Source organism: Folsomia candida, unplaced genomic scaffold (assembly GCF_002217175.1).
Source record: "Folsomia candida strain VU population unplaced genomic scaffold, ASM221717v1 Fcan01_Sc009, whole genome shotgun sequence".
NCBI classification, from domain to species: domain Eukaryota; kingdom Metazoa; phylum Arthropoda; class Collembola; order Entomobryomorpha; family Isotomidae; genus Folsomia; species Folsomia candida.
This window is the reverse complement of record NW_019091201.1, coordinates 1,320,021-1,453,503: the sequence shown is the minus strand read 5'-3', so window position 1 is coordinate 1,453,503 and position 133,483 is coordinate 1,320,021. Positions and strand designations below refer to the sequence as shown.

Here is a 133,483-nt window from a genome sequence, read left to right as displayed (position 1 = left end):
GAATGATAAAGAGGATAAAATTACACTTGTTCAGCTCAAGGGCTAATTGCCCCTTGCTCTTAAAAGGTGACTACTGCACAAGGAGGCGATTCTGTTGAAATGAAATAGCTTCTGTCAATATATGAAAACCTGAATTAATCAATATATCAGTGAAATCAGGATGTATAAATATGTCAACTTAAATTGGCCGTTAATTTTTACTTCGAGGTGCATCAACAAGGTCTTTAAAAATAATTTATTACACTCCTTCCTTTCGATTTTTCGGTTTTGGATAATCTATAAATTCTGTGTGTTGCTGCTGCGGGTTTGTTTGTGTAGAGATTTATTTAGTTTCTTATTTTCTACTGCAAGAGAGTTATCAAGATGTCCATTGACAAGGGTGAGGATTTACGAGTTTACGAGCATCGGTCTGTTTGGACATAACCAATTAAAACATTAAACCTTTGTATTTTTTATTAGGTTTGATTCCGTTTTAGGCTCTAAAAAATCCATCAAATGCATACGCACTGTACATTTCTAAATAGTGAAATTCGTATTTTTCTTTACATATTATGTGCGTACTTGTCGTAAAAGGAAACTGCAGGCTGCGGTTTTATTTCCCAATTTGAGACGTGGTTGTTTGCTCCTAGTCTGAAAGCCATTAAGTTTTTGTGTACAGAGCAATTTGAAACAATATATTCTGAGAATATTATTCTCACAATCGCGGTGCCTGCTTGTGATAAATTGTTGTCATTGTTTTCTTGCTCGGTTCCACCGGAAATAGGAAATTTTGTCAACCGTGTTCCTTGAGAATGTCAAAGAACGGTTTTATGTAATCGATACAATAATATAGCGGTATTTCAAAAATAATAACTTCGATTTTCAGCTCAAAAATACAGGTTTATTGGTTCAAAACTTTCCAATGGTAAACTGCACCGCGAGATGAATCGTTTAACTTGACATATCGATTTTTTTCCTGGTCGTGATTCATAAAATTAATAACGACGATAAAAAGGTCGTTATGTCGAGCGAAATTAAGAGTCGTGAAATCCAATCCAGTCAAATGACATTTATAGCTTCTATGCATCATTGATAATTGACGATGATAAAATTGTGTGGCTTTCAAGGAGGTCTTTAAATAAAGTTTTAACCTCTTTTAAAATTAATTTTGAAAAGTAACAAATCAGATTTTTTGTATTAAAATGCTATAATTTTCGTACATTCGTAGCTTACTATTTGTAGACCGAGTCTGATACATGGAATAAGATGACTATACTAAATATATCGTCTGATGATTAGGGAAATACAAGATATCAAATATCTAATACCTCTTCTCCAAAATTATTACCCTGTCCGTCGCTGAAAAGTGTATGCACAAATCGTAATAATTATGTCCTCCGAGACTATAAAAATGAGATGAAATTCTCAACTTTTCCCAATTTATTTGCCCATCAGCACCATTTCGATGTACATAATGCTCGACCCAATAATGTCTTCGTCCAACGATTTGCGATGAAAGTTGCATTAAATGATCTGTGAATGTAATAACCAAATGAAATCTAGTCCTGTCCTGTAATCTTATTTAAAATGTTTCATTTTTTGTTCCGGAGAAGTTTCTCTCCTAAGAAAAAAAATCGAATGAAAAACTAAATGGAAAATGAGAAGGGAGACATCCCACCCACTTAACACGGGAACTCTTGGAATCGAACTTTGACCCGATGAACATAAATTCTTCCAAGGAAGTCTCAGCATGAGCCTTGTTTCTTGTCGGAAAAAGAACGACGAGAGGAGAACGCATAGCACATTTATTCATTTCATTTCACCTGCTCGCTCCTCAGTAGTTGTACAATTTGAAGAGATTTCTATTTTATTGCTCCGTTCAATTGAACACTGTCCGATGCCACATGCCGATTTGCAGAATGCGTTGTTACAATATTGTAAATGCATTCTCATTTCTCAAAAAGACGACCTCAAAAGAGTTGACTGTTCAATTTGCGCTTGATTTGTCGAAGAAATTCGAAAAAAAGAGATTCATACGCATAAGTATTCACCGTTCAGACCGACGGAATAACTCTTCCAAGGTAATGAAATTCAAGGTGTTGATGTGTATGTGTGTCAATCGAATCAGACTTTGCCTTGGGTTTACAAGATTGCGATCAAATATTACAATTAATTTGGTAGCCGTAAGACACTTTGCAATTTATGCTTATCTATCACCAACCAACCAACTTGGTGATTGGAATTTTTTGAGTAATTGAATGAAAACGGTTTTGATAGATTTTTGCACACAAAGCAATTAGCATGATAGCCCTGCAGCATGGATTTTTACATATTCGGTGCTTGGTCAAAGTGAAAGCATGAAGAAGAAGAAGTATTAAATGTCATTAGGAAATTGAACGATCTTATCTACTCAGTCAGTCAGAGACTGACAGACTAACTGAGCGACGCAAGTCACTTATCTTTCTCCATCTCACTTTCGGTAATTAATTACAAGGTATTCATTCCACATGAAATATATGGTATTGAAAGAGAGCAGTGCGCAAAATTCAATTGTTCTCGTGGGGTGAAAAACTTAAAGTGGGATGGGACCAGGGACGAATAATTGGAATTGTTGTTGTGAGCAATAATTACTCAAAAGGTTTATTAATTGGAGGAATTTTGCTCAAGGAAATGATGTGTCATGTGGGAATTATACATGTTTAAAACAGTAAAATATGTCCCTATACATTCCATTAATGTAACCTTGTTGAGTATGTGGATCATTTTACGTATTCCTGATATCATTATCAAAATTGAAATAAAATAATCTGAAATATCTTCTTGTGTGGAGGAAAGTGTGGATGTAACAAATTAACAATTATCCAAGGTGCAAGCAAGCGATCTTTCTTTTTCTTGAGCTGAGTAGCCATTGGGCAAAGAAGAAACGATATTTTATCATGACCATCAAGAGTCGGCTCGACCAAGAAGTTTGAGATTTTTGAAAAATTTCTTTGTCCTGTTAATGATGATGAAGTGAATTGTTGAAGCTGAAGAGCAGATGAAAGATTGGGCCACAGATCCATCTTATTTTTTAGCATGTTCAGTTTCAATGTCGTACATAATATTTAACAATGTGAGAAAGCAAGTAAGGTGAAACTATACCCTAAAAAGTTGTAACTGAGAGTTATGCACAATGGGGCCGCCTTATGGTAGGAAATATCAGAAATTATTTTATGACTTTTTTGAGCTATTTATGCATACGAGGTAGTTTGGGGACGGATGGCACAAATTATATAACTGTAGTACGACCACACCCCCTGGGGGAGGAGTTATCTTCATTTGAATGGGTGTGGCTTTGAAAACTATCGCATTCGATAGATCTTTGAAAGCTAACCCAAATTCATATAAGTTACACCAACGTACGACTCTCCAGAGCCAAGTTATCGGCCTCCAAACATCGAAATGTTGCATTCTGCGCCAACTTTGCGACCTCGTGGCGCAGTGCGCGACCGCATTCATGGGTTCGTAGCTATCTCAAACGACGCTACCAATGTTGGGCTGTCACCCCAAGAAAGAGAATTGATGATTACACACCCCGTTTCGCAGCAGGAATTTTTTCAAAAACGTCAAAAATATAGCCAAAATAGCCTAAATTTCCACACTAAAAAATAATTAACATTATTTAATCATTTTAAAAAATGCGAAATTGTTATATTAGAAATTAAAATGTATTAAGAAATTAAAATAAACCCTTTTTAGTGATGGGATGGGCTGAAGAAAAAAATAAACGTCATTTTCGCATTTTTGAAAATGATTAAATAATGTTAATTATTTTTTAGTGTGGAAATTTAGGCTATTTTGGCTATATTTTTGACGTTTTTGAAAAAATTTCTGCTGCGAAACGGGGCGTGTAATCATCAATTCTCTTTCTTGGTGTGACAGCCCAACATTGGTAGCGTCGCTTGAGATAGCTACGAACCCATGAATGCGGTCGCGCACTGCGCCACAAGGTCGCAAAGTTGGCGCAGAATGCAACATTTCGATGTTTGGAGGCCGATAACTTGGCTCTGGAGAGTCGTACGTTGGTGTAACTTATATGAATTTGGGTTAGCTTTCAAAGATCTATCGAATGCGATAGTTTTCAAAGCCACACCCATTCAAATGAAGATAACTCCTCCCCCAGGGGGTGTGGTCGCACTACAGTTATATAATTTGTGCCATCCGTCCCCAAACTACCTCGTATGCATAAATAGCTCAAAAAAAGTCATAAAATAATTTCTGATATTTCCTACCATAAGGCGGCCCCATTGTGTTATGGCATGTAATTGATTAGATTGGGCTGGCTGGACCCACATAAAATGATAAAATTGAGTGTGGCCACTTGTTAACTAGACCATTTTCTTTAACTCTGAGGTAAGCTAAAAATGCAAATTGTCAACATTAACATATTTACGATCACCGTTCTTAATTAAATTTAAACTTTTACCACCCCAGTTAAAAACGGGTAGTAGGAATTTTTAATGCCACAAACTAGTTCATTTTTATAAATAAGAAACTATTAGAACACCTGTGTGATATGCATGCGACCAGTAAATGACCAGCCTGTCTTTAGGACAATTAACTTGATTTAATATTTTATTAACTGTTTTATAACCGTAATATGAATTACTTTATGACTCTGGTTCACATTTTTTTTCAAAATTACATAACCCATCTAAAATTTAGGCCATAAATAAATTAAATAAGATGAAGATGCCCACGTTCCGTTTATAATTTAATTTATCTTATCATAAAATCATGTCAAGTGTGAGCAGGAGTCATTAACACATGGTCACGTTCAAAGTTTACAGAATTTCAATGGGAAAGCAAATAATGGCGGAACTGGTCATAAACTCTTAATTAAATTAATTTAGTAATTTCCATCAAATCAACCTGCTTCGTCGTCTTATTAGCGCGTAATCCGTGTGATTCAGAACCAACTCATCCGAGTATTTGACTCATCGTAAGTATGTATTATGCACATAAAAATCTTCATCTTGAGATGAATACCACAACACAACTCGCATAAGAAGAAATAAAAGCACACACATATTATTAAGATGTTTCTGACCAAGTATTTTTTTTACAAGCAGATTCTCTACCTGGTCTCATCATTATTAAGCCTTCTAATAACTAGGTCTGCTATTCACCCACTCTTGAATTTCCAATTTATTTATTTGTACTTTTGTTGTATCCATGCATCCACCTCCTCCTCCTTTTCGTACTACTTCCCCCTTTGCTTACTCATGTGAAGCCCAACGACGAAACTAAAAATAATGAAGAGCTTGTTAGTCTTCTTGCTACTTATTTAATATTATTGTGTGTGTTGTACGTGTGTTGGTTTTTCTAAAGAGAAGATTATTACTGCTCTCGAATTGAATCTTCTCGTAGTGTATAAAGTTTTGGTCGTTGTAGGTGGTTTTGGCTCGGCTTCTGCAAAAAAAACACTTTTGTGGCTTATTAGTGAGGATAAAGATGGTCCACTCTACGTACGTACGACGTGATCCTTAAAGACGTGTAGGAAGAGGAGACTTGTACATGTTATAAAAACGGCAATGATGGGTTGTAACAATCCTTTTATCGTCTTATTAAGTAGTCAGTAATTCCAGGCTTATGTAGTTGGCTGGATTTCTTGAAAGTAAGAGTAGTACCAGCAGAAAGTCAAGCTGCTACTTGAAAGGGAGGGTTAACTCCTCGTACAGAGAATATCTTATCCTATGTATTGACTTTTTTATTAGGAAGGTTTCAGACAAAAGTTATGAATGTCCAACAAGCAGGGAGCTATAAGCTACGTGGTAATAACTGTTCTGTAGAATATCATGTCGGTCTTCCAACATTTTTGATTGCTACCCTTTTGATCACTCGTCTTGTAAGATGTCTTATTAATAAAAGGTAAGGCGCCAGGGGTGCCTGTCTGGACGGTTGAATGTATCATTTTGATATTGTTTTGTGTAAGATGGAATAACAACTCGTGGCAGTTTTCTTTACTTTGCACCATCAAATTATCATGCATACATACTTTTCACTCTTAATCAAAATGTTTAAAAACAACATGCCTCATATCTTATGCATAAATGTTTGTTATCATGTGCAAAACCGGATTGCATGGTTTTTGCGAGTAAAACATTACGGCATGCATGAAAATTTGCACCCACCTCGGCAAGGTATTTATATAAGCTTTCAAGTTTACCTTTCCTGCATTCCACTAATCCCAAAGATGTAATCTTGCCTAAGTGAGTGAGCTGCGTAACAACCAACTCGCGTAACAAAATATTTCCTGTCTTGGTCCAATTTAGGGAGAAAGCTTGGTGGAAACACACACACCTTGTTACTTTTCTCCTCTGGTATTCGACACACATGCAAATTCCTCCCGCCCATGTAACGTGGATAAGGTGACTGTACACAAAGCATGATTTCATCTCGAGATAAATCAACCTTGTCGTAATTTATGATATTTTCTCGGCTTGCTCACACACGATTTGAGGAGTAAGAAAGCTTTCCCCACACAATAATACATATGTATTTGCAGTGCTAATGTGGGAGAAAGTGGGCACAATTTTCTTCAATCGGTCACATTTTCTGATTGAATTGAGCCCACCACAGCTGCCTACTTTCCACGGAGTATTTATGCAATTTATCACCAACACCGCTAAATCAAAACTTCTTGTCATGATGGAAAAGAGGGGAGAAAATATTGGACAAATTGAATCGGTCGTATGGTGAATAGCGTGTTAATAAGGTTTTTTCTCAACTTGATTAAAACTAAACGAACCTTGTTTGCAAAACCGTAATGACATACCACTTACTTTTTTTGTCGATATTTATGTAACAAAACGGCCAATAAAATCATTTACGGAGTGGTTTGCTTTCACATTTTGGTTGGTTGGTTCAGATAAAAATATGGCATTAAAAAAATCTTAAACTACAAATTCATGTTTTCATCGTCCACTACGGCTCAATTGCTCAAATGGTATTTCGTGCCGTAATTTCGACAAAATTGTAGAGAACTCACTTCGTTATCCAGGCAATATTTGGTAAATTGGTTTTTATCTCTTTTTTCCGTGACTTTGATGCATTATTTTATCAGGAGAGGAAGAGCAATATGGGGAAATGGATAAACTGTGTTTTCAAACATGCAAAAATTCATTCGTTTCGTTTTAATCATTTCTGAGCGAGCGAGCAAATGCATTCTTCAGGAGAAGAAAGCAAGAAATGTTGATTTTACTTTTACACCATGTGCGTCTTTTCAGTTCGGACATCATTATAATCTCAGCTCTTCGATTGGTTTTAAATTCAAGCCATGTTCACATCTTGCACTTTATTGTTTATAATGGACACATCATTAATTTTGTTAGCATGACCCACTAGTTGAAGCATGGATGGAAAAGTAAAAGCTGCATGGATGCATAAATGCATGAAAAAATGACGGCGTGTTGTCTGTCTGACTCACTTTTGTTTCTTGATGGAACAACAATACTAATTCCTCTCTTGAACCTATTGATTATGGATATTCAACCATCTTCGTCTTGTTGATCAGGTTGATTTTTTTATATCCAGCAGACTGTCTTGTGTGCAAGTCGTTATTGTTTTCAGTCACTCTTTTGTTCATGAATAATATAAGCTTAATAATAAGATAAAGTTGTTACTTTTACTAGTAAAAAAACACTGTCGGACTTGACATACATAATGCCCGACTGGACTGCACGAAACCGCATAAAACTGCATAATTTTAATACCAATTTTCTCCCAAATTTCACAAATATTTAGTGTTTTCACTACTCCAAAATGGTTATCAAGCTATAAAATCTCAATTATAATTCCTTTTTTAATCGTCTCGTTTTATTTATACTGAATTTTGCCATTAATGCAATGAAGGCCTGTTACATGCGCCTAATTTGGTGGCAGTTAGGCTCATATTTACGACCTGGTTCCTTCCAGTTGTGCTGCTGGGTATACAAATAAATAGCAATGAACCCATAACATAAATATCGAGTTAATAGGATTAAATACAACACGACAGCAGCAAACACCTCCAAAACCATTATTACGTAGTGGTCAGTCACTGGTCAGTCAACCACGCTTAGAAAAAAAGTTTGCCTTTGCTTATTCGTTGACTCAGGATGGGCATGAAGTGAGGTAGAATTAAGATAGAGATCTCCACTTGCGTAAGTGTAAATACGGTGGAAAACTTGCTTATTCCGGATCGTTTGGAGAAACAAATTCAAATAAGCTGTATGCTTACTTAACTTGTTCGTGCATATCCAGCTTGAATTAAAACGTTCAAAATCCTGTCCAAGTTTAATTTAATTGCAGAGAAGGGAAGTTGTAGGTAGCCGTCGCAGAAGTTGTGACGACGCGTATCTGACAAGTCTTAATAAGGTCCCTCTTCCAGGATTATCTCGTTTTTTTGTAGTTGTTGTCCACTTAATTTTTATGCACACATGTTACTGGTGTTAAGCACATGGCTTAAATTGCCCCCATCTTCATATTCCATCTTCATATTAGAAGGGACTGCTAAGGGAGCGTCGTAATGATGCATATTTAATGCACATAATTTGTGACTATATAGTTTACTTATCAAGGAAAATTTAAAGTGCAAAAAGAAGAAGGACATTATTTATGGTATTTTTATTCAATTTTGTGTACACGCTAAGTCATTTAGCAGTTCAAGTTGTATGTCAACTGATAAGTAATTTTATTTGCTGGCAATGCATGAAATACAAGGAAAATCATTGAACTCGTCTTTATTGCTATTGGCGTAACATGTCATTAAAAATAAAATTTTTAAATAAAAACTTTATTGATAACGTCGTTAACTGTTAACGTGAGTTGGCTGAATAAACTATACCTTGGTAGAAACGAACATTGCCCAGCATTATATTCAATAGTCTTTAAAGCGTCAAATATTTCTTTAAACCAGTAAATTTGTCCAACAAACAAACTATTCAAAATGGACAAACAAACTATTCAAAATGGACAAACAAACAATGCAAGATCAGGTTTGCCAACCAAAAATGTCGATATGCAACCAATTTCAACGTGTATTCAAACCCACACCGTCGTGGTTTGCATGCTCGCTCAATAATTGGTAGAGCCAAGCAAATTCGTAATAAATACCAGTGAGCGAGAGAAATTTATGACCAATTTCACCCTATCGGTACATGTTCCTTCACTGACTTTCACTGATTTGGGCATTAATGGCGTCTCTAAGTTGCAAATATTGTACTTGAATTGGCCATTAAATTGCCACAATTTAGCATCTGCAGGATCTGTGTAGGTATTCGGGTCAAATAAAATGAAATTAAACTGGTTTGGCAGAGCCGTTCTTCTCCCACAAATAATGCACACTTGTCACTGGATGGCATAAATATGTCAGAATTTATGTAATTTCTGAAATTTATTGAAAAAACGCTTATATTTTTATTCCAATGAGGAGACGGCTATAATTTCATGATGGGTATCATCCTTGATTAGTTTGTGGATAAATTACAGCCCGTGTGCAAACAAACTTCTTCTTTGGCTGGCAGACAAGCACAAAAGGGTAAAGGCTAAATATATCATTGTGGAGGATTTATTGATACTTGAGAGGAAAAGGAGAATATAACCAGCCATTGACTCGGCTGTGGAACGTTAATGAGCTCAAAAACCAATAAATAATCATCATATAACCCTCCGATTCATTATTAGAGTGAGCATTTCTGGCAATATAACATTAAGCCTTCTTATAATGCAATGCATGTACGGTATGCTACACAATCTTACCTAGTTATGCATTCAATTCTCTCGAGTTACTTATTTTTTAGGATTTTTTTCCATGTTCAGACATTGTTTCTCACAGAGTATCTTCCTCCACAAATACTCCAGGTTGGTCAGAATACCCCCAAAATTAACTAAGCAAATAACCAGCCTGGCCCTTATTAGTTGGTTAGTGAAAGAAAAGTTCTTAATCAAACCGAGTGCACCATGCAGACACAGATGAGAAGAAGACCTTAAGCTTAACTATGCAGTTGAAAAGTGCGTTTGAAATTCAGTACGAGAAACATGAAACGAGATTAAACGTAGATGATGGAAAAATGAGCGTCATTAGTTATTTCTCTGTTGGAGTCTTGTTCTCAAGACACCGAATGATATGAACCCTTTATAAATAAGTGCGTCTTCTCTCATGTTCTTCTACCCACCGGTGTCGACAAGAAGACTCTCGGGTCCCGGTGATGGGGATGATAAATGTGCGTGTGAAAAGTGGCCGTGATATTTCACCTTTTTTACATGGAGGAATTTTTAGAACTGAAAAGCGGCTACTAAAAGTTCCTTCCCGAACTATAAAAAATAATTGGGATGCCCACGACGAAAATGTTTGAATTTTAAAAATATGGATGGAGTCAGATCAGAGAAAGAAAAAAACAATTGCACGTTGTGTTTGGTCTGAAAGTTTATTTTGCACTATAACCGTTGCCATTTATTTATTTTCGTTGTCTAACTGTTGTGAAAGTATCAGTTATGATGTCAGCATCGAAATAGTGAACCCCTGAAAAGTGGAAGATGAATGAATGAAGAATGAATACATGTAAACTGAACATGATATTTCAACTTTTTATGGAATTTCCGACTTTTTCTACCGCATTTATCATCCATCAAACATATCGTGGCCCAAAAAGTTTCAAAAAGTATGACACCGTTTTCACACAAACCTGTGAAAACCATCAAGTCAGCAGTCCAACAACAGCGGCATCGTGATTCTTGGATTCACAGACTTCAGACAATTAATTAGACCCTACAGTTCTACCCAGACAGAAGTTTGGGTTATTTGACACGTATCTGAGAAATCCTACTTTTCTGCCACGATTTTTAATTATAATTATAACGATTGTGTTAATTTTGAGATTTTGTTAAAACTTCAAAGTTGAGATGGCAGAGTTTTATATTACTTTTAATTTTGACTCAAATCCTTCAAAACTTGACAGTTGAAGTGCATTTCCTTTGTTTCAGATGAGATCACAGGACAAGACTGCTGCATTATTTTTGTCTCGTTTTTTAACCAAACTCTGAAACAGAGGTGTTTGAATTTTAGTGGGTTTCACACGAAATAAATACAATTACTAAACCTAGTAAACAAAGTGTTGAGAGATAAGCATCATTCCATTACAACAGTTTGGACATAATTTCAAGGTCTCGTTATAACATGGGTTGTAATGACAAAGGAAACGTCAACATATTAACATGAAGTCATGCAACGAATCCAAGTTTTTCTCCCCATTACACAAAATTGTGTTTGAATTTAAACGGGAAAATCAATTGATGGTTTCAATTTAAAGGTTAATATTTATAATAAAAAACTCTGTAATTGAAGTAGATACTCATTAAATAGCTACTTAAAGGTTTAAACCTCACTTATGGGCACATATGTCTCAAGTTTTTCTACATTTCGTGCCAACTAATGAGACTCCACACTTTCCTCGACAAGAGAAAAGAGGGTGCCGAAACCAAGAACAAGATCCCCCATCAACGATTACAGGTCGGAAAGTGTTAGCATCATCCTAGGTTTTGAGGTAATTTCATTGAAAATTGGGGCGAATGAGGAAATGAGTGATTTCCAGGTGATAAAAGAGTAATAAGCTACACATTATTACTACATAGGTATGTTTTGGTCCAACTTGTGTAGATACACATGTGTGGTACTTTCCTGTGGCTGTTTTATGACACCAAACGATTCACCTGGGTCTACATCCTGTCCTTTTTAAGAAATAAATCACAATATTGTTTCATTTGACGGGGTGAATATGTGCGGATGGAATTGCAGTGGAATGTCAAAAGTCAAAATGTACACGTACTTATTTAACAAAATAACTGCATAATTGGGGTTGTACATCTTTGGTTACATTTGAATCCTAATTATGCACTTGCAGTTGGGCTGATCAATCAAATGCAATTAATTATTCCTACCTAACCACTTTCCCATTGGCATTTTAATAAAATGGGGAACAAGATGCAAGCACATAATGCATTCGTCAAGTAGCTACCTAATATATGACTGCGTATAATCTGCCTCATTTTGCCCAGACATCCATGACTTGCACCATATCAATGCTAATTAGTGCAAAATACCAACGAGCAGACAAGGTTTCAACGTTGTTTGCACGTAATGAAGATGTTTCATTGAAAAGTTAATGGGAATTCCGCAAACTCGTCTGAGCGTGAAAAACAAATTCAGCTCTAACGAAGTGAATGGGTAGCAAGTAGGCAATTGTTTTCGAGGCGAGACATTGTTTCACCGCTGCATTGATGACACATGAATTTGTTAAGAGTTATTTTATTTTACATGTGCATCTGCTGGATGGAGGTTGTTTCTCTTTCTCTATTTTAACAAAATTTGGATTTATGTAGAAACCTCCTAAATAGATGCCCCGTGTTAATTAATTGATGATACGTAGGTAGATGTAGTCAGTCAGTGCACTTACCCCCTGCAATTTCACTTGATCATGTATCTTCTCGTTAATTAGAAGCTCATTCGTTCGTACCCTGTAAACTTTGTTAATTGTTGGTTTTAGACGTTACGTAGGTCCGTTGGTGATTCATCTTTTGTCTCAAGGTACATTTGTACATCGTCTGCACTGAAATATAATGAGAGACAAGAGTAAAGATCACTACTCAACGATTAATTTGTCGAACAAATTCCAGTGTAAATTCAAACTCACTCGTTCTCTGACTGCATTGTTATCCGTGGAAGGGGGATGCAATATCGAAAAATGTTGAATGTTTTCAGAAACAATGGAGGAAATTCTTTGACAGATTTGCATGTTGTTAATTTGGAATTCTCAGCTTGACACAAGACTCAGAAATGAAGGGTCGGTTACATGAAGTGGAAAGTATTTGTATGTGTGCATTTCTTCGATTTACATAGAATTGAATAAAATAATCTTGTAAAAATGAAGATGCACTGATACCAGGCTGACAATGAAATGAACCCATGTATCTGTACTCTTGTAACGTTATTGCATAACATTTTATACTGCGCGTACCCTTCAACTGGATGCATGCATCAGCGCATTACTTACATTATAGAAAGTCACTCAAGCATTCAACTCACTCAGTCGTCGGACTGAAAGTAGTAAAACAAAGCACCCGAGAAGAAGGAATTTCATTAATCGTGATGAAACGGTGTGACTTGTATTGTTAATTAATTTCTTACTCCGTTTATGTGCTAACTAACTGCTCAACATCCTCTTTTAAATTGAGTCAATGGTTTGCCCCCTGTTCCGATTTGCCCTCGGGTTCGACTCGAGTTTTTTTTTGCTTGGTGAAAATTCAACTTATGTATTTACTAAAAAGTTTTAAAAAATATGTGAAAAATGTCAAAATTTCACTTATTGATTGATAGTCCTATAATTTTTATTGTAAATTCCGCCCGTCCACCCAGACCAGACCACACCACCGAAGATATTCTTGTGCAAGTACTGCATACGGTAGATAGCCAAGTAACGAAGTGTTCATTTTCTCGTCATGATCGCTCTTAAAACAAAGACGAGTCATGTAACCATGTTACCTACGCAGTGATCGTCCTCTTCTCTTCTCTGGTACACGTACCCACCATGAAATCAAATTGAGAAAGGAATGTGTTTACCCCATCCGTCAAAATCTAGTTAACGCTTCGACCACCGAAGAAGCCATCAGCCAGCCCGGCTCGATAATAATACTACACACTTGGCCAAATTAAAGGAGGATGAGCTGATTGGATTGACTGAGGATGAGAGGAGCGAGATATGAGGAGGACGACAAGTGTGTGAAGGGCTGGAATTAAGAGGAAGAATTATGAGAAGACGTCCATCCGTTTCGTGTGATGATGATCATCATCATGATCAGCTCATTAAATTAAATATGGGGAGTCAACCTTTGGTCCGAGAAGAGAGAGGTCCACACAAAAAGCTTGAAATCTAAATACGTATCGTGAAACAATTCGATGCGGTGGGTTAAAAATGAGGTGATCGTGAGAAATTACGTGGCATTTAAGGGCTCACTCAGTCAGTCTTCAAGGTCCTTCGTATATTTGTGCATATTACAAGACAAGAGGTAAACGTAACCTTTGAGTTTTTGGGAAATTTCGAGTTGATCAATACCCATTGATTATAGCTTGTAGACAAATTTTAGGATGCAAAGAAGACTTTATTAGTATATTCATGAAATAAATCACCTAATGCTAACTTTCTAAAGTAGATTTTCCTAAAACTGTTATAGTTTATGATAAATATAGCATTAAAAGATATTTCAACAATCTGGAAATATTTAGCTCATATCTTAATCTTTGAAGTTTTTAATGTCTCCAGTAAGGAATGAAGTGGAACTCGATAATATGTACATATTTCATTTCATTGCTCCTCATCGTTTCTCAAGGAGAAGTGAGAAATGAGAAATTCCAAATAATTTCCACTTCACATATTTCTTGTTCCTTCCTTTTGCCTCTTGAACTCCTCAGGCATTTGAGTTTTTACAACTCTTCAACACCTTTCTTTCAACTCTTTCAAGGTGATATTAATCCTTCTTTTGCTGGCTAAAAACGTTTGATAAGAAAGTCAAAGACATTCTAAAGTTGTACTTCTGGATACAATACATAATGATGCCACATGCATATAAGTACGTACATAACATCTTCTATAGTGTCGAAATCGGCAGGGATTCTACGACGCTCTGGGTGGTTCCGAGTGCATCAGAGGTGTTGTTTTTTATGTCTTGAGTACATTGAACGAAACGTTAAGAATTGTGAAATTTCTGGAATTTCCCTTGGCTTAAAAGTTTTTCATCTTGTAAAATTTTACGAAAATATTTTATATTTTGAGTAAATTATGTATGTAAAATTTCAAAATAAGTTATATAAATTCAGTTTTATCGACACTTGACATCAGAATTCTGACGAGATGCCGATGCATTTATAAATGAGTTGGCTATTTGTATTTGAGTGTTGGTGGCATAAGCTGCGTGGGATTAATGACAAGTAATTTTAATTCTGCTAGTATTTATGAATGGGATTTGAGAAAGGGATTTTAGTCGAATCCATCTCACACTGTGCTTTTCATCATTTTCATCAGCCACCAATCATGATCTGCTGCTCATCGCCTTGAATAAACACAACTTTGTGCTCTGTGATTTTCACAAACTCACCACATGAGGATGAAAGAAGGATAAATCGTGCGTGAGAAAATCATGGGATAAGTCGGAAAATCGACAATACTAAATTGAATTGTATGAATTCGTAGATTTCTGAAAGTCAGAGAGAAAGTAAAAAGCATAGGATCATGAGTCTGTATTCTTTGTATTATTGTTTAGTGGGCGTATATCATAAAATTTGGTGTGGCCTTATATTTCAAAAAATTCGCTGGTGGTATATAGTTTTAAAGTGAAATTTTTGATTCTTAAAAAATATTTATATAGAAAATATGATTAAAACAAAATGCTTTTTCTCTTGCAATGCGCAAAAATGATGGAATTCTACTTATTTCACAGTTGAAATTCCTTGATAATGTTTCTTCAAAAGCGAAACTTCCCAAATGAAAATATGACCCCTTTCAAAGTGTTGAAATTCTCACCCATCGGATACTTATTTTTGTTTCATTGATGCAAAATAGAAGAGAAAATTTAGAAGATCACACAGTCGCTGATTACTTGATTGAATTTCACTTCATCATCATTGTCCAAAATATTATACAATTCAACACTTTTACTTCTTGATGCACCCAATCGCATCTCATCGCATCGTGAGTGTCAAGTTATTAAGGTCTCAAGTGAAAAGCCGAGTCAGCGAAAAATCTGAGAAAGTTCTCAGCCACCAGCACCACAAACCAACCTTCATCCTCATCGCTGCTGAGGGTCTTCTTCTTTTTATTGTAGTCATAACTTGTGACTTTATACTTTTAATCCTTTAATTGAATTATCATATTTAATGGATATCTCTCAAGTGACTGAGTGACTGAAGTGGTTGGTGTGTGGTTTGCAGAAGGATAGGCAGGCATGCCCCCACCACACCGCATGCTTTTCCCATTCAGACTGCCAAACCGTAAATGATGCTCATGTTTCAAGCCCTTTTTAGGCCTGAACCCTGCTGCTGAAGAGTCAAGTGAAGTTATGACGGAGGGAGGATGAAGGATGATGAATTTTACATTTTATTTGATGATGAGCAACCAACTCTTCTTATCCCTAATGAATTTAACTTTCAACTTACTTACTTTGAGGCCGGAGAATTAAAAATAAAGTTACAAGTCGCAAGTCGCAAGTAAGTGTTAAAAGTGGCTGAGTGGCAGCAAGAAAGAACAGTTTTGAAGAGTTAAGGTTGGTAGCTTGACTTTGACTTGAAAAATTTGTTGGGGTGGAAAACCGTGTTAAATTTTGAAATGCGATGTGCAGGGATGAGAATTTAATATTAAGATCTTTGTACTTCATTTATTAGGCGCAGTAGGAATGCAAATGTGATGAATGCATAGAATTGAACTTTGTTCCAGTATTTATTTAACTGCATCATCACAGTTTTACATTTTGTATTCATTTACGTATGTTCAGAATTGAGAATTTAAGAGTAAATACAATTGGAAATATTTAAATTGATGCATTTTCATAAGAACTCGACTCGTTATAAAAATTGGAGTGGTACGAAGGAAAATGCGATACGATTACAGTTACTCGTGCATCTAATTTGTAAGGTCAATTACGCACACCTTCCATTAATTAAGAAATAATTCTCACAATTGCTCGTTATTCTTGTGCGATTGTAAAACTGGAGCGTATAATTGTTACGACATGGCCTGGGCCCCACTGCTGACGAGCAATGTTCAATAATTAAAATAAAACAATTATTCCAACGACTGACTACCTACTACTACATGGTCAACAGTTATGCAGTATTATTGACGTAGAACTTGTTTTTCCTCTTCTTTCTTTATTTTGAGGTGCAATAAAATAAAATAATCCTGTTGTTGTGAAAATTAAAAGTTGGCTGCATTGGATTACGCCGTGTTAAATCTCATAGAGGTGAAAATCCGTTGATTTTATTGCTCTCACTTTAAAGGTCTGTCTTATTTACGAAGGACCAAAAGCGGCCACTGCGATGGATATAAAATAAACTTCTGTTCTGTGGAGTGGGGGATCGCGATCGAGTGAGTCAAGTTTCCGCCTTATCATTGATGATCTGTTCATTCTGTGCTTATACACATATTCCGTTTTGATAAAAGATTGTACTGTTGCTACGTTGGTGAGGAGGCAAACCTTCTTTTATGATGGAGGAAGAGCAGGAAAAGTCACAGAATTTATTGACTTGGAATTTTATTACCCTTGTGGCAATTTATTTATGTTGGTTTGCCGAATATTGCTATTGTTTGTCGGTGTAAGAAGGAGGGTGGTGAATTTGGGAGGGATGAGACAATTGACATCGGTTCAATTGGTATGAATTCATCCAAAGTCAATACAACGATTGTAAAAAAACAAGTATCGAAATTGATACGAGTGAGAATTGTATCACCGTGTTGATAAGTTTGCACCTCTGCTTTTAAGTTGTTTGTTGAACTTGAAATTATATTGATTGTTGAATATTATTGCCCAAAATTATTTAAAAATACAGGATTTTGCCGTCATTTTCATGAGTTGCTGTATGAGTTGCTGCTTTAACCAGTATATATTCTGTACGCATTTACTCTACAACTGGATTTACTTATAAATTAATTTACTCACCCTCAATCATACAATTAAAAGTGGTGGACCCATTATTAAATATAATTGAGTGACATTGACATCGGCATATTAAAAGGCTTACGATGTTCAGCTGGAGTCACGATCGTAAATTTATTACTGAGCATGAAATCCATTTTATTATGCTTTATTAGTACAGGACAAAACCTTTAAGAAGTGGTATTTTTAACATGCCGTATGAAAAAGTGTATGCATTTGCTTGAAAGTATAAAATGTTACCCGTGTTGGTTTTATCATTCATGGATATGTCTTACGGAATGGGAGGAATGATCATATGAAATAGATTTAAAGCAACAGAATAATAGAACATCGGTCTCACAGTATAAAGATGCTGTCGTTCCTGTTCTCTTGTTCTGCTGCATTGTTTCGTTGACTTGACAGGACGACTGCTGGAGAACTTGTGCAGCTAACGACGACGAGTTGGAGGGGTTAAAATTCTGAATTGTCTAATTTGAGCATTTGGGGGTTGAACTGTCGAATTCTGTTGAATTCAAAGGGTGGAGATGTTAAGGCGATAATCCGTTCGAAAGATGAGAGATGAGATAGTAAATGGTGGCAAGACTTATGCCAACCACTACCGTTCGTATAGTTTATAGCTCGACTTCACCTGGACTTTTTATTCTTCCAAGGGACGCATGATTTTAAGAATAAAATAAATAACCTAGAGTGCAGGCTTCATTTAGCCCGAGTCAGGAATAGAATTCTGTTCTAAATTTCTGTATAAAAATATGCATCTGTGCAAAATTTGGACTCTATCCGTTCAGCTGTTATCGTATTTCAGACGGACGGACGGACAGACACGACGATTCCATAAGCCCCGACTCGGGCTACCAACATACAAACATGGGACGCGCATGAGAATAAATTATCCCACACAAAATTCAGAGTTTATTTTGTAGCGAAAATAGTAGTCAGAAATATTTTTAGTTTCGTGCCTTTTGTCAAAAAGTACATCTCACATGCTTCTCAATATTTTAAAAAATCATCTCGCAGCTTCTTCTCGCATCAAAGGTTGGCTTGGCCCAACTATTTCCATGTTCATGTCAATTTATGTCATCCTATCCCCTCTAAAAGCCGGACGGATGAAGCAACTGACACTGACATTGACACCCCCAATTACCTCCGACTTGGCATTGTTTGAGGAAGCCTTATGTCATTCGACCTTTTTATCTCTCTCCTAAAACACACGCACCATCAGCTACAATCCGAGTGAAAAGAAAGACACGATTGTTTCTCGTGATAGTAATGAACTTGAATTTTTAAGCCAATGGATTGAAGAAAAGTCGTATTAAAAGTCAAAGTCAAACATTTGCTTCAACTCTTAAATAGAAGATTGTTTATTTAGACATTGTTTAAGCTCGATCTTTATATATTTATTCAGGTTGTGCTAGGTAAGTAATAGGGTCAACTATTTGAAGCTACTGTTCAAGGTGCACAGCCAGTTGGAATAACGGAACCTTAATTTCGAGTGTCACATGCAATTGGTTTCGTGGGTAAGCCTAATGATCAGATTAGATCTCGGGCCGTCACACTTTTATTAACCTCCATTCCCCTTCTTGTTGTCTTAAACCCAAACTCACAATCATGACTTTGTTGTGGTGTGGTTGGTTTGAAATGGGAGGATATTGTGACATTTATCTGATAAGTGAATGGATAGTGGGAAATAGGGACAGGTGACAAAAATTGATGAGACAAATACTCGCGACGACCGAACTTACTGAACTCAATAAGCAGACAAAAGTGAACATGGGAAAGTATTTATTTTAGAGTTAATTAGATTGATTTTTTGGGGGGAGGGAAATATCCACAACTTTTAACATTGCAATCTTTAATTGTTGCTTAAAACTTATTATCGACGCTAAAAAATAATCACAACTTGTTGGACGGATGGAATTACAAAAAAAGGTAAAATCAAGTGAGAAGGCATAGATCAGATTTTTTAGAGTTTTTTGACTCGTCGACATCGACTGGTTCCAGAAACAATATCGCCGCGTCATTTCCCGTCTTCCTGCTCTCATTATCAGTGCTGCAGCAACAGTCGCCTCCAGCAAATTGGAAAGAAGAAGCCTTCGATGACATTTTTTGCGAAACGTTCAACGGGTTCTTCTTCTTACTCCTGCGGGGTGTGAGATAGTCGTGGTCTTGGTCATTCTCTGAGAGTGAGAGAGACAAAAAATAAATACTTGGATGGAATGGAGGAGATTTTTATGAGATTATCGATCAGACTGAATCTGATCCATCCTGACTACACGAAGAAATGAATGAGGTAGCGGAATGTTCATGTTCATCTCAAAAAATCTGATTTTTTTACACTTCATGAACCAATTCAATTTAAAATTCTGACCCAGTTTGCATGATGCATACCTTTTCGTCCTTCATCATTCGAGTACAAGTCTACCTCGGAATCTTCCTCGTCCTCTTCCATGGAGCAGTAATTACAGTTGCAATAATGAATTGGTGGCGATGGGGAGAGTAGCATATCGTTATCTGTATCGCTAAACAGTAGGGCATCTCCCCCACCACGATTTAAGCACAAATCCGTCGACTCGGCTCGATTGGTGATACAAATCTTGGTGGTTTCCGAACTGGAACACTTTTTGAGTCCACTACTTTCACCAACTCTGCTTTTCCCACGATCCGAGTTGCATCGGGTAGTAAAACAGCTTCCATCTCCGTGGTGGTCATTTCTCCCCCTCCCTTCTGTTTCCTCCTCCTTGGTCCACTTGACGGTGGTGAGAGTGTCGTCCGACTCGTCGAAACGTAGGACGGGATACCATGAATCACCACGAATTTTTGTACAACGACGACAGTCTGACATCCTTTGGGTTTCTCCAAACCATTTGAAATTCGGTACGGGGAGACGACCCTGCAATAAATTAGGTCCCGTTTAGTATGGGTGACACGGCATCACTGGCATTTGGCACTTTCTCTCTCTCGACAAGTGCCAAACTGCACCACTTACGAGACAATCGCCCATGATGTGGTCAATTCCGAGCTATTAGCGGTATATTCCAGTTATAAATAAGTAAATTACACTGTTAAATCAGGAATTCTAATAATCCAGACAAGAAACCATTCGCCGTGTTGTACATACGCCAAGGTATTTTGGTTTCATAAAAATATGCGCAACGTAACGTGTCAGAGTTATTATTCTTACGGACACCTGCTTATCGCCATGGGGAAGGAAGGAGGTAAAAGTCCCCTCCGGAGTGCTGCTCTGCTGGAAGTTCGCACTTTCCCAAAGCCGTTTTCATCCATTAGGTGTATCTCTTCTGAAATTAAAATAGACATCCAACATCTGCCTCTTCGCCTCAGTCTCTTGCACCAACATAACAGCATCCAAATTAAAAGGTTTCATCATCCAAGCTTCTGTTCTTGTTCATCCCAACCCAACTACATGGTTGCCTATGTAAAGTTTATATACCAGCAATAAAACAAAAACTATGTACTACCACATTCGTTTAATTAAGGGCCGATCTTACCCTAATTTCTAAATAGGGACCCTTTTGTGCATGGTGGGTACTTCACCTCTCAATGATGCGATAGGAATCTTAATTGTTCTATTTTGGAAGTAAAGGGTAGCAGTTAGTTATAAGCTTGAATTACGAAATGTAAATACAAGTTCAGTTACGTGGGGTAGCAGCCATAAGACTACTGCTTTTGACAATTCTTGCCACATTTTTTAACTCGTTTACTCGGTGGTAATTTAATGGGTAGTGAATTTATGGGTTTGACCACCAAATTTTATTGTTATTACGTATTCTTCAAGACTGCATTATAACTCGTATGAAGTTAATTAATTTACCAAGACTGCCTGCATAACGTGGCGTAGTAAGTACTGTAATAAGCTCGTAAAAAATGCATGCATATTTATGTATGTGCACGAGACTTTCTTTTGTTGAAAGGTATGCATTTAAATTGTGATGGAATTTTTAGTGTAATATTAAAAAAACATTGGAAGAGATCAACATTTTTTCTGTATCGTATCTGCTCGACGAGTATCTTGATGCTATCTCAAGTATCATAATGCTATCTTTATTTATGGATAAATTGGGCAGTGAATTGATGCCTACGCAAATTTCAACGCGAGTAACAACCTCCTGCTGAAACCGGTGAGATGAAAAACACTTATCCTCGTCTCAAACTGGAGACCCGGTTTGTAAATTTTGATGAAAGTCGTATCCATCAAATGCAACAAGGAAATTACAAGGTCGGGGACATTTAGAAATGCTGTTGCGAGTCAGACCAAGCTGAAGAAAGTCTTCGTGCATTTTGCAATCTCCTCCACTCGTAATTGAAGGCATAAGTTGTAAAAAACGTCTGCTCGTCTTTGGTCGTCATCGCAGGCAGGCAGCAGGCACAGGACAGATAGACACGTAGATATATGTTACATAATGCATATTCGGTTGGTCATATACGTACAATGGAGAAGAAAACACCAGACTGACCGCATCGCAGTTGGTTTTTGAGTCTTTTGGCTGCTTTGGGGTTTTTAGGGTATCATAAAGCCTTTTTAGTGGGGAAGGAATCCGAGCTGGAAGAGTTATGGAATTACTTCTCCGTTCTCTACACGGAGCAATAAAACAGGTCAACTTCACAAAATTTTAACTCGTGTGGGCATTTAACATTTTGACCGATAAAGTATGGTCAATAACAATCAAATTTGAGATGGAATCCTTCAGAATACGGAATGAAGGTAAGTAGAGGCAAAGAAGGAAGGAATTTTTTGAGCGTACGGATAGGTACTTATCTTAAGTTGCTATTTAAATGCTGGCAGTATGTATGTATGTATGTACATATGTAGTTGTGTGCATAACATCCATCATATATTTCATGTACGGGAAAGAATATTGATATTTTGAACAGAAAACTCGTTTTATTAGAAACAAACGTTGTTTTCGTAAACAAATCATGAAAAATTCAAGGTATTAGGTGATGCAAAGGTATGAAATAAATTGGTCATGAGGAATTTAATTTACATATATCGCCACTGCATGAATGTCACCGAAGGAAAGGTAAAATGAGTCTAAAAAATGCATGAATTGGTTAAAGTTTATACGTGTAGGTTTTTAGGTATGAGAAATGGGATGGGATTTTAATGTTGTAGTGAGCTGCATATATGCTAATAAAAAATTCAAGAACTTCAAAAAGAAATTCAAGTATGAAAGTAATTGTCAAATTGTCAAACGTATTTTACAATGTATCATAAGGTCATGCTACAAAGGTTTTCATTGTTAAATACTATTTTAAGTAGTCGAAATTAGTAATGCTTTAACAGTAATAGTCCAGGAAGTCGGGAGGCAGGTTGAGATCCCAGCATCACCTAAGAAAAATCTCCTGGAAGTTATGGAAAGTACAATCGTTTTTAAATATCCTTCGTAAAAATTCAGCATTACGATTTCAACTTGTACTCGTAATTTTTCTAGATATGTAACAAGCAACATAGGCCATGAAACCATCCGGAATGCGTCCCATTGAAATTGCAAAATTAATCCGTACTCCTCGCCCGACTCCGCCTTTACACTTTCGCCTTTCCGAAAACAAAGCTAATCTGCAGCCAATTTGTTTGGATGAAGCAAGAATTTCTCCGCCACCATCAAACTAATCCAACTAATACCTTTTCCTCCCATTGTTTATTTAATGTTTTGAAAGATGGATGGAATGGCTGAACGCGTTGTTGATCTCGACCAAAGTATCAAATTACAGATTGCAGCCACTCACTTAAGTCGAGAGAGAGGACGCATTGTCTCAACAGATAATGATGATAATGATGTCGAATGCCATGCCGGTGAACCGACGGATTGGACGGATCATGATGATGATGATGTCAGCATATGAACGAGGAGGAGGAGACCAAAATGATGATATTTACGATGAATTGACCTATTCGTACCGGACTTGACTAAATACCACTTGCGGAGACAAGATCAATTCAAACTCCGCTATGTTACGTTATGTTTGCCGTATTCCAATATTTATTCTCTTCTTTTTTGTTTTCGTGAGTGCGATGTTGAATGGTTAATATAATGAGTCGAGTCGTCGTCATCGTCGTCGGCTCGGTCACCTTTTTACCGCATCCATAAAGTTGTGTGTAGCTTATTAGTCGTTATTTATGGGAACATTAAGATGGAAAAGAGATGAGCGTTGAGCCTTGTTAGGCAACAATATATTTTAATGTCAAGTCAGGTCAGAGTCAACGCAGCAAAGTCATCGCCTGCATATTCAAAGTAGCAGCATTTGCACGGGCCGTACCGCAATAAACAAGGCAAGGATTAAAACAAAAGTTGTAGAATTTGAATAATTTTTTGAACTCTGTTCCTCGCCGCGGCATGACCTGGTCAAATATTACACGAGATAAGTAATACCCACACATTTCTGCTCTCGGTAAAAGGGAGTGGACGGTAATAGTATCATGTTACAATTATTATTACGTATTCTGCCAGCATAGACAAGTATGACGAGGCGGAATAATTGTCAACATTTCCGAAAATGATGTGATTTCAAAAAAATAACTCTTCCTGCATAACCCTCCATAACATGCATCATTTTTTATATACAAAAAATATTGGTATTTTGGACACAAAACTCATTTGAAACAAACTTTGTTTTAACAACGTTTTGGGAGTACAAAATTTATTCCAGCAATCCCTAAATACATGTGACCTGTAAACTTATGCACATTTTATTCCATATCCCTATAGTCACCATTATATCCAACGATGAATAAAAATAAATGTCTTAAGACGAAAAAAGCCACATCCCTATGGATCAGTCTGTCCATTCTTGCCCGTCACAATGATCACGGCATTTCCTGCAATTAATCATATATAGATATATTACTATTATTACACATAAACATAAAGAAATAAGCACTTACCGTATTGACGCACCAACTTCAAGACATCCAACGGGGTAACAATAGTTGGTGCTGCTGCCATGCTGTCCATTTCCACCCACTGGTCTTCAACTCGTCGTACTGCAATCCAGTGATTCCCTGGGTTGTAGATGAATCCAAGGGATGAATCAATATCGAATTCATCCGATTGTCTTGACACTTGGTAATGGGCGAAAACCAGAGCACGTTCCAACACCTCCACACTATAATCTCCGATGTCGCCACCATACGCCCCCTTGTCCAGCTAGAAATATTTAAATGTTTATCATAAATTATGTAAATCATATTATTGATATATCTTAAACTACTTTTCTACCTCTCCTGTATCGACTACGTCCCTTTCCGCTTCCTCCAAGTTGGCTGCGATATCTTGAAAAAAATCTCTCGTGTAAACCGGCCCGTCTTGATTGAAGTTGTTGACGGCATTCATGCCACAACTATTATGGCCACGAGATTGCTGAAATGGTATAAATGTTATCAGTTATTGATTTCATTGATTTGTATAGAAATAGAATATTATTACCCGTTCAAATCGGACGGAGGATAGGAATGAGGTCGGGGTTTGTGGAGCTGATGAATCCGGATAGGATGAATCTTCAAATACATCATCGTCATCCGTAAACATGTCGTCCATCTCCGAGTAGTCAGACTCTTCCCCATCTGTAGATTCTTCTTCTTCCATCTTGTCCAAGATAACTTCTGTGATCTTATCCCTATTTGGATGCATCATAGCCGAATAGGGTTGACCTGGGTAAGAATGGTCAATTGGGCAGGGGACAGATGGATCCAGGAGGAAGTGGAATGGTCGACGAGATCTGGTGGACGCCATGGCAAGAATATGGCTCTTGATCCGGGGATTGCAATCCATAAAAGTGTCCACCTCGGCATGTTTATTCGCAATACAATATTTCAATTTTCCCACTTGAGAGTTGCGTGGTGTGTGGGGGCTGATCCACGAGAAATAAGCCTACAAAATTAAAAAATACAGTAATTACTTTAGGATACATCTAAATACGGATAAATCCAAATATACTCACAATAACTACTGCTTCCAATGTTGCAATTCCCTCCCGTGCTGCCCTTCTAGTAGGATAATTCACCTCCTCGACATGAATGAGGAATGGACGCCCGCCTTCGTTAACTTCACGTCGGATGGAAGTCCGTACATCCGGGTTGAATGTAAAAGCGGAAGGTTCTGGGCGCCTGTATTGAAACAAATAAACAATTATTTTTAATAATAATAAATCATTGCAATGATAAATTAGTTTGGATTTGCCTCGAATTCCTTCCAACGTAAAGTGGGATCGACATACTATCGTCGTCCTCGTGGTCACGTAGCCAGTCATAAATTTCAGGGCAATGACCTGTTTCATCCGGTTGGATATGACGCACCAGTTCCTCAGGTATGATGACGACAAAGTATAGGTACCGTCGTCGAAAGCGTCTTGCTCCATCCTTCACCTTATCGGTTATCTTCAGATATTCATTCATCTCCTTGTCACGTTCAACATCAGCTGCAGCATCCATAGAGTTGAGATGAATCCGTGGTGGATTTATCCGAAATGGAGTAATTCTTCTCATAACCTCAGGAGGACTGCAATTTTTAACAAGAAAGCTTAAATTTCAGCTGATTAAGTAAACATTAAGATAGATAGTTACATGGGACGTGTCTGGTGTGTCAGCCATTCATGGACCCGTTGCTTGACCTCATTATTACGAATTTGCCTGTAAGGTTAGATAAATCAGATATTATGATATATGGTATAAATTACTGTAAATATACAACTATAAGTAAAAAAAACTCACCATATGTATAGTTGTTTTCTCCAAGCTGGCATTGTTTTACACTCCTTTCCATTTTTGTATCGATACAAATCCATTCCGGATCTATCACTTTCTATGTGGTCATATCGAAGTTCATATGACGAACCATTTACGATGATATTCACGATGTCATCTGGATTAGGGTTTGTAATTCGGAGCCGATTCCTTGTCCTTTCGATTATCCCCTGCCTGCCATAATTAATTAATAATTGACAACTACTAATGGTGCATCATTGCATGATGAAACATACCAGTTTTTTATGTCATTAATAATTGCTGATCTTGACATATGTTTCATATTTATCCTGTCTTTATACACGTACATTCTTCTAAATTTTCCACGACTTCGCTGCTTTGACATCCCAACCTTTACCAACTTGTAACTTTTTCCTTCGAGCTCCACATCTTCATCCGTGACGGATTCAGGTGATAAATGAGGAGGAGTTGGTGATCGTGCGAATTGGGGAGGTCTATATCGGTACCTGTTAGAAATACATAATTATATTCAACTATTGAGTTAATGATTAATGATCCATACTTACCTTATTTCCAATGCAGCTATTAGTGCTTCCGCTGACCTGGGAGATGGATTACGTTGACCTACAACTTTGTACATTTTTTTTCCTCTTTTTGTTGTGTGAGAATACACAGCCTCCGTTTTGTGCGTTTTGTATCGAAACGTTACAGTTTCGCCAACTGACGCATCCGATGATGGATTTATCTTTTCTGCGGATCGTGACCTATAATTCATACATTATTTAGCATCATAATACATCCTCATTGGATAAATTGATACAAAATTAAATCTTACTTGGTACTGGTGGACGTCTTAAATCCAGAGTCGGTGTTCTCAGACACGTCAGCAGCAGATGGTTGAGATGAAGGCGCCGCAGCTGATCTCGTTAAACGACGAGGGGGAGGTTGTTGAGTGGACTTTCCGTCAGAGTCAGAATCTGATTTGGATGATGACGAAAAAACATTCCTGGAAACGGTCTTCTTCACCTTCGTCTTCCGCTTCCTACACATTTTTAGACAAAGTATTGGACAAACTGTAATATTTATCTGCAAAATAAATAAAACCAATTACCTCTTTTTTGGTACTTTCTTGAAGTCAGAATCATCTGACTTTGAGTCATTAGATGAATCCGTCTGGATAACTCTTCCCCTCCTCTTCCTTCGTCGCAGTTTTGGCTTAAGGGGTCCGTCGATAACCTCATTTGCAGATTCGTCATCCGAGGAGACGGGTGGAAGTGGTAATCGAGTCATTTCGTTATGAAAATAGTTTGAAAGTTGAATTTAATTAATGTTCCAGTTTTTGTAATAATAGAGACAGCTGCTCTCCAAAATGTCCTTGCACGGATACTGAGCACACGAGCAGCCCGCCGTATTATCACTCATTACTTTGCGTTTTGACAAATTGTCATCAACATCCAGTCGGATTTTGATAATTATACAGTCTATTTAAATGAATGCAAATTTAGATGAAAGTATAATTTGTACATGACGTAATAAGTAAAATTTGGATAAAATCTTATCATTTTACTTCAAGTCTCATGATACACCTTTGTCTCACATTTCACTGCCCAATAAAAATTGCCTCAAAAAACACCGCAGTCTTTTGAGGGTCTCCACTCCCGTGCATACAAAAATAATATCCAGCTCGTAAAAATTTTATTTTTTTATCATCCCAAATTTATTGACAAGTATTCGGGTAAGTTATCCATTATTAAATTTAGATGAATCAACTTTGATATATCAAATGATGTAATTGAACCTGATGGACAGATGTGCATTTGGACAGACATGTGTGTATTAAATAAGTAAACTCTTATGTGCGCTACAGTAAATAAAAATGCTAATTGCTCCTCCTTCTTTGATAATGTTTTTGTGTGTAATCATGTAACGGGTCGTTGATAATGAGATGTAAAAGGCGGAATGAAATATGAGATGGAATTATAATTAAATTGAAGTGTGTATAGGTATTGATAATGGATAATGGTAATGTTTCCATCGCACAGTCTGTTATCACGTTCACCCTAAAAGACTCAATTTCAGGAAATTTACGTCTACCCACCCGCATAATTGGACAAGATACATTATCTCGTAGTACGTATTTCATTCGAGGAAAAAGGTTGAATATTATGTTATGCATGTAATAATATTGGTTCATTTGATGAAAGTTTGGCTTTATAGGAAGTAGAGAAACCGTAATATGCACTAAAGTACCAAAGTGTTAACGATAACTTCGCATGTCTTTGGTCCACTCGGTAGTTCGGTGATGGTGTGGTTCGGTAGATTGGATTAGCTTTCTTCTCCGTGGCAATCTATCAGCCGGCGTGGTGACCGTTTTTATACTGACAGAAATGCTTATGTTTATTTGTTAACCAGCTTATTGAGCCGTGGAATGGAAGGCTTGGACAAATATAAAATTATGATATGCAAATTATATTTCCTTTTATCACGGAGGAGTTTACAGTCGAAAGGGTTTAAACGGGTTATATTTTAGGGGGAATAAATCCTATAATTGTCCCGTGTGCGCCTTACGTTGGAAAATTGTGTGGCTGGCTTTTGCCAGGTTTTTACGAGACAGGGGAAAGTTTCTGAAGCAAAATATGGCTTTCTTCTCGAGACAATAAAAGGCTACACACTTTCTGAATAAAATGGTAAATTGGAGAATGGACACTAAGGAGGAAGAAGGAGTTGAATTAAAAAAATATTGATCTCACTTGGATCAAGAATATGTACAGTGGTTGGTCGTATGGGGGTTTTGATGCGTGTGAAAGTTCAGTAAAAAAATGTGGAATTCGGAAGTAAGGAATGAGTACCTATTTAATTTAAATATGTAAAGATAAGTATTGGGGACGACTGTAACATATAAAACCCACATTTTGTATACCTCGGCCATTTAATGTACTTTCCCAATACTTGATTGTTTCTTAAGAAATTAAAAAACATGAATGACCATAAGTTATTCACACCATGCACAGAATAGGAATGAGTCATTCTCGGACAGGTAGAAAAGTTTACGGAATGTGTATGTATTATTTCTTCCTTATTTTTCATTCATATTCACAGCGTTGAGTTTTGCAAATAAGTTACCACAAGAAAAGTATGAAGAAGACGAGGAAAAGATGAACGAGGAAAAGATGAACGAGGAAGGAACATGCATCCTCTCATCTCATCCCCTCGTCGTACTTATCCTTAATTTATATCCGCATAAACATAAACATAAACAAGACACGGTTAAAAGTTTCACGCTTGTGTACGTTCCTCTTTCTGGGATTTGTAATTGCTTATACGATGCTTCAAACTTGAGATGAGGGAACGCAAGGTGAATATTTATGAATAGTAAATTACTCTTAATGCATTCGAATTTTTTTAAATCGCCACGTACGACATTGCATATACACATTGTTTAGTAGATATCTTTAAAGGTGAGAGAATATGGGGAGTGTGATAAGTTAAGAAATTTTTTAAGCCAACATTTTACAGTTTTGTTTAATACAATCTGAAAAAAGTAATGTACTCGTGGGTAATGTTCACCGGTGGTGGTGATTTGAAGGAGGTGATGTGATGTCCCTATCAATAATTAATGTTGATGGTTTGCTCGTCGAGCATGGCTATTTAATTTCTTCTCGTCCGGTTTAATGGTGACTGTCCCCACACGCTTTCAAGCTCAGTGACACCAGGGAAGGATAACAATTTGTCATCAATGCAGCACCACAACTTTGTTAAAATTTCGAGTCCCACACACTACTATTTCACAGCATGGGTCCAGCAACTTGTAGTTGTACTCGTGGATATATGTACGAGGTAGGATTATGGATGGACCAATTAGGCAAAAAGTTTAAGGATTGATGGATTTTGTTCAGAAATTGATTGTCTGTACATGGTAAGAGAGAGAGTGGATTTTTTTATAAATATGCCTTTATAAAAGGTAATATTGTTTACGAATTAGTGGGTTTATTCAAATGAGGAAATACTAAATATTACATAACTTTGTGTATAGTTGAGTGCTGATAAAAATAATGCTGAGCTTTATCAAATCCTGCAAATTTTTGTTTCGAAATTGAAAACCCAACGTATCGAGGCAGGAAGTGAGAAAAGCTGTGTGGTGGCTGGTGACACGTCCAAAGGAAATGTCTCAATTCATGGGATGATGAGCCACCAAGCAAGGCGAACGATGCATGAACTCGTTTTATTATTCACATGAACTTAACCCCTGATCTGCTTGTTGCCAGTTTATGTAGAAAATTAGTCACATCTCCTCTGAAAACCAACAACCCTTTTACTCTTTTGGACAAAAATGTATGTAGATACATGGCGAATGTGATATGCTTCTTGATTCTGCAGTTTTATTCAACATCTTGGTGGTGGAAACAATGAGGGGTTTTTTTTGTGGCGTGATGATATGCGCGTCAACAACATAACGTCATTTTACAATTGACGCTTAAAACGGTCTCAATTTGGGCGGATACACGGTCAGTCTTATTTAGAAAAGTATATAAAATTCTGGTTATTACATAATTTTCTCGGGATTGGTAAAAATTTTTTGGTAAAATTCTGAATAATTTTTGGCACCTTGTACGCATAAATATTATTCAATCCACGGTTAAACAAGGTTGGTTTAAAATTTGGCAAGGATATACACATTCCGCTCATTTCATTTTAGTGGATCTCAAGCTGTTTGTTTTGTGTATAAATTTGTCACAACAGGTAATCCTAATTACCTAAAACTGGTTTTGTCTCTGACTTGGTTAAACCAGCCAACAAGGAAAAAGTGCATTTCATTCGCGTCTCTCTCGACGACGAAATCTAAACAGAGCATCTGAAAAGTTGCGGTTGACTGCGTTGGAATTAATTAAAACTATGCACTCGTTTTTTTCTTCTGCACCTTGTTTTTCACACAAGCTTCTATTTTCACTCTGAGAGTGCATCAGAAACACAAACACCTACTTACAACGATTTGTCGTCAATTTTCATTTTTAGAATAATTGTCTTTACCACGCTAATTGTTGGGTAATAATGGGATGAGATTTTTGGGTTGATTGCGCCCACTCGGTCAATGTCGATATACAATTCTTTCCGAGGACATCCCACGGCTGGATTGTTCCCCGTATTTGAAACTGCATACATAAATACGTGAGGTGAGCACACTGTATGTCATCCGAATCTTTTTTATTGTTTGTTGGATAAGTTATATAAATTCTCACTGATTCTCAAACAAGTCAGTTTGAGTATAATAACTGGAATTTCTTTTAAACCCACATACCAAAACAAGATGGATAACGACAATTGTTCCCTTTAGATTTTCTGTTTTCAATGAAATTCCTCATTTTTTTCCTTACACAAGGAAATTTATTCGGATAAAATGTTAAAAAGCATTCCACATCATTGTCCATGATTTAATTGTCTTAATTCCATTTTTTTTTACTCATTGCACGTCTTTCGTTGTTGTCGTTGTCAGCCAAACTTAAGTCACGTCAAGTTCTTCAAATAGGTGACATTGACTCGAAGGAATTTGCAGAGGAGACAATTAGAATTATCCAACAAAAAATGAACTCAAAGAACTGCTTAAAAGCGGAGTAGTTAAGAAGACAAGGCTGACAAATAGGGAATATTTGTCAGACATGGTAAAAGTATAAAGTCAAAAAATACATAATGCAGACTGAGAAGCTAACGAGAAGCTGATTTTCTTAAACCAACAACCAGCAAAGCAAGTCATCTCTCCATTCTGGGATTTGGTTTGGTGATCTCTGACACGCCGTTGGTCTGATCTTTTGACAAATCTTTCAACGATCCAGATTCCTTCTGCTGCATTCAATACAATTGAATTACCTCGACTCATCCGTCCGCTGTAATGAATGATGAATTAGGATGAATTAAACAAAGTTGTAAAAGGTGACATTCCTTCGCCATTGTTGGTTCGGATGGGTACGTATTTCACACGATTTTATTTACCATCAATTTTTGGAATTGAGCTAAAAAAATCTGGGGGCGGGGGCTTGTTCTACAAGTAGGCTGCAAGTGTGTACATATATGAAAATTCTATGCCAATTATAAGTGCAACACTTCAACCAGGTAAAATAGATAGTAGGTGAAGTGGCTGACTCACTTTTCCATCGAAGCCAATGTTCATCCATTCCGATGATAAAAGACACAAGCGACTAAAATAGGCGAAACAAATAACTTTTTGTGTGTAATTCTTGACGTATTTGTTTAGTCATTTAGTCAGAAATTCACACGCCATGATTGCACAACGACAAATTAGATAATACGCAAAATTAGATAAATTTAAAATTTAAAATCAACTGGATAAAAAATCAGGACCAAAATGATACAGTCAAAAGTCAGTTGAGACTTGAGACCAAATAAATCTAAACATGTTGAAAAATCCCATTATTTTACAGCGGATTCAGGAAACACGGCTGGACTGGAAAATAAATTCCTTTTATTATTTTTCCTCGCTTTCAAACTGAAAAAAGATACAGTGGAGTAAAGCAACTTTGTTTAAAGGGCTTTTTCTACCAGTTTTCACAAAGAAAAGTGAAAACAATTACGGACAATCGACAGTCAGTTTCAGAGGATGGATCTGGAACAAACTTTTTGACTGCTAGCAGCAGCACACACACTCTTGAAAGAATGATTGGTTACATACATATTTCTGCTTTGTTTGGTGTTGAGTTTTGTTCATTTTTTAGGTTTTTTGATGTTTTGGTTTCAGCTTTTGTTGACTAGTTCAATTAGTGGAAGAGTGTGTGAGAGAGAAAGAGCATTTGGTCTCCTTTTGCTTATGTACTTCGTCGCCTTTGTCTCATTTTCTTCACATTCGCTGTGGTGCCTTATGGTCCTGAATTGTTGTTGCGTTTTACAGATAACCCTGTTGACTGACTTGTCTGCATTGCTGTGTTGATACGTTCATACGGAGCGACACTGAATTTTATCGACTTTTCTGCCACAAACTTGCTTTTTCTAGTTAAAATACCGACATAATTGAGCAAAGAAAAATCAGAATAAGTAATTAAAAATTCAGCTGTACTTTTCTACTTATCATGAAAATTCCGTAACAAAATTACATACAAATGTAACGTAACGCTACACTTCTCATACATAAATAAGCAAGTTGTAGAATCACTTCAATTTCCGTTGTTGTAACATAAATTTTGCTTTGTGAATCATTAAAAAATCACTCATCGGATCGCACTCCATTGTTATTTGAACTTTTAACACGAGCAAAAGAACCGACGGTTCATTTTGTAATTGTTTTATTTTACTGACTGACTCACTGACTTTATTTTTTCCACGAGAGGATGGTCGAACGAAACATTCTTTTTCTCAGTCTCTACAACCTCTGGCCCATTGTTGGAGGATATTATCATCCCATTTTTGCCAAGTCAAAAGAAGGAGGAAAAGGCAGTGATGGATCGTTACTGGAAATGAATACAATAAAATGTTTTAAAAAAATTACGGCTTGGATTGCGTCAAAGACGACGAGCTATTTCTGATGTACTTAAAAAAACTTGTACAGGGCACAGCCGACCGACCGACCTTGCCTGGTCTAATTTCATGCTTTGCACACTTAATATGACTCATTTTTAATATTTATTATAAAAGAGCACAATTTTTCTCAATCCTCGGAACAATTGTGTTTGAAGGGAAAGAATAATAAGTAACAAGTCTTGAAAAAAAGAAGTTCTTTTGTGTGTTTCAGTTTAAAATAAAGATAAAAAATTGCTTAATTTCAGTAGCTTTTTGTGGTGGCTTTTTGGAATAAATGTGGAAATGGGACGATAAGCGAACTATCTAGGTGAATTAGGTGAAGTCCGTCCACTCCGTCCATGAGTCAGAAGGCAGTTCGGCGGAGAGCAACTGGTTTTGTGTGTAAAAAAAGAGAGGAAGTTCTGAAAGGCAGAGTAAATGCGGATGAAATGTTATGTGAGATGACATGACTGTGTGATAAGCATGCCAAATCCATCCACAGGTTGAGAAATTCTGGGCTGGAAAAGTTGGAATCTTATACAAATCTAAAATGAGCCAGAGCCAGCCAGCCAACAAACGACCGAGGAGGAGTAGTTTAGTTTTGTGTGGAGTCTTTAAAATATCGTACATATGACCCATGCAATTCCATATCATGATGATTACGATGTCCTATCTTCTGGTTTCCTGTTTGGGAGGATTCATGCCTCATGCAACTTGTATTTCCAAATTACTATAAAACCAAAAATAAACACACTTGCGGAACATAAACCCATATAGAAACACGACTTATGTCTGTTGGCACAGCCTGTTGAAATATTATCAAAAGTCGGGTTGACTTATAACAATAATAATCATAACGGAAAACTTTTCAAAATTTTCGGCCAAATTTGATCAGTGCTCTCGTCCCGATTCCCAAGTGGGGTACAGCAGTTTAGGAGATAATAATTTAGGGCTTTGTCCTACATATTAGTCCCAACGCTATTACACCTTATCCAGGGAATTGATGAAAATGGCTCAAGTAAATTGAAACCTGCTGCATGAATTCTCTCTGGACGCTGAAAAGTTGTGTCCATAAAGGGCAAAAGTTGGGGAATAATTTGAAACTTTTTTGTCTTGGACGACTATGAGCATTTAGAGAAATAGAGAAGAAGAAGAGAGCAACCGTCTTTTTGCTCATTCATCCGACGCAAAATGTAATAACTTTGTCTGCTGCTGCTGGTTGAGAAATGGACCAGAAAGAAGGGAAGCATAGGGACGTATTATCATACTTATTCTTCCGGAACTATTCTGAAATAGGAACTGGGAGCAATGGAAAAATTTGTGGAGTGGGCACTGCGAGCAGAATACAGAAAAGTTGGTCGATGATTGGATTGACTTTTTATATTTCTTTGCTCCTTTCAGTATAAAAAATAAACCTGTAGAAAAAGTTTTCGTAATAGAATCTGCCATCTTGATTGAAGATAGACAAGCGAATCAAATGTTTGCATACGACTTGGTTGGTTGTCGTATGGGCAATTCGTCAATAATATAATGCTTTGATTGGTCAGTTGGATTGGATCCAATTTACGAAACTTTACGAGTAGTCATCAAGTCAGTCACTGACTCAGTCTTGCATCAAGTTGCATCAGTTTGACATTCGATTCATGAGTGAAAAGCGAATCGAATAACTTTTTCAGGCATGATTTCCGATATGCAATGCAATTGATTCGCAGTTTGATGATTCATCTATAAAAAGAGCATCAAAAGTTATGCAAAACTTTCTGGGTTTTTAAATTTTATCCTAGTTTTTCAATGCAAAACAATACAGAGGATTTTGACAAAGGAAAAAAGGGATAAAAAATCATGAAGGTGTGACCGTTTAAAGTTCCTCACGACGAAAACGGCGACCACCAACCAACCAACCAAGAGGACAGTGAGACGCGATTGCAATGTTGCTTTGGGACTACCAAGAATCTCGGTTTTATTTTATGAATGATAATAAGGTGGTATTTTTATCTTAATAAAAATGACACAATAATCTATTGTGCTTGTTCAGCTCACGTCGAGGATTACGTAGTCGTTCTCTTTAAACCAGAGTCAAAATTTGTACTAAAAGCCCTTCCCCCCACTTATTTGAATAAGTGAAGGTTCGTTGTTGGTTGGGTGTTTCATTCAAAAAATTGAATTCATTTTTTGAAGCAAGTTGAACACAATATGGGGTTTTGCTTGATATGCCATGATTACTAACAAGTGATATATTGCATCCTTACTATTTTAAGTGTTGGTTCTCAAGAGAGTTGATAAATTGCTGTCAGATTTATTACAAGAAAACCTTTCTTTGAGTAGGAAAGGAATTTTTATTTTATGAAATAAGCGGATGATGATCACACACAGTCTTTATGCATTTTAAATTATTAATCAAGTGAATGATATAGAGTTGATGATGAGTAATTTGTATGTATGTATGTATAAACGGCATGATAAGTATTTCATGATCCGGGCATGATTCACCGTTTATTTTCCTACTTCCCCACCGGCAGTGCTACATACTTACGTGCTACTACTATTATTGAGCTGCATAAAAATGTCTAAAAATTCAGCACATGTTTGTAATCATATGGAGGTAAACCAGTAATTAGTTGACTATATGGTCGCTACTTTGCAGTGGGAAATTTGCGTACCTCAACAAACCACGAGAACCATTAACAGAAGGTTCATTTGAACAGTCATTATTTTACATGCGGAACAGTGTTCAATAATCACGGGGCTCTTACCAACCAACATACTGTAATTCATCAAATTATGTTCTTAAAATAGCAATTTGTTAATGATTCAATGGGGTTCATGATCAGTCACTGACTTGTTCGCACCGTCGCGTCGCTCGCTCGCTCGCACCTGTGTACGGAAGACGTTTTCCAAGAAAGACTGAGAGAAGATTATGTACAAAGACACCACTTCATCTTGGTTGGTGGTTCCCACGAGCACGAGAGCCTTCAAGAAAAATGTGATGCAGATTTGAAGTGAAGTCATTCAGACTGCCAAAGTTTTTGAAATTCTTGTTCCATCCATACACAAGAAAAAGAATTAAAAGTCTTGAGGTTCGAAATAGCGAGGTGGACTTACTTGTAATGCGCAACATGTGTATTTTGTGACTTGTGGTGAAGGTGACTTGCACATTTACTCTCCTTAATTACCATAATTAGACTTACATTCAATTCATCCTTCATTTAAAGAAATGTTTGAAGTATTGAGTGGTAGACTGCTACTTGATGTGCATCTTCTCTTCTTCTTTTTGTCAATAAAAATAAGAATGGTGCATCACGGGCAGATACATGATGATTGTGTTGGTTTTAGTTTTTTCTTCTAAATGAAGGTGGTTGGTGGCGTAGGTATGTGTGTATCACTGCTGTGGTGCTTTATCCGATTTCATCTCCAAGTATGCAATTAGTTTGAGTATGTAAATTTGTATGCATGGCTATGCCCAAGCTGGAGAAAGGTGTTGTGCAACGTGATGAATTGTGTTTCCACATATGATGATCCTAAATTATGAAATCTTGCCCGATTGTGGGTTTGACGTTGGTAAAATAGCAGTGTCAATTTGTGACAGCGATTTCAAAGAGATTGTGGAGGCTGCAAATATTTTAGCAAACTCTGCGTATGTACATATTTGTTTGCTACGTACGTAATTTGACGATTGTTGTAGAATATTATTACTTAACCTTGCACATACATTGTCATTTTTTCCATTTATTAAATGAAATAGGTACACGACTGACTCTATTTTACGTAAATACTTCTCAAGCTCAGCTATTCAATCAGCTTGGAATAAAATAAATTCATCCGTTCATTCGTTCGTGAGTGGTCCTTCAGAGACACACATGCGAACGAGACTTAATCCTTTTGAATCCTTTTTACTTGAAAATTACTCACACGCAGCTTGTTCTTCTTCTTCTTTTAAGAAGGTGTGAGTTTGAAAAGATGTGGAATTATCTCAAAATTTTTATCCAATATGAATACAGGAGCTCAAAACTAGTGGCAAGATGAAGCTCACACTTTTCATAATAAACTCTTTACCTTTATTCTTAACTCTTGTATAAAATTCTCTTTTATTTATTTGAATGAATAAGATCCTTCGAATCAAATCACAATTGATATTGAGTGACTGAATGGTCTGGTAGCTGGTACTTTGAAAATGTACAAATGGAGTATCATCATTCTCAAAAAAATTGTAAAAAATCAAGCTAGGGAAATACAATAGAGTTCATAGTTTTTACAGATATAATCCGCACCATGATCAATTCCAGGAGTCAGATGGTAAAGTGTTCATGTGTGTACTTCAAAGTCGAAGTCATCCAAATGATCAAGGTACAAGCCCATAGATTTCACCGTATTTCAAGCTACTCATTACATAAACGGACAAAATATGCATGTATGTAGCTGATTTTGTTCACGTATTAATTTTAGCCTTGCATAAATTACATAAAAGATTCAACAGGTACATATACACACATCGCGATGATTTATTACATCTTATTTGGAGTTTTATGGGGGATACCTCCCTCCCAAAATAAAACTCACCTGCCTGCCTCTTCTTATTGCTTCTGCAATGAGCAAGTGAATTTTATTCAAATGTATTGAGGTGGATATTCCTCAAAGATATTAACTCCAGTTCGTTGGAGATGTTTCTTTTTAAATGCGACGACGAAGATGACGACGACTACCTGAAAAATCTTTATACTAGTTCTTGTCGGTTTGGGGATGATGTTTCGATACTAGTTCGGTGAATGAGATATTATTACAAATTACATTCACATTTCTTCACTTCTTTTAGAATGGAGGAAGGAGGAAAGGAGTAAAAAATGGTGAGGTGATTCCTCCAGCCAAGAAAAACTGCCTCTTCTTCTTCTTGTACAAATAAGTGCACAGGAGCCAACCCAAGCAAGATTCATTTTACGATTATGATCACAAGGAATATATAAGATTACTCTTTGCCGTACTTGGACTTGGATGGTGATAATGTGTTATGTGTTATGTGGAAGTTAGTCTCGTAATAACTATCGGAGCCACCAAGGCCAGTGAAAATTGGTCTCATCTTTTCACTCCTGCTCCGGATTGTTGAGATGAGACGCTTTATTATTAGACGAAAAGTATAGACGATGTGGACCAAGTGAAGAATATGTTTATGTGGTGTGGTCTTAGATTTGATGGTAAAGGATGCAGATGTTGGGAGGTTTTTATCTTATTCTTGATGACGGGATGATCATCGTCGTGTTTTTGTTGCGGTTTGGTTACATTATAATAATAATAATATTCTTGCCTCCTTCTAGGCTGTTTACAAAGCTTGGTTGTGGTTCGGAGGAGCTGGAGCTATTTTAGAATCTTGTGGATAGGAGGATATTGAATATTTTGTGGCAAATTAGGCTGCGATGATGATGATGTAGGAATTTGAAACCTTGTTGAGACTGCACTGCACTTGGCGAAAGCTGAATAGAATAGAACGTGTTATTACGAAAACCGTGCTACTTGTGACTTTGGATTGGATGTCACGGCGGAGTTCAGTTCAGATTGGCTGTGAAGTGAAACATTGGTAATCGTTTGCAATTTAGTCAACTGGAAAACAAGGCTGAATAAATCTATCGGATCGATGTGACAGAAAGAAGGTGACACAAAGAAAAATTTTCTTTGCAGCAATTTTGTTCGGTATCATTGAAGAAGTGGAGGATCATGACCAGAGAGGGGATATTTATTTATTTATGACTTTTTCAACGTTTCTGAAAACTTATTTCTCATAAATACTTATTAGTTCGGCATATAATGTCTATAGTAGCTGATACGGGTCTTATACAAATTCATCTCTTCGGTTTTAGCGTCAAAATATGCAAATTCAATCGACTTGCTCTTTTGGATTAACCAGTTCTCTTTTCGGAAATCTACTCCTGAGCCTTATACATTTCAAGTTTTAATTCTGTAAATGGCCCCCAACTCCACCGTCACGACGTGTCACTATGCATCCTAATCCCAATTTCGCCAAATTAATCTAACGACAAATTATTATTTCATATTGATTAAAAATAAATAACCGGCGTTTGATCATGACTAATATTGATTTTTTTTCTGACACGTCATATGAAATGCAAATGTCACCAAGAGAGCTATACATACAGATATAAAGTAAGTGGCCCCTGTAAAAAAAGTGGGGTGGTCAGCAAAACGTGAGATTACAGCAGTCCACACCATATTTCCAGAGGATCTCCCCCCACAGCAGCGTGGCAATAATGGGACCATATAAATGCATGCACCGTTTTTCATATGCACATATGCACAAAAATCTCCTATAATCTCTGAGGTAGCAACACCACCCAAAACATTGTTGTACTGCTGCGTGTTTAAAATTAAAAGCAAATCAACCTAAGAACCCAAGCAGTCAAGTGCATACCCTTTTCTCGTCAACTTATTATTATTTCGAGTGTGGGAGTAAGATTATTGAATGAAATGAATGTGGGAACTATTCAGCCCCATCACCAGTAAACTAACCAACCCGGCCGTGAATTCAATTCTAAATACTATGCATACTGATTCTAACTGGAATGTTGTAAGTCGGAAATACATATTACTTACTGCTCAGCTCAAGTTTGTTCACATGTTCATGAATCCGAACTCGTGTTTAACTTTTGGCCCGAGAACACACCTGAAATTGAACCAGTTGGAATCTACTTCTCTGGAATCTATTTTCAAATTAGAAACAGTGACAGGCTGACATTAATGTAGTCGAGGAGTCAAATTGTACGTACGTACATATCTGAATCCGTATCACTCTCCTATTAAATTTCCAGTATGCCTTTACTCTTAAACGGTGAATATGATAAATTCGGAAGAGTTGTTGACTAGTGGAAAATTGAGACTGGAGAGAGAGAATGATGCGATATTAACTTGTTCCTCATGGTAAAAGTTGTGTAATATTTGTGTGAGTGACAGGACAGGAAATACCGTTTTACCAAGGAGCTTGAACTGATTTGGTCCAAATTGAATTCAACTTCTCTTCTCCTCTGACTTGGCATGTTTGGCGGAAAGAAATGCTCACGAGAAAGAAACGAGGAGAAAATAAATTGAATAAATATGCTTCTTTTTATGATGGGAACTCGTATCGTGGAGTGAAATGTGTTTTACTCCAAGAATATAATTGATATTTATTTTTGTGCCACAAATAGAATCAAAGTTGTGAATTTAATTTTGAATTTTATGATAAAACGATTCTAGAAATGATGTCAAGTTTGTTTTTTATTTGATCTAAAAAAAATATATATCGCTTTGAAATTTAGTACTTTGATTGCTAGCATAAGAGAAAAATGCTCCCATTTTTTCCTTTGTCAGGCGTACCATCGCCGACGAGAGGGAAGAATCATAACAAACATGAACGTGATAACGAGTAATGTACATACACGCTTTATACCAATTTTATGGGAACAGGAACACTTCAAAGTTGACAATAAGTGATGAGATGTAGACTTGAGAATGGGAAAACTGCTTTACTTTCTTGTTTTTCTATAGCGAATTTTTTCTACTCCCAGTTAGCCAACAACAAACAGAGATTAATTGAATCGGACACAGAATAAATAAATATGAAAGAAGAATGAAATGTGAAATCGCGGCAGTAGTGATTGATTTATTAATTTCTTAAAAAGCTTATCGGGTGATGACAATCGCTGGCAAGTCAACTACAAAAAATACCTGTATGCACTAGTACCTTAGTTAGTTAGTAGCGGTATAATAATATATGTGGTAGCTTTACTAGTAGACAAGATGAACAAGAAAACTAGACCACGTTATTTCCAGTTTCGAGTTAAGGAATGCGTTAAGCAGAGCAAAATAGTGTTATGTGCAATAAATTATGCTATTTAGATGGTAATCAGTTGCTGCATTTTATTTACTTTCATTAGTTTGGGCACACTAGTTGTGCCGATGAAATTGATTTATTTGGCGTATATTTATTGTTATGAACCTTATAAATGGGACTTGCTCTTCTAACTATAGTTAAAATAGACGCAAAATAAATGTGCATATTTTTATGTGTGTAAAATATATAGCATATCACATTTTCTGCTGATTTTACAATCGTCAGCTAATCACTGTTGTTGACCACTGTCCAATTATTATGTGCAGAAGAGTCCAAACATTAGTATGCTGAACAGTCTCACCAAACTTAATTTGAAGGAAATTGGATCAACGAACGTAACGTAACTTGATTAGTACGAACGATGTTCTTCTCGTCGACCACACCTACAAAACTATCGAAGATTGAATACGTGTTAAATATTCTCGAATTTTTAAATATCTAAATACATATAAAGAAGTATTTTAATATTCAAAGTGTTTGGAAAATCCATGTTGGATACATACAAATGTACCTAAAACGACTCCTGTAAGTTGGTTGCAGGAGCTGGGTAGTCAGTCAGTAATTTTCTTGTCGTGTAATTTGCTCCAGTTTGAGCTCGTGATTAAAGTCAAATTAATTTAATTGCTGTATAATAAGGAGGAGAATTATAAGTAGAATTGGCATGTTTGACTTATCCATCCAAGGTTTCCACTCGTTCCATGATTTCTCGAAAGCAGCAGCAAATTCAACTGTGTAGATGCAAATCACCTGTTGATGAGAAAACATGCCTCGATTAATTTCAATCCAAAACAAAGGGAAGGAAACATTATAGCAATTTATTCAAGTAGTGAGTTAAGTGAGCTAACTGGATCTGAATTTAATGCCGGAAAGTGGGGAAAGGTCAATCAGATAATTATTTTATGATTAGGGTTTTACCTCACTTTTCTGTGATGGAATGTGCTTAATTCAAGGAAATTAATTTTTAATCGGTCTCCCTGCAATTAATCTCACCTCCGAGTGATGCATGTACATTTTTAACGTCATAAATCTGGTATATATTGACGACAAATTGTAGATTAGCTAGTTATTAAACAATGCAGACTAATCAGCTCGATATTTTTTTTTAGTAATTTGTTTAATTTAGCAATTGTTGCAGAAGGAGCAAATTAAAACAGCGAAAATCGATACTAATTCCGCAGATAATAATAATGAAGTCATTTTAAATCGCGAAACTAGTTTGCTAATCCTGAGAATTAGTACCTGCCTGCATACATTGTGAATGAATTAAGTAAATAGGATGAGATTCCTTTCATGCATACATATTTGTTATCCCACTGCTACTTATGTGACAGACAAAAGTAAAGGTTTACAAAGTCAACTACCTGCACACTGGTCTTACGTATTTATTTGTATAAAAAAAGTGAGGATAAGATAATTAACCTGCCGACGAGACAACGACTCTTATTTATTTTTGTTGCAGACACACAGTAGCAAATTCCATATTATAGCTAATTTATTCATTTCCTTATCTCTCTCTTGTGGTCATTGTCTCCCAATTAATTTGATTATTATGCTCCAACCAGTAGTTAATCTTGAATTAAATAAAGCCATAAAGATTGGATTTTTAGGCCGAGTCAAGGCTAATGTAAGTCTCGTGTCTGTCAAAACAGCTTAACCGACTAAGTTCAAATTTTGCACAACTGTATTTTGGACTTGGACAAAGTTAGGAGCAAAGTAAATTCGAAGTTGAGCAAAATCAGTCAAAGGGTTGAGCCGTATGGGTCATGTTGGTGAGTGGAAAATTATGCACCAAAATTTCAAAATCGTCGTAGAAAGCTGAAAATTGGCACAAAAATTGCTAATGGCTTGTAATGAGATTGAAAAAATTTGCAAACAGGGGTAACCCATACCAATTCTCAGAAATTGTCTTAAAAAGATCAAATTCGGCACGGTAGTCTTGTTAATTGTATGATAATACATTGTGGTCCGGTCAATTTTGACAAAAATTTAGAAGCGGACTCTGTCCCTGACTCGGGCTAAATGAAGTCTGCCCTGTAGGATATTGTCATTGTGCTTGCTTTACATATATCAACAAAAAAGTGAAGAAGCTCTTTCAGAAAACTTGTATACCATTGTACTTACATATTTACTAAATACTCATGAATAATAATCACGAAAGCATGTGCAATTTTTTATGCTAATAAATTCGCAATTCATAAAAGATTATTTATGTGATGGATGCATACATATATATTTGCGGAGAAGGTTTTTTTGTGTACATGAAATCCAAACCTACTCGATATGATATGATGAGACTTGTAATTAATACTTTACAACGACCAACCTAAATCTCTAGACAACCTTTGTGACCCCTTTCTTTCGCAAATTAGTTGCAATTCATCAAGCAATTTCTTTGTGTCATGTCATGTAAGAGCAATTTTGTGAATTTTTACAATGACTTAGTTGCTGAGTGGAACACATGTACAGCAAAATAATTGGCTTATGAATGTAAGTAAAAGTGAATACTGTACGTAATTCCGTAATGATCTCAGAGATTGTAAGTGAGCAATTATGCTGTAGTTGTAGATCATAAATACAGAATTGCAGCAAGCTATTATTATTGGGATATCATCAATAGATAGGTATGCAAATCAGAGGAAATCGATCAGCCTGTAATTGGGAATGCATAAGACGACGTTATTTTTCACAAAAATTAGTATGAATTTAAATTCTTTCTGGTTGTTGTAATAATCCGTAAGGAAGCTGGTATTTGCTACAATATGCACTTTACTACATGAGATTAATTTCAATTAATTATAAATTATGGCTACTTTTTCCTCACGATTTGGGAGCAGCATATTTATGCACAGGTGGACGTGCACTTTACAGTGTGGACACTTTTACTCTTAGCACACAATTTTTTTACCCTATCAAATCAAATTTTTATGTAAATGATGAGATCATTCGAGAGATATTTATGAAAATGTAGGGAAGTTTGTTTTGGAAATCTCACGAGTTTTTGTGTGAATTTGCCAAGTAAGTAAGTACAGTAGAAGAATTTTGCATTTTATTTTAATAGATGAACTTTCTTGCCAACTTTTCCTCTATTTGAGAAAGATTGTTAATTTAATTAAAAGTGATTGCTTTGGCATGATCCTGCAGTCATGAACATGAAACAATTTTGAGCAGTCGTGACAAAACTGCTACATTTCTATTCAAGAGGAATAATTGCGATGCAAAAATTGAATGAAACTTATTATCCAGTTGATTTATCCGAAAGACGAGGAAGGGGAAAATCTCATGTTACATTATAATTGGTCATTGGTTCCAATTACATGATATCTACTTCAATCAATAATTGTCGGCAAAAATCGGTGCTCCTTCATCCACATCCGTGTAAGTGCCTCCGTTACGTAATACCAACACAACATTTTGATCAAACCCAGTCCAGATTACATAATTGAGCAGGGAGCAATTGTCCAATAAACTGGAAAGAGATGAAGGGCCGGATAAATAAATCGGTCCAATAAATAATGCCGGACGACGAGTCGAGATGGTCATCAAATGTAAATTTTTAATATAAGAATGCATAAACCGCTATCATTTTATCGTTTACAATTCGTTTATACACCATGCATACACAGCCCAAGTGGAATTGGAACATGGAGATAATTCATAAAAGTGTAAGTGATATGACTCGTGTAGTAGATATGGTGGGTCTACTTGCATATAAGCTACCTGAACGCCGACCTGACATTTATGTCCTGTTCTGAAATGTTATATGGGTTGTTTAGTCGACTTTGAAAAAGATGAGAAGCCAGGAGCACTTTCAAATTTGATACTTAATCAGACCGCAAATATTAAATTTATTTATTATCCGAGTCCTTCGTTTATCATGTCAAATTCGAGAAGGATAAGATAAGTTCGTTCGTCTCCTTGAGGTCTTGTACATACAAAACAATAACTGTTTGCTGCGATGAGTAGCATACACGTTAGGCAGGACTTGTTCTTCATCTTTTACTTCTTCGAGGAGAGATTATTATTCAATGTTGTTGAACATGGTTGTTAAACTGCCTCATAAATGGATGAATTATCGGAGAGTCGTAAAAATTATAATGTTGTATTCATCACGGTGGATGAGAGAAATGCAATTTATTTTATGCCCTACTAGCTCGCAGTTTATCCTGCTATCTGCCATTTATACGGCCATGTTTAGATATTTAAATGAATGTTTACAGCATAAAAATTAAGATTGATGAAGCCAAATGATTTCTCCTACACATGCAAATAATAATAATGCGGAAAGTGGAAATAAGCTGGATAATAAAAGCATGCCAACTGGTACTGGTCTGGATTTTAAATACTACTGACTGGTGGTAAATCTATGGACAGCGTAATTATATAAGGACGACGACATGGGAAATAAAATGGAAACTGGCGTCGAGAAGATCAGTTTGAGATGGAGGATGATGTGTGAATGCACCTCGATGTAAGTACTCGTATTTTGAAAGCTAACAAGCCTTGACAGAAAAATTGCTGGAAGTTATGTGGTTTGGTTTAGTTTAGGTTGCAATTAATATTCAACGATGGCTCGACCAGATTTTTGGTGTTGGTGTTGATACTCGTGTTGATTTTTATGTATGCTAAACCACCACTGCCACTCAGGTGAATAGCATAGGACAGATTCTTGTGGAAGAAAATACCTGTTGAATGGAAAATATATAGGAGGAAAGGAAACTTCATCGAGAGAGGTTGGCCCGAGGAGTCGTAAAATATTTGAAAAACAAGTCTCTCCTGTCAAACCGTTTCTTCTGGCTGTTTTCCTCTCCTTCGACGACCGAGAGAGTGCAATTGGCAGTTTGCGAAAAGAGATAATTACAACGCCGGAGTCTAATCTCGATTTCATTTCTTAAACTTTGTACGTATTGGCAAACTTGTGGCTGAAATGTGGTGGGTGAATGTGAATGGCGGCTGAATGGTTGGGTTACACACATCCTGTTTCTTTCGGTGATGGTCGATGTCGACGGTTCTTGTGGATAAAACAAAGTCTCTTTTTCTGAAAGGTGGAGTTGTGTGATGAGATATGATGTCATGAAATGGTGCCGTTTACCGTAGTCGTTAGTAGTGGGACCGCTTATTATTGCTGGTTGTATGTATGTAATGTCGCTCTTTAAATTTTATTCTTGAGCAATATCGACCATTACAAAACCTATCGACAAAAATGTGCCCCGACAAATGAGTCAATAACGTTATGTAAATATCGTAATTCATCGCAAGTCAATTCGACAAATTTTTACGTATTTAGTCTCAAATTAACTGGCTCGAATTGTGGTTATTGCATGCTTATTTATTTTGGGGAAGGAAAAAGGAATGTGTATTCACATTGTAGAAAGTGTATCTGTTCCGTCAGATTTTTTACATGCTAACCAGACCTTGTTAGTATTTGCGAGTGGTAGAATTTCGTGTGTCCAATCAAGTCAAAGTGAAAATGTGTCTCATTTTGTTGTTTTACTAACAAGGGAAAAAGCAAGGTTTGTGTATGCACAAACGGTCTCTGAGCCAACCATGTAGTCAAATGGGAGATTATCTACTTTTTGGGGCTTAATGAACAAGACACAAGTTAATAGTTGATCAGCCCATCTAAATACTTGATTGGGTCTGCTGGTTTACCTCAACAATTGCTCCTTCCTTTACTTTTTTAGTACAAACAAAACGTGCAATCACTCGGTTTTGAAAGCAATAATAAAAGGGATACGTCGTACCTTCAATATTTCATTCCCTTCGTGAATAGTGAAGGATTTTATATAAGTAAGTCTTCATTTCATCGCAATTTGTAGGTGCGCACGGTAGTTGGATGTTGAATGTTTTACTACGAGTTGGGTTGTAGTAGTATCAATAAAGTTGCTTTGTTACTCAATATTATGCCAGGTTTAGGAATGCGATCGAGTAGGTTTGCAGTATGCGAAACAAATTAATGAAGATTAATTATCGGACGTCAGTTTTCCTTTGGAACTACAATAACGTTACGTGAACAAGTATTTGGAATAAAAGAGTATCAGGTATCAACTTTGAACTTGTAGTAGGATCGAGTAGTAGTGAGCTTCTAGTAACGTATATTGAGCAGAAGGTGGTGGTATGGCTGACAGTGAATTACAAATTCGCCTAGGTTTTGTAATTAGTAGTAGCTTCAGGATGTAGTCTACAACAACTTGGGTTGCATTTTCCGTCATTTTGCTAACAAGATAACAAGAAAGATATGAGCTGCGCATACTTGATGAGAGCGAATTTCTACACAAGCGACAATGTAACAGGTACATTTTACCGTTTTGTCGAGATTTGTGATAAAATGTGAAAATCGAGATATTTGATGGTTATATATGTGGCTGATAAAGTCATCTACAGGTAGATATAAAGTTTGTCTGATTATGTTGCAAAATTTGCTTATTTACGACCCGCAGTTATGTCCTTATCGATCTGTGGTTTTCGCACAAGATTGCAATTTATTAGTTCAACATGACGATTCTTAAATTGCATAGCGTGCAGAAATTAGTCAGAAATATGGATTGGATTTCTAAAAACTTTTGCCAATTTAGCTTGATACTTAATATCGAAATGGAATATGCATAAATAAATAAGAAATTCGCATTTTAGATACTACCCGGATAAGCCTGGGCTTATGGTAATGTTCCATAAAGGAATATGTAAATATGCATAATTTATCATTAAAACATTGATGTATCGTGATGTCGCTATTTTCGCGTTTCGTGTCCTATCCTGTCCAACAGTTGTGCATAAATAGTTTGCTCTTTCTTCGTAATTAGCATACGTACGTATTTATAAGCAATGCTCTCAAGATTATTTGCAGGCGGAGCAGTTTCTCCAATTCATTATGGTAATGTTCATTAATTGCAAAGGACTAATGCACATATATACCTCGACTAAATGAGGATACACTTGTTTCTCCCAGGGAAAGTAGGATGCTCGCGTTATTTCGGGGGACTCATTGTTCAACCAACCACTGAGCTGATCCATTTCAGGCGTTGTTCCAAAATTCGCGTGGTTTTCACACAAGTAAATACGTAAGCAGCAGTATGTGGTCAGAGAATCCATTAAATTTGACATTTGGCTGAACAGTCGCATCCCCAGCCAGCTAAGTAGATTAGTTGACACGAGAAGTACTCATTTCTTGTGCTACCAGAGAACGTGGTCTGGTGGATGTGCTTCTGTTAGTTCATTGTCTTTCTTTCCTTTCTTTTTCCTCTCCTGATAAAACTGGATTGGATGTCGCGAAAAGAATTACATAAAATAAATTAAAATCACCTTGTCCGAAATAAAACAACATTTGGTTTCGCCATTTGTACGTTCCAATGAAAGTGGCAGATGATTTGCACATCAAGTTCTTCCCAGTTGAATAATATTTAATGTAAATGCCCGTTATCGTCAATTGCCATCAGATCATCATCGCATCTCCAATCTCTCTCTGATTCGTTCGCAAATGACCAAATCCCACCTGCCACTTCCACTTAATGCCCAGAGTAACAGTAACCATAGGCTGGCTGCTGGTGCTGCTGGTTGGTGATACGTGCTGACAATATTTCGTTAAATTTCCTCTCTAGACAATGAATTTTTTATAGAATTCTGCTTATCCAATCCACCAAAACTAACCGATCCGGTTAAGTCTCCTCCACCAACCAACTTGTCATCTCACTCACCTCACCAAGAAATAAAATGAATTGGACCTGACAGAATCTGGATTCTGATGCTTATCTCGTTCCCTTCCTTAATTATCATTACTCTGCAAAGTCGTAAAGTATGTGTATCATCTGAATTGTGCAACTGCGTAAACTAATTCGTAAACTAAATCATAATTCATCCAAAATTTATGGGAAGAAAGAAAGTGAACTTTTTATTTATTTTTTGTTCAAGTCCATAAACTATTCCGTATACTTGATTAAAAAACAGTAGATCTGATTTTTAATGAAATTAAATCAAGTTTTTATTAAATTTGAGCAAATAATGAATTCAAAAATAAATTGAAGCGTGAGGTTAAAGAAGTCGAGGAGGAGAGGACTCTGTAAAAATGAGGGTTGGGATTTCGCATGGAATAAATTGTAATTGCAGGTTTGCTTGCTTCCAATAGTTGAAGTAGACAGGTGAGGCTGGCCCTCTCGTTATGCATTGCATGGCAGGTTAGCTGGTCAATTGTTTGAATCCTCCTTCATTTACTTAGCGGAATGGGAGTTGTAAATGGCAGACAGGGTTGGCTCAGAAATTGCGAAGATTTCCTTAAAAATTTTGAAGTATAATTGGAACAGTTTTAATTCATTTGAGCCGTGAAAGGAGTGAAATGTACAAAATGAGACAATTTTCATGTTTGTCTCCTCCACATTATTGAGAAGGAAGAGCCTGCAGATTCCTGCAGTAAATAAGTAGTAGTACCAATTATGCAATGAAAAACAATGAATTCGAAGCACCAAGTTTACTTGAGTTTTTGAAAAGTGGTGGATATAGCTAAATAAACTTGTGGTATCATTTTATCTCAGTTCCATCTCATCATGATCCAGCCATCATGCTACATACGTGTACAAAGCTTATCCATGTTTGTACTTACAAATGCATGGAGTGCATTGCATATAAAATACAATATGCAGTCCGAATCTCAATCTGAAAATCATGCTTCACTCAATCGAGTTCCTCCATCCAAGTCAACAATCATTCATATTACGTATATGAAAAAAAAACATGCAGTGCACCGAGTAAATTGCAGGTTTCCTTCTCTCCTTAACTTTTAAATAAGATCTACTACAAAGAAACAAGTTGACTGGTTGAGCGAGCCGAGCTGCACCTTGTTTGTTATATTTTGTTGTTGTGAGCAATTATTGAAGCATCGCTGTTCAATATTTCCAGTTTCCAGAAAGGCTTTATTATCATATCGCGTATTCATGCTCGGAGGGGAGAGTGCTATGTATGCAATGTTGAAATGAAAATTAACCAGGCAATGCGGATTATTAGCATTATCGCGAACTTGATCAAAACGTACCCTGAAAAACGAGGTGGTTCTTTCTAGCAATGCATTATTTTATGTATGTATGTACGAGATGCAATTTCATGCTTGTATTGAGTACGTAATAATATTTTACAATATTTTAATGCAGAAATTTGCAGGAGTGGTGACTAATTTTTGAGTAATTTTTTGGCTCCAACCAACATTATTTCGCGAGAGGGACGAGTCTGCAAAAATTATACAAGAATTTTAAGTACCAACTAATTTTAAGTTTTATAAGCTTTTTGGCATTTTTTGTATTAAAAGCGATTACAATGTAAGAAGAAGAAGAGGAATCTTTCCCGTTCTCCAATTATTTTAGACCCACACTTATTATGTTACGTACGGGGGCAAGGTTCTTGGCTCCGACTGGAAACAAACTTGACTTGTTAAATACTTATACTCTGAAAAGTCTCGACAGTTTCATCATTCACCCATCAAATAAAATGGACCATTTAACTCACCATTGAATAATGTCTTATCACATAATAAGTGCGTGAAAAAATTGAGCAACTACGTATAACTTGCCCCACAAACAAACGTGAGGTAACATAAGGGTCCGTTGATTGAAGTGTAGATTCTCCTCACATTTTTCACAGGCAATCTTATTATGATGTGAAATTATGATTTTTCAGCTATTAACATTTCCTGACCAGGGAAAAAATGAATATTTGATGAGGTTCCACACATCCATCCAGCAGTAAAAACCACACAACAGGTAACAGAACAGAGGCAGCTCGGTATCGTATCGGCGATAGAATTAATTTGAATGGGAAGTCCTAATTTAGAGTTAAATGTGAATCTGTTGACTCCTACTTTTGCCCCTCGTTCTCTTCAAGGGGAGGGCTGGAGATGGGAGATTCGGAACTTTTTGGAGCATTTATCCATCAAATGTGTACACATGGTCATGATTATGATTAACAGTGTACTTTGTTTGGGTAATAATTGTGATTAAGTGGAAAATGAGCTGATGTTTTCCTCCCTTTCTTTGTTTTCTGGGAGCATCTTTTTCCACGTATTTAACTACTTTTGGATGATGATGACGAGTCTTGTTTGTTTGTTCTTATCGGAGATGCACTTTTTTGGGGAATGTTTACTTGGTTTTTGGAAATTTTAATGGATTTACTTATTCGTATCCCATTTTTTGTAGGGACAAAAATATGGAATACCTTGCATGTCTCCGGTTTATTTAAAATTTCGTTTCACGACAATGCACAAAATACAGTGAGTGACCTTTGTGCGCACATTCATGTCATGGATCTTATCCCAACCGTCATCTGCATCCTTACCTATCAAGGGAATAACATGATAATAATGGGGAGACAGAATAAGACGCGGAGGAGGGTTAAGACCTGAAGAGGCACATGTGTACATTACATACATAAGTACGTGAAATATATGGTTAGCTTTGTGCAAGATGGATGGAGGAGGATGACGAGATTATTGTCTCCGTGTCACTTTTTATGACGCGATAATTCTCAAACGACTGTGGGAACTATCTATGAGGCGACTAAGTAAGCTTCCTGAAATTAACCAAAAATACCTGATTTGCGCACCTGTTTTCTTAAAAGTCGTGTCACCCCCGATCTCATTGTGGAATCGTTTTTAATTTTATTATTATTATTGAGTAGGTATGTAGGTATTGTTATTGTCCCTTTTTTCTGTGATGGAAACTGAATTAATTGGAATTCCGCATATTAAATATAATATCCGCAATAAATTTACTTAACCGTACACGATAATTACAAACAGAATAATGGAGTAGGAAGGAAAGGACATTTCAAAGTACGTGATAATTGCAATACTAATGCGATTAAATTGCCAATTCCTCCAGCAGAGCGGCTGCATATATGGATTACTTTAAAAATTATACTGCGACTCAGTGCCTGCGGACAGAGGGACAATGTCCCCACGATTATTTGATGTCCCCAACATCCCCCCATGTTATTTAAACCACTCCCTCCCCTATCCCACAATGTTAATGTCCCCAGATGTCCCCACGGCTTCCGCGGCCACTGCAGTGTGACTGTAATAAAAATACGCACTTTGCTGCTCATTTCAGCCTGCATTTCGTTCGTGTTTGGAGAGGAAGGCATTACTGTTTTAGAGAATTAGAAGGGAGTTGAATGCATTATTTGGTTGGAGGTAAATTGGAGGGTGGCAGCAGTACTCTATTCCAGCCAGACTTACTTGGAGCATTTTATTATGGTCACTATTTAGAAGCAGCAGCAACAAACAACTTAATGCATATTTGTTATAAGACCTTAGAGCTTGCTCTGTGGTTGGTTTCGTTTATTGTGGAGGCAAGTGGCTATTAAAATAATAAAAAGGGAAAGAAAGAAGGTACAATATTTCGAACGAGTAATAATAAATCTATAAGTAAATGAAAAAATAAGTATGAGAAAGGATGAGTTTAAGGCGATCGACGGACAAGGTTATTCAATGCATCGTACTCATGTCTCCAGATATTGTCTTTATTTCCTCTTGTCCCTACGATGAATCTGTCTATGAGGGAAGACTGATGAATTCGGTAAGGAAACTGGATTATTTCATCCTTCGTAGCGTGGTAGTCCGGATGAACTAAGGCCGTATTCGGGATTATCTCGTACAGTTCAATACCGTCCATGGCGTCAAAAATGGGGAATGGTTCGAGATCCGAATCCAGCGCAGCATCAGGTCGGGTAATCAGGTATTCAATGTTACTCTCGATCCTCCCTTCTGCCTTTAATGCGTTGTGCATCGCCCCATACTCCTGTAATTTTTATCAAAATTGCATGTTTGAATTTGTGTATAAATTTACAAATAAATAAATAAATGATCCTCACCATTGTGTAAGCTTCCCCCAACTGGGCCGTGTACAAGTCCTTGCAGAGATGGGCATAGACTTCCACACATATGCATCTATTGATCCCTATTTCGCGAATCTTGTCATGGACGACGGAATCGGCCTGGTCAGGATCAGATTTAAAATGTCCTGCCCGTGCAGATAACTCTCCACTGAAAGATTCATGGACTCCAGGGTACCTCCAGATTTTTATGGCCGGGAGTTGGGTCAGTTCAACCCATGACATCTTCCTAGTTAGATATCGTTTGATATCTTTAGGGGCCAGTTGGCGAATCTCGAGAAGATAACTTATCGGAAGGCGAGGAATCCATTTTTTATGATTGCTGTTGTTCAATTGGTTCTGTTTACGTTTAGCATTCGTTATGTTTGGGCGAAAACCTAGTCCTCTTCTCCATATTTTCATTTTATTTAACCAATCATTTTTTAAACACATAGTCAATCCCTTTCGTGTGTTTGGGTACTTCTTTGTAGGGCTGGGGATCCAATATCGCCATCCTGGGCCATATGCTTCCTTTGCCCAAAAATAACCACTTCTAAAGTCTTGAGCATCTCTCATCAACTTTTCCAACTTCTTGTCGTCTCGATCTGTTTTTTTCTTACGACCCTCTAGCCAGGCAAGTAATCCGATCCTGATATAGTCAAGTTCCGGGAGGGGGGCGTACAGGAGGTCGTGCTCACCGTGAATTGGAGTGGATGGAGAGTTCTACAACATTATTTAAATTCCATTTATGGTCTTAAAGGGGTAAAGTGAAATAAAATATAAAAATGAACTATTTATTTACTCACCGACTGCTGAACAGCCCTTAGGGCCGACTGACGGGCAAATGAATCCTGTCGCCCTTTAAATCCTTTCCTTTTATAAGGCCCGCGAGGTACGTCATCCTCGTCGTCATGTTCTGACCGTGACTCGTGTTGTTCCAATCCAAGCATAGCACGCTCTTCCTCATCCTGCTCTGCGCGTATGCCAAAGAGATCTTCAACAGGACAAAAATCCATTGCGCTAATGTTCTCCATTTCGTCGAAATCTTCTTCGGTTGGAGGACTAGGGCCCAGTCGAGGAACAAGAACTCCATGATGTTGATTCCGTTCGATTCCCACCATAGAATCCATCCGACCCCAATACGCCTGTGGTGAATCCTCCAATTCCACTGATGAATCAAATAACTCTTAGGTAACTAAATTTCAACTTACCATCTGTTGAACAACCGTTGAGGAAGACTGAAGGACAGGTGAAGTCGATGAAACTTGGAATCCCTCATAGAAACGACGTGTTCTGTCCCCTTCTCCAAACGAAGGAATAGGACCCAGTAGGGGATCAGGCACGGATGACCAATGTCGGTTTCTACCGATCCCCACCCAAGAATCCATTGTCCCCAAATGATCCTTTGACGATTCATTTTCCCCCCTATAAATAAAGAAATATAGTTTCCTTTATTAGGCTTTGTTAGGGATAAATTTATCACGAACCTTGTCACGTCCTGAACCTGCCCTGAAGGTGACCAAACTTGCTCTCTTCCATCCACAACCTCCATGATGATAATTTCGCATCCTTGAGTGCCCAATTGGGGAACAGTCCCAAATGATGCATGCCGATTCCTCTCGATCTGTTCCCATTCGTCCATCCTCTCCCAGAACCTTCCCAGAGTCTCCCCTTCTTCCTGCTCTTCCCTGTAAGACATGGTAATTATCTTAAAAGGCCGTAAATTAAGTTAATTGTTTACTTACCATGCCATCTCATTCCCGTCCATCGTGTCCGTTCGGTCAAACTTAAGTATTTTAATTGTTGCAAGGTCACACAAATTAATTTATAAATATTTGGGGAGAGAGAGCAATTTGTCTGGCTGTTAATGTCGTTGTGTCCTCGAGTCAGAGTGCTTTTGTGACCAATACAGCGATCAAACGAAACAAAAACTAAAAGTTGCGCGTGAGCTCAAGTGCCGCGAAATTCATGCAGATCGTATTTCCACTTGCTCAGCCCGAATCAAAATAATACTCCCAATTCCATTAATTGAAATTAATTGAAATATTTTGGAATATCTGCATTGTCCCCTTAAAAGGCCTTTTAAGGGATCATCATGAAGTTTGGACTGGAGAAAAGAGAATTTGTAAGTAACTATACATTCATCTCTCTATTGCGTTGTTTCTTAATTATGTATGTTTAATTAAATTAATATTGAGAGGCTCAACTTTTGATTATCTTTAATCAAATTACATACTTGCCAATTTACATATTAGGATTATGTGTAGGAAAAGTTAAGCTTATTAAAACACTCGACCAGAACTACACAAACGTAATCCAGTGCGTAGAGCTTATTTCGTGCAACTTTACGCTACTTTGTACTCATTGAAAAGTTTATTGTCCTCTTATTATTGCTGTTAACAAACTCGTTGTACTTTACGTTATTTAACGTGACCTTCTTACCAGAGGTCACGCTGGACCTTTGTTACAAAGATTCGCATAAATTTGCTCATTTATTAGATGAAAAATAAATGCGTAAAGCACGGGTCTTATCGCATTTCTTACGTTGTGTTGAGTATTTTAGAACCACCTGCATGCAAATTGCAACATGTCCATAAAATATAAAGAAGCATTTTAGTTCTGGTTAAATTTTGCACAAATTATGGAGACTTAATGGTTAAAAGGATTTAATTTGTTAAGAAATTGCAGCCTTAGTAGCTTGTTCCCCATTGTGTTTCTTCCTGTAAAAGTGGTCGAAGTGTGCAATTACTGCTGCAAGTAAAAGTGTTTTTCAAAAATGTTGTTATTTCATCATTCCTTCTTCTCCCCATCAGAGAGAGATTTCCTTCTTGTCGCTAATTAAATGGTATAAGTTTATGGCAAATTCATGAAAAAATTGCATGTTAAACACACTCAAATGCAAAAATTTATACCTACCTATGCCAATTTTTTTAAGAGTTAGTTATTTTCATCCCTCCCCTTCTTTGTACTGGACAGCCTGGGAAAATAGCTGATAGATAACCCAAAACACTTGTTGATAACCAACCACTCCGTCCATCGGGTGACAAAAGAAAAATCCAAGCTGGACCCAAGCAAGACAATGAAACAACAACTGATTTCTTTTAGTTTTTACAAGTGTATGTATACGTTTTTGTACATAATCTTCCCAGCTACTCATCATCATCATACCTTTCTTCCCATTGTGTGAATATACTACGTGTCCTTTCTGCTCGGCATTTGTGTTGGGGGCAGAGTTGCCTTTGTCAATTGTTGATTGTATTGTGCCCTGTTATTCGACTGGCTACTAGATTATTATGTGGAGAAGAGTTTATTGAATTGCGATGGCAAGAGAAAGAAAGATGAGGGTCCGATTAGACGAAGGGAGCACAATGAATCTCCTGACTCATCGGATAATACGATCCCAATGAAATGAATGACACAACCAAGACGAGTCGTCACATAGGCACTTGTTCAATGAAGGAGACGCTTTGATGAGAAAGAACAGAACACTCACTTCTTCTTCTTCTTTAAAACCAAGGAATAGAATATTTCGTCATAAAAAAGTCAATACTTTATGTAAGTAAGTAACTCGAACAAAAAGAATTCAGCCAAAAGACAAATGACTAACAAAACGATGGACAGATTACATTGTGGATTTTGGGAGTTGGTCATCAGCCGTCAGGATAAATCTAAGGATGAGAAGTAAGTATGCGTTGTACCGTATTGTGTGATTTGTGATGATGTGAATGTTTATGAAAATAAAATGCATGCCAAAAAATATTAGCATATCTACTATTTTACATTTTATACTTCTTCCAATGGGCGTATGTAATGGAGAAAATCCATTAAAAATATGGAGTGATTGGTGTGAGATGGTCAGATTGATTAGAAATTAAAAGCAGTAATAAGTAGCACCTTTAAATATGTAAAATTGTATTGTCTTTATGCATTTCCTTTGACCTACCCACACGACCCGTCACCAATTAAATAACTTTTGTTATTATGGGTCAATGTATGTAGCTAATTGTCTGTTTGCTGGTAAATTATCTAAACTAAATATCTGACATTGTACACATGCATTAAGAATCCTGCTTGGATTTTGCTTTAATTTTTAACTACCGAACCACACAATATGTATGCAATTTCCTTTCTTAGCGATTTTTTATACCCATGAAACGGTACCACACACACGCATGCAAATGAGTTGACCATAATAATATTGCGTATTGTTCTTGGCCAAAGGACGCGTAATGTCATTGGCAATATTTTATGAAAGGATTATTTTGTACTATTTTTGCAAGCCTCGTTTAATCCGGTGTCCTCCGCATAGCTGAATTCTTAATCTGGTGCATACATTCATATTTATTATTAATGGCGAAAAGAATGAATAAACTCTTTTATTAGCAGCACGATCCACATGTATGAATGAGGTCTTTAGTTAATGCAATTTTACACCTGTTGAGTTGATTATGAGGCTTAATTGTATGTCACTGTCACTCTACGTTTGTAGAGGGTGACTACCCAGATTTGAAATATTAAATGAAATGAAATATGGCATTGACAAACCATCTTGAGAATCAGATAGTGCAAAATAACACGAAACTTTAATTCAAGATTCGTCACGGGATACAAACTTTTGGTCTTGTGCTGCATTTATATTGCAAACTTTGCAAAATGGTTATGTTTTTGCTGACGATTAAAATATGCAAGGAACAAGGTGCAGTATTTCTCTCATTCATTCAAATCAAGATTCGCAGTTGGTCAACTTGAAATTTGCAATATGAGCCAAGCCTCCATTAATTCAAGACAATAGAGCCCAATCGAATTTGAATTTGTTGAATGGATGGATTAAATAAGTGCATCTTGTGTAATAGGAGGTCTCAACGCAGTGGGAATGAAATCGAAGGTGATTTACCGTCGCTTCTCGTGAAGAATTTAGTGTTTTAATCTAGATCGCAATTTAGACAAGAAAGTATCAATCATTTGATTGAATTACTAAATAACTACTTGTGACATTTGATCGGACGTTGGTTGCAAATTTTTAAAATTGCATAATGCATACATAATTTAGCAATCGTTTTACAGCTTTGGTTTTATATTTCGGATTTTTATTGCATTTTTTTGTACCGAAAACTGGGAACATGCACGATTTTCATGGGTATAAGAAGTTGTGGACTTGTTCCCTCGTCGTCGGATGCTTTTATCTTTATCCGTTGCCCCACAAAGATAACTGTTTATGGAGTTTTTTGGAGTATTTGTGTGTCTCTTGCTTTCCAGAGAGTAATAAAATATCCACTGCGACTTTTATTGTGTCAATTGACTTACTTTGTCTTTTAGAATGAAAAGTAATAGTTATGTGAGAAAGAGTTCACCGAGTTTATCTCCGCCAGCCACCAGCGTCAACTCCACATTTTACAATTTACTTTTTTACTCCCTACAAACAGTCCAATTTCATTATGTAAAAAATAAATGTAAGTAAGCAAGTAGTGCCAACTGCCAGCTCAGATTGAGAGTAAATATATATTATCAAGCGACAAATGTTTTTTCCCCAATTTTCTTATAATAGCGACAAGTAAGCAAAAAAATGCTGTCAATCAAGCCTTTAAAACAAAGAATTTCATACCAAGTTGACAAACCCACAACTCGCATTTAGTGTTGTGTCACTCAAATTCAAATGCGATCTGGTCCTTGAAAAGCCCAATTGTCAATTGGAAGTTGCATAGGACAAAGAAGATTTTGTGTAGGACCAGCTCCTATACAAAATCTTTTTCTTTACAATTTTACTTACTTTATTAGTGCTGCTCCTGCATATTAAATAGCGAGCATAAGCGCACCGTGTCGTTTATATGTATTCGATCCTCTCCTTCGTGGGAGTGAGTGAGAGTTACATAACAAAAAGGAAGGAGTGGATTGGATTGCGTACTTTGCTTAATAAGTAAGTTCATACCTTTACAGATTGGATTTTTACAAGTAAAAGAAATTGAAATGAATTGAATTAATAAATGCGTCCGTCCAACTGGGCTCATTTCGTATGCATTTGCAGCAGCAGTGTCATGAACAAATGTCCTACAATCAAATGAACAGGGGCGAGTAGTAAATAAATTCAAGTCGTCTTTCATCTTCATTTGGTTGGTCAAATGAATGTCATTTCGTCGTCCCATGGCTGCTGCTGTCATTTGTCCTTTTGCTGTGTAGCTATTTACAATTCAGGTACGTTTTTTAACAGGATATGTATGCATTGCAAGGTTGATAAATATGATACCAGTGGAAATGTAGATGTACAAATCTATAAATATGTCGAGTTATTGCAGAGAAAGATAAATACACTTTGGCGAAAGAAAGCTGAAATCTTTGCCTTGAATTGTTCCTTTATGCAGCCACGTCGTGTTGAAGGTATGAATATCTCGTCATTTATTACCGACTGTTATACATCTTAGCTAGTAAAAGTGTTTTTTATGCATAAATTTTATCGATTGTATTGCACCATGCACTGAAGGAAATGAGTGATTGAACTGTATAATTGAGCCAAGTAGTATTATCAAAGTCGTGCCGTGCCAAAGTTATCAAGAAGTGCATGATATATCTCTTGACTTTTACGCCCGTCTCGTCGTCCTCGTCTATATTTTCTAAGCGATGTGCTGTGCGGTTCGTTATTGACCGAGACCGATTGGCTTGGCTTGAGTGATGGGGCCAGAGAAGCTTCTCACGAAAACCATTATTCATTAATTAGACAATTAGGTGGTGGAGTGGAGAAAACTTGGTGCTTGGCAGTTACAAATGTATGAGGATGAGTAGCCGATAGGAGAGAATTGTTTAATGGGTTAGTCGTATATACGAATCTTGTACCTGGTTTTGACACAATTTCGAATCGACGAGTTACGTACCCCCTTTTACTTTTTAAAACGGTACATTTGTTTACCTTTAAGGGTTAGATTAGATGAGTTATCGATTTCCTGAACCTGAAATATTTACATTTATACGAGAAATTGAATCCAAAAGTTCTCTTGAACCTACCAAACCAAATATTTTATTAGTACAGGAGCAGATTGAAAACGTTCCATTGTAGGTAATAATACGTAAGTAAAAGCTTTTCAGTCTCACCCTGCGTTGAAAGATTAAAAGTATTAATAACAAACGATTAAGAGTCCATGCACTACTACCACCAGCCACGACGTATTTAGTAAGAACGAGACAAGGAATAATAACGCATAATAAGAAAGGGTTGAGGTTCTCGTTTGAAGTTTGATCGTTTTCTCGACTCTGAGAATAAATTGTCATGCTCCCCCACTGTTTGATAACAAATAGACCAAAGTCCAGGATAAATAGGTTTGTGCTGGAATTAAACGATGTTGATTTGATGCTGGGGTTCATAAAGAAAGAAAGACACCAGTTCTTCCCCTAAAAAAGAGACCAGACCAGATAAACACAAATGAGATGGAATCAATTCTATTAGTGTAAAACTCAACAGGCAAACTTTTTTCCAAGTGCAAGGTTAAGGTAAAAGTTTGAGATATTTTTATGAGAATGTGTGTGTCTGTAGAGAGAGGATGACGGATACGTTCCATCGCTTTTCGCATCGATTTCACTGAATCAAATAAAATTAATTGTAAATGCAATTGTGGGTACAAGGACAAATGTACCACAACATTTTTTGAATTCTGTGCAACCACACCCCCTATAAAAATAAAGGAAGAAAGTTCGGAAAAATGAGAAAGTCAATGTACATCGTGTAGAACAAGAGTTAGACCTATACTTGCATTTGCAATTTGACTTCCCCTTGGAATATGAACATTTTAATGCATCAAGAGTTTCAAAATTCGAAAATTGGCGGTTTTTTTACATACACAGAAATCCTTAAAAACCGAATGGTACCAGCCATTTACTTCGGACAACCCGATGCCAGATTTTTCTCCTTGGGAACAGCTACATTTTCAGCTTTTGTTGCCCGAAGAGAAACGCTGGTACCATGAGAAATTTGGGGTCAAAGTTTCTGAGGGAGGGACTTATACGGCAAGTGCCGTAACTAACGAGGGCTAGTGATATATCAACACATCATTTTTTTGTATTTTGATAAGCCTACATTTAAGTAACCCAGTATAGTTAATTAAATGAGACGCATGATTGAGTGAGGTTGACAAAGTGCGACGGATACGGCACTGACGCACGAATCCGCGCGATGGTGGTGGATACCCACCAGAACCCAAGTTTAACACTTTGTCTTGCGAAATATGGAAAATGCTTTTGTGGAACACTTCCTCTGGTTTAACTCTGTACGTGTGTATGGGATGCAGAGGGCGGATATGTATTTATTTTCTACTTTTCGTTTGATGACAACCGAGAAATTTTAGATGTTTTTTTTTCAAAAATTTTGTAAAAATTTTGTAAATATTTGCGATTTTTTGCTCAAAGCAATTGGGCTTGAAAAAAAATCAAGAGCAGATTGAAATCTTGAATTGAAATCAATCAAAAAATGTAAATATATGAAAGTTTTTATTTTTATGCTTTTTCCGTACATATTTCCTAAATATTTTGACGTTTTTTTCGTAAATATTAAATACATTTAAACGATTTTTCGTAAATACATATCCGCCCTCTGATGCCATGGGTGGCTCTGGCTTAAGGACGCTTTTACATACCGAGGTTAAATAACATTGCATTTCTCTCTCTACTCTCTACTATGTCTGGGAGAAGAAGGCACTCAAATTAATTAAAATTAGATCTGCAGCTGAGTTAAACTTTTAAATGAGAATGGTTGTTGCAGCATTGAGCCGGCTGGAATTGGGATGCTTGGTTGGGTTTACTTTTTTGTTTTGTATCTGCATCTCTCCTCCAACCATCAGTGGTGCTCATCATCACATTACACAACACAGGGTATCAACAACAATGCAGTAGTAGGAGCGAGGAGTGTGATGATACCTTGTTTTGTGTGGCGTTGGTGAAAAGAATGTTTATTGTTGGGGTTTTTGGGAAGAAGGAGATGATGACGAGCGAGGTAGGGAATTGAGGGGTTTGTGTGGATTGGATTGTTGCACCCGACTTTTGACTCGTTCAAAACCCAGTTTTTGGTGCACTTAATAATATTATTATTTGGGAAATGGTTGAGTTCCATTTCATTATTGTGTGGTAGTTTTTTCCCTGTGAAAAGAGGATCCAGAATGATGGAAGGTTGGGATAAATAAGTAAGTTGTACGTGGTGAATGAAATGAATAATAATAATAATGATTTGTATGTAGTATGTACATGCTCGGATAAGTATGCATTTTCTTTATCCGATTAGGGTTGAAACTATGAAGAATCACACCTTGGATTTTGGCAATGTGCCCTCTCTCGCAATAATAATAACAAGCTTGATGATGATGCCATTACGCGGATATCATGTCAAGGAGGTATAATTCCGAGAAGGTTCATGTATCCATTGTAAATTTCGCAAGGGTTGACAATAACGCAACGTAGTGTTTACTTTACCATTGTAACTGTAGATCTGCAATAAAATAAATAAATCCCATTATGATGCTAATTAAAAAAATTAAAATTTGCATGTAAGTAAATCTTTCTTATAAATAAATCTCTTCTTGAGAAGAAGAAGAGATTCCGTGTAGTAGAAAGTGGTATTATTATTTATCTATATTCGAAAAGCCTGCAATTATGCACAAAGCAAACACATATAATATGTTACTACGTACTATTTAGTGTGTCGCAATAATACAATAAATTCCCTTTCATTTCACGTCATCCTCATTTTCTGAATGAAATCCGCATTCATTTCATTCCACAATTAAAGGCAATTAATCATAATCATTAGCAATGCCTCGCCTGCAGTGCTACAATGGAACATATCTTTTGCTTAGGTACGTACAGTGGCCGCGGAAGTGTGGGTGGGGACAGAGGGACAATGTCCCCATAGTTATCCGATGTCCCCATCATCTCGCCATGTTATGTAAACCCCGCCCTCCTCTATCCTACAATGTTAATGTCCCCACGGCTTCCGCGGCCACTGCGCATAAGAAGAGTCGTCGCATGCATGAGATGAGAAACAAGAGGAGATTCGTTTCGTTGCAGAGAGAGTAAAAGTAATAATTGATGAGCAGCAGGCATTTTATAAATCGATGCAATGCGACACAAACAATGCTACACAACCAACAATCACATATACATTTCGTACAATGCGTCAATAGATATGAATCTGCATTGTGGTCTTTTAAGCAGAATACTCGAAAACGTGGGCTCGCTTGGATGGTTTTTTCGTTTCATCACAAATTATTTATTATGAAATCAGTTCATATGTAAATATTTCGTCCAGAAAAAAATTGTGCCCAGTTTAATATTTAGTTAGGTAGATAGATACAGATTCAGGTGCAATGCTCTCTTTTTTCAGTACATAAGCAAACAATAAGGGGTGAGCCGTTTCTCACTCTCTCGGTCTTTGGTCTGGTCTAGTATACTTTATAAACTGGCCATTGTTTCCATTTCCTTAAAGACTTGAGGAATAATTCGCGAGTCACGGAGACTCGAGTCATGAGTTGCAATTATTTAAAAATTCAAATGGAATATATCACAACCAAACCCAGCCCAGGATATGGAAGAAGAGTATCTAACACCACGTCAAGTGACTTTTAAACCACATATGATTTTCATTCCCATTTCAAACAAAGACCAGACCAGACCACGGGATGATGATGGTTTATAGTAAAATATGGTGCAAATAAGTAATGCATTCAAATATCGTATAACCAGCCCTGGTACGTAATATTCGTATCGTGAAACGAAAATAATGCAAGGTTTGCCTTGCGTGCAGCAAGAGTCAAGAGTACGAGACGAAATTTAAGACTTTTTTATGGATGGAAGATGCCAATTAAGGCATCTTACAGAGATAAATTTAAGTATCTATTTTATTTTTATTGGTTCGTCTGTCACTCCAAATTTTCAGCCGGACCACAACTAACTTTTCTTATCAAAGTATGTATATTCGCCTCTTCAACTTTGACTCGTAATATACTCGTTGTTGAAATTGAGTTACCACCTTTGACTCGATCGGTGGATACAGACAGAATTTTACGCATAAACCAAGCAGCCCAACAAATGAGGTACTTTCCATTTTCTAAAATTTTGCACAAAAGAATGTTGTGACGGGCGAGGACAACTACATAATTTTGCTGTCAATACAAATCTAGATCAAAATTATTGAGTGCATAGTAGTTATTAATGGAGAAATTTGCATAAACGAGTAGGCAATTATCTAGATGGCAGAAAATCTGCAACAATTTCGCAAATTCGTACGAATAACATATACTCGTGCCACGTAAGTAACTGACTAAAAAATCGATCCCTATGTACGAGGTGAGGTCATAACAAAACTTGTTAAACAGAGTCGTAAAAGCACGGCTCAATTAGTAAAGCCGACCAGCGCAAGGATTATGAATAATAACTTTCATAAGCAATAAGTGGGTGAGGAAAAAGTGTGAAAATGCAACAATCCAATATGAATGCAATGACACGACCGACCTGCACTCGAATGAGCAGTGGATGGATCATCAGACTGATACGAATGAATGAATGAAGGAGTGAACAAGGCAATAAATATGCGAAATGGGCCGTTTTCATTTTGCCTAATTGATTGAAATTGATATTGATTATTGGCAAGGAGGAGAATATGAATATGAATATCACTTGATTGTTTATGCTCAATTAAATATTTCGAAAAGGTCCTGGCTTCCTCATTCACTCAGATGTGCAGATATTGTACCTAAGCTGTTTATAACTTGTATATTACAGAGAACAACATTTCATGCAAATTAGTCGAACAACCCATAAAATTAGATTTGCCGATTTGCTCTTTTACACCACCACGTTGTTAACGAGCCTGAAAGAAGTTATTATTATTATTTTTGTTCCTCGGTGACGGAAACAAGTGCGCGGCGTGGTGTGAATTAGTGCCAAATCGTATCGTTGATGAGAGTATAGGTACAAAGTGTGAAAAATATATGAAAGATATTTTAGTCGAGACACTTGACATTTTGAATGACGGAGGAGTCGAGAAAGTAAAAATGTGTTGTGCGTATCATGTTACAGAATTACATATTTGATTGAAAAGTGAGATGATGTTAGCGATTTAGGAGAATAGCTCGTTTCTTCTTCGTCTCGATTGTTTCCTTCCTTTTGTTTTATCGTTGATGCATCTCCAAAAAATAATAATGCATGCATGCCCTGGCAATTTAACTTTTAGTGAAGAAACGTGGTGTCGATGATCCATGATTCGCAGTGTAATTGGCAACTGCAACTCGATTGATTGGATGACGATCCGATTTAATAAGGGAAAGTGGAAAATGGAAAAACTAAATGTGTGCTAGTGTGCTATCGGGATGAGGAAAAAATGGAGTTCAAATCCCCCCAATAAAGTTTGGATTCACGTAAAAATTGGTGATATGATCGTTACAATGTGCGTGATGTTCCTTGATGCCATGTGATGATGCTTTTTTATTGCCACCACAAAAAGTAGTGAAATAAACAAAGAGAAAATAATCGTAAATTTTCAGTTCATTTCAGCATCTCGCATCTCTCAGTATTGTTTTATTCACACGAATAAGACACCATCGGAAACAGTACTGTTGTCGTAAATAGTCAATTATTTTTCTTCTTCAAGTCTGTATAGTTTTAAGTGATAACAATAATAATAATCGGTTTCTATTTTGTACCATTTCGAAAAAAATTAGACTTATACAAAAAAATATGTTACGTTAAGAAAACAAGTTGAGATTTTATATATGTAAATACGTAATTGCTGCGACTTATTATTTATTACTTTTAATACGATTATCATCTCTTACTTATCCTAACTGTACATTTAATATGCATAATGTAATTACAATAAACAGTTTTCATTTTTTAACATACCGGAGAATATCACTTGCATTTTAATCATGTTGTTGAGATAAGTAGGCTTAATAAAAAATGTAAAAAACGAGATTTTTTTCATTACTCCACCGAGGTAAATACATTAGAATTACGGTTCATTGGCGAGTTAAAGGTCATTATTATATGTATAAAGTCAATCCATACCATATATATATTTCCGAATGAATAAATAATAGCATAAGATTTTAAACGTACAAATATCAGACCGGGGCCGGTGACGAGTAGTGGTTTAGAGTGGGAGAGTATCCTAAAATGTCCCTGTGTCATATGTGCACGGCATTATTGTGTCGATTGTTATTGGGATGCCCACCATTTAAACTACTATTCACAATGGTATGATACTGTCTCTGCTGACTATTTCTTAGCGAACCGGAACCACTCCCACCACCGCCGTTGGCTGTGGCCACGAGCGGGACAATGTTCGGCGTCATGTGGTGATGACTGCCCATCATGCCCCCCGCACCACCACTCATGGTCATCCCATTGGGGAGAAAGACACCCCCACCGTTGAGCGCGTTCAACATGTTTTGTTGCTGTTGTTGGTGGTGAAGCGTATTATTCGCACTATTATTTGCACTATTGAGAAGGTGATGATGCGACGAGGTGAGGTTGGGGGATGGTTGGTGGTACTGCGACTGTGTGGGGGGTGGGGGAAGTGGATACTGGTAGTGAGGTGGGGGATGTGGGGGCATTGCGCGATGACCAGCCCCACCATTCTGCTGGTTATGCATGGCAGTGCTGCTCCGTCCAGTGGTACCCCGGAACATGGGCGACTTTACCTTAACGTCGGGTAAAGCGTAGCGTAGCTTGTCCCAAAACTTTTTGTCGTCACCTGTGAATCAAATTGGAATTAAGGCAAATTAGTGGAATGAAGATGTTATCGTTTTCGTTTGAGAGTATTTTTCTCAAACTTTTAGTTTGCCATTAAACATGTATTAAAATAGAGGTGTCATAATTACAATTGAGATAGGTATGGTTCTTGAGGTAGAGACGGATGTCTGGATCTAAATCTTTGGAGGGGAGATCTCCCAAGATGATGATGATCGCTTTACGATGTCGATCCTTTAAAACGGAGTGATGAGCACTTCTAACATCTGTCCTGCTCCATTCTCCTGTGACACAAAGGGACAGATGAGAATTAATACCAAGTTCGCAAAGTCAGTGAAAAGCTTTCTCACCATCACCACCCACTACTCAACCATCAGGTTCTACTACACGAGTAACATAATATTACAGCAAAGACATACGTAGTGATGGTGGTGGTGGTGGATGGGTGGGTGGTTCTCGAAGCCTTCCATTAAGACTAATGCCGTGGTTTCTGCGCTGGGTGTTAGTGTTGAGCTAATGCAACGAGGGAGTTGTACTTTAGCGTGAAAATGGAGAAATTCCAGATAAATTAGGGTGCATTAGCAAGAAGGGAGTGAAGTTAAGCAAAGTGCAAGAAAGTAAAGCAATCTAGAAGGAAATGTGGAAGCATCAGAGTGGAAGAAAGGCAATACAAGAAGTGTGCAACGAGCGGATATGGAACATGGACTGACTGACTTCTTGGTTTTGTCTTTCTCCTCTGGACTTTCTCCCTGCTCCATTGTGTGTTTAATCAGCACACAGCAGCTCAAAAGTCATTTGGACTACGACGAGGCAAACACATACTACTGAACTGACTACTGGCTATTTTATCCTCCTCGCACGTGATTTCCATGCCTCCATAATGTCGAGATATGCTCGACCCTTTAGCGATCCTCACTTAATTTTGATTTCGTATAAAGGTTATGATATGACGGCATAGTAGTAAGCACAATGGTTGGTGGACTTTCTGCTCCCTTGTGCTCCTCTCTCAAGATTAGTCTTCTTCTACGACTTCAATTTGAAGTAATTGCTTCACACAAAAGAGATTAAAGATTGCCACCATAGCATTGCCACCACTTTGCCATTTAACATTCTCTACAAGATTCAGATGGACTGGGGGCATTGTTTCATAATTTTCCATTAAATTAAACTGCCTCTTCAAGGATGAATAAATACGGGATATGCGAATAACTACTAGACAGACTCCTTGATAAAATATATAGAGCCCAGAAACAAGATATGGACTATCTTTCCCTCTCTCTCTCTTGCTTGGCCTGGTTTGGCATTTCAAAATAATCCTGATTGTATGGTGGCACACTGGTTGGTTGTGAGGAGATTCATGCAGATTGTCTTGCACAATTTCGTGGTGGTGTAACAATCCCATGCGGTTCATGATTCATATGTCATGCACACTGGCACATGCACTGCTTGGGCAGAGAAAGAGATGAGATATCAATGGGGCTCCAGGCCATTGTAAATATCGCAACGCAATACTCTACAAGTCTTCTTCCACCAGAATGATTTAAATTTCAAATGACTGCAGGAGGTAAACAAGCCACTGCTCAAAAATTAGCTGGTTTTCACAGAGAAATGTTCAAACATTGCTATGTATGTGATGATGATGATGATGACGAAGAGTAGGATACCTCGAGAAATGATGAGAAACTGGAAGCAAGATTTCGGAGAATTTAATTTGGGAATCATGCATGCAATAAATTAGCAAACTTCAGAGTTGTGTAAGCATCAACCACACACCATGACGTGAGTTCAGTGAGAGTTTCCAAATGAGAGGGTATAGCTGAAAAGCTGGCCATTAGATACATATGTGCGAGAAGGTGAATCCAGGTTACATACCTTTTAGGAAATGATGAGAAAGTATCAGGACGCTCCGTTTAGAGGCGTCTGCAGCTTGAACGATGGTGTCGCCCAGATAAGTGCCACCGGTTGGGAGGTCACGGTAACGTAGGCAAAGTCTATACGGTGGATCATTGCGCTCCAACTCGGCCGCAAAGACTTGTCTCACCCAGGCTGCAAGCATTTAAGAGGGTTGCGTTAATAACTATATTTTTTACTAACCCCGTTTTATTTCATTTTAACGTTTAGAAATTTGAAAAAAAAAATTTTGAAAAAATGTACCTTCGTCTTTGTTACTGTAGCTTACAAACGCATCAAATAGTTTTTCTTCTGCATGCGGCTCTCTGCACGTTCCCTCAAGCCGAAGGCCGCAATTTGCATAAAACCACACTCGCAAAGCCTTTCTCCAGTAGTAGCTGAGAGGATAATATTTTTTAAGAGTTGAATAAATTATTATTCTACCATTTTCTACATTTCGTACTCTGAATTGTTGCAATTTCTCAAACACTTAATTTAAAATCACAATATTTGAAAGTGTAAACATGGGTCAAATAAAAACACCAGCTGCCGACGACAGTCTTCCAAAAGTAAGAAAGATTGGGAAAAAAAGCAAAACTGTGAAGTCGGTGATATGCTCAACATGCGGAGCTGGTTGTTCAACCAAACATGCTCTAATACAACATAACAGTCGTCATCATGGTGGAACTGTCGCCAAGTAAGGACTTGCCGGCTTACCACATGTTTATTTTATCTCTTATCATCTTTTGTTGGCTATCTTAGGAGACAAGCGCAAGCAAAGAAGCATCGTGAGGCTACCAAGGTTTCCGATAAGAAGACCCAGCTGGGGACTTTCTGCAACGTTGAGGAGAAGGATAAATTGGATGTATTCATTGGTACATATATAATACATCGCATGTCTGATAAATGTAAGAATCATATTCCATATTATCAAAATCATATTATTTCAAGGTGATATCAACCAAGACGATCCTATTGATGATGATGAGAATGAATTTATGAGACTTGTCAAACTGGCGAGAGGAAAAGTTCGTCCATACTACGGAAACGTTATTTTGGTCGTCCCAGCAAAAGTGAAAGTAACGGATTTGGAGGAATTTTGCAATAATAAATTGAACAAGTACAATGCATATATTGGAACATGCTCTGAAAAAGGTGCATGCATCATTCACCAAATGTTGAATACGTTTGGATCCTGCTCTAGCCCTGCAAAAATGTTGATGGAGAAAGACAAAAAAGGCAACAGCAAATGGACCGCTTATCATTATGTAAATATAAAAATTTTCCTCAGTTTACTAAATTTAATATTATCATGAAATAAGAAATCTATTTCTTGTAGGAACTGACGTTTGACAAGGGCGTGAGCACTGAGAAGAATCAGAAGGATGCGTTCAAGTGGGAGAGCTTTCATACTGTAAGTGCTTTACGTTCATATCATAACTTTCTTACAAAAATGATCTTGAGTATCATAATATAATTAGTTATTGTCTCCCTTGATTAATAGTACGCAGCAGCAGGGCAAAGGAAAACTAAATCAGGGTCCATCCAAGTGAAGTATCTGAATGAAAGAATTGAAATACTGGAAGGACTCAAGGGTGAATTGACTGACGATCAAATTCAACGAGCATATCGATTGGGCAGATCTAACTACCCCATCATTGGATCAAAACAAGAATTCCAAGGGGTTCAGATCCGCTTTCCTGTGCGAGATGCAAAAGGCAAGCATCTGTTTGAAAAATTCTCCTCCGAATTGGTCGAGAAACCAGAAAATTCACCAAAATAATATATCAAGGAGATAGACTAACTGTTTAACTGATTTATCAATAATAAAATGATAAATTAAAATAAAACTTTTCTTACCAAACAATGGAGACGAGACACACGAGCAAAAGTAGTCCAATACTGATCACAATCACTGGAACGTACACAGACCACTCAAACTCATCCCCGGAACGGGTAGTAGGTTCACGAATGCTTAAATCGGTGGACTGAGAACACCGGTGATTTCTCTGGTCCAGTAGTCTCACCACGATCAACTCTGTCGCACTTTTCCCACTCGAAGAACTACCACCACCACTGCTGCTTACACTACCAGAGCTGCTCGGTGAAAGTGGCACTAGAGCAGAATTAGAGGAGAAAGAGGACTGTTTATTAGATGGTGATAAAGATGCCGAAGTTGAGACTTGATCCACACAATGGACTATGTAGAAAAATAAGTTATTCATCAGTATCAATCTGTATATTATTATGACAAAAATCAACTTTAAGGTTGACATACCTTGATTCGCGTCACTAATTTTGGCCGAGTTTTCCATCAACCAGTCCTTAAGCTGGGTAGCAAACTGACATTCACACGAGAACTCGTTCCCCCTCAGAGTAATGTGAGTATCACTACTGCTCGGAATTAAATGACCACCAATTCCCCTTCCTCCTCCGCGCAACACAACTTCCCAAATGGCCAAATCCACGAGGCTATTCCCGTGAAGGGTCAAGAATTTAAGAGCCACCATCGAAGCAAATGTCTGATTTGAAATGAATGATATGCTATTTTGATGAAGGTACAATTCCTCCAAGTCGTCCAAATCATCAAACTCAAACCCATCCAGCCTCTCGATAAAGTTGTTTTCCAAATGCAGGACTCGAAGAGCCTTCAATCCGTGAAAACTTCGGTTCTGGATTTTTTCAATGTGCGAAAAATTAAGATACAAGGCCTCCATGTTCTTTCGCCCGATGAATGAATGGCTCTGCAAAACGGGGAACACGTTTCCATCCAAGTGTAGTTGAGTCACGTCGATGGGAATTTTCGAAGGGATGGAACTTTCCTCCATCCTGGAACAATCTACCAAATTGGTGTTCCATTCTGCAAATAATGAATTTGTTACCTTGTTATGCATGTGATCTTCGTTTATACAAGCTAAAGTTCTTTGCATTTATGTATGTAATAGCATATTACGTATATTACATTACCTGCATCATGGAAGCAACTGCAGTTTTTAGGACAGCTCATCTGACAGTCGCAATGGTCAAAGTCGCAGCAGCTATTAATGTGGAAATTGATGCATTTTGTTAGAAAATGTACTCCATTTGTGTACGTCTAATGTTAGTAATGTATAAAATTATCCGTGGCTAACCTGCAGAGTGAGAAGCAGTGTGACTCATATTTGCAGAGGTACTGACTGGGAGCAATATCCATAAACGGCACTGGATCATTTCCTCGGTCAAAGAGTAAAGTGCATTTGACATCCTCGACATCCATAATGTTGGGATATTGACCGGATGTCTCTCCACTATTCATGTCTCTCAACCAGGGCAGCGTGCAATCACAAATTAGAGGATTGTGCCCCAACAATATCTCCGCGATCGGTTTCACTCCTCCATCCGCTCCAGAAGACAAACGGAGCGCATTTTCAGAGAGCCGTTCTAATTTATTGTTTGATAAATCAACGCGTGTAATGTTCGGCTTGCGGAAGAAGGTGTACGGTTGCACTTGATGGATACGATTATGGCTCATGATTAAGTTCTCGATGGAGTCGGGTAAATTGGATTGACCGATCTCAGTTATGAGGTTATGTGAGATATCGAGGTTACGGATTCTCAGATTGTCAATCTCCAGACAGGTTCCAAGTTTGGATATCATATTGGAACGAAGGTCGACCCATTGGATGCGTGGGGGAAATTCTTTGTAGTCAAGCTCTTCCAATTTATTTCCGGAAATGTTTAGCCACAAGAGGTTAGGAATATTTTTGAATAGGCCAAACATTCCTTTGATGGCATTATTGTCAACGCGGAGAGCCTACGAATTATGAAGAAAAAATGAAGTCCGTGTGTAATAAATATTTATGCGCATTGAAAATCAGAAGATAAGAAAAGTGGACTAAAAAACAACAAAAATTATTACCTGGAGGTTTGGATTGTTATCAAAAGCCTTTTGTTCGATCGAGGAAATTTTATTCTTTGCGAAATTAGCAATCTTGAGCGAGGGCAAATTGGACAATGCATCTTTTGGTATGTGACCTAATAACAATTTGGTGTTGTTTAGTTTGTGCGACGAAAAGTGGATTTATTTGGAAAGATGCTGCTCTACTAGTTATAACCGAGGTATAACCGATATGCACGTGGTGGTAAATTAGTTAAAAAATATATACTCACCTATGAGATTGTCCGTTAAACGCAGCCCATACAAATTTGGTAGCGAGGCGAACGACGCGTTTGAAATATCTGTAATCTTATTCTCTCCCAGATCCAACGTTTTGATGAGATTCAACGCTCCAATAGCTTCCGGAACCTGGGTTAACTTATTCCCCGAGAAATTAAGATCCATCACATTCGAACAATTTTTAAAGCTGTCCACCCCAACGGTCTCAATTTTATTGTTGTCCAACGCCAGGAAGGAGAGAACTCCGAGCCCGTTGCAAATGAAGGTGTCAATGACTTTGAGTTGGTTATGTGAAAGTAGCAGCGTGTGAATATTATACATTCCGGAGAACGCATCCTCAGTCACGGTAGATATCATGTTGTTCTCGAGTGAGAGGACTTGCAAGCTGTACAGGTCTCGGAACAAGACCGAGTCAATTCGAGTCAGCTTGTTGTTGTCCAGTCTTAAAATTACGAGTCGCACTAAACCTCGAAAAGTTTCACCAATCACCCACTCACTCGTTAACTCGTTGCTCGAAAGGTCCACCACAACCAATTGTTCCAACCCGGTCAAAAGTCCCGGAGCGAGCACACTTAATTGATTCTTTTGTAAATATATTTCTTGCAGTTGACGATTGTCTTTGAAAAACTCTGGCTGAAGGGAGGACAGTTGATTCCCCGCTGCGGAAAATATTTTTAAATGGTTCAAACCCAGTAGGGCTCTCTCGGACGCACTAGTGATGGAGTTTCCATCAATTCTGAGCTCCTCCAGTCGACTAACAGTGGAGAAAGTGGCGGGCGGAAGGAGGTTGAAGTGGTTATTTGAAAGGTCTAGAATTCGCATTTGATTCGCACAATTATGAGGATTCGTAGGATCTTGTATTTGTATTCCGATAGAGCGAAAATCTCGTAGCCCGGAGCCCGTGAGATTGAGGTAATTAAGGGAAGGGAGAAAGCAGAGAAAGTCGTTTGGTAGCGAGCTCAGACTAGTAGTGGATAAGTCGAGGTGACGAAGTTCTGGAAGTCCTCGGAGTACGCCAGGCTTGATCTCTAACATGGCTGGAGAGGATGATCGCACATGAGATGATGATGACCACGGAGAATGACTAGTGTGAGCACGGAGTGTAAAATTTTGCAAATATGGGAGGTACCCCAAGGCGCCAGGCGTGATGCCAGCAATGCGACAATTTTCTAGGCGCAAATCACGCAGGTTTGGAACTGTAAAAGGTGAAAAAGTGAGAGAGAAAAAAATATTATTAGTTCTTTTTCCAGTAATTGTGAAAATCGAGCCATAATTTACAGTGAAAAGAAAGTAGGAGAAATTACCAGCCATGAATACCCCATGGGAGAGGACAAATCCCCCACCAGTGTCCCCGCCTGCCACTTTTAGCGAAGTCTTTTCACTCCCAAAATAGCTGTCGACTTGCAGCTCTTCCTCTCCGTCGTCCCCTCCTCCCAACTGTTTATTATCTACGCTACCACTCGTCGTATGAACATTATCACTACATTGGACCCAGAGGGATTTTGCATGCTCGGGTCCGGCCTGTGGAAATACAAAACGTTATAGAAATGCCCCACTGGCCAGCAATCTGTCTCCGCTAATAATCGGATAGTAGATAAGTACATATCCGGGTAGAATTAGAGTCAGTTCTAAACTTACCCCGTGCACCTCTTCCTCCACGATCAAGGTGTTTCCCGGATCCACATTACATTTTAATCGTTCAATGTCTTGATACAGGTCCCACTGGCATTGCGGTGGGTGTAACCCACTCCCAGGGCGGATTATAAATAGGAGCAGGGTAGCCACCACTACGGGGATTAATAGGGGAAATGTGAACACATGATTTAGATTTCTCTGCTGGAATGACATTTGCGGTTTTCTTCTTCTACTGCGCTCCTTTTCGGGGGAATCTATGAGGCGAAACGTCGGAATTGGAGTCAACATTATTGGTGTCGTAGTGCTGCTACTGGGGAGCTCTTTTCTTCCCATTGTGAAGAAGAAAAAGGTTGAGATAAAATTCTGGAGAAATGTTGTCAGTGGTTTTGCAGATTATTGAGTTTCTTCTTCCACTGGTACGACTACCCGGGTAGTAGTTTCATCCTGCCCAGTTGTGCTTTGTCGATGGAGAAGTGGTATTAGTCGTCGCGGTCTTGTGGTGGCACTTTGTAATAGAACTCGTCCTTCTTCTTGCAAGTTTCTTTGATGCCTCCCCATGCTTTTCTTGCTTGGCTCTCTCTTGTTTTTGCGACACCAATTCAGGATCACATTTCCACTAACTCATTCACTTTGTGGTGGTTGAGTGTTACTTTTAATAAAATGAGTGAAAAAAAAACGCGCAAAGTAAACTTTTCCGGGTATCGCCTCCTCCTTCTCACAAACACTTATATACTTATAAAACTTGGCGAATTATTGATTATCGGTGGGTGGATGACGACGGCACACACACACACCAAGAAACCAAATGAAACTTTCAAAAAGTCCAAATTGCTTCTTAATCACTATTCTTGACTTGGGAATAATTTATGATTTTAATCAAATCGCAATCTGCCCCAGGAAAAATGTTTCATCGTAATCGAGTTAATTTTCACTGCTATCAGAAAACTTTCCCCAGCAAGTATTTCTTTGCCCCAGTTTTATGTGGCCTTCCACTACTGCCCAAGTAGGAGTGGATTTAGACCATTAGTCCTTTTCTTAGTGATGATGTGTGCAAAATATGAAACTATTCATTAAGCAGTCCTCCAAAGTCTTAAGTGTCCAGTAAGTGCGTTTTACTCCATGCGACGACCTCGTCGTTGTTTCTCTTTTTGTTGAGAAAAGGATGACAACACAAAAATACGAAAAGGCCAACCAAAAATTTGGGGAAAAGAACACAGGAACTTTGGAAGTTAAGATTAAGTCCAATTCCAAACACCTGCACTTTTCGAGAAACTCTCTGTTGTTGTTCACTTTTGTGTTGTGTTCACTTCTTCTTTGGCCGTAAGATTACAACTGACTAAAACCACACGATGCGGTATTATGTTATGGGTTGGTATTAACCAGCTTAAAATGTTATTCTCTCAGTCAGTACAAAGTGGGAAGAAGGTCTTTTCTCCCCTCTTTAAAATGTTTTACAGCTCTGCGGAGGAGCTCGAATGCGGACGCGTCCTTCCCGTCCAACTTGTACTTCCAGTCTGCCGGATTCCACTGGATTACCAGCAGTCGAGGTCTCTTTTCCTTTCTCCCTTTTTAGTCGGTCGGTGGTGGTGGGAGATGGTCGTAAGTTACGTATTTTACCAACCAACAGCCTTACTCGAAACGAATGAGGAATCAACTCATGAAGCAGTACGGACATACAAGTTCTGTTCTGTGGCGTTGTGTATAATACGGAGGGTAAAATTCTAAATAGCTCCTCTCGTCGTCTTTACGTTATACACTTTGTTGGTTTAGCAGCTTCAGGGAGTTGGTAATACTGGTCCGTCGGTCGGTCGGTGGGTCCTTCTTCTTCTGACCGTAAGTAAGAATCTTACTTACTTATTACTTGTGTGTAAAACTAAAAGAGAGAAGAGCTGTGTGGTATGGTGCAGTACTACTACCTTTTATTACGTCAAGAAAGGTGGACGCTTGGACTGCTTCTCTCTCAGAATCTGAATGACTGCTCACCACCACGGAGGAGTTCGTCTTCGTGATCTAGAATAATATTATTAAAAGAGATTAGACTTGATGAACGTGAACGTCTACGTATGTTGTGTAGTAAGTTTTGTGCTAAAAGGATGAGACCATACACATATAAATATATACGTACGGACGTGTATCTACATAGTGGGAACAAGTGGTGGACTTGCCTAGAGCATTTTTTCTTCTTTACTTACTCTCTTTATGTATACTAAATAATGACTAATGGCATGTAATTCTGTGCCATAGTCTACCTTGTTAAAAAGGTGGTTGTTAAAGATATTTAAGCTGTCGTAGGTGTAGTAGTAGGGGTGCGTGAATGTGTGGGGTATGCTTTGATTTTAGATTCCAGATTATCATTAATTTTCTTCCTCTTGCAAAGAAGGGTGAGTTCAATTATTTGAGGGATTAGGTTAGGGAAGAAGGAAATTGAGATTATTGAGAAATTGGGCATGAAAAATGCATTCTTTGCGTCTTATCCTCACACTTTATTGTGTGAATTCTTGAGAAAGAATGTTATTATGGAGGGAAAGGAAAATGCATTGCATTGCAGGTCAGGTCCATCTCATGGAGGTCGAAGTGGTATTATATTTCCAGAAAGTTTGGGTTTTCAGTAATTCTCACGTTTTTTTTATTTTCATCGTGTGAGAAAGTATTGAATTTTGGATTGAATAATATTTAGTAATAAAAATGACCAAACCTGAAATTGATACATTTTTATACTGAATTGCATTATATTTATGCAATGAAATGTCAGTGGGTTACAGGTTATAGGTTAACAAGAAAAGGAGGAAATGTGGATCAGTGACGAGTCGTCGGAATATTTCAAGTTTTAATGGCACAACGAAAAGATATGTGCTCGTCTTCTTCCTTTAAATTTGGATTGTTTTATTTTATGATGGGTCCAATTTACAAGTTCGTTCGTCATTTTATATTACAAGTAAATGAGGACGACGACGGAGAAAAGTTTTCCTAACCACACCACACACATAAAATCATAAATGAGTCATAAAATTAGCATTTTGGAAATTAAAAAGGGTTCGTTTATAGGCGATCGTTGATACTTTATGAGTTTTCTTCCAATATAACGGGTTGGTTTGGGAGAGGTCGACCTGAAAAGTTGGAGTCGTAACTTTCAGCCGAGAAGTTGAATAAGGTATAAGAACAAGAAAACTCATCATCAGAAACTCTCTCTCTGGCCATGGAGATGCTTCATTTACAAACAAAACCAGCCAAACCAAACCATCATGGAAAGATTCAGAAGACAAGTTTGTATATCCATACGTAAAGTTATGTCTACATTGTTTTAAGGGAGTTATGCACTCCTTAAACTAACTGGACCTGGTTTACCCTTCTGCATGCGAGATTGTCTTGTGTCCATAAAATAACAAAATAAAAATGGAAATAAAAAAAGTTTAACTGGTTTTAACCAACAAGGTTTCATTTCAACAACAAGTTAAACGTTCTTAAATGTGAACATAATATTGGAAATTGATGAGAAAATGAGACAAACTAAACGATTATACATACATACTTTCGATGTCTGCTGCCTTTTAGAGAAGGAGGAGGAGGAGGAAATTAAACAAGTAAAGCATTCACAGATTTCACAGAGTCCCTTCTGTTTTAACCCACGAGACTTTTCCCTGCCCATAACCAGCAAGTTCTGATTGTTTTAAATGCTTTCGCTCCGACAATTTCCTTGAAATAATAGAAATTCTCTGCGGACTCAGCAGCCAGCCAGCCAGGTCCAGGTCCAGATAGTTATTACCTAACAAAGTTATGAGCAGCGGTCCAAAGACCTATGCCTACTGTTTAGTATTTAGGTCTAACCCATATCTGCCGACAGACCTGAAGAAGAGGAACAATGTCTTAGGTTAGTTCAGCTCCTACGAAGGAAAATTCCAGGGGGAACCATCCAATCGAAATTCCGACTTTGTTCTTCTTCTTCTTCTTCGGTCTCACTTTATGACCTGAGACTGCTCCATTGTACACTCTTCTGTTCTCAATTACCTTTTCAAGCATGGCAACATTAAGGAACCGACCGACCGACTTGTGAACTTTTAGTCTCCTGCTGTGACCCAACATCGATATTCGAGTAGTTTGGTGTTAAATCCAAGCGGTTTAGGACTTGTTACTTGGCAAATATGTGTGATACGACATGGATTAAGGAGAGGAGTCATTCCATAAAAAAGAACTTAAAGAACATGCATTTTCTCCATTTTTTAGCAGCGACGGAAGGGTAAAAAAATATAATTATGTCAGCATCGGAAAGGAAATGTCTTTCTCTGTGGACTTGACGGACAAGTAAAATTGGTCCAAATTCAACCTTTGTAGTTTTAAGGGAGTAAAATAATTATCCAAAAACCAACTCATCGCTGACATTACCATTAAATAACATTACTTTGTTGTTACAATGCACTTTTTGTTTGTTATTATTACGATATTATACGGCGCGCAGGTAGGTAGGTAAGTGTTTCGGTATATGAAGAGGTACTCTAGCGCCTTGACCATCATATAGCGTTCCTGTACCGTCCCATTGTTCATATCACACTGCTTAAGGGTGGAGACGGAAGAACATAAATTAAATATGGTAACTGCCAAAATGATGATGAAGGGTTAACGATGGGTTTTAGTCTCAGTTGTCAGCATCAAGAAAAACTAATAAATGGTTGGCGATGGCGAAGGTTTTCGGTGTATATTGCATGCAAAGAAAGTTACAAAAAGTAGGTAGGGTCGTCTCCGCCGCTTATATTCTCCATATTACACAATAACATTGTTTTTAGTAGAAAAATCCAATTCCCCACCGGCAGCCAAGCCACACTGACATATAGGTAATCGCATGTACACATTGCAGTGGTTGCAGTATCGGGTAGTATATGTATACAACACGATGAAAGAGTACTTATTTAACCATGGAAAGGTGAACGCCAGTGCCACTACCAGTTTCTCTCTAAAAGAATAAAAAAGGTAAAACAAATATTTGACTTGGATCTACCTGAATGACTAGTGACTCTCTTCTGGGATGGGCCACGAAACATTCTTCTCGGTAAAATGCCAGCCAGCCAGATAGGCCAACAAGTTACGTTGCGTCAATGCGAGATAAGTCAAACGCTGGCTGCATGTTTTTCACCAAAAGTGGCATAAACGAGAAATAGGAAATATTTAATATTATGAAAAGTTGACAAGACCCGTCTCCTCGTCTGACACTGTGTTATGGTTTGTATGAAAAGTGAGTGAAGTGCATACATATGCTTTGGTTGCTTTTATTGTGAAAATGTAATCTGTAACGTTACATAAATTCATTTGAATAATTTAAGCAAATCGAAAAAGTTTCTAAAAGTGGGCATATTAAGAAAATGCATTTCTTTGGCCATAAATATTTGCATATTTGGCTCTCATGCTTTTTTGCAGTAGGTATTTATACACGCCAGATAAAGCATGATTGACGGATGCATCCTTTCGTGATGGTGATTAACGAGAGGAGACCTCCCATTTCTCCAAGTTCACCTCGTTTAATTCATATTTCACTTTTTGGCATATTTGGAATTGAGCATTTAGATATTCGCCCTCCTCCAAGTTTACTAACTCGGAGGCCATTAACTAACTACTACCTGTTGTTGTTGTAATAATCAAAAGTCACCTTTTGGCCTAGAGGAAAGATCCTCTCTTCTCCTCCGCTAGTCAAATATTGGCTTTTCTCATTTTTGTGCATTCTCTCATCTCAATTCACTTCACTCCTTGTTAAATTCTTCTTCTTCTCGTGAGTGAAATGAGACTCGGGGCAAATATTGGGTTTCGCCTCTAATTTTCTTTTTTCTCTGGTGGACAGTGATAATATTATGTGCACATCTACTTAGAAACACATTATTACATCTCCACTCGTCAGCTCGCACTTGAATCGAGAGAAGACTTTTATTGCTCACTCGTATACTTTGTGGTGCCTTCTTTTGTCTTGTGTCGCCTTTATTTGCGCTTATTGGTGACTTATCGGTTGACTTTCAACCTTGTCAATAGTAGACTCTGGATATGTCAACAGTGAGTAAATAATGGTAAAATTGAAGGTACCATTGTACAAATTAAATAAAGGTTAGGTGAGTATTGCTCAAGTGGAGCCGGTACTGTATGTACACCTGTTTGAGACCTTTACCAAATTATTCATGTCATTGCACCTAATTAAAGTTGGATTACAGTTAATTGTCAAATATTTGTATGTCCCGTCATAATTATATTGACACAGGCCGCAATTTTCCCATTTATTTGGTGAAAAGCTATTTATAAAGTCGCTATTAAGAAGAATTTCATGTTTACAAATATCATTTACTTCTTGGATGCCATTACGAACCGCAGAAGAAATCGCCACCTCATCACGTTGACATTGTCACTTGTCGCCAAAAGCAAAACAAAAAAATACCACCACTCGCGGAATGGATACTTGTCATTATTGTAAATGGAAACTAAAAGTGGAAAGAAATCGTGCATTTTCTGCATGGAAATGTCAACCCTTTCGCCTCACAGTGGCCGCGGAAGGGTGGGAACAATGTCCCCACGGTTGTTCAATGTCCCCATCATCTGCCCATGTTATATAAACCCCTCCCTCTCCTATCCCACAATGTTAATGTCCCCACGGCTTCCGCGGCCACTGTCGCCTCAAATGTTATTCCTGCAACACGCTCACTCCTTCTCCCAGAATGTAGTTTCCAGTTTCGTTTCAAGTTTTGCTTACAACCATCCATTGCGTTTGTTAAGGTATTTACAATTAGTTTGTTGGCTGAGTGAGTGACAGAAGTCGTGAAATTTACATGAAACGTAATGAAAGGAAATGGCAAAGTTAAATGGGAACAGGAGACAAGAGAAGAGGGAGACTTGGTGGTAATAAGTAAGTGCTGACAACCAAGAACCAAACCAATGGCTCTCTCCGTGGTTTCCGTACGGATTAAAATTACTAAAGCTCTGTGTTACTAAAGTTTGGGAAGAGAGTGACAGTGAAACACTTTGTTTACTTTGCAGCTTTGCCTCCTCGCCATGTCTTTAACGATCCTCTGGAGGAACGAACGAGTGACACAAATTCGTTTGATGGCCAATGCGAAAGTACAGTAGTCGTTGAAAACTATTTACATCGAGCCGCGATGCAATTACCACGAGTCGCTGTGTAGTTTTCCAATTTTTATACAATTTTAGACAGAAATTGCTCCATCGTACAATAAAAAAAGTCACCTACACAATTACCTGAAATATTTAATATCTGTTGAATATTATACATACGTTTGCGTATTAAGAAGCAACTTTATGCAATATAACAACAACTACTACAAAGAAAGTAGGTTAATGTATTGCAGTCTTGTATGCATCACTTCTTCTATTTTCATTTTATTTTCCTCGTAGTAAAAGGAATACACATTCATTGAATTTAATGGAAATTTCTTAAATTTATATGTGCCTGTTGGTTTGTGGCGTGGCGTTGTTGTGATACTCGCACGAATGAAAGACGAGTATGTTGTCTTCTCAGGTTTTAATTAAGGAAAGACCGGAGGAAGAAGGAGAGAATCTTGAGAATTGTATACGTAGAAAAGAGATCGTTTACATTTTTAAGTCCCATTTTGCAACAAAATTACGTTGCATTGTGAAGCTAATTGAATTGCGGGTTCCTTTCTGCTGTGTTGAAATATATATTCATTTCTAATAAGTTCAACGTAGCAAATAATTAAATGAAAAAATACTTACTACGTAGTAACCTAATACACAATTTCTGTCCAATCGACCCAGACACGAAGTCTAATTACCTTCCACACTGGAGACCAAATGTGTCACTTGCTCAACAAAATTGATTGGCTACTTATTTAGCCCATTAAATCGCTGTTGGTTATATCACGCTGATTAAATCCGCTACTAAAACTGAGGAAATTATCGCCCCCTCCGCTAAACGATGACACAGGAGGAGGAAGTCACTGGCAAAATTGAAACGTGCAAAGAAAGATACAGTTTTTTCTCTCGTGTGTATTGCTGAGATGAGATGCAAATGTAACGTGATCCAATCTCGGTTGTCCAATAAAGCTGAAAAGATGAAAGGAATCGGAGAGTATTAAGAAGAGTCAGCCAAGCATTATTATTTCTTTTCGACACCACCGTCTCAGTCTCCCTCAAGAAATGGGATGTGTTGCAGGCAGGCCATGATTTGGTTCGTTATTGCCACTAGTGAAGAAATTCATGCGGGATGTCATTACGACTTCTCATTTGATTTGCATTACGGCACGAATATCATCACTTTTCGTAGAGAGCAAAATTTCTACTTTTTTATTCCGCTGAAAGGTATCATGTCCTGTATTTATGTTAGCCTTTTAAAGTGAGTAAATGTACGACTCTCTAACGTGGCATCCCTTTTATGTCATATTTTACTCATATATGAAACTAAGCAGTAATTTGCATTTATATCTGCAACTTATTGGATTCTGCATCTCATTCCTTTTAAAAGAATAGAATGTTTCAGTGTAAATGTGAAATTACTATTTTATTTAATAGGGCACATTGTACGTACGTTTTTGTATTTTAAAAAAGTTGGCTCACAGCCCCACTTTATTACTTTAAAGATGTGTCAGCTACCCGTGGCGAAATTGTATTGGATTTGAGAAGAAGGGGGTGGCATGGATGGCATGATTCTGTTTGTTGGGCAATGATTTTGTTTGATTCTTTCCTATTTATTGCGTATTTTTCGCCCTCTTTGTATTCATTCTTATGGATTTGGATATGGATTTGTATGGATGGATATGTTTCTCGTCGTATATTGGATTGTGTTCCGAGAGGCACAATGGAAACGCAGAAATTGATAGACCCGTCATCTCCTCTCTGAATATATATTTTTTTTATACTGGTGCTCCTGATCTCGTAGCGTATTTCTCATCTCATTTCAACCATAAAATTTTTTATTCAGCCGAGGAATGGCAGGTATTAAATAGGTGTGAGGAGGAGCGCACAGACGAGGTGTAAATAAAAAATGAAATCCCAAAGTTAAAATTCAGAAGGAGTAAATAAATAAAAAAAACCGTATCAAATCTCTTGGCGATTTTAATCTCAGATTTAACCAACTTGGTTTGGTCCCTTGAATTGGAGCACAACAATTATTAAACTGGGATCGAAAAGGAAGACCTAAGAAAGAATCCATGTGACAACGTGATCTGGCCTCGGAAAGGCTTAAGTTGTATATATTTTTCCATTGTGCCCTGTAATATTATCCGTGTTGGAAAATTGGCTTGGTTAGTAAGACAGGATTACGTGGGGATGTGTAGTTCTCTGGATGAATCCTTTCTCCAGAGGTCTTTTCCTACCAAAGGCGCAGAGGCGTATTCATGGGAAAATCTCTCTCTTGGCTTTTATCATCATTGTGATCAAATCAAATTGAGATCAGGTCAGATTGGGTGTAAGAGTAAAAATTCAAAGGAACCAACAAGCCTACTTACTGCATACTACGTGCATACCACGGACGTACGAATGGCCGGGAAGATGGTCTCCTAATTTCTTTCCCCTTCTATTTATCACTTTCGTCATCTTATCATCGACCAATGCGTATAAACCGGCTTAGTTTATTTTATTATTTACTTTTTATTCAGCCCCACAAATGATGGACAAGCCGACTTATCAGCAGCATTGCGTAGGTATGTACATACACCCTTCCACTTCCAAGGATCGTGTCGTAATAGGAAGAAATGCCTCGTCTTTCTCATCATCATGAACGTGACGTGCCACGCAATTAGCAAACATTATATGCAAGAAAGTGAAACTTTGTTCTGTATTTGTAAGTAGTCTGGTTTGGTTTTTGGGTGAGTTGAGGTAATGGGATGGTTATAGATGGTACATAAAATAGATAGGTGCTGTGTGTGGTAGTGATATTCTGGTAAGGCACACACACTTTGGTTGATTTCAAGGATGATAATGACAGTAATAAACCATTCATGAAGTAATTTGGATGGGGCCATGCCAGGAAGAGGTGCCCAATTAGTGTTTATCGTTGAAATGAAAAGTGGAAGAATTTCAAAGATATCTCAGTCACTCAAGCCACTTAATGGCTGGTTAGTTAGACACAGTTGTTGTCACTACTTTTACATACTTTCCTCTCCTGTCAAGTTGCAGACCGAGCGACCCAGTATGACTGCATGAGCTGTGGTTATCTATGTGTAGCTGTGTGACTAACAAACGCAACGGTCGCAGCCAATTTGTTACTAATATAATTTTTATAAATTGGGGATGACAGATTTATGTACAACGGTAAGAAAAAGAGTGGGGCGAACTAACGACTTGCCGGCATGCTGTTTAAGCAGATTCAATTAAAGAAGGAGTCCTTGTTGTTTGCCACTTTTTCCTCCTTAATAACGCCACAAAAAATAATAATTTTGCAACTTGGTTTTTAGAAATTACTATTATTTTTATTGTCATTTACTATTATTGTGGTTTTTTATGACGGGGAAGATTTCGTTATCAGAAAAATACAGAATAGGAAGACGCCAAAATTTAGGGCAAAACTTGCCAGCAAAAGGATTATTTTATAAATTTCACTGACATTGTCTTGCTTCTAATCTGCGATAAAGTGCGATACTATGATAAGTAGACTGAAATGTTGGGTGTTAGTGGTACTTTGTTAAATGAAGCGGGCGCTGGTCGGTCACTGTATTTCTTGGAGTGAGTCCATTACATTAAGGAAAAGTAAGTAGAAATAACATTGCATTACAGATACTACGTTCCGCTACAACGGTCCACATTACGTACGTAGGCCTGCCATGTATTTTGCCGGGAGTTAAAGAAGAGATGGATGAATTGGGTGTGGCCTTAGAAGAGGTTCGTTTGGCTGCTGCTTTGTGTTTCCCGGAGTTGAATTAAATGAAGTTTCTCTGTAATAAAGAGGAGAGACGGGCGTCCGATAACAGCGGCGAGATAACGTACCGGGAAAAGGATTAGTTCCGACTTGCTTTTCCGCCTTTGCCCACACAACCAACTTTACTTTCTGGCTAACAAACTTCTCAAATATGTATGTACAACGAAACCACCCACAAAAGAAAATTCGGGTATTATAATATGTACTAAACAGAACCAATTTAAGATGGATGGTTGGTTAGCATTTGCAAATAATCAGTAAGGCTAAATTTTGATTTCCAGACATTATCAATGCTTGCAATTCTCTCTTTTTTCGCAATAATGGCACACATTTCGATCCATTCACCTACTAAACATATGAGCCCGAAATTGTGTAACCGAATAAAGGCACGAGGCACAACATAAATACGCATCATTATTTTGTGAAGACTCGATCTTCTACAGATTTCGTTTCCTCTCATTTTCTCACTAATAGCGAACGTAACTGACTACATACTTTGTTATCCGCTCTCTTATGGCACTTACAGTAGATTGATTTTGATTCCAACTTTGGCCTACAAAACTGCCTTATTTGGACAATTTCATCTCACTCGTTCACTACTCTCTACTTACTTTTACCCAAGACAGGCGGAGGAGGAGGAAGACGATATTTTGTAGCATTATCATCATTACTACACACACACGATGTTTTGCTGCTGCTTGTTACTTACGAGTTGCAAGTTACTTTGCTGATACAGCAAATAATGAAAAGTGAGTGCTCCTGTGACTCTAAAATCGACGAGCATACATGAAATGACTCGATAGAATTGCGATGATTGTGATGTGATACTACACACTTCTTCCTCCTCCTTCGGATTGAATTGAAACATTGATGGTTTGGGGCCAAGCCAAAGTAAAGTAGATTTGATCTGATGGAAGTGATGTTGTTGATGTTCCGTTGCTCTAATAAAATAGAATTACTTACAACAGCTCCTACTCTCCCACAATGGAAGGCTTCATCAAAATCGAATCGGCAAAATGTGCCTTGTACACATTAATAAATGAGAAGTGGCAGTAGTGAGTCGTTCTAAGTAAGCTGTAGGATTGAGTGGCAGACTGACTGACACTTTCCTACTTTTTCGCATTCTTTTTTCCTTCCTTCTTCTGCTGCTGACCAATAAATTATGGATTTGCAAATTTTTTTTTACAGCGCAACATCTCTGTTAAGGAGAAAAATAACAAGCTTTGAAAACTTTATTGGGCAAGGATACGTTAGAAGTTTTATTTGCAAATAAATTGTAAAAGGAAATTGCTCCTCTGCTGCAAAATCTCTGAAAGTACTTACTTTTTGCAATTTTATGTGAGTATGTGTACAGGTAGAGAGTGACTTTAAAAGTAGCATAATCTCTGGGGACGGTGACCACAGATTTTTTGGAGCGATTGCCAGACGTACGCAGGGTGTAATAATAATCTAAATTTTTACTCTCTCTGTGGTACAAGAAGAATCGTACATATTTGATATCAGCGGAAATTTGATCCTAACACACATGCTACCAAATCAACCTCAAGATTTAATACCTGCCTCGATGTCCTCGATGTGCTACATAATATGACTGCTTTGCTAGGAAGGAGTCACATTACAAGGCAGTCAGGTTCCTCCCAGAATTTTACGCACTTTCAGTAAAACAGTAAAAAACATGTTTCCGTGTTTCGATTTAATACAAAACAGATAAGTAGTAAAGTGAATGTCAATACTTAAAGATTCTGAGAGATGGTTGTGTTCGTCTTCTCGGGTTGAGTTTAGTTTACGACCTTCCTTCCCATAAAAGATGAGACTTGAAACATTTTGGTCTTTCTTACTCGTTGCAGTCCACATTATGTATGTATGTGTACCCGCTAGAGGAATATATTTATTCTGTGCTCTACCTTTTACCCAACCTAACCCGGCAGACTTTTACTTTATCTTACTTTACAACGCTATTGAATATTGAATCGCATCGCATTACTTATTTCCCAGCAAGCTGCAGCAAGAATTTTTAGTCAGGTTCCATCCATCCACTAGAACCTTGTCCCATCTGGTTCGCATATATTTCTCTAAATTCTTCAATGTGCACTGCACACTGCTGTTGCCGATTATGCATAAATTATCTGGCTCACAAGTGCGTCTGAATGTGTAGCAATTTTATTGGTACAGATATTAAGCATAATTTATGTCACGGTTTAACTGAAATTATTAAATTAAAAGTTCAAAAGGATGCAAATGTCAAAACATGAGAGGAGCTTTAAACTCTGACTGTTTACAAACAAGGGTACTTTTTTTATTATTGAGATGCCGGTGAGATGAGATCAAGTTCGCTGCCTGGGTACATATTTAGTCGAGTGTCATAACTTCTCGTAAATTTTTAAGATGCATTTTGAATCCCATTCATTCGTTGAATACTTGTTGATGAAATATGAATGTCGGAGAGTATAAGGAGCTGTGGGTGAGTAATGTAATGTGACGCTGTTTGCATGCTGGATGGAGCAAAAGGTTGTAAAAATACCGAGTTTTGTGTCATTCATAAATTCCAAGGAAAACCAGCCATCACTATTTTATGAGGATATTCATACAGAAAAATACTGCATATTTGTTGGATAACCTACAAAAAAATTCAAGACTTTTAAAAAACTCTTGTTAACATTTCGTGTCGTAGAGAAATGTTTCTACAATTCTGTCCAATTAATAAAATGCACTCTTTTACCAAAAGTTGGGCCAAAAGTAATTAAAAACATGCCTTACAAATCCCTCGCAAAACAAGACAGCAACAACGTGCAGACAAATATGTACGTAAGTGGGTAAGATTCTTCAACACAAGTTTTCCTCTCTTGCAATAAAAACCCGTTACTTTTATTGAGCATGTAAATAATATTTGAATGTGCTTAGTTGCACCTTTATTAAGAAGGTATTCATTCGAATTTGTCTACCTGACCGATAAAATACATCCATCCATCCATCCCACTACTGCTGCACAACTCTTCGTAATAATCCGATGATCAGAGCAGAGATACGATTCAACTTTGATGCAGCAGAGTAACTTAAGTTGACCAACTTGTATGTACTACATATGCATGTAAAACTACCGAAACAACCAAGCCACATATGTACATACATGAATACATACGTACATAACATGTACATATCTGGCTCTCTTATGGATGGGATGACTAGGTTAGAATTTTTTAAATTGGTGATCAATCAGCCCACTTTTATTATTATTGTCTTTCCCATCATACATATCGACTATGCGTACCAAGAGGTCGAGTTTTATTACGGCAAGAAAGTAGGAAAACGATGCATGCACCGACGGAACATCTTCCATCTTCCTCAATATTCCTACTATTTTATTTATGCATTAAAGTGGTGGCGTATTAAGTAAATGCATCAAATAAGCAAAGTGCATATACTTAAGAATTAGACATTATCGTTGAAAATCATTGTTACAACTTTTGACAGGAATTGCACGCAGTTTTTTCTTTCCTTGTAATTTTTTGACCGCTACATTTCTTCCCGTCCATTAATAATTTTACAAATGACCTTCCCTCCGCTCGTCTTGTCCGTGTTATCAAGAGTTATTCTATTCCTTAATAGTCTGCATGCTCGTGGTGTTCTTAACGTCCTGCTGTGTGCTCTTGCATCTTGTGGTCGGGTCATTAATAATGTACGCACTCGCAAAAGTCAAGTTTAACTATGGGCAGGGTAACAAACGTTATTATGCAGAACGCATAATGCAAATTTATCTTACTGTATTCTTTCCGTGCTACGTACGCAAGAAGACTACGTACAATCATTCATCTAGTATTCAATTCATTTAAAATTCCTGAATTAAATTGTACCTACATGCGAATAAGTAAGTATTTAAGAGCATGACTGAGATGATAACGATATTATTATTGCCAAAATTTCGTTACTTTGCTTCGAGGCTACACAAAGGAGAACAGTTACACGTTTTCTTGCTTGTTTATACTCTTAATTCATTGATAGGTGGGTATGAACAAGACTGTTATCACCTTAACCAGAAAAAAAGTATCGCACTTCATCTTCACCACTTTCGAGGAGGACGACAACGAGAAGAACAAGGAATTAAGCAATGTCCACTTGAAACAACAAGTCTCAGGAGCACCACACTCACTCGTCGTCGTGTGGATGGAATTAAATAAAAAGTAGTGAATACTTAAAGCGAGAATCAGCAGGAGATTTGGAAGACCTGCTAATCCTAAGTGGTGGATGATGACAGGATTAAAAGGCGAAAGCGACGACGCTTAATAAGAAGTGCAACATGTTTTGTATCATTTTTTTCAGTGGTGGGATAAAAATTACGTAATGTCTTTTCTAACGAGAGAAGAAGTATATTATTATTGCTACAAATCACTCTAAAACTGAACGTGATGATGTTTTGTAACATACTTTTTTGTTATTATTATCATTACGAGGGCGATAAAAGTACGATTCAAGAAGAGCAGATATTTTGTCACCATATTGTAAAAAATGAAGCTTCTTCTTATACAATGTTCAGAAAATAATAAAAAAAATCTGCTGATATTACCAAACAAAACTGTACATGATGAGAAATGAGGGTGAGATTTGTGATATCATCTTGATTTCATTCAAGGAGGGAGTTGGCTGGCAGAAGGTTCTACTTTGTGTAGGTATTACATCTACACTTTGTGCAATCTTTGGCAAAAATCTGCCAAGTCAGGCTTTACATGCGTTTGATTTGGTCTGACCGTGCAGTACTTGTACTTGGTCCGTTTCATTTCATTGGCGTGGTCACTCACTCCTCTCTCAAACGTTAATATGTAAATGTAAATGGATGAATAAAAGTCGAGCAGATCGAGGAGTGAAGTGAGTGACTGGCTGTGACTGAAATTATTATTTTGATAAAGAATGATAAGTCGGAACTGAAAACACGGGAGGAAAACCTGACTAGTCTGACCTGGATTGTTCGCCAGTCACTTGTGGTGGTAGTGGTGGTAAAATACAATACATTATAAATCGTCTCCCTCTCTCTCTTCTCGTCTGCAGATTTAGATTAGAACAGAGTTAGCCAAAATGCTACACAATCAGATCAGGGCACTCGAGTCAAAGGTAAACGACAAAACAAAACACAATTTTTGCGGCAGCGCCCATCACAATATAACAACAATGCATAAGTAATCCGTTCATGAATCCATGTGGCAGCAAAGTTCGAGGCAAGTCAGTGTGCGATTTGGTTTGGTTTTTTCTTTATGGTGTTGTAGATGCAGATTGAGAAGGGATTTTTTTAGCTATTGTTAATAAAACTCTATGGATTATAGAGACGAATTTGGACCGGATTTAGTGGTAAATTCGGGCACGTAATGAAATTCAGTTTTAGGGTCATGAATGCGATGGTTTTTAGAGAAGCGTGTGCCATTTTATGATTCAGTTTGCAGATTGCAAAATGTTTGCTTCCCAGTTTTTAATTAATTTGCGCACCCAAGGATCTTCTTTAATAAGCTTTATATTCCTGCCTTCATTTAGTCAGTAGGTGAATTAAACTCGGTTAAAGGAAGTAATTTAGCAACAACATGAGAGAGAGGCCGAGAAGAGAGGAGTACATTGAATTTTGAAATCTGAAAGGAAATAAATTACATTCTCTGAAAGCTTTAAAGCTCTCCTGGGCCTGGAGAATTCCTAAAACTTGAAGGAAACAAGGAAGGCAACCTCATATACACCCAATGTGAAAATGTACGTGGTGCTGAAGAAGGTTAAACAAGGACAAAGGGAAGAAGAAGGTGAATGAAATTGAACTGAAACGTAAGTCAAGTAATTGCTAATGAAATGTTGTAGTATGCTAATGCATTTTGGTAGTCAACGGTCAACTACATCACATACTCATACACCAGCCAGATGCCATACGAGTTTTAGTATAAATGGTCTTTTGATATACTGCACACTTTCTTCCACATATATAAATTCTGCTCCTATTCCTATAGCCGCGGAAGCCGTGGGGACATTAACATTGAAGGATAGGGGAGGGAGGGGCTTATATAACATGGTCAGACGTGGGGACATTGCCCCTCTGTCCCCTCAAGCTTCCGCGGCCACTGGTCGTACAATAACACAGCGGTGGCGGAAAGTTAAGTGATTTGGCATTCCATTAGCCTCCAGCAGGAATATGTAGCCTGCACAATGTCAAGTCCGGCCGAGAGAGAAAGTTAATCACACCAACCAACAGGGCGACAACTGGGACTCACTCAGTCAATCCTGGCCTTCCGTGTGTCCGTCCACTGCTTAATGAAGGTGGACAAGTTCAGATTGGATTCGGACTTTGACTGTATAAATTATTGTGTTGGAATCTCCAACTGGAATTAAACCTGCACATGCAAATCTCTCTCTCTCTTTCGGCTTAATTTTGCTGATGGAGGCTGAACTACTGAAACTGTCCCACCCTTGTTGTTTACTCCTTTCAAAAACGGGAGGAGGGGACCGACACAAATTAAAATACCCAAAATGGACTGACAGAAGCGAAGTAGATTATAAATTGTCCCTAATTGAAACAGCATGATGTGCATGCACGGGTGAATAGCAGATCGACATTTTAGTTTACCAGAGTCGACCAAAAGTACGGAAATGAAATAAATTAGGTATAAAACTGAGACAAAAGGTGAACTCGAGAGAGAGAAAGTGAGTGATTTGTATCAACCGGGATGACTTCCTTCACAATATACGTAAAGTCTCCTTCTGGTTCTGGACAGTGGCGTCGGAAGTGGGAACATTGTCCCCCCAGAAATTCAGAAAAATCCTATCTTCCCCTATGTTAAAAGCCCCTCTAACAATGCTAAGGTCCCCATATGTCCCCCACCCAACTTCCACCGCCCCTGTTTCTGGAGAAGACTTAATAAAATCCCTTGCCCAACAAGGAAGACGAAGCTCCAAAGTACATCGACTCCTAGTTCAAATGACTCTGTGAGAAATGGGAGCAAAGATTTAAATGCATTTACCCATGAAGATGAGGACTCATGTAACTACTACACAGTTGCGAACTCGTATTTAAGATGTAAATAAAGATGAAATACCTTGAGTCAAGTCGAGTCAAGGAGATGTAATCCCCATCGTGGAAGAAGAAGTACAAGTACGGACTAAAAGTAATCTTTTGTAACTACTTCACTTTTGAGCTTGTACGAACTAGAGGAGGAGGAGGAGGAACTACGAAATTTCGTACATTATATGATTTAAATAAAAGGATTTGCACATTTTGCACAACATGCTATTCAGTTTTAGAGAAGGAAGAGGAAGGTAGTAATATAGGATAACTGTTCCATTTCACGACCTAAGAGTTGACACTAAATTTGATTTTACAACATCTTTACTCTTGTCCTCTTAAATTAAATGAGAAATTCTATTTGCTCTTGGAATTTGAGAGTGGATTATGGCAAGCAGGAGTAGTGCTTGCTTACATTTATTCACCCAAGAGTACTACATGAATCTTCACACTAAATTACTTGATAATGCTAAACACAAAGATACAAAAAATTAAGTGATACACACACACAGTCGACGTACATATTTCTGTATGTGCATAAAATACAAATAAATGTGCTGTGTAGACAAGTTCAAGGGAAATTAAATTCCAAATTCATATGCTGCACTGTACATACTTTCTTGGCTGCATGTTTTATTGTGCATTTCATATGCTTCTCTGTAGCTTGGATTTGACTAATGTTATTAGAAAACATAGAGCGAGAGGAGCTTACTCACGTAATGGATTGGTTGGACAAGTTTAAGAACCTCGTTCGATTGTGTGTATGGAGACGTGTTTTCTGCACCCGAAATGAGGTAATGCATAGTTTTAGTATTTACTACATTGTTGCAAACGTTGGGTAAAACAAGCGTGGATTAAACTTTATAAATTTATATGTTTGCAGAAATTATTGATTACTTAAGAATTGATTAAATTTTGCCTGCCTTAATTATTCTTGGATAGCGTAAGCATTATACAATTTTAATTTGATGTCGAAAATCCTATAGATATTGGAATTTCTTACGTAAATCATGCAGGCCCACGTATTTAAATAACCTGTGTCGTCCTTTACATGTAGCAGAAGCCCCAAAATTAAAAAATGTGAGGTTACCTACATACGCTCATTTCCTTAGTTTTTGGACTTGATCATAATGCGATGCACTGACTTGGCCAAAACTCAAAATCTTTCCAATTTCATTGTTATTTTTATTGTTGAGCTGGTCTTTCTGCCATGATTTATACCCCGTGTAAATGTCAACTCATTCAATTGCACCTTTTTTGATTTTGATAAATCAGTTTTCCACCCATTTCTCATGTGCAATTACGACCACAAGACCATATTTTACTCGTCGGTGGCTGCTACTACCTATGAATTAGTGAATGAGCTACATAGAAGCTTTCCCTCTGCCAATGTTTAGACAGATATTTATGCACACCGCACATTTCAAAAACTGACACCCAATAATTGACATTTGACGGTATAAATGTTTTGCGACCAATTAAAGAAAATTGGAATATTGAATGGACGCAAACAAATCATTTATGTAACAGCAAGTGAGTGACATATTGGGCGAGTAGACTTTGTTTTTGTGGGTGTGCTGTTCTTTTGCCGAGTTGTCATTGTTTCGAATTTTAGCGAAAGTTGAAAATCGTTCATAAGGTAAGTAAATAATGCGACTATAATAAAGTATTGCTCAACTCGACTGACTGACTCTCCTGTAAAACGATACATGAAAATTGCGCAAATAAATTATTTTTCTTCTTGTTATTGCTTACGGTTCCTTTTATTTAGAAAAAAAAGACGTGAAAATGCCACCGTGTGCATTGTGCATTACAATTCTCATAATTAAAACGAAATTAAAAATTCATTGGTGGCAATATGAAAGTGACGATTTATTTTATGCATTTAGCCAAAATATTGTGTATAATAATCGAAAATATAAGACGGTCTTGTACGTACGGAATAGTAATCAGGTGCAGAAATGCTTAATTCGATAGAGGAAGTTTGTAACTACGTAGATAAATTACACCCAGTTTACAAAATGATAGATGGGCTGGGTAGCAAGAATGTCAAGATGCAGACAATGCAGAGACTACTACTTTCCTATGCAGTGTGTACACATAATGAACAACAATGTGAACTAAAGTCTGATTTTTTACGTAGTCTAGTCAATATTAGCATTTACATGATAAAAGATGAGAAAATGATTTCAATGTAAATGCATGCAATATTTTTTTGGAAGGTTGAGTGTTTGTTATGAATTTGAAATTGATAAGTAGCTTGGGTTGCTTACCTAGACTTGTCTTTCTTTCTTTAGAGCGATGAGTTATCGGGTCAGCTTTTGCTCGTCGCTTATCACTTATCTGTTGTCTTTCGTCGCCTGTAAATTCAAAAAAATATGAATTATGTAACCATCAAAAAATCAATTATTGATTTTATTTGTTTTAGTGCGGTCACAGTTGTTCTTTTGTTTTAATTTTAAATTCAAAACATGTATTGTGTAGAGACCCGAAATGTAAAACAATATATGCATTCGTATCCTGCAATAATTTACATTTTGACAAGTTTTAACACATGCTCCATATCATAAATCTTAACTGATGTGCAAGTAAAAACATGGGCAGGAATAGTTTGCAGAATTGTGTTATGTGCAGAGACAAAAGTAATTTTCGCATTTTAATGGACCCCATTTACCATTTGCTGTTTATCTTCTTGGTTGGTTATCTATCCATCGTTAAAAATTCTAACTGCTGTTCATCTTCTTGGACAAAAAAAAGTTATTGCAATCAGTTCAGGAATTTTTGGCAAATGCTTTGGTCATAAATCTTGCATAGATTGTTTCAATGATTACGAATTCTTTTGTGTATTCGTGTGCATAAGTTTGGTGTAAGTTTGTTTAAAACATTGTTTTTCAATTCACACAGGCATAAAGACAAATGCATTCCGAGAAGAGCCAGGCATTTATCATGGCCTGCCTGGAAAATAAGAAACTTTTCATTGTTGTCAGTAGTGAAATAATGGTAACAACGACGACAATGCCCTTTTGCCAAGTGCTGCTGGGCTGCTATGGCGTGCCGTAATGAAGCTGAAGTGAGGAAATTATTAATTATTATTCACTCCTGGTATATATCTATGCACAGTAATTTATCGGATCGTAGTAGTAGCGAAAGGGGTGACATTGTGCATATGTCTGAATGAAGGAAGGCAGAAGCAGCAGATGATTTTAATTGATGCCAATTCAATTAAAAGCCTGGTCGTCCCATCATCCAGAGAACAGAATGGTGGCGTGCATGCATTTAGACATACATGTACCATTTCATACAGGGTCGAGCTCATTATTAACCAACCGGCGATGATAATTGTATGTAATAACTTTATTTGCAAACAGTTACTGTAACGGAAGCCTGAGTAAATGTATGTATGTAAATACCGAAAAGTTGCACAAACGTGCAAAAAGGCAGGATAGATAGAAATCTGCAACACTACAAATGCAATGCAGGTGTATTTCACGGTAAATAAATAACTCTTTCCTTCCCGGCGATAAATTCCCCAATTTCCAGGAAAGGAGCGAGGAGTGTCTCGGGTGGAAATAGGTTTATTAATGGAAATGTGAAATAGTTGGTTTGGTATGAATTATCGCGTCTCTCTCCCTCGGAAGAAGGGGAGGCAATGCTTTTATGAGGATTTACGAAGTGGAAGTATTTCTCTCCTCCAAATAAACCAAACAAGGTCTCCAGTTGTGGATTTTCGGTTCACCTCTCTCTCTCTCCTCATCCCGCATACTTTGCAGATCCGAAATTATATTTCTCCGCATTCATCTCTCCTCCAACCCAGTAACCCTTCGGGCATAAAGATACAATTTGATGCCACTTTGGTGCAGATGGGGAAACAAATTTTCATCAAGCAAGCAACACACACAAGCTTTCACGGTCCAACTTATTACGCACGTTTAGCGCTCAAGGAAACAATCACTTGTGCAAGCAAACTGTTTCATGTCAAAGTGTGAATTATTATATGGAACGTTGAGTTTGGAGTAATATTCCCTGCCGAATTTGAATACGTGATTAAACTAAATGAGAAAGGTCACAGGTTGTGAGTTTCATCATCATCCCCTTTTGTCTCCCTTTCTACTTAATTTCGGTGCGCCAGGTTGGACGAGGATACAGAAGCAAACTGTTAATCGTATTAAATTTTCGCGATGATGAGAAGAAGCATATTTAGAATTTATGTATGTAAATATGTCGTTATTTGAGAGGGCGTAGATAGAACTCTCAATCAAGCACTTTCTTTGAAGCATTTCATCATTTATTATGAGCGATGACAGTTTTAACTATTCAATATAATTTCAAATTCCATTAAAAAGATGGGTTTAATAGCAAAGTCACTTTTTAATTGCCTACGTATGTACGAAATAGATTGCATATGAAAATGTTGCTGCTGGACGCGAAAGCATAATCTCTACTCAAATCCACAGGAGCTAAAAGAGGCGGACACCTCATTAATCTATGTGAGCATGTCATTTCATTCTTTAACAATCTCCTCGCAAGAATTGCATTGCATTGTGTGTGCGAAAACCTCTGTGCTAAAAGTGGTTTTAACCTTTTGTTTCATATCCCATTTGCAATTTGTAATTTGCAAAGCCATTTATTTATAAAGGAGCAACCCGGGGTGTTTTAATAGGTTCCATTGGAAAGTTAATATTCTCGCACTCTGGACGTTATATGTTACGTAAATATTATGTATTTACTGTGGGTGGGTTGTGGTGTGGGCTTCTCTGACTGCCACCAACTTTTTGTGGTTGGCTGGCCTGGTCTGGTTGACCTCAGTGAACTGAAACTATTTTAAAAGACAGATGATAAACGGGTGTATTTATGACGGGCCGTTTCTCGCACCGTTTGTTTTGTGGTGTGGTGGAATGTGAATTTGAAATGTAAATGACAGGTAATGGTCAAATGATGTCTCTTCTGCGTCCCGCTGATTGTGCAAATTTGTTCAAAAAACAAAAAGTGACTCATATTCAGGTCTGCCTGCATTTGACTAGATTATTGATCTCTCTCAAAACAATTGTCATTTTCAGAGGTGAAATAAAAGTTATCAAGTTTGTGAGGGAGGAATTCAATAATTCAATATAAACGTCCCGTTGACTCCCTCCCGTTGCAGTTTTATTGTCTGCGAGCAAAGGACACGGGAGCATATTTATACTCCTCGCTTATTATTATTCACTTTTCAATTAGCGTTCATTCACTCAACCTCGGCAGCATAAGCTAATGGAGGTAAAGCCATAAAACAAACAGTAAAGGCTCAAAAACAGTAGTAATGGTTTTGGTAGTGGTACTACTAGTGATGCCAAGTGGACATAAATAGTGGGGCCATACGTATCACCCTCTTATTTTCTTGTGTTTGTTCGTCTTGAGGTGCTGGTGGTGTAAGCAAAGAGTTTAATTATTCCATGCTTCTTTATGATGGACTCTTAATTCATTTCAGTTTATGTCAGTGCTTTATGGCTAATGGTCTGGTCGGATTGACTATGTAAGTAAAATGCATGCATACGAATCTGTTGGGCATCGTCATCATCATCAAGTACAAAACCACGCCATAATGGAGAATACTGTTTACTATATACGTTAGTATGATAAGCAAACTGACTTTGGTGGTGTGGAACGTAAATAAATAAACGTTAAATTGAAAGACTTTCCTCTCTTCCATCGCAGAAAATCCATTACATAAAATTACTTGAATGAAATTGAATTTCAGCTTTTGTTCACTGAATTGTCAAATTGTAATGCTAATCTGACTTAAATGGTTGCGTATATCAGGATAAGTATTGTTTTGTTGTTGTGTATGCGAGTAAGTCGTATTATCGAGAAGAGAAAGAGGAAAACTCATTAGAAGTAAGGTAAACAAATGTATTTATGTTGTCTCGAACGTAGGTATTTAAATATCTACGTGGAGCCTGCCCAGGATAAAAAAAAATGTATGTACACGATTTTGTACTTTGTACATATTTATTGGATTGGTATTTAATTTTGTAATTAAAACGCTTTCAATTGAAGAGATTTCGACTCGAATTAGCATCCAGGATTAGTAGTTGGGTGGGTTTGTAGCAATTAATTTTATAGCACTTTACTCGTAGTAGTTAAAATTTTCCTGGCTTATGTAGTTTATTTAAATTGCAAAGCAGCTACGCCAATATAAATTATCGGTAATATATGAAATTTAAAGCCAAACTTCGTACAAGATATTGATATCGTTATACATCAAATTGTACGTACGTATTGTCACGAAAGCATTAAAATACTTTGAGAAAAACAATGCATCCTCCCCAAATCTCGACATCTTATCTTGAAAAATAAAAGACAAAGGAGAGAAAAGAGAGGAACATTCCCCGTCGACATCTTCTCACCTCTCTCACTCGTGGATTCGATTAGATTGGATTAGGGTTAAATCTCGAATAGTGTTGTTGAATAAGTGTTGGATACGAAGAAAAGTTAGAAGATGAAAGGAATGTATCTCGTCAAGCAGTGGCCGCGGACAGAGAGACAATGTCCCCACGGTTATTCGATGTCCCATCATCTGCCCACGTTGTATAAACCCCTCCCTCCTCCCATCCTACAATGTTAATGTCCCCAGATGTCCCAACCCTTCCGCGGCCACTGTCGTCCACGTACCTACATGGATGGAATGGCACGGCTGAGTTTGATTTGACAAGTGGAGGAATGGAAGGATTGTCTCAGGAAAGAAAGAACATCGGACTTCAATTACTCGGGCACTCGAGCAACATCAACACCGGCACTTTGAAGCACTATCCAATCGGATAAAACAAAACAAGAATACAAACACACAATGCAGACAGATTCGATAGGACTGGAGGGACCTAGTTTGGAGGAGGAGAAGAAAAAAAGAGTTTGGTCATGGTCGGACTCATCCTTGGTCACTCGATAGCACAGATAGTTTAGTACGTAACACAATAAACTGATAGAAAGTGGGAATACTTTGTCCAGTCGGCTCAATATATTTATCTGATTCAATGATTCTTTGTTTCACTTGGAATCCATCTCTGCTGATCATTGGTCATTCACTCCAGATATTGTAAAGTAAAAGTATTTTTCCTCTCCGGATTTTTTGCGTTTTTTCTATGCTCTTATTGATTGCGAAAGATTAAGAACTGTACGCTTTCTTGTACCACATTTTACCCTTCAGTGAAGTGGGCAAGTAGGATGAAATCGGATTGAGAAGAATCGAGAAAACTTGGGGGAAATTGTTTTTCTATGTTTGTCTGTTTTCCTACTTACTTATTTAAGTGGGAGATGTAAAAATCGATTTCCCCCCGGAATCGGTACATGTATGTACGTACATAAATGTAATCTTGCTAGATACAGTAGACCGTGTGATTTTCAACAACTTGGTCTCTGCTCACAGAAACAATATATGTTTCTTATTTTTCCAATAAGAAGGAGAGAGAGCCAGGTGCTAATACGACCCAACTTGTTTTTAACGTCCAAGCCTCAAGGCGTGATAAAAATGGGGGCAAGAAAAAGACCAAGTTATGTATTTGATTGCAAAACGTGGTTGGTGCGGAATCAAATTGAACCAGATGGATTGAGTGATGCGGTGTAAGTGCATAACAATGAATGTTTAATTTGAGCAGACAGATCGTAGCCAGGAGGAAGAATGGGCGTGGATTGCTGCGTTAACTATAATAATCCTCCAAATTTTGTCCGGTGGTAAATAGGGGATTCATCTTCTATAAGGTGATTAGTTAGAGAGACTAACTGGAATTGACGAGTGAATCAATTCGTAATTTCGTGTTATCACATGTGCCCCGTTTTCAAGATACATATAGAAACTGAAGACGTGGAAATATGGTATGGATGTAGCACATTCACCCAATTGTTCGTTGTATAAAAGAACATTTCGCAACTCTATTTCTTGTGCAATTTTCCTTACTCGTAGTAGCATAACTTGCAACTTTTTGCGTACTACGTAGTCTAGGTGTGTCCAACCAAACTTCTACTAGCGGGGATTCCGACAGTGTGAATTAATTAATTGATGGATAGCTTATAAAACACACGCCTCCGGATGGAAATGGAATTTATTTTGGCTTAATAATGTCTCACTCACTTCCAAAAGTAAGTTGCGACTAGGACTAAATTACTCTTTCTTGCTTTCCTTCCCCTTTTGCTACGTAGTTTCCTTTCCATTTCGCCTGCCCATTTTCAGATAATTTACTTAACATCATTGTCACCTCAGCACCTCGGATGTAATAATAATATATCTCATCGACTTTGTCATTCCTCCCCTTCTTCAAGTATTCTCATGTAACTTTACAAATTGAAAATCGAATTGATATCGCTTCGTTCGCATCCAATCTATTTTGTGTGAACGGGTTGATGAGTCGAGTTGTTCTTTGTCGCTCGTAGATATGCACGCCATGATGACACACATGATACAAAAGCAACACTCGCATGTGCCGTTTTGTGTCCCGCGATCTCATTCCTTTATAACTCATCCACGCCGTAATTGTGCCATGTCATTCCATTTTATTAGAAATGTTCTCTTTGCCGTGTGATGTGTCACCTTGATGCTCTAATGTTCAATTCATATTCAATGTTGCTCATAGTCAGTAATTTGAACCAGACCAGGTCTGGTCGTCCTTTGTTTTCGGGGAGTAACACACCGTTTCCATAATGGAGTACTAGAGCCTTGTCCCACCTGGGAATTAATTTCATTCCGAGGAAGGAAATCGAACAATACTACGGGGACGGACGGAAGAAGAGTTGGTGACTGGAGTAAGTGGGATGGCAAACTTGCTTCCCAACAATCTCCAGTTTCATCAGGTTTGATGCGATTTGTTTGTAGGGGACACATTCTTGTAAATAAATTATGGCGAAAATGTAATCTATAACGCTGTACAGAGGCTCCATTGTTGTAAACTATGTCGTCGTACGTATTACAAGAAGGGTGGTGCAGTACAGGACGTTTTTTTTTGTTTGGACATATTGATTTTCCTCTTGGTGCTTACAAATGCAACATTACGCAGCATTATGGTGCTCTTCACACCGATTACTGTCCCTCCGCAGGAGCAAAAAGTATCGAACCCTACCTACTGCAAATTATTTGAGTTTAAATAGTTATTCGGTTCAGGTATCACCTGGAGTTCTAGAAGTTCTCTCTATAACAGACCACGTTTTCTTATTTCGAGGTATGAAATGTCACGGTGTGTAGGTTGGTGAGATGAGTTGGCAATGACAATCGAGATCCAGATCCACACATTGTTCGATACCATCATTATTGATGGCTGGAGACAAGGTTGTGTGGCGATGGGCTTATCAACCACCACCCGTGCCTGATATGTGCGTGGATCTATACTTTTGCCTTCCGAGTGACGTAGCGATTTTCTGTATACAGATCCAAGGAAGCAAGTCAAATAGTAATAATGCTGTGTAGCAAGTGGATATTACAATGCGAATGGAATGAGAGAGTGGAATTTGGTCCTCTTCTTGAAGAAAGTAAGACACCGTGACGATTGAGAATTGAGAAAGACATTTATCCACCATGGCCAGGCAACAACCAAACCACCCCTTTCAATTGGAACAACACTACTGCTACAACTGCGAGGAGAGTGAATTTCATCCCTGGAGAATTAAACACTTGTCTATTGCTCACTTTGGAGACTTCTTGGTTTACAACAAGAGATATCAAATACGAGAAGAAAGACGAGGCAAGCAACCAACTAACCAAGAGAGAGAAGAGGCAATCAACGAATCCGAAATCTAATGTTATGTCCTCTGCTTCCGGCCATGAATAAAATACTCTAGCCAACACTGTTTCTAAATAGATGCCGACCAAAGATTGGGTATTATCTTTCCTATAAAATAGAACATTCAAAATTTCCTCTGTGTGCAAATCCACGTAACGTTAACCACATTGTTAGGTACATGAAAAACAATTGTATTCTGGTACAAGCTGGTATTTTATTCATAAAATTATTTGCATTTCCGACCAATGTATCACGTTCCAAATCTTTGTAATCTCGCGAGAATAATTTTATATCCTAAAATTTTACCGTATTTATTTATTGGTCTGATTTCCTTTCGAGTGCTAATACGAAATAGTTCGAATTCAGTTCAGGTGTCTGTCTGGCATGATATGACCAGAGTTCATTGAGGCGAAACAAACGGTGCATGCATTTATTTCTCTCTCATCTGCCTATGTAACCACCTGTGTTGCATCTTAAACGTTTTTTAATATCATGTTGTACATTGGTTAGTTGTTGTCGGCTTTGCGGTGTATTAATGGTGGAGCATCATTTTAGTGGTCTGGTAAGCAAACTATGTACTTCTTTATACGCTCTTATTATTATTTTAGAGGAAGAAGCGGAGACCGAGTGATTTAGCACTTTGCTCAGGATGTGGATTCTCCGATGGAAAATGCTCCTGCTGGATGTGCGGTTGGTTAAGTTAAGCGAACTTCACACAACGAAACCAACTGCGACCAAGCAACGTGCCTTTACTTACAATTGCAGTGTAATTCTCTACCCAAAAAATTATAAATGGTTGTACAGGATGGTGTTTAACTTGCAATTTTCTCGTCAACCGGACATTATTTTATTAAAGATTTTTACGCTTTTACAGATTTTTTTAGAAAAGAAAGGCATGCTATTTAAAAAGAGTTTGTTCTTATTTTTTTGTGGAAAAATGTTGAGGAAGGAAAGAAAAAGGGTTGGTTTGGTTTTGGTGAGCGACTTTATGTCGTCGCCAGCCAAGGGTTTGGCCACTTTTGGACATGAACGGCAAAAAGCTATCTATCTCCGGCTGATAATGTGAGGTTGTCTAAATCTAAAACTCAAGCAAGGTGGTGGTGGAAAAAGTGGAAGGAAATCGGTTCTGTGTGATACATTGTTATTGCTCGTAGAGTTTTTTTTCGAAATTGTTGTAATGTGGTATCTGGGAACAAGGAATTTGGGTACTTTGTTTGAATAATGGGTGTAATCTCGGGGGTATTGCGTAAGCCGGTCGGTCGTGTCTTATTGGACCGGACTGGACCTTCTGACAGGGGCGTTATGTTATGCTACGTCTCTCCCCCTCGTACCTTGGCCATTATTATGTAAGCCAGGCAAAGATAAATGCATATCCATCTCGCCAAGCAAAGTTTAATTATCAAACCAGGAAATTGCGCTGAGATTAATCAGATGTAAAGAATGTTTTAAACTATTGAACTTGCAAACTCATTCATTATTATGTTACGTTCAGTGGCCGCGGAAGGTGTGGGGACATTAACATTGCAGGATAGGGGATGGAGGGGTTTATATAACATGGGGAGATGATGGGGACATCGAATAACCGTGAGGACATTGTCCCTCTGTCCCCACCCTTCCGCGGCCACTGGTTACACTACTTTGATTTATTTTTCACAGCTTACTTACATATTTATTTGCACCGGTATGCATATCCCCACACATCAATCACACATCATTCCTCCAACAACAAAAAAGAATCATCTGCAAATGACGAATTGATTTGAAATCTTATCTGATTCGTATTTTCAGCACATCCTCTCACTCGCTACACGAAACCACAAGCGAAGAACTAACCGCATGTACAAACAAATAAAATAACTGGACTTTTGTGTTGTTTGGTCTTCTTCTTTGCTTGCTCCAACTCACGTAATACGAGCGAACGAGCGAGGAAGTGAGCAACATACATAACGAGCAAAAACTAATTCCTACCAATCCTCAAGAAGAGTAAGTTGTTGAGATGTAAAATATAAAATAATAAAACTTTGACTTAATCTCTTTATTCAATTCTTGTCGATGCTGCACATCGAGTTTTTCTAATGTTTGATCTAGTGCCCTTAATGACAGTTTAACGTCGTCAAATAACTTAGGTAAATTACACTGAAATATTTGTACCGTTTGTTTATCGAGTAGATTTGTGATATAGAAACTTGACCCTTGATGATGATCATCATCATGACGCATCTTATCCTGATAGGCATACTTTTTGGAATTTTACTGTTAAACGCACCATTTCACCTCGTGGTCGTGTGCTTTAAATGTCTAATCTTTATTTCTATGTAGTAAAACAAAAACCTGGGTAAATTCAATCAAAGTCAAGGTTGAGTGAGACAGGTGGTGTTAAAAACATTGTACATACTTACTCGCTTATCAGTGATTAAGTGGAAAAAGATGTTAATGACATGATTGACATTCTCTTTATGGGAGGAAGAGTGTATAGGTCGGTGGTAATCAGACGTGTGCATTTTTTGCTAAATTATCTAGGTCTGGGTTTGCAAAATTTGGTAATAATGATGACGATAATGACGTTTTCTTAATCTTGACTGAGTAAGTAAAGTGTGATAGAGAAGAGAGAGTACATATTGTATCTCACACCACCATCACCTACTTTAAAACACAGAACAACGAAAGCTTCTAAAAAAGATATGGACATGCTAATTTATTCTCTTAGCAGTTCATGTCACTCAACAAATAAGAAATTGAAATAATTAAATCTTGCCAGAGTTGCATAGCAGGTACACAAAAATCTTTTCGCATTTCAACATCATCATCATCCCCATCACGAGAGAGGTAAATAAGACATTCACGTAATTACTTTATAAAATCCTGGTTCGCTTTGTTTTATTTATTTGCATGGGATGGCATTTATTTGGCATCTCATGGGTTTGCATTCCTTCCAAAGGCAATTAAAGACCGGACGGTGACAGCCAGAACTGGTGAATTAGCTTGACATTTAGAGACATTTAAGCGAATAAAGTTATTAACAAAATCCAAACCAAAGCCATACTTGAATTAATCACGAAACAACCAGAAAATACAAGGGATGAGACAAGTTTAACGCAATATTTCAGTGGTTGTTGCTTTTTGCTTTCATGTTTGAAAAGCCAGATGCACTCTGCAACACAAATGTTGAACACCAACCAAAGAAGGCGAGACAAATAAAATTCAACCAAAGTCCACTATGCAGAAAGGGTGAAATTGGTAGTTTACTTGGTTTTGTCGGAAAGCTTCAATGGACAAGTTGAGTTGACACGGACAATGGGAGAATGACGGTAATTTGTAACTTTGTAATTTGTATTTGCTCCATTGTCAAATGTCAAATCCCAACCTGCTCTCTACCTGTCGTGGATTTAGTGAGATGCGAAAGATGCTCTGGGAGAGGAGATCATAAATACTTTGATTTAGAATTTGATAGAGTTTCACTCCGGTAAAGTTTTTAATTCGATTTCAATATTTCAGATTATTGTTCAGATCAATATAAGATCGGATATTGGGGTAAAACAATTCGCATTTTTATCTGCAAAAGTGTATGCATGTTCCACACCCCAATGTCATTGTCAAGGCATTGTCGCACTTGACTTATAGAGAGTGAGTTTGCCATTTTACTTGCACTGACTGAAGGAGACGACCTGCTACTGCTGCTACTCTGGTCTGGTTATGGACGCTGTCTTGTTTGTAAAATAAATGGATGCCATGTAGCAAAGACCGGACCGGACTATTGCATCGTCAGCTAGTTTCTGCTGTCATGTGATAAATACACTTTAAGTAAAAGAGACATTCACTGCAAAATCTTGGTTGCGTTGCATTACTTACTTCTTCAAACAAGTTTTAGTCTTGTTGCTCGGCCAGGATTTTTTTAAGGAAATTTTCAAACCCACGGCTACTTGATAAATATTATTCAGACTTGTGTTCCAATAATTGTCAGAAGAAGTTGTCTTGTATTTTCCCTTTTTATTAAGTCCCCAGTTTTTTGGAATAAGTTCAAACAAAAGTGCGGACACGATGAAATAAAAATGAAGGCGTAATGAAATGAAATTACTTTTTCTTCAGTCAGTGAATCAAAGAAGAATTTACTGTGACAAAAATCATCCCAATGTAAGTAAAACAAGAGGTTATCTTGATTACTTACACGAGGAAAATAAATATTTCTTCGTGTTTTCAGCAAATGAAGGGAAAAAATGTGTATACAAAAAACTAAATGAGACATCAAACAAACGAGGGAATTTGTTTATGAATCTGTAATCAGCGCAGCCATTCATTTCGCCATACTAATTTAATTTGATGACTTATTCCAAGTTAAAAAAATTGTGCCCGGGTTAAATGATGCTTATTAAATTGCGTTCATCCTCATTCGTGTCGTGTAGTCTTCTTCCAAACAGTAAAGCATTCAATGTAGTCTCATATTTAAGCCGAAATTAGTATACGATTCTTCTCCAATTGTATGCCTGCCCTGTAAAAAACGTACGTAACTAACATATCTTTCTCCCTCTTGGCTTGTTTATTTATTTTATGACAATCCATTATGTTGACAAATTTCCCAATTTTTCCTCACCATAAATAAAAAGGAGAAAAAAAGTAGGGGAAAAGATTTTTGCCGGATGTGTGTGTGTGGCTCTGACTTTTTACTTTTACTTAACACTTTCTCCAACAAAAAAGCCAGTAATTTATGTGCCAAGAGAGAGAATTTAGATTCGCCGAGTCAGAAGACGAGTAGTGTAAAATGGAATTGGAATAAAGAGATTTGTAAGCGGACCGGCTAGGCATAATGTGAACCGAAATGTTCCACAATAATAATAAAATCATATCCTTACTGTTGCTCTAGTGGAAGAAAGGGAGCAAAGAAAGGCCAAAAAGTGACAAGGTTTGCAGTGTCTCAAACAAGGTCCACCAGACCAAATTGCTGCTACGTGCGGTATATGCAAGTGGACGTCTGAATCCTTGAAACGACACGACTTTGTCACAGGAAATTTCCATTTTTGGACTGTGCAAAATTCAACTCGAGAGGTCGGGAGGAAGCAAAAAAGAAGTTGGGCATAGTGCAGGGACAGATAAATGTGGGAGAAAAAATTCGAGGTTTTTGCGGCAAGTAGCAAATCTTACTTGACATTCAAGTTTTTTTGTATGTGTCAGAAGAAATTTCTTTTAAATATGGTGTCCTTATTTTGTTGAGCATTAAAAATTGAAAAGAAAGTAACTTTCCAAACTACGATTCGATCTAGAGTTGCCTATTATTACGTTGAAATGTTATGTAACGTGGACAGGAATACTACATCACATATTTTATTCCATTAAGTATGCACTTTACCAGCCCAATAACATGCAGTTATTGCTTGTCGGAATGCAAGTTATGTTCGCTTTCACTCCAAAGAAGTTCAGAAAACCCACCCACTACGAGTCTATCGGTGGACATAATATTTGACAGAGTTCAACTTGCGTAATGTCATGCCATCCCCCCACACAGGACCTCTTCGGAAACCATAGTTTTTCCCAAAATAAATCAAAATTACTTTCAAATGGAGAATAAAGAGTCAGTTGGAGCGGGTCCCTGGTAGCACAAACTCGGGAAATACACGGGAAAAACACCAGTCCGCGGACACGAAATCTCGTGGTTAACACGTGAAGATTTGGTGTAAAAGATGGTGAATATTGGGGGTTATTGTCGCCGTTTTGCGGTGTTAGACTCGTGTAAAATTCGTGTATAACACATGTCTAGGACAGAACTAATACGTGTAAAACTCGAGTTATTCTCGTTTATAATTAGGGTATAAACTCGTTTAATTTTCGTGTTTATACATGAAATAAACACGTATTTTACGCTAAATAAACACCGAGAATTGCCACAATTTTTCCCGTTCATGACATGCCTTTATTTCATTTTAATTATTTCAATTAATCATAACAAACAGAGAACAATGATTAATGGTTAAAAATTATATGTCATCCGACTCCTCATGATTAATAAAGTCTGATCCACCATCGGAAATTGTCCCAGCGCTATGATTTGACACATTAGATTAATATGAATATAAACTTTAAAATTTAACGGGATTTAGTTATTGTATTCACATACATATCAGCACAATGATTTTTCTTCAACCGTTTTGCTGCTGCTTTCAAATATTCCTTAATTACGGCTTCCATCTCGTCATCTGTCACTGCCTTTGATGGTGAACTTTGACGAACCGTATCTAAAATGTTCAAAGAAAAAATTAACGTGACCTTCCACTATTAAACGTGATGTTGTTTCAGATAGGTATTATACGCGTTAGGTTTAAAATAGTACGTGAACACATTTACCGAAAACTACTTGTTTCATCCATACATCACAGAACGCTGATTTTCCTCCTCTTGACCCGATCCAATTGTAACAGTTGGCCAACTGATCCCCACAAAGTTTTGATAATATGCGGCGTGTACACTTTGCAACATTACTACAACCACGCTGCCTTAAAAGTGTCACCTGAAGTAGATACGAAAATTTACTTTATCCGATTAGACGAATAATATATTTGAAATGTATTTACCAGGGACTCGCGGTTGGCCAAAATCTCATAATAGCCGGCCCCCTTGCTAACATCCTCCATATTCATCAGTGGAATTTGATGACGAATTTCATCTTGGGGCTTTTTCTGTCCATCCAAATGAAGTAATATTGCATCCAAGGTGTCCTGAATGTTACGACTCTGAACTTTTAAGCTTGCGATATTTCTGACCACCCAACTCTGAAATTGATTTCCTATGAAAACAAATAACTCGTTTACATTAGCTAATTTTTATAATAAGTTAACGTTCTTTATGTACCGGGAAGAAAATTTTCTACTTCCAAGGATGATTGCTGAGCGCCTATCGAATTTCCTTTGGGCAGCGCAGCGGAAAGTATTCCAACTTCGGGTGATTCGTTGTCGTTCCCAATAATGGAGAGTTGGGCGTCGCCGTTGCTTGTTGAAGACGTGCCTGCACCTTTATCGTTGGATATTTGATTCCCACCCATAACTTCCGGTTGTGTACCTTTCACAGTTATGGTACTGTCCTGATTAGCTGCAAACAATAAATTTACTATTGCATGCGTATGCAGAAAGTGCATAGATAAATAAAAATATGATCAATCTATGTACATATTTCAAATGAAGCTTACCTAAGCATAGCTTAAACGGCATATTATTATTGCTTAATGTCTTATTTCTGCTAGACTTCCCTCCTGGAATCGGCTCCCCTTCAGTTGATTCTTTCAGCCCAGCTTTTTGTAAATCTACAAGGGAAAAAATTAATTAAAATGATTAATTAAACATCAATTAAAATGTAGCTATTGGTCAACAATCATGATAGAAATTACAACAATTTTTGCCTATCATGGGCGGACGTGGTATCTTAGGACTGAGTGAGTCGTCCCCATCGCTTCCAGAACTGTCGCTCGCATTTCCCTTGTTTCGGCACAACCTGTTTTTATCATTTCCGCTCCCAACATTTGCGTCTGACTGGTCCATCACTTTTGGAAGTTTTTGGAGGGCTTCGCGATAAGTTGCTGTAATACATGGCAATTGAAAAGAATCGCATTTAAACGCAACACCAAATATTCACAAGTTTATTTAAAATTACCAAATTTATGCCCACTCCCAAGAAGTTTTACGTCATGAATTGACCAGGTTTGTTCTGAAGCTTCATGTTGACCAACAGCTTTAACAATTCGGCTTGGATTTTTGTAATTGGGCCATGCACATTTAGTATTATTTGCGCATAACCATGCAGTTGACACTACCTCAATTTCATTAGTGTCAATAAATTTCACAAGAACAAAATTATTAGTGGACATTATTACGGTGGCGCATAAAATTCTTCACTTTAAATTATTAGTGATGGTTATGCCGACAGATGAATGAGAGGAGCCGCTAAATATTTAGTGCCACACGGTAGTAAAATCACTTTCTTCACTATTTGAGACGTATTAAAGCACTTAATTGGCCCAGGTTTTGACAATAAATAAATATTTAACACTGAAGATGGGCACGGAGTCGAGTAAAAGTTAGTCCTATCTATAAACTGTCGTCCAACGAATAATTCCTTCCCGTCTTTCTTAAGAAATGTTTTAATAATCACAATATCGCCATTTAGTATTTCACACGCCCTATCTGCACTTAAAACACTTAATTTAAATAATGTGTTCTGAAACTTCTTATAAAATTCAGAACAATTAGCGAAGTAGGCTGGAGGGTTGGAATACGACCACGGCGAGTTTAGGCATGGCACGAATGGAGTGGAGGCGGCTGGAAGGATTTGGTTCTCCCTCTCGATCAGTCTTCTGTGCGCTTGCTGTAAGGGGCAATTTGTTGATCTCACCAAGTTTTTAATTTCTTGAAGTTTATTTTCAAATTTGAATGCACTAAATTTGTCGAGTTGGCCGTGATTAATGCAGTCGCTTGCTAAATGTAGGAGTCCGTGCACCTTAAACGACATATTTTCTTCACCATAAAGTGTTCCAAAATGCTTGACAAAATAATTAAGTAATTCATTTGCATAGTTGTTGTGTGTTATATGAAGAACTTTGTCAGCCAAAATCGATATTGCAACATGTAGTGACATAAAATGTTCATAAAAGTCGTTGGAAATTATGTTTTTCAAAACCAGTGGGCCCGTATACAGTATAAACTGACGAAATTCCGTGGCTTTCCAATATTCAAGGTCCTTCAATTTGCGAGGTTTACGGGCAAATTCGCATGGTATGCTCCTTTTAAGTTTTAGTAGCTCATTTGAAATCTCTTCGATTTGATGGGGCCGCAATCTGGCAGGACACTTTTTACCCTTTGTCAACAAGAATACGATTTTTCTTACAATTCCAAGACACACTAAATGCATATACTCCCCTGGTGAGTCTCTGACCAAATCCAAGTCGGGTTTTTCAATGAATGTAGCTTCATGGTGATGTTGTGGATCAAGTCTTGCACGAAATGATGCATCGGTCCTTTCAGGGTGGTTGCCATATGGAAATATTACTCGGTTTTTATAGTATACTCCTTTAATAGTACAATTTCCACAAGAACTATATCCTGCATGGCACTTTATTCCTAGCACAAATGCACGCGCAGGGGCATCGCAAATCAAGGCACTCAACTTAATTTTATATTCAACGCCATTAATTAATAGTTGTCTTGGGGCCTCGTCCAACTGCTGAAGAAATGGTGAGAAGAAGTCGTCTAAGGAATTCGGTTTTTGTTGACCTGAGTATATTCCAATTACGAAAACATCGTCATTAATTGCGCCTAAAATTGGCCAGAACTGTTGGGACGAGCCGTGGTATAATGGTATTCCGTCAATATTTATTTGAATTTCCACTCTTGTATTTCTTAAATCGCGTTGCATAATTATTTTGCGGATTGATGCTACCCAGTCAAACGCGCAGTATTGTCCGGGTGGTACATTAATAACTGCTGTCGCCCTCGGGGTATGCAATAAAGTCCTACTATCAAGGGGCAGGTACTTAAAACAATGATGGCCATGAAGAAGTTTTAACAGGTCACTCGTTGCGGAAGCGGTTATGTTATGACTTATTGTCCAACTTCTTAGCTTATCACTTAAATCGGTGACTGATTCACAATCAATTTCGGTGCTCGTACTATTAACACTTGACACTGATTTCACACTCGAAGCACTATCACTTTCAACCTCAAACCTGTCGACTTCAGCTTGGGACGAATATAAAGTTTCGTCGATTGTTGAAATTTCCAAGTTTTCCGTTAAATTTGGTGACACAGTATTTATAACTAAATTAAAGTCAGCTACAGCGCTGCGAACTTGCCTTTGCATCTGTCTATCTCGGGATTTTTTCATTTTCAGAAATATGTAATTAATTAAACTTAAAATAAATTGTTATCATAAATCCACAAAAATCATGCCGTGTCTGTACTGTGCTTTATTAAGTTTAGCGGTGGAGGCAACATTTGGAAAGAATAACTAAACACCATTTTAACACGTTTTTAACACGAGTATTTCCCTGACTTGGTTACCAAAAATACACGGATATGAAACACGAGTTTTGCCTTGGAAAATACACGTGTTTTGTAACACAGTGGATTTTGGTGTTCTGCAACAGAGAAAAACACGAGTATCCAAAATATTTTACACGAATTTGACACGAACCCCAGATTGCCACGACTTTACCCCAATCGAGCACGTGTATTTCTCGGTCTGTGCAGCTAGGGGTGTGACGTATACGAGAATTTATTTCTACGCGAGGGTTATTTATAAGGCACAATTGTATTAGATGAATGCTTCTCTGATAAAATAATACTCCTCTTCTTTTAGGAGAAAAGAGAGAAGAAAAAATCCAAATATTGTATCGAATCGTAGACACAGCAGCCTGTGCAACTTTAACCCACCCAGACCCAGCTTAAGTTACGACTTTGTACGTATTTATTTACGTTTGTCGAATTTATTTGGTCTGTTTGCCAAAATTCTGCTACTGGATAAAGCTCCGGCACGAATGTAGTGTGTACATATTCGTATCAATTGTGGAAATTGTGAACGAATTGATCTTTTACAGGATTCCCTTATTCCACTACTATTGGCAAATACAGGGATTTTTCGGTGTATTGTTAGTTGAAACATCCATATTTCTCCGGGAGGATATATAATCCGATGTGTTTGTCTTTGGAAACCTTTTGTTGGAACAAAACAACATATATATATCGCGATTTACAAAACATTCGTACAACAACAAGCTCTTTCTTTGTTATTGCCAGTTCGGTTGGCAATCGCAATTCTTACAGATGTCGAGTGGATGTGATAAGGTATGGAGGAAGCCAACAAGGATTGAGCGAATTTCGAGTGCTTGGTGGGAGTGGGTCGTCTGCCAGTTGCATTCGGTTCGATTTTTTTACTTTCACTTTCTCCAACTTTCACGGTTGGGGGTGTATGCAAGAAAAATGGAAAGATTTAATCCGTAATTTGATTTTAATCAGGACTTCAAAGTTTTTGGGTTGAGTTCAAAATTCTGAAATTTGTCATATTCAACGCAAATGTACATATGTAGATGTTTGACTTCGTAAAAGTTAAGGGGGAAAAATAATACAAGTAAAAAAAATAAGCTTGCTAATGCCAAAGTTTATGTCAATATATACACACCAAGTGTTTTACTATTCGGAGGGAGTTGTATTATTATTTGCAAAAATGTCATGTTCTCCGTTTCACTTGAGACTTTTCTCCCTCGTTTCCATTCCTTCCGAAGAACAGAACAGAGACATCACCCACATATACAAATAGTTTTATATATACGCCTTATAATGACACCGTCAGAGGGATGAGATCAGTTCGAGGTACGCCATTGTAAGTAAGCCGGCTAGATATATAGGCTGTGTCGCGGATGATCAATATTTGCCCAAGAACCAAACACTTACCAAACGGGTCACACCTTCTCAACTTTGTGCACAAGTTGAGACGAAAAGTTGTTTGCAAAAAGTTGTTAACTGCTGACGATTGGGAATGTCAATATTTGGAGATGGACTATCTCTCTCTCTCTCTCCTCTGTGTGTGACAGGGGACACATAAACAAGCGATATTAATACTTTTAATGAAATTTAAGTTTTTAATTATTAATAAAAATTCATGCAACTAAAAAATCGTGATATTTTTTACACGCAAAATATTTAACAGGCTGAACAACTGGCATCCTCCTCATTTCGCCTTGTCCTGCATGTGTTAAAACCAGAAGAAAATTGCTCATCGTCACTTATAAATCTTCACCTCGTTAGATGTAACCCAGCGTAATCTTCACAGGTGGGAAACTGAACCTGCTCCCAGGTATCTAATAAGTAATTCTGCTAGTTGCAGTGCATTGCATTACTCAACTACTTAACTACTACCTACCATTGCATTATCATTGCTTGCACTGGACCCAATTCAAATTCTAGTGAAATTTAGAGCGGATAGTCCATATGAAAATCAAGGTGGACCAGTTCTCTGTCCAGACCTTAGCGGATGACGATGGAGGAGCCTCCACACAATCCTGACCACTTTTAAAAATCGAATTCTCTTCTCTGCCTACACATGTGGCATGGCTGGAAATATGGTCAGCCGAATAGGTAATAGGTACATAGATTAACTTTGTTGCTTAATAGAGTAATAGGAAAATACGACCAAAATTTGAGACAGGTTCATGCTCGCATCATCATCATTATGATTATTATAATAGTACCAGAACCAACAACCTGCTTATAGATATGCACGGCCCACACATTCCAAACCTTTCAAATTTTTCTCCTCTCCATTGTTATTGCCAAGTAATATCAACCAACCAACATTCTTCACCCCTTTATGTGGAGAGATTAAACGAGTTTAAAATATTTAAGAAATTCTTTACGCCATTTAACCATGATCTAAATGGATGGAGAGATGAATGGATGAGTTAAAAGGAGTGGAATGAGTGCACGTTAGATTAATTGAGTTACTTTATGACGGAGCATTATTGTTGGGACAGGCGGTGGACAAGGGATTTAATTTAGATATGTACGGAGCACACTAGAAAATATAAGCGTGAGCATGGTGATAAAAAGCATAAAAATATACAAAGTCAGAGAGTCCAATGATGATGCCCATGCACTTCTTAAGGAACATTTATGTACGTACTTTACATTGTAAATAGGCAAGAGAGGCTTATTAAACTCTGGGTCTAATCCCTTTTATTAAACGTACTGAGCACTTTTCTCCGAGAGAGTTAATAATTTAGTGCGTTGCAATATGTTGTATGTACGACTATGCAGTTAAAATATGGCTTAACCATCACCAAGATTTTTAATTCCTTTCATTTCCCCACTTTCCTCCTTCCCGTTTTCCTGCTAATATTATTACTCCGTCGTTTAAGGTAAAACTGGCAAAGTTTTGACTTTCTTTCCTTTCTTTTTTAATAGTTGGTTGAGCCAGTCAGCGAGTGTGTCACTTTGAGTTTAAAAAAAGTCAAACAAAATTCCGGCACAATGAGATATCACGGTAAACCACTTGCCTGCCCAACTTTTCCCGAATTTTGCATAAGATATCTGTCATTCTCTTTGTATCTGCAAGTATAATGCTGCCTGCCTGGCCCGGTTCTTCTTTAAAGACTGTCCAACTATTTGCTATATGAATGGCTTCGTAAGTGATGGGTGAGAGAAGTTTTAGCACATTAAAAATCAATTTGAATTCCCAATCTTCCTCCAACATGCGGGTGTGTGTAGTCTATATTTTTTACGTGTTTCTGCTCTGATGGCGTATGTAAGTATATGCAAGAATGTATATGTATCATCTCATCACCACCAAAGTCTTCTTGACAGATTTGACGTGGAGTTGACTTTTCTTTGAAGATGCGAAAATTTGGAAATTCTTTGTCATCGTGGATTTCCTCTTTCTTCTCTGGAGGAGTGAGAAGAACTTTCAAATTCTGTGTCCTGTGTGGTTATGTTTGCTTACATCTCTCGTCGCCTTATTCTTATTGAAGTGCCCGTGTGTGTGCATCTCCTTTGGGAGACTAATGGAGCACAGAGAACGAGTGGTGACAAAGGAAGGAAAGCAGGAACTCTGAGGAAGGATTGCATAAACACAAAGAAAATGTTTTCCTGTAACTTATACACTTTTATTTCTCAGCTTCTTCTTGGTCTCTGGGTGGATGTTACATAATTTAGAGTTTAGAATAATACAGAAAAATGTATGGGATGTGAGTGAGTGAGAACGTAGGCATAGCTAAAAACCCACAGAACATTAGTAATAATACGGCGGAAAAAGAATGCTCTTTTTAGAATGTCGTGGCTTTTTTTCGCTCAAATGACACTCCAACGTCCTGGTGAAAGCGGAAGTTAGTTGGCATTCTGCTCGAGAAGACAGAGCTAACTCATTAGAAGAAAGGGTGCTAAAATCGCCTAACTGGTTCTCACCATTTCAGACAAAAAAGACAGAGAGACGAACCGATATCGACTGACAGAACACGACAAGAAGTAGTATAAGAGAATGGCAATTAACAATGAGCAAAATTCAACAGACGACGCTTGGAAATTGCGACGACTGACAATTCGTGTTTTGTTTTCGAGTACTGTAAAAGCTTCAAACGTCAATCCAACATCTATTTGTATGTTGTTTGTGGTGGTACAAATAGTGTTGATATCTAAACAAATCTTCTTTTTTTCTGACGTGAGATGCATGTGGCTTTCTTCCGCAAACTTGAAAATAAATGTAAGTAATTGCAGATTGCAGGAGTTTTGCACAATCATCGTTCATCACATGACAAAAGATCTCTCATACGTATACATAGATAAATGTGTCTACATGAGATATACAGTTGGTTGGTTGGTACTCGCAGCTGGATGTGCGGAATGTGAGCGAATTCAAAGATTTTTCACACTTACGAGAATTCCATTCCAGTTCAACACGAAGAAAGTGTGCAAATTCTCACAATATTGAGATGTCTTTTGGAATATAAACGTGACTTGAAGTGTTACGTGTACATATGAATATACGTGCATATTGCATTCCTTTAATGCATATGTGTACATACAAGAAATTGAGGGTTTCTACCCCAAAAAATACTTCGAAATGGATAAGTATAAGGACAGCAAGGATATGTATAAATCTGCTCAAAAACTATCCCAATTTTTGGTGAACGGCACAGATTTTTTTAGCCAAGTCAAAAGTGGGGATGAGCTCAGTAGAGTTTTGTGAAGGTGTTGAGAGTCTCTCAAAAAAGAGATTTAAACTACAAAACTTTTTAACAGTTTAGTGAGTTTATCTGTACAAAAAAACTTTTCCTACTTTTCACAACTTTTTGCTCCATCCAACTTAAAAATCTTCTTCTAACAAGTATTTCATTCAGCATAACGTTGCTTGGAGCCACTTAGGATTGGCTTTGAGTCGAGTGAGGCTGACTGGATGATAAATGTCAGCAGATGAATGAGGAGTTGATTTTTGGCTTTGCATGTGAGACCTGATATGTGAATAATCGGCTTATTGTTCTTTTCACGTGTAAAATCATCGATTTCTTTTTTACTCAGACGGATGGATGGATGGTTGCAAGGTAAAGGTAAACCAGATGCAAAGAAAACGAATAATATTTACTTATTATTTTGTGCATATCGTGCAGATAAAATGTTTAAATGTTGGATTGACTGATTTTTAAGTAATTATTCGGTAATTGGGTTTTAACAAGGTTTCATTTCAATTTATGACATTTAACTAAAAATTTAGCAATATGTAGAACCACTGCCAAATCAAATGAAGGGTGTAGCATTGTTATTGGTGATTATTACTTACTTGATAAAAACGATGAAAAGGGTCAGCCTGCAGGACGGGACGGGCGAGTGAATGTAGCAATTATTTCAACTTTTTGCTTCAAAGTGAATTTTCTCACTTACTTAAAAACTCTGTTATAGTCTTGTTTTAATTTTTTAAATCTTGGACGAACGACTTGACCAGATCAAGAATCTAGATATTCGTGCTGAGTAATAAGGGAGAGAAGAAATCTCAAATTCCAATCTGCTATGTCCGTCGGTAATCCTGTAATCTAATAAATGTTGGCTGAATGGCTTATGTATAAGCTTCTGTGTCGTGTCTTTTCCAGTTCTACAATATTATTCAGTGCTCTCATTTATGTATTAAATACGTACATAAATTTTACACTAAACACGAGTTGGTTCTCTCTCACTGTCTTATTGATGATAAAAACCACGTTTATTTGAATATTTAAATGGTTAACCCAACTACTAAACCACAAGGCTGACCATTAAGATGTAATTATTAGTTTCAAATTTGAGTAACTGCTTCCTGTTCGCATTTACACACACACACACAGAAATGTTTACTGTTCCTACATACACACTTTGGTTTCAATGCAATTTACTAAAATTTATTACTTCTCTTTCGCTCTATGATTTCCGATACTTGAATTGTTGCGGTATCCTCTCTTTCTTTCTTTTTATATAGTTTTTGCAACAAAACAACTCGTCCAACGCACAATTTTCTTATGTAACAATTGCACACACATTTGCTTTAATGTCGATACACAGATAAAAAGCGTCACTACAACAGTCAGTAAGGTAAATGATTCACCGGTTCTCCGTTCCGTGTACTGAATTTAGTACACACCACTTGAAAAATATGTTTCTTTGTTTTACACGCTAGTTTACACGAGAGTTTTTCTAAACTTTTAAATATTATTCTTTTTTCAGCTGATTCTCAATTAACTTTTCCCCTCCTCGTGCAAAAGCTCCCTGTTATTAAATATGTAGTGTATAACAAGCAGACACCTTGTATACGTACCGATTATTATGTCTCTTGAAGGAAGGAAGCTGAATTCTTGAGTTTCGTGTTTGAATTCAATTACAAAGTACTCCCACCTAACCTTCTGCTTTGTGTCTTCTTACGGATGGAGCCAGGGTTTGATTACGGTTTGATATAAAGAAGAGCAGCAGCATCAACTCTTTATTTACCAGACCACGGGATCAAAAAAGTAGATGCGTGTGTGCCTCCCAACTCTACACCTGAGACTGAATGGAGAGAAAGAGAGAAGAGAAGAGACAACGAGTAGTAGTTTAGTTGGTGTCTCAAAAGCTGGTTATTCAACCCCTTCTTCCAACTTCGCATACGCACAAACTCACTAAAGTACGAAACCGAGTTGGACTTGGTGGTGCTAAAAAGTTGGGTGAATCTCATCGATATCGAATCGCATTACACACAAAGCATTCGTCTTATGCACCTCTGGTTTGGTTTGTTGCGTGCATGCTAACTATGTGGGGAGAGAAGCTGTGGACGTTTAAAATGCTGAGAGACTGCATGAAATGAAATAAGCTCATCCTCCTCTTTTCTTTACATGGTTTTATTTTATTACGACTCGCTTTGTTAGTTAAGTTAGTTTGTATGTATGCATATAAGCGGAATGCAATTTGGGAGAGTGCACGACTTTTGAGGGTGCAGAACAACAAGGATGAGGTGTTTGGATGGAATATGTAATGTGCAATGGGTAAATATTAGCTTTTCCGCGGTGACGTAATTTGCAAGGAAAGATATTAATATTTAAAATATGCAATGTACTAGTGGTTTCATATCATTTGTGAACTTTCCTTAAAAACTGGACTTGAAAAGTCTTCTTCTTAGTCAGCATTAAAAAGTTGTATGCATATCTTGTCTATTCGTTTGTTGTATTAATTGAATGCCTGCCTGCCAGTTATCTAGCGAGGAGAGGATGCACTCACTTACTTTACTTACTGCTACTTTCATGTACATCCACGAATGCAATACAACTACTTGTCCGCATCCTTCCCAACAAAGTAACGATTCCAACTGGCCTTTGGCTACACCTCGGAGAACAATGCATTAAGAAGAAGAAGGGTTAAGCTGGGGTAACCAGAAGGAGGAAGAAGAAGAAGGAGCATACTGTCTCACTCTCTACGTTTTGAAACTTCTTCTTATTTTCTTTGCTTTACTTATACCAACCAAACCAAACCACCACTGCATTGCACTCCATTCTTCCCATTGTGTGCATTCTATTGTGGCCGAGGAAGCTCATGGCAGAGAGATGAGATAGATACAGATCTGCGGTGCAAGATTATATTGTGGCCAACAATGAATTCAAATTCATTGTATTCTTCACTATATATGATATGTCTCATATACTTTGGAGATATTTACATTACGGACAGATCCCACTTATCGGAAGGAAATTGTCTTCTTTCCTGCAAAGATTTGGTGTAAAGAGATCCAAATTAATTGCATCACTTTAGAACAAATACGAGGATTAAAGGAATCAAAACCTGAACAAAGTCTTGTCTCGTGGAAACTAATTTATCTAACCAACACCACTTGAAGAAAGTGTATGTACATAACCTCCGGATATCCATACTGCTCAGTAAAATACATACACAAGACTTCTTCTTCTTGACTCTCTGTAATTTGTGCAAGTAACGAACAACATTGGACAGAATGGATGAACGGAATCAGCATTTGAAGAAGAAGACGAGGAATCATGGGGCGAGAACTTGAAGATCAACGATGCACCGAACGCCCGTCAAGTCATAACTTCTTTGAGAGGAGAACTCACGTTTTTTTCTGGCCCACCGTTGGTCGTCGTAGAATTTCAATGCAATACGAATAATTTGAACGCAGTCGGGGGTTGTATATAAGTTGGTGGGTAGCTTGTTGCATAAAATGCTTGCCTATTACCAACAACACTTAAAAGACTGCATTTTTATCCCGGTCGGGACTCATCCACTCACTTATGAATGTATGTAGGACAGTCATTATTATTATGGAGGAGTCAGGCATAAAGTACATACGATTCCAGTTTTATATGGTAAGTTATCCAGTTGAGACGACGACTTGTTGGCTGGAGAAAGAAGGACGAAATCGAGTGGATGGATGGATGATGATTGTTGTCTGTCGGGGAATAATAACGTAATAAGGAGGGTGGGATGAGGTGTCTCCGCTCCAGACTTTTTATTACTTTTATTATTCTCTGCTCAAATTCAATTGTGCATCACTGCGTCCATCCCCATGCACCAAACCAACCCCAGGTTTAGATTGGATTGGACGGTATACATAACAAGGCAGGGTTTCTTAGTCAGCAAAAATTTTAGAATTTGGAATCTTCTTCCAAATTAATTCATGAAGCATGCATTTTTCATTTCTGAATTTGAAAAATTTGAATGTAAAGTGTAAAGCGTAATGGATTTATGGGTCTTAATTTATCGTGAATTTAGTCTTACATAGAAAAAAGTGGATGTAATATCGAGGGTTTTTAGTCAGTAGTGAAGTGAGTGGTGCGATATTATTATTATGATGCGCTGTAAAAGACGAGTTCATCTTGTTTGCGTGAGATTTACTTTACTTTCGGTGCATCTCCACGTACATAATCTTTAGTAAAATACCACTTAATTTGGCGTGGCTGCTCTGTATAATAGTTTTCAAACAAACTTTATGTTGCACTTGTACGCCAAAGTGATGTTCAAACTTTTCATACGCACCTCTCTCGCACAAAATTGTTTTTCTTCGGCGAAACAATTTTCTTTCTCGTATGCTGTATAACTAACTAACAAGGATGCACGCATTCAAACATGAGAGAAGGTAAATGGTGATTCCTGTTTTATCCAAAGTTTCACAAGAAAAGATTCATGTATCTACGCACACGGGTGAAAGCTGCGGGCCAACAAAGAATTACTCTCCGGACAAGGGCGGATTATCTTCCCGTGTTACATGGCTTTACACATTTACATTAGATTGCTTTACTTTATATGCTCATTCTCATATTTTGTGTGGTGAAATAGCTCAGGGTGGTTTGGTTTTAGCCAGCATCTTTTTGTTCTCGATGTGAATATGTAACTAGATATTTATGCTGTACAACCTTGTTTTTGTGTATTCCGTTTGTGATACTACTCGTACTCACGCAACCCTTTTGTGCAATATTGTTGGTTGCTGTTGACTTTTCATAAGTAAAGTCTGTGACGTGGGCGAAAGATTAGTTTAATTTTCGGTGGGATTACATTACAACACAGACAAAAGATTATCAAGTCGGGGGGAAGATTACATACAAATTTATATAAGTTGAACATGACCTTTGACTACAGATATGTATCTTTTTTATACAACAATCAATACGCTTATTGAAAGTTACATGGTTTTTAATCCTCGAAACTTTTGTCATTATATTTGCATAACCTGGACGATTACGGCTGCACATATGTTGATTTTGGGCAGAATCTCGCGGACATAAAGGTGTGCCCTAACTAAACTTTTGCGTAGATAATAAATGGGCAACATAAAAGCAAACTGGCAATAATGGGTTGACTCTTTTGGGGCAATTTCTCGTTCGGTTGGAAGAATACGTACGTAATAATAAACGGGAAGGAGGCGAGATGGGAGCAAGTTTGCAAAATGTTCGTCTTCAAGAAAGTAAGAAATCCTTGTCTGTTTCGCTTTTTACTGGCTGAAGAAATATTCCAAAACGAGACGATCGCTTTGGGCTGTATCTCATTTCTTTTGATTTATAATTTTGCATTAGTCTACAACTTTATGGGCATGAAATGAGATGTTAAATAAGGTTTGGGGTAGGGTTGGCATATTAAATAATATTATGCGAATGGATGGATCTTCATGCCTGAGAGTTGCAAAAATTAAAAAATAAATAAAAATACACAATACTGCAGTTGCAATACCGGTTGTTATTACGTAGATTGTGCAATTTAGATCTTATTCTTATTATGGAAGGTGGTATCATAAAATTGAGTCATTTTAGCATCCGAGATTGATCAGAGTTTAGTCAAGTGGTTTTAAAAAAATATTTTCTAGATCAAAAATCGAGATTTTTTAAGTTCCCGTATTTTTCTTAGATTCTGATATCTCCTACAAATCTCTATGCACAGTTCTTTTTTTCTGTGTATCATACATCAAAAATAGCTCGGAGGAGTCAGTTTTTATCACGAAGAAAATCCATCCGCTTGGAGAAACTTGAGGAAATTAGATCTTCTTTGTGCTCACATAATATCAAAGCAATTCGTTTTAGTAACAATAAACTACATGCAATTTCCTGCTTAGCAGCAGCACAGCCTGCGAGGCTAAACTTTTCTTCGGGTAGTTTCATTCATACGCAATTTGGATCAGCCACGTCAATTCCAGGCACACGTCTGCTGCTAAATAGCTATTAAAAAGGGCTTAATAAATCCCTCGAAAAGAAAGAAAGTCGAGGTGGTGGTGGTGGAGAAAGTTAAATATAGCTAAATCTAAGAAGATCAAAATGCGCTCTGTTCTCGTTTTCCAATTCATTTTGAAATAATTTGTAATTATTTTGGAAATTTTGAGTGTGTTTCATATTCGTTCATGTCATTAGCTCCCCCCTTTCTGAAAAGGGGGAGCTGAAGAGATTGTTGTCTGCATATTTATTATCTGATGAAAATCGACGCATCATAATATCTCTTTCTCATCACAATTTCATCACCCCATCAACATCCGCCATCCCCCCTTCTCAATCTGATCATCCGTACTCTCACTTCGCCATTGCTTTCTATTCCATGAGAACTGCATATCGTTCTTGCCTCCGTGGCGCGTCATCCGTGCGCGTGTATCCCATTAGTACAAAGAGTGAAACTGATGCATAAAACAAGGAATGGATTATTATATGTATGCGTACTCAGCTTGGTTGGTGGCGTGGTGCTCGTTATTTTTGGAGATAAATTAGTTCATTAAAACGAGATGAACCAAAGTTAAAGAACGAAAAACCCAGATTTGAGCATGTAAAATGGTGGTACGATCCCAATTACGAGATCAGTTTTCAAATCGTATGCAATGATTTATTATTCATAAATGACGACCGAAATCAAAGAAATCTGTACTTTCACTAATCGACTCATGATAAAAACAGTCCCGACCGAGTTCAAAATAGTGAAAAATGTATGTACAAAAGTTTTTTAAATTTCCACTTAAAGCGCATCGAAAATAAACCCTTTTTAACTGCCAGTAGTGCATAATGTACAAAACACTGCATGCATGTAGACAAGATCCAAATTACACTGAAGAAATCGTTTCCCCCGACGTCATCCTCATGTCCCCTCATCCCCGCAATTACCATTACCATTACCATTTAATGTACACACTTAAAATTTTACATTTGTACTCGCTTCGTCTCTAAACGCAGTACAGAACAGTACCAACCAAAGGAGACGTTCCTTTCGTTCAGAATTTCCTTGTGAGAATCTCATTCAGAAATGTGTGACAACACAACGAGTGACAACGAACTTACTAAACTAAACTCATATGCCTGCCATCCCAGTCCAGTACTAACTAATAACAGCTCCAAAAGCGCACAGCTCATTGAGAAAAGAAGGTTAATGGTTTATTTTCATGTCGTGTTGCTTACATAGGAACGAGATGTGTGTTTGCGTTATGCCATGCTCTCACATAACCCATCATGTAAGTGGTACATGTGATGGTTATGTATTATTAGGTGAGTTATACTTACTTTACTTATGATTACGCGACATCCAAGTAAGCAAGCCTGGACAAAAAATAACTCGTTTTTTTTCAACACTGACAAACTATCTGTGCTTAGAGTTTGGTGGATTGCAGTTCGCAGTTGGTCGTTACGTTTCAGAGAGAAGAAATGCCATTTTGTTTGTCTCTTTTGAATAAAGGGAAGCGACGCGTGTGTCAGTTATGTCATGTCACAGTCCGAAAATGATGACACGTTGCTAATTTAGCCTCATTTAGTTCACTCGTGTTCCTCTCCTAAGCCAAATCTGGCGGAACGAGAAGACTTTTCAAGTTCTATCCAGAGAGAGAAGTAGTCGGATAGGTTGACAAGTTTGAATTTGAGATTGCCGTGTCATTTGTTAGTAATGATGTTGATGGAAGAAGCTATGCATGGATATATGGAGCTTCTGCCGAGAAGTTGGGTTGGGATATGTCGGGTGAAGGGAAGATGTAAGTCATCATAATAATAATCATCGTCATCATCATCACTTTCCTAACTCACGAGACTTGCATGCAGAATTTGAATCATGGAAAGACTGCAGCAGCAAGGAAGACTTAGCAAAAGCGCAGTCAGGAAGGATTTCAAGGTGACGCCAGAGTGTAAAGAGACAGCAAAGTTGAGATTTAGCTTTGGATGGAATTTATGAAATGGCATGACACGTATTTGTCTGCCTCGTCCTGTTCCCTATAATTATGATGGAGAGGGGTGATCCCTGCATTTGCTGGGAGGAATATTATGTAACGTACTATTTATCTAGCAAAATCCTTGGGAAAGTCGAGCAATGTCAGACACCGAATTTCTCATATGGGTCGGAGCAAAATCTGACAAGTTTAATAGCAATTTGCTGATAATGTTCTGCAGTAAAGTCTTTAATTCTATTAAATTTGAAACAGTTTTAAGCCCCACGTTCAGCACTTGACATCTAAAATAGTAGATAAGTCAGCTTGATTATAAATCTGACCAAATCCGAAAATCAGGACAGAATTCCCGACTATAAAATTAAAGTGTGGACAGGTGTAGTGAGTCGAATGACATCATGACAATTTCGGGAAATTATAGCATGAAATTAATTCTGAACATTATTAATGCAAATTCATAAGGGGCTACGATTCCTAATAAATGTTGACTACTAGAGAGAAATTCTTGCTCTTCTGAACCTGGATTCATATGCCCTTTGGCTCATCTTTGAAACCAGATTAAATTTAGTTCACGTCACTCCTCGAGTTCCTTCCGGATTCCAACTTTGATACATTTACATGGATCCGAATTGCAAACCAAAGAGATTCTAGATTTCTATAAGAAGATGAGATTTCAAGGAAATTCATGCGAACTTAAACCTCCCAAAATTAAGGTACGTACGCGACCGAGACTGAACGCTCCAATAATTATATTACGTGATGATCTCGCGGTCCTGGTTATACACAGATTTCCCTCCTGGTTTCAATATATGATTACTTCTTATGTATTAGGATGATAAGGGACCTCTCTCTTCTGGCTGGTGCCGATGAGTTGAATTTTGAATTCAAATTATGCATATGCCAGATATGAGGAGTGATAAGCCCCGACGGGATGGGCGGATTGGTGAGAGGAGAGAGATGAGATGGTACCTGATTTTGTATAATAAAATGGAGTGACTCAAATTCATCCAACCCGTTCTTTCATCATATTATTCACTACGAGACCCAAGGAGGAAACCTTATCTGCTTGGGCATCTTCTTATTCCCTTCGTCTTCTGGGTCGGGTAGTTGCGCGGTTAGTTAGCAAAGTTCTAATTATGGGCTCAACTAAAATTTTGTGACCAATATAAAAATACGGACTTGTTCTGCAACAAAAATTATAACCATTTTCCACATCATTTCAACAACTATCATCTCTAAATATTTTGTGGATGATTCTCTCGATGAGTTTGCTATCTCGTGATCGGTTTGTTTAAGACGGATGATGCAGTTATGAATCTGAATTAAAATTTGAATTCATAAACACCGCGAGGGATATTCTATATCTTTTCTTATGGAGAAAAAGTAATGGCAGAGAAACGCCACACACACCCGTGTTCGTACAGTCATTACGATTAACAAACAAGGCTGGGAATTAGCAAGAAGGAAGGAAATTGGAGGGTGTGGTGTGGCGTTGCGGTGGTGGGCATTATTTGGTTTGCATCACAAAGGTGAAGGTAATTATGTTTTGGAAAGAAGATTCACTTGTTCGTCTCTCCTCCTCGGGTGAGAAATGCAAATCTTTGAATTTGAATTTTTCATAAGATAACCCTTCAACTTTCTCTTTCACTTTGTTTGATAAATTGCCCTCCAGCTCGGTGGTGACGGATCTGTCAACTTTATGAAATCATTGTTCCCCCTGAAACAAGACCAGACCACACCAGTCGGATGTACATCGTCAGTTTTATAATGACTAATTTTACGGTTGAATGATGGAATATTTTAAATTTTTAGTGTATCTAGCATGTTCCCAGATTTTGATATGGTTTTCATTTTGCAATTTGAGTTTTATGCTCAACGGTACATTAGTTGGATTAAAGTATTTAAAATGGTGAGCACATAGGAATAAGAGAGCTGGAGGAGAGAGAAAATATAGCGGATTTAGCAATGGCAAGGGTAATTTGAAGGAAATTGGATTAGCTGTTCGACTCCGGGAGCCAGAAAAGGACTTAATACTTGGTCGTCTCAGTTGTGGTGTTGGTTGTGTGGGATGGGAAGTGGTTACTTGCTTTAGCCTTCGAATGATGATATTTTGGTTTGAAAACGAAATGATTCCATGCAGTAAGCGGAACTAAGGAGCATGACATATTAATATTATTGCTTTTGCATTGTGGGAGCGAAACCGGATCTGAATCTAAATTCTGTGTAGTATATTTCTATGTATATGTAGGTACAGATGTACAAGAAGATAGATAGACTGGCTTGGCTGGGAAAAGGGTTGCCTGCTGCCTCGCCTTGTCGTCGTCCTTTTCAACTCGGTGCAAATCTCGGGAGAATTGTGTAACCAGTTGAAATCTCGCAATTTCTCGCTGAATCAAATTCGATGTGGTTGAGTTAAGGGACTCCTCGATTTTCAGTAGCTGGGTCACTGTGTAAATGAGATTTTCCTCGAGTGTAATACATAAATGCGTGTGTTTATTTGAGGGGATCGAGATCGAGAAATCTCCGTCTTGAAATTTAAACTTGCTCCTGCATATGAAATATTCACCATTTTCGCAATATTATTAAGTACGAAATACTAGTGTGAAATGAAGCAAGGCAGAATTGCTCATCAAAGCTCGAAGCTTGATTCCTTGTCTCAACAGGACACTGACTTCAGCAGCTGATTAGTCTTCTTCTTTGAGGGAGTGAAAGGTGCAAAAAATGACAAGTGTTCGGACTTCTTATCAGTCCGCCCTAATCACTCAAAGACCCCGAGATAATTAGATTTTCTGGCGGAGGAGGAGATTTTCTTGTTGACGGGTGCAAGCTTATTGCTCATTAGTTTGCCAGCTTCCACGACTTCCACTTCTTCTCGAGTCAAGTGTGTATACATAATTTCATACCGTTGAATTTCATTCGAATTTGAATAGTTTTTCCTTCAATGTATATATTATTTAAGTAGGTTGCTGTTTTGTGCACAAGGCAATTTATTGCGTGGCGAATTAAATTCTCGTTTGATTGACAGGGTTCATCAGGAAGGTTGGTTGGTTGGTTGGTGGTTTGAAGAAGAGAGTGGATTGAATCGATGTATGTAAACTGCTTTATTTATCTTATGAAAAAGGAAATGCTAAACCTTGATAAATGGTAGTTACTCATTAAACAACATGAAAAAATTTCCCATTTTTTCAACAAATTCCACATTGTTTATTTAAAGCAAGTTCATTGTTCATGTAACGAGTTCAAGTAAAAAAACTTTGTATTCTCCTGATCAACTTGCTGTGTGGCATTCATCAATTAGCACATGTATACAATACCACAAATTGATTTCACCCCGTACTTTAATCTTATCATGGGTAAGGTGTCACCCTAAATTAGTTCCACGAGAGCAAACAGTGTTTTCATATAGATAACAAATGAATTAAAACGAAACAATGCAAATACAAGATACTTTTTCATATTACGAAAAGAAAGCCTACTTACTCATCCTTGTGCACTCTGCTGCTCTTTATTTTATTTTGCTTGTTATCCATCCACCAACTTGATACATGTGTATACACGTCCCTATTTCTTGTAAGTTGTAACTGACACCATCGTCTCCCATTAAATTTAGTGGTTTGGTTTAGTTTATAGCTGAATGTTCCCTCGTTCACAGCACTTTAAGCCGTCACATCAGAAAATTTATCGATGCAAAGAAGCACACATGATTTGTCACATTCTCTCCGTCGTCGTAATCTGTATTCACAAGGCAGAATGCAAAACTTGTCCTGTCTGCAGAACAAATGTCTCAAGAAGCTTCAGACTTTAAAACAAATGACAAGTTGCCGTTATACATAACTCAATGCATACTAAACTCAGCCAACCGTCCAAGAAATCTCTTCTTCTTATCAACGATAGCACTTGGTCATTCTGTGGAAAGTAAGAAGAAGAAGTATCGATTCCATCCTGTTCAACCACTCTGCTCCATTATTATTATAAAGTATCAATGGAATGGACAGAGTGACCAACCGGCATGATTTGTGAGGTAAAGACAATGTTTGCCTTTGCCAATAACGTTGTAAGTTTTAGGATAAGCAATTTTTCGCCCCATCCTTCATTTCTTCATGCCTCATTTTTAAAATAAAGGGTCCGATAAGATAGTCGAGTCAGTTGGAGGGAGACATATTTCATAATTTTTGTTTAGTATGGGTCAATCTGGTTTGGTGATAAATGGTGATAGAATGGTGGACACGAGGGAGAGACACACTTCATTTTTCCCACACCACACCGCTATCTTTGGCTTGATTTATTTGTCAATTTATCGAAAATTGCTGGGCCACTAATAATTATAACCGAGCTCCATAAAATATAATCGCATTATGCGAAGAGTAATATCTTGAAAATTCAAGTTTTTTTTTCTTTAGGAAATCATGATGACACCAATTTTTTTACCCCAAAAATAGATCGTATCGCAGGACACACCAGCTGCAAAAATTGCAATATCTTCTGATCTCTCCTAGCTTTCTCCAACCTCAGATCGGAAATTCTTGGTGGCAATTTGCCAGAGGTTCTCTCATCCAAACCAAACCACACGCAGTGGTGGTGTCGTCGTCATTTGGTTCTATATTGGATTGCGATAGATTTAGGAAATTTGGAAAATCTGACAAAATTCAAAAGGAAGCGACATTGGGGGAGGAGGAAGGCCAGAAAGATAAAAAAAGTCAACCCGGCCAGGCCACCACGCTTTTCTGATATCCAATGAATTCTAAGTTCAGTGCTGGAGAATCGATTTCATCCAAAAAATAAAATCTGAAGCTTCAACAGAAGTGGTGAAAGTGTGTAGATTGGTGGAATCATGGAATGGCAAATTCGATTCAATTTTATGTATTCGCCTTCTCTTCCTGCGTGTCTTTGCCTACTCTCATTGAATCCGAATTGCTTAGCTGTAGCTTTCACATTCAAATTCAAAGTTGGTCGCTTTTCTTTCTACGGCGTCAATAAGCCACCCTTCATTCATTCAACTCGTGCATGCATCAAGGCTGAGATTTACTCGGAAAATTTGTGTATTTTCCGTTCCGAATGCGGAATTGTCAACAGAGCTACAAATAAGTAAGTAAATTCGAGGATTGTGATGGTTTGGTTTATATTTGGAAATCACATTACTGGAAAATAGATGAATTCAATTCTCACAAAAGGCATAAAATAACCCTCTTTTTGAACCACTATCTTTTCGCAATGCATTTCAATTTGCAATCTATACACAAACTCAAGTAGTTACATAAGTACGTGGCTTTAGTGAAATTGTCCCAACCTGAGACAGACTATCAAATCAAACCGAACGATACGATCCAAGGTTGCAGATGAGTCTCTTTTTTATAGATTTGAAGAACTGATATCAACAAGTTCATTTGTTGAATTTGTTCTCCAACTAACAAGTGACAAACGAGTTGCGAGGAGTTTGATTTGAGAAAAAATGATGCCCACAATGCAAATATCTAGAAGAACAGAAGCTACATAAGCTGCTGCTGCAGAGTGGATCGGACGACGAACGTGGACGTGGACTAGAATTTTTATTCACAACTCTCTTTGAAATTGAAACGTTGAAAAATTGGTTATTAAAACTTGTAAATTATCCCCTCTCCTTCCACCAGCAGGCAGTAGTTCATTTCATCTGTACAAAAAGTAAATATTTGCGTCCTTGTTCAATTCGTCTCATCGGTCGGGTTGTTGGCTCGTTGTCGTTGTCGCATGACGAGTTGACTGTCGCAAGAAGACAATTATGAAACGGTCGTGAGGTGAATTTTAAACCGAGTCTGGTTCTAAACCTTTTCGAAAAAAATGCATACATATGCTAAACTTTTATTTTGTAAAAGTAGTGATCACTTCATGTAAATAAGAATTGAAGAATTATGCTGTGTGAAAATTGGCAAGTTTCATTTCCACGGATGGATGAAGCCCCGTTTGAAATAATTTTTCAAATATGTAAAATCTACCTGATTTTTTAAATGAGTACGAATGTCATATACATTACCAATTAAATCGTTTGTTGTACTTGGATCTTAAACAAGTCTCCGCTTGACTTGAAAATTTACGACACTTTTAAGCAAACTGCATACACACATAGGTAGCTGGCCTGGCGTGAGTTGTTTAGCAGTGTCAAGTCACACACGGTATGAACAAGGTAGCAGGTAGCAAAGGTGAATAAATATTCAAATCTAAAATTTTTATTTCTTCATCATCCCACACCCCTCGTCTCGCTCTTAAGATGGTCATAAAACTTGTATAAACCAACAGAATATACTTATCTACTTTATTAAGTAGTTAGTTAGTGAATGAAAACAGTGCATATGTTGACTTTCGGTTATTGTTAGTGTCAACCTACCCAAATGCTAAACACCTTTCTTACTACGGTCTAAATATGATACAAACCTTTAGTCTGAGCAAGGTTCCAAATTTCTCAAATAAATAGAATGTCCGAGGCTTGAAAGTCAGTAAAATCTAATTCCAGTCTCATAATAATTATGATTCAGCATCTCCTACAGTGCGACTTGCTGGGATTACTTGTACGAATCCACTCTTGTTGGCTGGCCATCTTATTCTTCTTCAATGAAACATCATTATCCCCCCGCTTTCCCAAGTGTGATGCTTGAATCTCGACCAAAGTTACGTAAGTCGTAAGTGCATCATTGTCCGTAGAGGAGAGTGTGTCCTGCCTCTTCTTCTTCTTTATGCCCATAATCCTCCCAAAGCCGACATGACACCTTTATCTGCTGCGCTAGCTCATTATGTTCAGCTAGCTCTGAGATATTTCGAAATTAGATTGTGGTCTGGTGCATTGTGCCAGCCAGCCACGAGAGGAGAACAAGTCTTGCACGGGATAATATGAAATACTTTCCCTTGGTCTTACATATTCTTCAACTTGAACTTGAACCTTGTTAGCCTCACATTTTTGGTGGGGTTTTGTTTGTAGTAGAAGTAAGTGGAAGAGAGCGGAGATAGAAGATAAACGAACCCAGATACGACGACTGAGAGTCCGACTTACTCGAACGAGATTGTCCAATGAGATAGGTTGCATAATAAGATGTAATAAAATGCCAGAGTGAGTTCAACAACGTGTTTAAATCTTTCGGATTCTTTCGCATTTTTCTTTCTCAAACATTTTTATTTCTTACTTAAATTTAAATTTAATCAGTTAAGTGACTAAATGGAGTGGGATGACATTCCTGATGCTTAACTCGTTTGACTCTCGGCTCCCCCAGTGCTATTTATGGCTCGAGACTGATCTCTACCGGATTTACTTTTATTTTATGAAGTATGCACGTTCACACAAACCAAACCACAAACAGATTATGGGGAATAATGGTGTTGTGGCATTTTGTAAACTTGGATGAAATTAGCACCATGGTTGTAGTGTAAGTACATAGGAAAGGGGTAAAAGGGAAAAGTGAGAAATGGTCTGCACAATTTATGAGAGGATTAGTTCAGGTGGGATATTACTACAACTTTGTTTTTAGGGTAAGTAAAAATCTTTCCTCTTTTTTCCCTTGTTGGGGGCAGTTTTTAAGTCTGCCGAGAATAGAACAACTCACTTTGGTACTTTGGGTAACGAATGTTGGTGAAAGTATTCGCATTCTGTGTTGCCCAAATGACTTACGTACTCTCCCGGGTAGTAGTACACATAAATATCTCCTTCTCCTGAAAAAGAACCGAGTTGGACAATAGTCTTGGGGGGGAGGTGGGGGGGTGGTGTACGTACAGTAGAAATGGACTGCACTACATTCCCTACGAATGTAGAAGCATGTATGTCGAGCCATCCGACTAAATGTGATGAGTCAATTGTGAAAGTGGGCAGAAGAAGAGGAAGTCCAAGAAGCAAAGGAAAACTTTTCCTGCAGACTTTACTTCACACCCACGCGTGGGATATGAGTGAGATGTGCCTCAAAGTCTGTGAGTCACAGATATTCCGGGCTGGGTTTGATGATGATACCAGAGATACGTTGCCAACTTTGATGCCAGGCTAAAACCTGCAATTAGCCGGAGAAAATACTTTTTCCACGAGCCTTATAAAATTAACGGAACTTGTGCAGACTCCGGGTCTCAATTCATTTAAGGTTGGTGGCGTGGCGTGGCGTGCAACTGGATAACTTTTGATGCAACTGGCCATTTCCGAATTACAAACATGGGAAAAGTGAACTTTTCTACGTAACTTCGCTT

General features: G+C 37.6%; 5 protein-coding genes and 2 long non-coding RNA genes across 11 annotated transcripts; 1 reads left to right on the top strand and 6 right to left on the bottom strand.

The window, feature by feature from the left end:
* Nucleotides 1–19,419: 19,419 nt before the first annotated feature.
* Nucleotides 19,420–20,577, bottom strand: LOC118436620. Its single transcript, XM_035855073.1, has 2 exons — nt 20,086–20,577; nt 19,420–19,874 (listed from the first exon to the last, which is right to left on the bottom strand). The coding sequence occupies exons 1-2, from the start codon at nt 20,537–20,539 to the stop codon at nt 19,633–19,635; spliced, it is 696 nt and encodes a 231-aa protein (XP_035710966.1). The 5' UTR covers nt 20,540–20,577; the 3' UTR covers nt 19,420–19,632.
* A 3,730-nt stretch (nt 20,578–24,307) lies between these two features.
* Nucleotides 24,308–27,846, bottom strand: LOC118436506. 2 transcript variants are annotated; one of them, XM_035854723.1, is made up of 10 exons: nt 27,528–27,846; nt 27,252–27,458; nt 26,983–27,180; nt 26,423–26,922; nt 26,276–26,341; nt 25,654–26,210; nt 25,140–25,583; nt 24,933–25,073; nt 24,599–24,860; nt 24,308–24,532 (listed from the first exon to the last, which is right to left on the bottom strand). In XM_035854723.1, the coding sequence occupies exons 6-10, from the start codon at nt 26,068–26,070 to the stop codon at nt 24,483–24,485; spliced, it is 1,314 nt and encodes a 437-aa protein (XP_035710616.1). In that variant the 5' UTR covers nt 26,071–26,210; nt 26,276–26,341; nt 26,423–26,922; nt 26,983–27,180; nt 27,252–27,458; nt 27,528–27,846; the 3' UTR covers nt 24,308–24,482. The 2 variants fall into 2 exon arrangements, with proteins under 2 accessions (XP_035710616.1, XP_035710617.1); XM_035854724.1 differs by lacking the exons at nt 26,276–26,341; nt 26,423–26,922; nt 26,983–27,180; nt 27,252–27,458; nt 27,528–27,846 and having other exon boundaries at nt 25,654–26,232.
* Nucleotides 27,847–41,834: 13,988 nt separating this feature from the next.
* Nucleotides 41,835–43,801, bottom strand: LOC118436615. Of its 2 annotated transcripts, none has more exons than XR_004835591.1 (2): nt 43,682–43,801; nt 41,835–42,539 (listed from the first exon to the last, which is right to left on the bottom strand). It is a non-coding gene; the product is annotated as an uncharacterized LOC118436615 (long non-coding RNA). The 2 variants fall into 2 exon arrangements; XR_004835590.1 differs by lacking the exon at nt 43,682–43,801 and adding an exon at nt 42,708–42,927.
* A 9,051-nt stretch (nt 43,802–52,852) lies between these two features.
* Nucleotides 52,853–57,762, bottom strand: LOC118436649. Of its 2 annotated transcripts, XM_035855146.1 has the most exons (7): nt 56,556–57,762; nt 55,385–56,473; nt 55,127–55,327; nt 54,851–55,064; nt 54,446–54,784; nt 53,640–54,362; nt 52,853–53,566 (listed from the first exon to the last, which is right to left on the bottom strand). In XM_035855146.1, exons 2-7 carry the CDS (start codon nt 55,405–55,407, stop codon nt 53,228–53,230), a joined length of 1,839 nt encoding a protein of 612 aa, XP_035711039.1. In that variant the 5' UTR covers nt 55,408–56,473; nt 56,556–57,762; the 3' UTR covers nt 52,853–53,227. The 2 variants fall into 2 exon arrangements, with proteins under 2 accessions (XP_035711039.1, XP_035711038.1); XM_035855145.1 differs by having other exon boundaries at nt 55,385–57,762.
* Nucleotides 57,763–59,125: 1,363 nt separating this feature from the next.
* Nucleotides 59,126–63,831, top strand: LOC118436644. The gene is made up of 3 exons (XR_004835613.1): nt 59,126–59,553; nt 59,662–62,797; nt 62,896–63,831. It is a non-coding gene; the product is annotated as an uncharacterized LOC118436644 (long non-coding RNA).
* Nucleotides 63,832–66,144: 2,313 nt separating this feature from the next.
* On the bottom strand, nt 66,145–119,175 carry LOC110853708 (toll-like receptor Tollo). The gene is made up of 14 exons (XM_022102018.2): nt 117,953–119,175; nt 95,189–95,275; nt 75,043–77,049; nt 74,709–74,925; nt 73,398–74,600; nt 73,147–73,262; nt 72,380–73,041; nt 72,216–72,286; nt 71,527–72,108; nt 71,109–71,448; nt 69,513–69,646; nt 69,231–69,404; nt 67,490–67,642; nt 66,145–67,362 (listed from the first exon to the last, which is right to left on the bottom strand). Exons 3-14 carry the CDS (start codon nt 75,370–75,372, stop codon nt 66,794–66,796), a joined length of 4,551 nt encoding a protein of 1,516 aa, XP_021957710.1. The 5' UTR covers nt 75,373–77,049; nt 95,189–95,275; nt 117,953–119,175; the 3' UTR covers nt 66,145–66,793.
* LOC110854094 lies at nt 108,535–110,536 on the bottom strand. 2 transcript variants are annotated; one of them, XM_035854722.1, is made up of 8 exons: nt 110,288–110,536; nt 110,025–110,213; nt 109,827–109,940; nt 109,493–109,747; nt 109,216–109,427; nt 108,989–109,151; nt 108,762–108,879; nt 108,535–108,685 (listed from the first exon to the last, which is right to left on the bottom strand). In XM_035854722.1, exons 1-8 carry the CDS (start codon nt 110,499–110,501, stop codon nt 108,622–108,624), a joined length of 1,329 nt encoding a protein of 442 aa, XP_035710615.1. In that variant the 5' UTR covers nt 110,502–110,536; the 3' UTR covers nt 108,535–108,621. The 2 variants fall into 2 exon arrangements, with proteins under 2 accessions (XP_035710615.1, XP_021958185.2); XM_022102493.2 differs by having other exon boundaries at nt 109,493–109,729.
* Nucleotides 119,176–133,483: the final 14,308 nt, after the last annotated feature.

Excerpts from the sequence above, each read along its gene's own strand:
- LOC118436620 (XM_035855073.1), bottom strand. The coding sequence starts at position 20,539 with ATGTCAGACTGTCGTCGTTGTACAAAAATTCGTGGTGATTCATGGTAT. Across the intron at positions 19,875-20,085 it reads GAATGATGAAGGACGAAAAG|AGAATGACCAAGACCACGAC; the intron begins GTATGCATCATG and ends TCTCACTCTCAG.
- LOC118436506 (XM_035854723.1), bottom strand. The coding sequence starts at position 26,070 with ATGGAGCAAGACGCTTTCGACGACGGTACCTATACTTTGTCGTCATCA. Across the intron at positions 25,584-25,653 it reads CATTGGAAGCAGTAGTTATT|GCTTATTTCTCGTGGATCAG; the intron begins GTGAGTATATTT and ends TTAATTTTGTAG. Across the intron at positions 25,074-25,139 it reads CCTCCGTCCGATTTGAACGG|CAATCTCGTGGCCATAATAG; the intron begins GTAATAATATTC and ends ATACCATTTCAG.
- LOC118436649 (XM_035855145.1), bottom strand. The coding sequence starts at position 55,407 with ATGGACGGGAATGAGATGGCATG. Across the intron at positions 55,065-55,126 it reads CAGGTTCAGGACGTGACAAG|GGGGGAAAATGAATCGTCAA; the intron begins GTTCGTGATAAA and ends CTTTATTTATAG. Across the intron at positions 53,567-53,639 it reads TGGGGGAAGCTTACACAATG|GAGTATGGGGCGATGCACAA; the intron begins GTGAGGATCATT and ends TAAAAATTACAG.
- LOC110853708 (XM_022102018.2), bottom strand. The coding sequence starts at position 75,372 with ATGGGAAGAAAAGAGCTCCCCAGTAGCAGCACTACGACACCAATAATG. Across the intron at positions 73,042-73,146 it reads ATAACAATCCAAACCTCCAG|GCTCTCCGCGTTGACAATAA; the intron begins GTAATAATTTTT and ends CATAATTCGTAG. Across the intron at positions 72,287-72,379 it reads CACTGCTTCTCACTCTGCAG|CTGCTGCGACTTTGACCATT; the intron begins GTTAGCCACGGA and ends CCACATTAATAG.
- LOC110854094 (XM_035854722.1), bottom strand. The coding sequence starts at position 110,501 with ATGTCCACTAATAATTTTGTTCTTGTGAAATTTATTGACACTAATGAA. Across the intron at positions 110,214-110,287 it reads TGGGAGTGGGCATAAATTTG|CAACTTATCGCGAAGCCCTC; the intron begins GTAATTTTAAAT and ends CATGTATTACAG. Across the intron at positions 109,428-109,492 it reads AGTAGAAAATTTTCTTCCCG|GAAATCAATTTCAGAGTTGG; the intron begins GTACATAAAGAA and ends TTGTTTTCATAG.